The 142,884-nt window shown below is 47.2% G+C and overlaps 4 protein-coding genes across 7 annotated transcripts in view; 3 read left to right on the forward strand and 1 right to left on the reverse strand.

Annotated features, from left to right (window-relative positions):
* The window catches only part of dab1a (DAB adaptor protein 1a), a 57,020-nt gene extending 21,614 nt beyond the window's left edge, over positions 1–35,406 (forward strand). The window contains exons 3-15 of the mRNA XM_069680613.1: positions 1,817–1,915; positions 9,930–10,061; positions 13,120–13,239; positions 13,620–13,658; positions 13,988–14,050; positions 15,233–15,286; positions 25,249–25,311; positions 25,396–25,492; positions 26,370–26,776; positions 27,549–27,744; positions 27,823–27,971; positions 30,369–30,465; positions 35,359–35,406. Of these exons, the coding sequence (XP_069536714.1) occupies positions 1,817–1,915; positions 9,930–10,061; positions 13,120–13,239; positions 13,620–13,658; positions 13,988–14,050; positions 15,233–15,286; positions 25,249–25,311; positions 25,396–25,492; positions 26,370–26,776; positions 27,549–27,744; positions 27,823–27,971; positions 30,369–30,449 (1,500 nt within the window). The 3' untranslated portion in view covers positions 30,450–30,465; positions 35,359–35,406. The remainder of the gene's footprint in view (positions 1–1,816; positions 1,916–9,929; positions 10,062–13,119; positions 13,240–13,619; positions 13,659–13,987; positions 14,051–15,232; positions 15,287–25,248; positions 25,312–25,395; positions 25,493–26,369; positions 26,777–27,548; positions 27,745–27,822; positions 27,972–30,368; positions 30,466–35,358) is intronic.
* Positions 35,407–41,094: 5,688 nt separating this feature from the next.
* Positions 41,095–54,091, forward strand: LOC138608040 (FYN-binding protein 1). 3 transcript variants are annotated; one of them, XM_069680694.1, is made up of 20 exons: positions 41,095–41,312; positions 41,754–42,931; positions 43,026–43,204; positions 45,709–45,900; positions 45,977–46,253; positions 46,338–46,465; positions 46,655–46,683; positions 46,797–46,831; positions 46,991–47,159; positions 48,344–48,503; positions 48,888–49,026; positions 49,132–49,166; positions 49,247–49,331; positions 49,419–49,453; positions 50,739–50,808; positions 50,908–50,979; positions 51,102–51,121; positions 51,202–51,250; positions 51,572–51,689; positions 53,077–54,091. In XM_069680694.1, exons 1-19 carry the CDS (start codon positions 41,304–41,306, stop codon positions 51,672–51,674), a joined length of 2,964 nt encoding a protein of 987 aa, XP_069536795.1. In that variant the 5' UTR covers positions 41,095–41,303; the 3' UTR covers positions 51,675–51,689; positions 53,077–54,091. The 3 variants fall into 3 exon arrangements, with proteins under 3 accessions (XP_069536795.1, XP_069536796.1, XP_069536797.1); XM_069680695.1 differs by having other exon boundaries at positions 51,105–51,121; XM_069680696.1 differs by having other exon boundaries at positions 49,253–49,331.
* Positions 54,092–55,126: 1,035 nt separating this feature from the next.
* Positions 55,127–71,596, reverse strand: prkaa2 (protein kinase, AMP-activated, alpha 2 catalytic subunit). Its single transcript, XM_069679910.1, has 10 exons — positions 71,497–71,596; positions 69,387–69,528; positions 68,268–68,361; positions 65,325–65,469; positions 64,419–64,506; positions 63,148–63,372; positions 62,773–62,935; positions 61,819–62,157; positions 60,895–61,021; positions 55,127–59,737 (listed from the first exon to the last, which is right to left on the reverse strand). The coding sequence occupies exons 1-10, from the start codon at positions 71,594–71,596 to the stop codon at positions 59,487–59,489; spliced, it is 1,674 nt and encodes a 557-aa protein (XP_069536011.1). The 3' UTR covers positions 55,127–59,486.
* A 2,531-nt stretch (positions 71,597–74,127) lies between these two features.
* On the forward strand, positions 74,128–105,946 carry plpp3 (phospholipid phosphatase 3). Of its 2 annotated transcripts, none has more exons than XM_069679603.1 (7): positions 74,128–74,659; positions 90,135–90,289; positions 93,352–93,444; positions 93,890–94,077; positions 94,160–94,217; positions 98,834–99,010; positions 104,587–105,946. In XM_069679603.1, exons 1-7 carry the CDS (start codon positions 74,521–74,523, stop codon positions 104,713–104,715), a joined length of 939 nt encoding a protein of 312 aa, XP_069535704.1. In that variant the 5' UTR covers positions 74,128–74,520; the 3' UTR covers positions 104,716–105,946. The 2 variants fall into 2 exon arrangements, with proteins under 2 accessions (XP_069535704.1, XP_069535703.1); XM_069679602.1 differs by lacking the exon at positions 90,135–90,289 and adding an exon at positions 90,844–91,001.
* The last annotated feature ends 36,938 nt before the right edge of the window (positions 105,947–142,884 follow it).

Raw genomic sequence — 142,884 nt, forward strand, 5'->3', positions numbered from 1 at the left:
AGCATGTTTAAATTAATGGGCAGGACGGGACGATCGGTGCAGGAGGAAGAGAGGAGGTCAGCCATGTGGAGGAGAAGGAGAGCGGGGTGAATGTCTCATTTGCAGGGACAGGAACAATTAGAGGGAGGGGCAGACAGATGGGGCAGTTAGCAGAGAAGGGGGCAATTTGAACGATAGGTGAGAGAGAGATGAGAGAGGATACAGACGAGGAGAGTTAAGTCACTGATTTATTCGTTAATAACTGAGGTCCAATGAGGCTGAAATATTTCACTGCGTACATGTGAGACACAAACGCCTCAACAATGTTTCAGCTGATCCAAACAGAGCCCAGATTTATTTACCACCGTATCCATCATCACCTGCCCCCGCGCACACACGCTGCACGCTGCAGGAGATGTTACACAGAGGAAATGACTCTGTTAGTTTGTGCGGTGAACGCGGGTCCGGCCGAGCTGCAGAGAGGTAAGCAGAGGACAGACAGCTCATTGATCAAACAGCTTCCCTCCTCCTCATTTATTCAGACAGGAAATCCATCAACTCCTTTACTCTGATCTCTCCACCTCCTCTCTCGTTCTGCTCCTCCCTCTGCTGCCCCGACTCCCTCTATCCTCTGATCCCGCTCCTCGCTCCTCCTCCTCTCTCTGTGACTCACCTTTACAGGAGCTGGAGGAGTGCGCAGTTAGAAACCATCAGTATTTATACTACATTTCCCACAATGCCTTTCAACACCCGACGCTCTGACGTTAAGGTTCTGAATCTGACTGAACATACTGTCAGACTGGATGTGATATAATGACATATTAATGTTACATCAATTGTTTAATCAACAACTTTGATCTTTAATTGATTAATTGAAGTCTCGATAAAGAAAACGAACGGACGTCTCTGATCGACGTGTGAACAGTCTCTGCTTTCTGACAGGAAACTGAAGATCTTTGACTTTTGGACAAAACAAAACATTTGAAGAAACTAATTTATTAATTAAGAAAACTTCTCGATGAACTAAAATAATCTCCAGTTTGAACCACATTTTAAAGACCTGAATCTTTAGACGGAGAACGTTCTTCTCTGCTGTTATTCACATTCACACGTTCTTTAATGTAATGTATTCTGCCTGTTTGGTTTACCAGATATTGGCTATGAATACATGAATATTTACTTAATATTCATTAAGTCATAGTTGTTCATATTCATCACGTGGACACCTCAGGGATTTACACGGACTGTAGATGCTGCCGTGGGTAGACGATAATGTCTCCTCCTCTGTGATGAACTTTTTATAATTACACTTGACGAACTCTGACGAGTCTTTGACAACAGTGTAAAGAAACCACGTAGCGTTGTGTTTGTGCATGTAGAGAAAGAACATGTGATCAGCATCGTCTCTCTGGTTCCCCTCAAACTGAAAGTATTCACTCACAGACACGTGTCCTCGTGCACCTCACGGAGGGAAAGAATGGACTGAAGAAACGACGTCATGCTGTCAGAGAGGATCCAAAGAGTCGAACAGAGAGACGAACGTTACAGAAAAAGTTTGTCAAAATGATCGACATGAATAGTCTCATGTTCTTCTGTTTTTACCGTTGTGTGTTGGGTGTGTAGAAGACGGGTGGAGGGGATGTTTGTCCTCGTCGTTTGAGTTGATAAAAGAAAAATAATAAACTGTGTTTACAAAAGAAGAGTTAAAGGAGCCCAGAGGGACGCCTGCAGGACTTTAAAGACCACGTGTGTCTCTGATGCTTCTAACACTGTTGTTTTCTGTCTGTGTGTGTGTGTGTGTGTGTGTGTGTGTGTGTGTGTGTGTGTGTGTCCTCAGGGCTTTGCTGCTGCAGCGCGGTCTAAAGGAGAACACAAGCTGAAGGTGTTTCTGACCATTTCCTTTGGAGGGATCAAGATCTTTGATGAGAAGACAGGGGTAAGCAAACGTGTGTGTGTGTGTGTGTGTGTGTGTGTGCTGCCTCCCTATGTATGTGTGTGTGTGTGAGTGTGCTGCCTCCCTATGTATGTGTGTGTGTGTGAGTGTGCTGCCTCCCTATGTATGTGTGTGTGTGTGAGTGTGCTGCCTCCCTATGTATGTGTGTGTGTGTGAGTGTGAGTGCGTTTCCTCTGTTAATGAGGCATCTCCATGCGAGGGAGGGGCCCCTGGGGAAATCAGGAGGCCCTAATTGAAACCCTGAGAACAAGGCCTCAGTAGATGAGAGAACATGGCGATCTTATTGTCCTCCTGTCTGCAAACAGCAGCAACACTGGTTCTGTATTATGCTGCAGGATTATCCATTTTCATCTTACACGCCCGCTTTTCTGCTCAAATGACTGGATCTGTGTCGGCTTCGCTGTCCGGCTGAGAGTCACCTGGATAACCAAAAAACTTAGTCTGGTTCCACTGATCAGAGACTCATCGACAACACGGCTGCACACTCATAACAAAGTGGACTGCAGCCTGTGATAGCGCCATGAGTCGTGCATCACCTGCATCACCTGCCCCGTGTCAGGATCTGTCTCGCAGAGATACTCTGTCGATCATTTACAGAGTAAACACGCCCGTAAAGTTTTACAGCTCACTGCATCTTGTGCTTCTTAAGGGTGCGATTACAGTTATCCCCGTTGGTGGCTCTGTGCTGCACCAAATAAAACAGTACGTGGGACAAGTCACAAAGTGACACCCAGTGACACATCACGAGCATGACGACTCCTTTATCTGCTGATAATCTCCACTGCAACGATCGGAGGGGAAAGTCTGGTTGTGACACTCGTGTAAAAGCTTCTTCAGTGAGCGCCAGCTCTCCAAACCAGCAGGACTTGTGTCTTTCATTTTTAGCAGTGAGGCTGATTGTTATAGAAAGGGGGCAGCTTAGCAGGGGAGGAGGATCTGTGGACTTAATGCCCCTACTGCCTGTGGATGATTTGGGTTACTTCTTCAACATCAGCAGGTCGCTTGCTGTTAATGACGTATCTCAGGGCCGCACATTTAAACGAATATTAATCCCCATCATGATTTTGTCTCCCACAATTAAATGTTATTTAAATAGACACATTGCCACACTGGTGACTGACGGTGATGTTGACGTTTAAAATGCTCCACCCTTAGAAAACTCTGCTGCATATCAAACTAAGCGCTCCCTAAGCTAACAGCCCCTCCCCCAGGGGGCGATGGAGAGGTTCAGGCTTCACTTTTGGGGGAGCTGGCGTGTCATGTGATGAGCGCCGACCTCTCAGCCGCAGGTTAGAGAAGAAGAGTAAACAACAGAGACGGTCGGAGAAACTAAAGTCAAACGTCTGAACAGAAGACGAAGAGCTGGTCCCCTGAAGCGGCTCGTCAGCGCTCGTTTGAAGGTGTTTCAGGTTTAAGTGATGTGAAGAAGAAACAATAATCAGCAGAGAGGTCATGAAACCTGCGTCCGCGCCACAAAGCAACACGACTAACTTGTTGAAGCAGCTGAAAGAACAAAGTGCAGCATGATGAGTGTGTGAAGGCCGAGAGGGAGAACGAGCTGCTCCCCGTCCTCCAGCGTCACGTCAGACACCCAGAACAGAGACGCTGCACAGAGACACACAGACATTACCCATGATGCACCACATTCAGGTACAGAACCTGATTTTAAGTCTTAGCTTGATGCTGAAGTTGTACATGAGCCTGAATGACGCTAAAATGAATGATCGTGATCTCAATATCGATCAAAATAATGGTGATGATCATTTTGCCCTGACGTCAAAAACACTTAAATACAGGATGATGTCATCACCTGCCTGCATCACCTGCCCTTATAAGTGCATTTAGAGGAGGGGCCTAATGAGACTGTTTCCCTGCAGGAGGTGTGATTCTCAGAACGAACAGGTGCAGGTAGGCGGGAAGCATCACAAACACCCTTTCAGAATAAGACGCGTTTCTTCTGGTCTTATTGTGCATGTTGAGCAGAGTCACAATCCTCCTCAGAAATCCACCTGAAGGGTTAATGACAGGAGGCCCAGGCAGAGAGGGACGACACGGTGTGAGCACACCAACAGTGAAATAACTGCTAAATGCTTCAGAGGGAGTCGACGAGCAGCTCGGGGTCAGCGGCTAACAGAGCAGACGGATTTCTCTTTCTTTTACATTTCTTGCTCAAGGATCCTCTGACAGGTGCTGCCCAGGTTAGAGTCCCCATCTGGCCGTACCTGTCACAGCATCCTTGAGCAGGAAATATATTTCCTACATTCCCCAGGATACTTAGCGCTCCGCTTGGAGTACAGCCTCAGCAAATGGGACATTTGTGATAATAATGGAACATTTTCATCCCATTAAACCCCAGACATCAGTTAGCAGGTGCTCGGCGGAGTCTGCTCTCTGTCAAACACTAACATCGTCTGCGCGCTCGATTGTTGCTGCTATTTTAAAATATATAATAGAGCTCTGTCTGTGAAGCTTTCTGCTCGGCTACTGGCTTAGCAGCTGACGGGATAACTCTGAGATTTACACCTCGACAGGTGTGTGTGTGTGTGTGTGTGTGTGTGTGTGTGTGAACCCAGCAGTAATTCAGGTATTAGACTGGCAGGACACAGAAACCAGTGGCCTCCCACATGGCAGCCATATTGCATGCAGCCAAACTCGTCCCTCAGCAGCCCAATCCTTCATCCCTCTTTTATAACCCTCATCTCTCTGCGTCTCCGTCCTGATGGTCCACGCTGAAAGATAGAGACGGATAAAGAGAAAGAAGCTGAGATAGATCGAGAGGAGGAGGAGAGGAAAAGAAGAAAAAGACAAGAAAGAGGAGGTGAGAGGAATCCAGGATGTGAAGGAGACAGATGGGGGAGGACGGGGGGACAGAGACAGACTGAGAGAGTTAGAGGGAGAGGTAGAGAATCAGTGAGCATATGTCAAAGTAAAGCTCTCCACAGGGAGACCTTGTCCTCTGTCTCCTCACATTAATATTAACTATAGAGATATGCTGTCCTTACTATCAGTCCTTCAACCACTTCTAATGGCGGGGGAGGGAGGGAGGGAGTGAGGGGGAGGCAGGGGGAGACAGAGAGGGAGAGAATGACTCTGCTGAGGTTCAGGGATCCTGACAGTCTCATTCCCCTCCTGTGCATCCGTCAGCATGATGGGCGGATGGATGAATGGGTGAGCGGAGGGATGGATGGCCTCTCTCTGGGAGGAGGGAAGGTCGTGCGGGATGGAGGGAGTCGGTGCTCGAGATGGAGGAGAAGAAGAGGGGAGACATTAATCTAGCAGAGGGCAGGCCAGCGTGTCTCTCTCTCTCTCTGTCAGCCCCTCGCACACACACATACGTGCACACACATGGAGCCACGTGCACGCTCCCCTCTTCAGCCCCCCTTCTCGGTCTCGTCGGGGCCGCTGCTCCTCGTCAGGTCAAGAACTCAGCAGAGTGAAGCTCGCCGCTCTGCTGCTGCCTCCGACAATCACATCACAAAGATCAAATTAGTCCGCTTCAATCTGCAGATATGACTCTTTAAGAAAGTTGATGTAACAGGCTGAGAAGCACCGCGGTTCAAACTCCAGGGACAGAACGCCGGGTCATGTGTGCACACAAGGAAGTGTCACGGCCTGGGGAGGGAGAGTCAAGGTGAGGGCAAGCTCTGAGTGAGGCAGAGCAGACAAGCAGGAGGCAGAAGATAGAGGAGGGGGGGGTTATAAAAAGTGCTACAGAGAGTTCAGACACGTGCAGTGTGAATGAGGCAGGCTGGAGTATCCTCCAGGACCTGATATTCTTTGACTCAAACACCAATTCAAGCAACAACATGCAACTTTTTAACTTAGAGCAGCTTCTGAAGCATCTTGATGACTCTCTGATTCTAACAGTGAACATTCTGCATCTTCTCACCTCAGCGCTCGATCTTTTGCTTTGTGACTCGGGTTCGATCTCCAGAGAGAAGTACAGCATGACTTCCTGGCAGAACCTCGTCGGTGCTGTGGCCACATGAACGGTCCGTTCACGCAGCAGAGGTTCTGCGCAGTGGCTTAACCTGCTGCGCACACACGGCGTGAGGTTGTGCGTTTGGCGACAGGCAGTCGGATGCGTGACTTTCGCTTCCAAATGTTATCGTCACAGGGCTGCTCACGCTGATTAAACATACATTTGAACACCGTTAGAGATGATAGGTGTCAAAACTCGCACGCACACAAATCACACGCATGCACATGATACGAGCGCACGGGACAGTATCCACGAGGGGAGAACGTCACCATGAGGGAACATTTCCGCTCAGCTCACACTCGCTCGACCATCTCTACGCGCTTGAGTCTGCTCAACGCGGGCGCTCGGTTGCAGAGTCTACACTTGCTCGACGAAACTTTTGACACTCTGAGGGCGGTGGTTCGTCAGACTTGATGAACAGTGGCCTGACAGCATGGGGAGAAATAAGCCAGACTTTATGTGATGTCTCTTTTACAGGTGAGTCCTGTCAACAGAAACAACAGGAAGAAAAGAACGCGAGCTAGTTCAGGCAGGCGACTCGAGCTGCACAGACTTCAGTCTGACATGCATCGCTGTCCACAATCACCTGACAAACACGTCCTCCCAATGTGGCGTCTGTTTGAGCCATTAAAGTCGTTGCCTCCGCTGCCCCGCACCCGCACTGCGCTCACACTTTCTGCCCCGCCACCATGACCATGAAGACATGATCTCATCAGTCCTCAGGTTTCTGCATGTAAAGTTAATCTGAGAGGAGAGATGAGGTCGGAGGCTTGACGTCGAACACTAACTGTGTTCTGCTGCTGCGATGAACATTTCAAACTGTCACAGACGTTTGTGACTGAAGCAGAAAAGTTTTGTTTCATGAAAAGAAAAAAGCTTTTTCAGGATCTTCAGTGACATCAGTGTGTGTGTCTGCACAGTCGCTTACGTCAGACTGTCGATTATCAGACATTTTATAGCTACAGTCCAGCTTGTGCGTGTGTGTGTGTGTGTGTGTGTGTGTGTGTGTGTCTGTGTGCGTGTGTGTGTGTGTGTGTGTATGTCAGTGCTGCCTCTTATATGGATCTAATTAAACCTGAACACTAACAGCTGATCTCAGTCCTGTCCTGCTGGCTGGAGGCTGGACAGCATCTGAAGTGATGTCTCCTCTCCAGGGAGGTGTGAGGAGCAGGGAGGAGAGAGAGTCCACTCCTCCTCCTCCTCCTCCTCCTCCTCCCAGCATAACAGGGAATATCTTGGTTCAGTAGCCAGCAGCTGCTGAAGGGCACACAGCCCGGCGTCCCCTGTGTGTGTGTGTGTGTGTGTGTGTGTGTAAGAGAAGGACATCTGTAGAGCATATCAACAGTTTTCCAGAGGAGAGAGGAGCGCACACAGTCTGTATCGACTTTTTTATACACCCACCTGTTATTGCAAACAACCCCCCCAGAGAACTCGTCTATTTAAGCACCTCGAGCGGCATCAAACGGCTGAAGCTGCCAGACGTGTCGGCTGCAGCGACGGGCAGCCTCCTGGGGTTTACCTCTCACTGTTCTGTCCAAACTTTACTCCGAATGATGCAACAGAAACGCTTTGAATGTTTTAGAAACAGACACAGCAGAGTGTCGCCGTCGTGTTGGTGGAAATGTCTCAGAGAAACAGATCTGAGGAGCAAAATGACATTTTAACATACTGCTGTTTACTTTGTACACTGCAGGGAGAAATACAGCAGGAGCTTCAGGTGCAGGTGAAGTGAGGGAATGTCAGATATCAATACATCTCAGCTCCACCTCCTCCTCTCACGCCTCCTCTCATGCCTCCGCTCAGGCCCGACCCTGCGCTCCACCGGGAAGTTAGATGTTGGCAGTAATGAGGTGTTTCAGTCGTAGATGGTTCAAGGTTGACTACAGTCCATGTTAAACTATTGGCAGCACCACATGTTCACCACACAGCATGCATGAAGACTAGGTGCAGTAGTCTACCTGTTTGTACCTGCATGTTTGTTTGTTTCCAAACAGTCCTGTCACAGACGCAGAGAGGGCGAGATTCACATGTGACTGCAAGACGTCACATTCCTGTAAACGTCTTCAGCTATTTGTTAAACCTGTAAATCAGAATATCACGCAATAAAGGCCAAACCTGACGCACCTGACACACCTGACGCACCTGACGCACCTGACACACCTGACGCACCTGACGCACCTGACACACCTGACGCACCTGACGCACCTGACACACCTGACTAACACCGACTGAACGGAGATTTAATCTCCTTGTTGGCCGCCAAGACGAGACGGAGACACTGAGTCTCTGCCGTCGTTTGGTTCTGTGCTCTCTTTGAATCAGAGAGCCGCTCTGTCACCTCGCCACCCACCCACAGATAATTCAATAACCTCTGCAAATGAGCTCTGTGTGTGTGTGTGTGTGTGTGTGTGTGTGTGTTTGTGCGTGTGTGTGTGTGTGTGTGTGTGTGCGTGTGTGTGTTTGTGTGTGTTTGCGTGGGTGTCTAAGCTGTCATTTTCAGGTCAATCAGAGGTGATAATAATAATCATTACTCTAATTATTAAATTTAGAAGACATGACTCAGACAATGATTATCTATTTCTGCTGGGGAATTAAGTGTGTGTGTGTGTGCGTGTGCGTGTGTGTGTGTGTGTGTGTGTGCGTGCTGCATTGCCCCCTGTTAAATGGTGTCAGTGTACTGTGTCGTGCTGTCGGTCTGCAGGGCCTCTCACAGAGCACATGTGTGTGTTTAGCCTCTGATGTATGGAGCTGTAACCTCCCTCATACACTCAGGGCTGCCGGGTCGTTGTGTTGACTGTGTGTCTCTGCTCCCAGCATGCATCTGGCACAGACAATGACAACAAAGCAGACATTTAGTGTGACTTAACAGAGGGCTAAGTTGTGAGTTGTGTTTTGGCGTGTATGTGTGTGCGTGCGTTGTGAGTGAGGGCGCAGATGAAGTGATCAAGCCGACAGCTTGCCGAGCTGTGATTGTCACTGATCCCCCCTCTGTCCTGCAGAAAAACAGAGCCATCTGCCCCGAGCAGTGCCAGCTTGGCAGCGTGCACCTGGGCTAAACAGGAGAGGGCAGAGGAGAGAGACAGTTTAATGTGGAGACAAGGTCTCAGTGTGAGAGGGGACGTTTGTGGGTGAATGCTGGGGAGCTTTTTTTCTGCTTCTTCAGCTGCATTTTGTATTTGTGTGTGTGAATGAGTGTGTTCATGTCCCTAACCTTCTGCTAGTTTTTGTACGCCTGAAACTTGATTCACAAAATCCGTACAGAGTACTGGAGAGAAGCAAACTGTTAAATGGAACCTGACACATATTCAAGGGTATAAATGGCTAATAGGAAAAACTGTTTTGGAATTGCTCCAGTGGATTGTTTCAGCCAGCGTCATCCTTCGTAAACCAGACTCCACTGACAAAGAGTGTAATTTAATCTTGCAGAAAATGAGAGTTGCTTGACTACCACCGTCTCTATCTGCTGGTTTCTTTCTGTTATTGTATCTTACACAAATATAGTGTTCGATCCCAACCAACCATCACAGCACCACAAACTAAAACATCGAGGCAGTGGAAGAACAAAAAGTCCTGTGTCCTGAGAGCTAAAATCAGTGTTTTTATGAATGGAGTCTGGTGTGTTTGCAGAGAGCGATGTAACGTCTGTCTGTGGTTAAAACAATCATCTTCCTCTGTAACAAAAAGGTCTATCTCTGTAGGGATCCTTTCTGTCATGTTGTCACACACTAAGAATAACAATCTGAGCCTGTCAGTGGAAACAACAAGAACTTTTAGTGGACGACCTTTGACCCATCAAGGATTATGTTGCAGCCATTACAGCCTGTTTCACTGCTGCAGGATGAACACATCTACTGGAGACATCCAAAACTTTTTGTACCTGCCCTGACTTGACCCCCGCCCTGTTTTAGAGTCAGTATTGGGGTCACTGTTGTTTGACAAAGTCTCAGATTACATGAATGAATTTTTGTCCGTGTTTCATGTTGTATTAAACTTCCTGTGTCGTGTCTCCTTCAGGTCCTCCAGCACCAGCATGCGGTCCACGAGATCTCCTACATCGCCAAGGACATCACGGACCACCGAGCCTTCGGATACGTCTGCGGGAAGGAAGGGAACCACCGCTTTGTGGCCATCAAGACGGCACAGTCGGTCAGTGTGTGTGCGTGTATGTGTGTGTGTGTGTGTGTGTGTGTGTGTGTGTGTGTGTGTGTGTGTACAGTTGAGTGTTTGTGCATGTCAAACAATGCACCCTCTGTGTGTAGGTTAATGTATGATTCATCAGGGTCTTTGTACTCAGTCGTACGAAACCTCTTGACATTTGGATAAGGACCCTCGAACAGCAGCTCATGTCCCTTCGTGCGGCTCGTCAAACACACTGTTTACTCTGCACAGCTTTGTGTGTGCAGGTGTGTGTGCTGAAACACACACTATGTGATATAGAGTGCCCTGTATGGACCTGTTATGATGGTTGTAGCTGTTGTTGTGTCTCTGTGCTCGGCTTGTTTAGTCTGGGTCCAGCTGGCTCGCTCTGTCGCCGTATCGATTTCCCATAGTGAGTCGATGAGGGTTTGAGTGTGTGTCACCAGCTCTAATGGCATATCCATCCTCCCAGGGCCATGAACCGTGGCTCTCTGACAGACACACACACGCACACACACACACACACACACACACACACACACGCACACACACACACACACACACACACACACACACACACACACTGGGCTGTACTCCACACCACCAGACTTCCATTAAAAAAACAGTAGCAAACCAAACAGTGTAGCGAGCACTAAGCTCTCATCAGTCACCTAAGCTGTCGTTTACCTGACGGCTGCCGGAGGAAAGGTCACAATTATATTTTACTCACATTTTCAGGACTTGAACGCACCACCACGTCCCTGTAGCTGTGCAGCAGACGGAGAGAGGGGTGGAGGCACACTCGCAGCTTATGGCGGAGGCTGTAATTGGAAAGTAACCACTTTGATGTGAATTAACAAAGCGTCTCTGTCGTCATGAAGACGGAGACTTTAGGTTGCTCTGAAAAGGCCAATTTAGGGGAACATTGGAGAGTAATTGGCTTACCGCTCAACTTCGAGTCTGAGCGAAGAGAGACGTGTTTTATTTAGCGGAGATGGTTCATTATGTCGGAGAGGATTTCGTCGACAGTCTCTGAGTCCGTCACAGTCTTTGTTATAAGTTTTACAAAAGTTACTCTTGTAGTTGAAATGAAAAGGTCTTTTAACGAAAGCAACTTGTGTCCAATTTGCAGGAAGGTTACAGAGAGTTTAAACTGTCTGTGTGAGTACATCTTTCACTTTGGTCTCCACGAGTCCATCAAAACATCAGCAGCAGATCAGGAGAGAAACATCTCCTGAGCCTGAGCCAACATGTGTGAGTGTCTCTGCCACGGAGTCGGAGCGTGATGGCCGAGTCTGGAAATGTTGCAGAGGTGGTGAAAAGCAGGTTTGGTGACCGATGTTAGGCTGGAAAGTGGGTGGAGTTTAGGATGACGCTGAGGTTGCGGACTTCGGGGGATGGAGAGATGGAGCAGCCGTCAGCGGAGAAATCACAAGAGAGAGAAAAATTAGGAAAACGGGGGAAACATATTTCTTTACCTTCTCCGGGCGTTTTTATTCAAACGCAGATTTTAACATTTTAACAGGTTTCTCTTTCAGTGTTTCCAGCCTCGTTTTTATGCCTTTTTTTTTCAAACCTCAAAAATGTCACATGTCAATCAAATGTGTCGGCGTCAAAGAGTCATTGCATGTTTCTGATCCGGACCCAGAGGACCTTACGGGAGTCACACACGCTGCTCCAGTTAGAAAGTTTGATCTGCTGTAATGACTTCCTCTGGCCGTCAGCTCCGGCATGTTCTCTGGAGGTCGTCAAAAATTCATTTTAGGAAATGTGGTTGTGAATTTGATCGAGTTTAAACAGGTTGTTGGAAATTCAATATTCCAGGAAATAGATTGAGGAGCTTCCTGGAGAGCTCCTGCCAACGAACCACAACCAACAGCAGGCTTTAATTTGGGTGAGGAGGGGGAGTGATGCATTAATTACAGAGGGGAGCAGGAATCGTGATCAGTGTCAGATTTTAATAGAGCCGTGTATCTGCAAGAAAAGTCTTCATCACTGCTTTTCTTGGAATCATTCGTCAGTGTTGCTGCAGGCCATGTTTTAGTCATCTGAATCAAGAGTGCTGAACTGAGGTTATCTCATGTCTGTGGTCCTGAGAGCCCGCCGCTCCTCCGACACCGTCCTCCCAGCTCTCTGCTTTCTAATATTCACTGCTTGCCTCAGCTCTCTGCGTCTCGTCTTAACGAGAAGAAGAAAAGATGGAGATTAAGGCATGTAGTGTCAAAAGAAAGAGGATCTGAATCCGACACAGTGACAATGTGTTTCAGTGTTGGCTCAGCAGGAGGAGCGAGTCTGTCAGGAGGAATCTGCAGCCGAGAACACAAAGACGTCTTCATGCACGCGGCGCTCCGGCTGTGACTCCCGGTGCACCTCACGTAGCCTCAGTCCATAATTGATTCTGGCAGAAACACCACTGTACCATCAGGGTGTTTGCTGTGACAGTAGTAAGTTGTGGGTTATCTAACGGGTCTGTTGTCTGTTTCGTGGCACGAGGTGAGACAAGAGTGTGTCAGTGTGTGAACCAGGCTGAGAGGAGGAGCAGAGGTTTTAGTGAGAGGTTCCTGACCAAGATGTCTTCCACTATGTTCCAGTCTGGTACTCATTATAGGCTATCATGACTAATAGGAGCAAAAAGGATGTGTTCATCCTGCAGCAGTGAAACAGGCTGTAATGGCTGCAACATAATCCTTGATGGGTCAAAGGTCGTCCACTAAAAGTTCTTGTTGTTTCCACTGACAGGCTCAGATTGTTATTCTAAGTGTGTGACAACATGACAGAAAGGATCCCTACAGAGGAAGAGGATCCAGGGCTGTTTCCACCCTAACAACAGTCCGACAGACCAGAACTGCTCTCGTGCTGCACAACATGTTTTCTGTTGCAGCCCAAGTGTTACTCTGAGCACGGCCTTAATGTCCTGTCAGGAGGTGAAGCAGGTTCACAGCTTCTTTCCATGCGTCCTGATCAATACTATGTGTGTGTATAGTGTGTTTCTGTTGCTGTGTGTGTCTGTTAGTGTGTCTTTGTGTTACATACTGTAGAGATAACAGGATGATGTGTCCCTCTGTAGGCGGAGCCTGTGATCCTGGACCTGCGGGACTTGTTCCAGCTCATCTATGAGATAAAGCAGAGGGAGGAGATGGAGAAGAAGGCCCAGAAAGACAAGCAGTGTGAGCAGGCGGTCTACCAGGTACACTCGCCTCCTCTCTCTTACCTGTTGTTCACCTGCTCAAGTACGGCCAGCGTCATCACAGAGACTCTTAACAGACGAGTCAAGTAAGACTCGAGCGGACATGAAAGCGCTCGCTCTCAGGTCTCATCAGAGGCTCCATCTGCTCATTGTGCTGATTTCACCGTCCTGTTCTGCCTCCTCCACCTCTCCTCTTTAGTTTCTTTTTATCTCTCTCTCTGATGATGTTCAATGATTTTGTGATTGCTGGGAAGCTGCTGTGTCTCGCTATGCTTTCCGCCTCCTCCTTCTCCTCCACCGGCTTAACTCTCCGCCTCTTCTTCTCCCCTCTGCTCCCTCTCTGATCTCTGCCTCTCCTTCCTGCCGCCGCTCGTCTGCAGACAATACTGGAGGAGGATCTGGAGGACCCGGTCTACCAGGTAACTTCCTGACCAATCACATCTCTGCTTGCTCCTCTGTGTGTGCGCTGTGGGGAGACGGCCCCTGTTTGGTTGCAGTGTGGTAAAAATAAAACATGCAGTTTGGAGGGTTGGATGTGTGCAGGAGACGCTCATGTGTGTGTGATGGAGCGTCGTGTGTGTGTGTGTGTGCATGAAGGTGCATGATGTGTTCGTGTTCTCAGCTTTAAATCTTCCCTGTTTGAATCTGTTCTTCACAGTGAGAACCTTTGACGATGCTGTTTCACCACTTCTCTCTCTTTCTTCCTGCTTCTTGTTTTCCTCTCCTCCCTCTGCTGCTGACGTTGTAGTACATTGTGTTTGAGGCGGGACACGAGCCCATCCGTGACCAATCAGAAGAGAGCATTTATCAGGTACCCACAAGCTTGCTTCATCAGCTTGTGTCTCCGTTACGTTCTTTGAAGCCGCTCCCAACAACAGAAGCGCCTTGTTTAAAGTAAAGAGATTTATCTTCCATTTCTCGCCAGTAGGTAGCAGCTACATCACTCTTTAATGGGATAAGTATATTGTGGCCCGCTCATAAAATTAATGGCTTCTCTTTTTAACTCATTAAAATGTAGATAGAGGAAATAAAAGGCAGCCAGAGCGAGAGGCGAACAGCCAGCCAGCTCTCTCCAGAGATCCCTGAGAGCTACAGCTTGCAACCCCAGAGAGAGGAGCCTTTCTCTGGGTGCTCCTCTTGGAGACGTGGGTAGACCTCTGCGGGACGTGGAGGGGGAGGGGACGTGGAGGTTATTCCTGGGCTGTGTAGAAGGCAGACCCCTCCTCCTTTTCTCGCCTCCCCTCCCCTCTTTTTCCCGGGGAGATGAAAGAAAGCGGGGGAAAGAAAGATTAATCACCAGCCTCTCGTTTGATCTTTAAATAAAATGGATTGGAAATAGACGGAGTGCTGCTGGCGCGTGCACAAACATACACAAACAGAAACACACACACACACAGAGGAGTACAGAACGTGAGCCAGAGCCAGCCTCCAGCCACAGAGGAACTGATGTATGAATAAAGATGGCAGCTTCTGGAAATAAACATGTGAAAGAAGAGCGGAGGCATCGAGCGGAGGAGAAGAATGGGACGGCTGAGCTGAATAGATATTCTTCATCACACGCGGCTGGGAGAGAATCAAACTTTATTTAAAACAGGAGTCACACGTATCAGAGCTCATTGTGTCACATCTATCGGCCTGTGTGACACAGAAATATTACACGTCTCCATGTGTGTGACAATGTGAGTTATTACATGTCTGCGGCTGTGATAAGCAGCCTTATCCATCCTTTATTAGAGAGAGAGAGAGAGAGAGAGAGAGAGCATCACCGCGGGCCGATAGTCGACTGATTAGCCTCGTAGATGAGTTCTCACTCCACAGATTTTAATTCTGATTATCCCTGCACACACACACACACACACACACACACACAGCTAGTGATTGATTATGTTCCTGAGGAGCCAGGTTTCAGTGTGTCGCAGTGCTGAACAGTGACGTGCTTCATTGTGTGATTAAACCGAGCTAACGTCTCTCTCGGCTGTTTGGGCGACTGCAGGTTCCCACCAGTCAGCAGAAGGAAGGGGTCTATGACGTCCCAAAGCGACACCCAGTGAGTGACCGTGTGTTTGCCCCCCCCCCCCCCCCTCAGCCTGCCCCCCCCCTCTCAGACAATCCTCTCAGCTGTCCTATACGCTGTGCAGCTCGGCCTCACGGCTCTTATAGAGTCGTACTGCTGTGCTCCAGGTCTGTCAGTCACACCTTGCCTGGCATAAATCTTCACCCCCTCTGGACGTTTCCACATTTTACCTGCACAGACACATTTGGGCTTTTTAGCACTTTATTAAAGCTCCAAACAGACGACATCTGTTGCATCCACAAGCACTATGCTGAAGGTGAAGTTAGAGGCTTCACAGGAAACACTCACAACCTTCACATTTTTATGAGTTCATCCTTTTAAATATCCTGTGAACCCCACACACACTCACACACTCACACACTCTGCAAAGCTTTGCATCGTCCCATTTAAACCTGCAGCTGTAACACGACAGCACAAGGAGACGTTCATGGGGGAGCTGGGACACATGCAGACACTGTGTAAACATTATTATTTCACTGCTTCCTGATCGATCGTGAGACGATGGCTTGTGAGCATCTGGAGGGACATGGAGCCTAAACAAAATGATTGATCATTAGGAATCATTAGCTTAGACATGACAGCTAGCTTTAGCATTTAACCAATTCTTAGCTAACTTGACCGTTAGTGATGACAGTTAGTTTTTATCTGTCTGTTGTCTGACGGATCATCCTGCATGTTCTGGTGTGTCACATTCCCTCCTAATGTTCACTGTCGTTTGTCTTCTAAGTCTCTGATCAGTCAGGAAGCAGTGAAATGAGACTTGACTGATTGTTGGTACAATGTTGAACTCAGCAGTACGACTATAACAGCGTGCATCGGAGGAAAATGGCCGCCGTGTGATTGCAGTGATTGGGTGTCTGAGAGGTTTGACTCGGTGCTGTCGTGCTCTTGTGTCGTGCTCCTCCTCTGCTCGTGCTGTAGCTGTGGTGGCTTCCCCTGGTGAACGCTGCCCTCGTATTTTACCGGGTGTGTGAACGTGTGTGTCGTGTTTGCTTGCTTCGTGAAGCATGCCTGGCTGTGGTTTTTTCCAGAATCCTGCACAGACCTGCATGACCTTCTCCCAGCCTGCGCTGAACGATGTCACATGTTTCCTGTAATAGATATAAATGTGGATTTAAATGTGCATGGCCTCATATTTTTGAATCCATACCTCTGATCAGTTTCTCACCCTGTTCATGCGAACAAGTAATCGAGTGTTTGCGGGATAAATCTATATCATGGTGTGTGTGTGTGTGTGTGTGTGTGTGTTAGCTCCTGTTATTGGCTCACACTAGCAGTGGTTATAATGAAAGATGACCTTGGCCGCTGTCAGGCTGCACTATAACTCAGCTGCTCTTTTATCTGCCCATAAAGATGCTGGTTATATTCCTGCCTGATTTAATCTGCTAAAATCTCCACACTCGCAGTAACCAGGCTGCTGTCCTGTGTGTGTGTGTGTGTGTGTGTGTGTGTGTGTGTGTGTGTGTGTGTGTGTGTGTGTGTGTGTGGGGGTGAGCGGTTGTGTATTTGTGTGTGTGTATTTTGTAGCTCAGTATTCCCTCTAGCTCTCCTGCTCTGTGTGCTTCCCCTGCAGTTGGTCTTTTATCCTTAAACCGCTCACACTGCCCTCCTCCTCCTCGTCTCTCCTGGCAGTCTCAGTCCCTCTCTATGAATTTCGGTAGCTTGGAATCAGTCTCGCAGTTTTCTGGCTTCATATTATCCCCGGCTTTGGTAAGAGGCTTACAGGCACCAAAGTATTCCTGTTCTCTCCTCACCCAGCCCTCAACACATGCTGCGTTTTGGATTGCCTTTGTGTTGGCAGGTGTCTGAAAGTGAACAAATCCAATATTTCTCTCTTGTTGTTGTGCAAGCACTTGGACTCGTCGTCCATTCTGGTTTAAATAAAGCACATTCAAGTCTTGTTCTGCTTCCCAGTCAGTCAGAGGGAGTTACCCAGCTGCATAGAAATGTAAGAATCAAACGGCTTCTGTTGTAATTTCAGGATCATTTAATTTGGTTTAAAGATAAATCCAGACTAAAGGTGGCTCAGAAAAAAACAGGCAATTGTTTTACATAAAAGTCTAAGAAGCCAGCGGTGGCGAAATATTCCCTTGACGATAAGTCGAAAAGCCTGTCAGTGTTGAAATACTCCCCAAGTCCTGACGTTGCATCAGAAATGGTCAAACCAAACTCCATTCAAAAAACAGTCATTTTAAAGTCGTGTTCTTGTCGTCTCACAGACAGACCTGACAGAGCATGAACTCAGCCTCTTTACAACCCTGCCTCCTGATGTAGTTCTCTCAGCATCCTCATTAAATCTCAGTAACATCTGTTTGTTGTGGCTTCATAGCGCTGTAGTTAGACAGATCTCAGCCCACCTGTGACTTGCTAGATACAGTGAAACTGCCACTCAGCGGAGACAGACGGACAGGCGCTCCACAGCTGAAACAGAACGCCGGTAGTTGGTGTCCATCAGAGAAATCCTGGTACTGATCCGAGCTCACAGCTCATCACACTACCACAGACTTAAAGCCAAGCAGGTAAACATGTTTGTCCCTGTCGATGCAGATTAAAAGCTGCTGTTAGCAGCACATCGTGAATGAAACCAACGTTAAACAGCGAGTTAATCAGTCAGCTAATTACAAAGCAGCTCTAAAGCCTGTAAACTGCAAGTTAGTGCTAGTTATAGTTAAACTTTATTACTCATCTCAACATTATTCAGGAGTCACTAACTTTAGATACTGTGAGAACACTTAGCAATCGATCATTCGTGCAGAGTCACAATGCCACACGGTGCCTGTATACTCTGCAATTAAAAGAAATACCAGGCTGCAGCTTCTATCTGCCCATGTAGATTTACTGTTTACATCAGCGAAGACGAGGCAGACAGTAAATGTGTTAGATGAGATCATTACTCTGTTTGAACACACTATACCTGAGCTGAAATGATAGCATCTGCAGGAACGTGACCTCCTGTCTGTTTACTCTGACGCCTTCTTTAAGGAGACAAATCCATCACACACACACACACACACACATAAAGAGCCGCCTCAGTCTGCTGAGCCCCCGACCCTTTAAAGAGTCCACATGTAGAAGTCAGAGAGCAACCAGCCCGCAGAACACAATCTGATGTATTTAATGTATTATGATGTATGAGGTGGAAGGCAAGAGTCACTTAAAGGAAGAGTGTGTGTGTGTGTGTGTGTGTGTGTGTGTGTGTGTGTGTGACAGTGTGTGACAGCGTTTTGCGGTGCGATCAGTCAGCCGGTGGGGGATCAGCAAGGTGGTGTTAATTAAAGGGGCTGCGATAATTGTATGCAGAACACATGTGCACAGGTAATTACCGTTTCCCTGGAGATGGCTAATTGATAGGTGGCGGCTGCACTGATAAAGATAAAGGGCTGGGCAAGGAGGCGGTGAGAGTGTGTGATTGGCACAGAGGGATAATTGGCAGGGCAAGAGAGAGGAGAGAGGGATGGACAGAGAGAGAGAGAGAGGAGAGAGGGATGGACAGAGAGAGAGAGAGAGGAGAGAGGGACGGGGGAATGGGCAGCAGCTGACTGCAGCTTGTAGCAGGATAAAGGTAAAACTGATATTTTATGTTTCAATCAAACTAAAAGTTAAATTTAACATAAATCCAGATTATTTGCATTTATCAGCTGGATTTATGAAAAACATCCAGTCGACACGAAGGAAAGATTTCCGGTTGGCATCAGGGAAGATGTTTTTGTTCTTCGTCATCAGCTAATGACAGCCAGAGACTTTCGTCCAATCAAACGCTCAGTATTGTAGCGAATCACTGACTGTTGCTCGTCAGACCAACCTGCACGTCGTGTTTTAGAGCCGGAGAAACGTCTGAATGAGAACTTATCGAAGCCCGAAGAAGAAGAGAACAAATCCAGTGATACATTTTTTAGGTTTTATGTCGTCATCCTAAATAACTGTCATGTGTTTGTTTTAGCTATACATGTATTTTTTTATTACAATTCAGAATATTGAAACACAGGGCTGCATGGTGCAGCTAGAAGGTTCCTGGTTTGATTCCCGGTTCAGACATAGTGGGCCTTTCTGTGTGGAGTCTGCATGTTCTCCCCGTGCATGCGTGGGTTCCCTCCGGGTTCTCCGGCTTCCTCCCACAGTCCAAAGACATGCTCGTTAGGGTCAGTGGTGACTCTGACCGTAGGTGTGAATGTGAGCGTGAAAGGTTGTCTGTCTCTGTGTGTTAGCCCTGTGATTGACAGGTGATCTGTCCAGGTGTGACTCCGCCTCTTAACCAATGACAGCTGGGATAGGCTCCAGCCCCTGAACAGGATCCAGCAGTCCTTAACAGACATCCTGTTAATGTGAGCTAACGCGCTAATACACAACATCCAGTATGAGGCTACTTTGAATGCTTTCAGTCCTTAATGAAACACAGGGTGGAGATCACCGTCACCTCGTGGTGCCAAAAGGAGGATTACAACAACAAACACTGCGCCTGTTTAAGGAGATGAAAAAAAGTTACTTGAAGTTTTCTTGAATAGTTTTTGAGATTTTTTTTACATCTGTAAAAAACATTTTTAAAGTTTTCTCTTTAGGTAAAAAAACAAACACAAAACGGCGGCGTATTCGGGCAACTGAAAAAAAAAGATTAAACGGAGCGCGGGCTACGTGTGTCTCCTCTCTGCCCCGCTGGCTCTGCTGCTCACACAGGCGTAGACTCTTCATCGAGGAGAAAGACTGAGCGACCCTCTGCTGCAGAAACACACGCTTCTATGCTCCCCGTTTGCCCCAGGGGTTACATCACACATGACAGTGACCCTACGACCTCATGACGGAGACTGACAGGAAACAAACCTGCATTACAGACAGAACATATACAAGTCTACTTTAAATCAATTTGGCTTTAACTACAGTTATTTTATCAAGATCTGACAGCACGGCTCATTCTGAAGGAGACGACACGACGGCTTGCAAAAGCTAATGCTAAGCTAAAAGCTAATGACAGCATGTTCTCACTCATTTGTCTTTTTTTCTGGCAGATTTACGACTTTAATCTTGTAAGTTTCCAAATATTAAACTTCAGTTTTCACCTGTTCTCACCAATAAAGATCTTTCTCTGGTTTGCTGAACGTTTTCTTCGCCTTCAGTCATAAACACAGGAGAAGAGGAGGACAAGAGTTTCACTGTTCGTTCCTTATTAACCTGAATGGGAGGTTGCTTTCACAGTCAGGTTGCACATTATGCACGAATGCATCAGTGTCTCTTTATGTGTACGAGCTGCATCAGCTGTCGGCTGCACAGAAACACTTGTTGGCAGCATGAAGTCTTTTTGTCTCTGTGTTTCTGGATTTTTTCCTGATAATAAAATAATAACAGTTTTATTCTGTAAGATTTAAATTCACTTTGATGTCGATCCAGCCGGTGACGCTGCGGAGCGAGCTTGCAGGAGAGGAGTTTTTCTTCCTATAACATACTTGTGCTCCTGCTCTCACATACAGCATGTTAGATAATCCAGCTCGTCAGTCTCACAGCGCGCTGCCTGACACAGGGGAGCAGGCTTTACAGAAACACAGAGAGGGTTTAAAGCTCAGATCTGCACTTTAGACTAAAGGTAGGGATGATCTTTAAACCTTGTTAAGTCTTTACTCGGGTTCCAAGTCTGAAGGAAAGAGTTTCTGTCTGTGTGTGTGTGTGTGTGTGTGTGTGTGTGTGTGTGTGTGTGAGAGAGAGAGAGTGTGTGTGATTGTAAACCGGCAGACCTTCATATTCCCCTCTTTAACCGCTTCATCTCACCTCCCTCCCTTCTCTCTGATTGTACCAAAAACAACTAACATGTTTGAGTGAGCACGTTTTCATCCCGCCTGCCATCTAACACTGGGGCTCTGATTGCAGAACGGACATCAGAACACCCCCCACCACCATCCTCATCATCATCAGCAACACCTTCATTTTCATGCTCAGCCCCTCCAACAAGAGCGACCTGCACAGCAGCAGCAGCAGCAGCAGCAGCAGCAGGCAGTGCCAGATCTGATAGGCTTAGACCTGGACATAGTGACTCAGGTAAGGAGCTGCACAGTGTGCTCGTGGTTCACAGAGAGGCACGGAGGTTTTCAGGGAACATTCTGTCCTAAAGGTTACCTCCTGTCTCCTGTTTTCATCACATTTGTTCCCCTGTAGTCCAAAGTCCTCCCGACTCCTGACCCCTGCCATTTATGAATAAAACATGCGACGCTGCTGCATAGTAACAAGAAGCAGGCAGAGTGTGTACGGGTGCAGCTGTGCGTTCACACCTGCATGTGTGTGAAAGAGGGAGGGAAAGCAGCAGAGAGAGAGAAAAACACTCCAGGAGCTCCGAGGTCTGAGTGGACGTAAAGGTCACTGAGTCTGTCAGAGAGCGGGTGGGGGTCCGAGGGGGGGTTATCGGACAGCGGCGGTCACTTCGCCTGCAGAGGCAAGCTGTTTGGAGCACATTAATGATAAAGCATTCACAACAGCAACCCCCCCCCCCACACACACACACACACCACCATCACCAGACACCTAAAACATGGAGGGGAGTTCTAGAAACGGACAGAAGGTCTACACTGCAGCGTCTCCATGTGACGGCTACAAACTGGCTTTGACTAGTGTGTCGTTTATCACTGATATCGCGCTGCTGTGCATGTAGTGATGAGGTTCTTTTCTGCAGCCTGGACCACAAACATGGAGGTTGTTCACTCTGTGCTCTGAATGCAGACAAAGTGTTCCTGTCTGCACGTCGGCCATAAATCCCTGATAATAGTCACCATTAGGCGTCTTTGTTTTTGAACACACCAACACAGTGTGGATGAAATGATGGGGAAGTGAAGCTAATGCTAGCTAACCTAACAGCATTCAGCACGGCTAATGAGTGTTTTATAACTTTCTCAATACTTGAAGTGATCATTACTGAGTATCTGGACGTGTTCCTTTAAACACCAGCTCCACCATCCACCCCGGGAAGGACCATCTCAAACAGATTCATGAGGTTTGATGGGATCGAGTTTGTATCCGTTTAAAACCAACGACAGACAAAGTGCTGAGAGAAAAATACACCAGGAACACGACTCCATCGTTCCTTCTCTTAGCTCATCACCGACATGCTCCTGTGATGAACAAGCTCCTCCTCACAGAGCCTGCAGGCGATCCTTCTCTCTGCAGCGCTGAGGCTGAAATGCTCCCACACTTTACAAGTTTCAGGACGTGACGGTGTTTCATCGGCCGCAGACATTTTGCTATGTTTTGTTTACCCGTCGCTTCCCGTCGCTGTTTTGCATGAACAACTCTGAGCAGAGATAGTAAGGATGTGAGACGGCTCACCGCTCAGAAACTCAGGGAAACAATGTTGTGTCCGCGCACAGCATGAAAAACACACGGTTTGTGCCGACAATATTGACTAATCGTTGCACGCCACCTTCCTGCATTCTGACATTGTTTAGAGTCAGATGTAATACCTGCTAATTTTATACAGTTTGTTCCTTAAAAAACAAATCTACAGTTTAACTTCAAAGAAAGATAAAACCGATATCATGAAATGGATTTTGAGTTGTAACTCTTGGGCACGTTTGGACAGCAGGGCAAACGTCTCGCGTCTCGTCCTCTCCGGTGTGACTCTGGTTTCCTCTGGTTTCCTCTGGTTTCTGTCTTCAGAGCCACAACAGTCGAGTTCTGTTCAGCAGCACTGAATGTATTTTAGAGTAAGAAACGTGTTTGTTAAAATGTGTGTGTGTGTTTAATCCCCTGGACGTCCTGTTATCAGTCCCTGTGGATGCAGCATATCTCGGATATCGAGCTTATAGTCGTGTTGAGTTGATCTTAATCTGCTGTGCTCGACTCTGCAGCAGCATTAGTCCACATTACAGCCCCCCCCCCCACCACCACCACCTAACACAGCCATCTGTAAAACAGCATCCGCTCAGATCCATTTTCTGATAGATGTAAAAGCTCTGTGGTCTGTGTGACCTACGAGAGAGAGGGGAGATATTCTAAGAACATTCATTATCTCAAAAGAAATTATCCGCATCCATGATTTATGCTAATCTCTGCCCATGTATTCAAGGCTTACAGTCCTTTACCACTAAAAATAGAGATTCCTTCACTGCCACCGGCCTCAAGATATTATTCATGTGCAAGAAAAGAGGAGATACTAAAGAGGAGGATCATGGGGAGACTGTGAAAGGAAACAGAGGAAATTCAGATCAAATAGAGCGTCTGCTGTGTTTGATAGCTGCTCCCTCTGAGGCACATCACACACTCTGTACAACAGGGAGCTCTAATGACTGTCCAGAGGAAGACTCTGCTACAGTAATGATGCTGGAGGGTGTGACTGTCTGCGTCTCGAGCAGCTGGTGGAAGCATCTTTATAAGATAAGATACTGTGAGACAGAGCGCTATTGATCTCCAGAGGGCACGTTCAGGTGTGGCAGCAGCACAAACACAGAGATACGTTCAGATAAAGAAACGTTAATAATTGCAGGTTCCACCTTTTCCTCCTGGCCCGACCTGGAGGAGCGATGATGGGTGCAACTTCTGGTGAGATAGTGACAGTGGCAGTTAGCTTGTTAGTCCCTGTGGCTAACTACCAACAGTTGTTCTCCTTCAGCTGAACAAAAACAGCCTTAAGTTTACAGAACCTTTTCAAACTGTCTCTGCAGAGCTCACCTGTCTCTGTGTGCAGCTCATCATCAGAGCTCGCTCTCCCTGTGTTTTCCAGTCTGACTGCATCCTCAGCTTTCAGTACAGACCTGCCCATTATATCAGAAGATTCAACATTTTACCTTTCGCTGTGTTAAAGCTGATCGACGTGAGCACCCAGACGTTTGTATGTCAGACGTTAAAACCCGGAACAGGTGATGTGGGATTTTAAGGCTCTGACTCGGCTCTGTGTCTGCTGACGTTGTGTCCCGGCTCCTTTAACAACAACACAACCAGAGCTTTCAGATTGTTCATGGCTTCAAAGTCAATCAAGCAGCTAGTATAACTTTACATTATTTGAGGCCGCTTCTTCAGGTCATCCTTCCATCTCGAGGGTTTCAAAGGTCCAAAATGACGGACACAAACCCAACGGACTCAGGAAATATGTCTGAAAACCAATTTGTCATTTGAAATTCGACCTGTTTTTCCAGAGATATTGCTGACCTGACTCGAGGCGAGTCTTGAGTGTTCAAGTCCGAGTCACCAAAGAGTCAAGTCCCAATTACCTGAGTCCGAGTCTGAGGTTGAAAAATACACAAAAATGCATGAAATACCCCGCGACCTGATCGAGTATCTTGGACCCAGTGGATAAGTCACTTAGGCTAACGTTACCATTAGCTAGCAGCTAGCTAACAGTGCACCGCTCTGCTTGCATTAGCTGCATTTGAACGATTCGTGGCGCCTCTCATTAAAGCATCCTGACACGACGGCACATGAGAGCGATGCAGGTGAACACGCGGGCCAGATCGAAACTGAATACATTCATAGAATGGCTTTATACAAGAAAACAAAACACATAGAAATAACAAGTCCTCCTCTCAATCGTCCGTTTAGCTTTATCATACGATCGTAGTCACCGGACGTCTCGCTCATTACATGTGACGTATCACGGTCGCTAGGAATGAGTTGGATGTGAAGTAACACGCAGAATAGAAGTAACAGAGCGCAGCATCCGTGCCTGTGATGGTTCAGACTGTGTGACTCTGGTAGGTATGTCATCATAATCATCTCATCTCATTATCCATCTCTCCTCACCCCCTCTCTCCTCCTCTGTATGCGGCCTCAGTGCTCAGGTAGGAACCACAAACATGTCGAATGTCGTGCTGCATGCAGAGTGTGACGCATGCTGCACTGGAGCCTGCCCTGACCCAGTATACCCAGTGTTTAACCCTGCAGTCCCAGCAGCTGACTGTCGGTGTGTGCTCTCTCTCTCTCTCTCTCTCTCTCTCTCTCTCTCTCTCTCTCTCTCTGTCTCTCCTCAGAATCTCAACCAGTTAGAGATCTTTGGAGACATGTCGACACCTCCTGACATCACGTCTCCATCGGTGAGCAGCCGTCTGACACACACACTTTTACAGCCTATAAACTGTATGTCCACTGATGTTTTCCTCCCATCACACCCCCCACAGACCCCCGCCTCCCCCGCCAACACCCTGGACCCCTCGCAGGGCCTGCAGCCTCCTACGGAACTGTTTGCTCCCTTCAACCCTGCGTCTGTGCCCTCAGGTAGCACCTTGTTCACTTAAATACAGCTCGGATACAGGCGGAGGAGAAACAAACACAGCAGGGGGGAGAGAGGAGAGAAGGGGGGGTCAGGAGAGGCAGAGGGCAGAGGGATGAATAGAATAGAAATATAGATGAAGGGAGGGGAAAGAGGAGGAAAGGTGGTGTTGTTGTGTGTTGAATATGAAATGCATCATTAGCTTGTGGCCTCGGATGCTGATTTACCTGCGGCCGAGGTGACTGGCGGCCTGAGGAAAGGAAGGGAGCATGCTGAGATGATGGTAGACTCCTCTGTGTGGACCGGGCTTCTGTCATTAGACGTCAGTGTCAACGTTTGCCTGCTGTCCTCCCCGACGGAGATGTTCTGATTCCTTTTATCCTTCCTGAGACCCATGCAGTGACTTGTGTAATCACCAACACCTGTAACTGTGTTTTAGGCTGTATAAGATCTCCTCTCCTCCTCACCTCTGTTCCTCTCCTCCCCTCCCTCAGTGTAGCAGGGCTGCGGGGGTTAATGTCAGCGTCCTCTGCTGCAGGTACCAGCAGGAGAGCAGAGGCAGGAGTGCAGTCAGTGTGTAATAGAAACGGCTCCTGCTGATGAGTTTGAGGGATTTTAATGAGTGTGTTGAGCTCTGCCGTTTCATAATGGCTCTGCCTCATTCTGGAGGTAATTATGAGAGTTCACCATGACCATTAAGAGACTCTGCATTATCTGCAGGCAGAAGTGGGGCAGCTCTCTCTGCTGATGCATGGGATTATTATCAGAGGCAGAGAAGAGGAAAGCGTATGCACTGTGGAGAGTTTAATCACCTCCTCTTCTGTCTTCACATCTATATTTGATTTGTTCTTAACCTCAGACTGTTTACGCTCTCGCCTCCAGGTTATGTGACGATGGGGGCCGTCCCCCCCGGCCACTGGTCCCAGCAGGCCTTTGCCGCTCAGACGCCGCTGGCCTTCGGGGTGCAGTCTCCTCTGGGTCCGGTCGCCCAGGTCCTGCCCGGCGGACAGCCGCTGATCTGGGGTCAGGCCAACATCTTCCCCGCCACCCAGCAGCAGTGGGCAGCCATGGCGGCCGGAGCCTTCCCCCCCACAGCCTACCTCCCCGCCCAGCCTGTGGGCACGCTGCCTGCCGCCATGTTCCAGACCCTCACCCCCATCACCACTGTGACTCCAGCCGGCGAGAGCCATTTAGCTGCTGGAGCCAGCGCCTCAGCTCCCTCCCCCTCAGCGTCGTCGAGTCCGCAGCACGGGGAGCGGGCGAGGAAGATGGGCAAGGAGATGTTCAAGGTGGGGAGAAGAGGAAGAATCACAAACTGTTTTCCACCTGGTGTTTCTCAGAGAGTGCAGTCATTATGCAAATAAGAAATTAGCAGCAAAATAGTAGATTACACAGTATCCCTAAGAGCTCAGCACACTGCACTTTATTAAAACACATGCAAATCACCATCACACCACAGGTGAGAAAACATCCTCATTCAGGTAGAAACACGTGCAGCGTTTAGAAAACAGGCTGCAGATACAGACGCTCATCAGTGGTCGTCTCCTCATATGAGTTAGCAGGCTAATAACAAGCTAAAGTGAAACACTTCTGAAGTCGTCCTACAGTCAGTGATGGCAGTGCCTGTTCGTCTGTATGGAGCTGTTTGGGGGACAATGTTTGGCTTTTGAGACAGCAGAGAGATAAAGGAGTAAGGGGAGAGGGATGGGGACCAATAAGCACAGGTTGGTGATCTCTGAGGAGGCGGGGCTCTGCAGACACGACTGAGAGCTGCAGACAAACCAGATTCATCCACATTAAAGTGCTTTTATTTTAAAATGCAAAACTTTTACGAAATTAATGTTTAACATCCACAAACTCAACTTCTGTGAGACCGACTGACCCAGTTAGTGTGAACACTGCCGCACTGCTCTCACAGACACACACACACCTTCAGAAACATGGCTGTTATCAGGAGGAGTTACTCGTTACTTTCAGACACACTTTGTTTCTAGTATTTCCATCATAAGTTACCACGGACACACCTTCCCTTATCTGATGAAACTTGTCCTCTCTCTGCAGGACTTTCAGCTGGCGAAGCCTCCGGCCATGCCGACGAAAAAGGGCGAGCAGCCGAACTTAGCAGGAACCTCAGAGGCATTCAGCACTTACTTCAGCCGTGTGGGCACCGCCCAGGACACGGACGACTGTGACGACTTCGACATTTCTCAGATGAACCTGACGCCGGTCACCTCCACGACGCCGTCCACCAACTCACGTAAGAGCTCTTCATCTTCATCTGTACGTGAAGTAACAAGCTTCACCTGTGTTCTCACTCAGCCTGTCCTCCCTGCAGCTCCCACCCCGGCCCCCCGGCAGAGCTCACCCTCCAAGTCCTCCGCCTCCCACGTCAGTGACCCCCCCACTGACGCCACAGACCCCCCCACAGACGACTCGTTTGGGGAAGCGGAGGGCAGCCCGAGTCGCAGCGGAGAGGAGGACGCTGTAAGTGTGTAATAAGTGTAACGTGTGCTCAGATCTGCTGATGAATCACCTGAGCAGCCGTGTTGGCGGGCAGGTAATCACTGCGGCTGATTAGAGGCCCATGCTGTTGTGTCCCTCTGTGTGTGTGCGTGTGTGTGTGTGTGTGTGTGCATGGTCAACACAGCGTTAAATTAGCTGCTGGGATTGTCAGAGACATCATTAAGCTGTTATTAATAACAGCCAGGTAGCGTCCATACATCACTGGCTCTATACGGACAGACTCATCTGTGCAGAGATAGACGACGAATAATGCCCCGATTCTTCTTCCAGAGGCAATTAATATTTATTTTCCCGCAGCAGCAGCAGCTCCGTCTCAGAGCGGGGACATTAAGGGGAGATGAGAGGATGAAGAGAGAAACTCCCTCTGCCTTTGACCACAGTGCTTGTAGTCTGAGTGACCTTCCAGGAAACAAGACTTTTCCAGCACTTCCTGCTGTCTCTCCCTACGTCTCTCTCTCCGTCTCTCCCTCCGTCTCTCTCTCCGTCTCTCCCTCCGTCTCTCTCTCCGTCTCTCTCTCCGTCTCTCTCTCCGTCTCTCCCTCCGTCTCTCTCTCCGTCTCTCTGTCCGTCTCTCCCTCCGTCTCTCCCTCCGTCTCTCTCTCCTTCTCTCTCTCCGTCTCTCTCTACATCTCTCCCTCCGTCTCTCTCCGTCTCTCTCTCCATCTCTCTCTCCGTCTCTCTGTCCGTCTCTCCCTCCGTCTCTCTCTCCTTCTCTCTCTCCGTCTCTCTCTACATCTCTCCCTCCGTCTCTCTCCGTCTCTCTCTCCATCTCTCTCTCAGTCTCTCCCTCCGTCTCTCCCTCCGTCTCTCTCTCCATCTCTCTCTCCGTCTCTCTGTCTGTCTCTCCCTCCGTCTCTCTCTCCTTCTCTCTCTCCGTCTCTCTCTACATCTCTCCCTCCGTCTCTCTCCGTCTCTCTCTCCATCTCTCTCTCAGTCTCTCCCTCCGTCTCTCTCCGTCTCTCTCTCCATCTCTCTCTCCGTCTCTCTGTCTGTCTCTCCCTCCGTCTCTCTCTCCTTCTCTCTCTCCGTCTCTCTCTACATCTCTCCCTCCGTCTCTCTCCGTCTCTCTCTCCATCTCTCTCTCAGTCTCTCCCTCCGTCTCTCCCTCCGTCTCTCTCTCCGTCTCTCTGTCCAACTCTCCCTCCGTCTCTCTCTCCATCTCTCTCTCCGTCTCTCTCTACATCTCTCCCTCTGTCTCTCTCCGTCTCTCTCTCCATCTCTCTCTCCGTCTCTCCCTCCGTCTCTCTCTCCGTCTTTCTGTCCGTCTCTCCCTCCGTCTCTCTCTCCATCTCTCTCTCCGTCTCTCTCTCCATCTCCCTCTCTCTCTTTTCGTGTTCCTTTCATGCTCGCCTCTTTCTTCTCTTTCGTTCTCCACTCTGCGGGCGTGAAACATTCGTTTTTATGCCTCCAATCCAGCTATTATTGAAAAAAAATAGAGGACTTTCACACTGCTGAAAATGTCACCGAGTCTGAATAACACACACAGGAGCTTTACAGAGAAATGTGGCGGCACTGAACGAGCGAGTGCAGCGGAAAGGTTACAGAGAAAGAAAGAAAGAGAGAGAGAGAGACAGGAAGGATGGAGAGAAGTCAGAGAAACAGCCTCCCACTCTCTGCGGGCCGACGTGCAGAAAGAGGAAGTATTTTAGGAGAAAGCAGCGGATGTATAGATTGATCTCTGCAGAGGCTTTTAGAACAGAGCGGTAAACGAGAGCTCGCCTGTGTGTGTGTTTAAGAACGACTGTGTGTGTCTGCAGGTGTGTTTCTGAGACGGCGTGTGGCCTGTGATTGTCCTATTTTTCCTCCTTAAGACTACCGACACCTTCTCTCTTTTACTTCCTGTTTACTTTTGTAGTCTTTAATCTTGCAAGCGACTCCGTAACATCACAATGTTTCACTTGGAGGGGCGTGGCTTCTCAGGATGCTCCATGAAGCTGCTTCTCTTTTGCCCAAGGACTGCTGTGTCCCCTGTGGAGCCGAAACACAATGACGACGTGTTAAACTCTAATCTTTGACTGAACCAAACCACTAGTTTTGGTAACCTAACCAGTGAAAACGAGAGACAAGGTGTCGAACCTGCTTTAATCTGCAGCTTCACACACAGCTTCAGGTAGCACTTTTAGCTCACTGGTTGGAGAGTTTAAACAGGAAGAGACGAGACAACATGATGGACACACTCTGTGTGACGCGGGACATCAGGCTCCGCCCCCTGGGGTGAAATACTGCGTACTTAGGGAGTCACAATCTTGCAATTATTCTTTAGATGTCTCTTTTTCTGCCTCCTTCTCTTACACTCCTCTATCCTATTTTCTCTTCCTTCCCTCCTTCCTTGTTTCCTCCCCTCCTCCCCCCCTGTAGGCGTGTGGTTCTGGGTCGCCCTGCCCCAGTGAGACAGCAGAGCCCAGCCCAGACCAGGCCAGTCCAGAGGCTGGGAGCTAGATAGCAGCAGGGCAGGGTAGGTATTAACACCCCTCCTCCCTAACTAACTCCTCCTCTTTCACCTCCCTGCCCTCGCACCTCCTCCTTACATCCGTCTCTGCATGTGCTGCATCTTTTCCTTCTTCTGTTGAGCCTCATCTCTCCTTCACCTGCTCACGGTCACACCTGTGTTTGAGAGTGCGCGGTGTTTGCATGTGACGATTTGCTTGTTTCATTCAGTGTTCCGGTTCTTTTAGTCGTAGCGTCACCTGGAGGTCTGTGAGTATCAGTCTTTCATGACGTGGCATCACGTGTGTGAGTTCATCACGCATGATCACTCCGGCCATCGTGCTGCGTGCCCTCATTGTGTCCTGTCTCTGTCATGTTCCCTGAAAAGCACACGTCTCTGTAGGACTGTGTGCGACAGCCAATCAGACGCTGTGCACGTCATTGAACAGGACGTGTTCGAGGATTTGTCAAGCTGTGCTCGATGTGCTGATCCTGAGTGTTGAGCTTCATATGAAACAGCTGTCATGTCTCTGCATCATGTCTGTTACACTGTTTGATATATTATGGGCACTATTGTCAGGAGATCAGACGAGCAGCGACTATGGGAAACTCAGGGAGGAGACGAGTGTGCACGTCATCCTGCAGAGACACTATCCTCAAGGAGACAGGAGTCTCTGCTCACTTTGCTGCATCCTCAATTCCTTTCCTCGCCTCCTCTCCTAGCATCTTAAGCCACTTCTCCAACATAAGTACCTGGGAAATTAGTCCCAGGAGCTCATTTTCAAGGGACTGAATGTTTCCTCCAGCCCACTGTGAGGAAACGGTCCCAAAGTCCCTGTACTTTCAGAAAGCACTACGTCGCCTGCAGGGACCTTTTGGGTAGTTAAATACATTCCCTCTGACTTTATGTACATCCTGGTCCCTCGTCCCTGGGGAAAGTTCCTGCAGTGGAAACTTAGCTTTAGTCCCTCCCACCTGAGAGAGGAAGAGACACAAGGAGTCGAGGCAACAGGTGTTCAAAGAAAAGAGACATTCAGGCTGCAGAGCCGATCATCTGTGTGTTCATGAAGCATCTTTTAACGTGTAGAGAACAGACCTCTGTGAAGGAGACACCTGTGCATCCTCGCTCATAGCTGCATTTAAGGTGTGGAGGCGTCCTTCAAGATGGCGCTCCTAGATCTATTTGTGAATGACAGGCAGGAGGACAGAGGACACACACACACACACACACACACACCAAAGAGGGGGCCATTTTGATCCCCACCTCCCTCCCCCGTCTCCTCACCCACACGACTCCCCTCTTAATGATAGCTGCTGGCACTCACGCCGGGAAATCTAACGGTTTTGTTTTCATCGGCTAATACCGGGGTGCCAAGATTAATGAGTGCCCGACATAATTGGCTTTAATTAAAACCCAAGAAGCCTCCCAGTCCTTCCCCACTCCAGGAGGGGAGGAGGGGTGATGGAGCAGCCTCCCCCCCCTCTGTTGGCCTGCGTCCTCTCATTCAGACGTGCTGGAGGCAGCAGGGCAGCAGGTGGATGTAAGCAGGAGGACGGAGCGCTGAGAGCTGAACGAGGCTGCAGACTGACTGAGTGAGCGCCAGAAGCAACCAGTTCTTCCTCTGCAGGAGGCGGTCCGCTCTGGTCCTGGTCCAGTGACTCTGCTCCCATATGGTGTTTACTTGCTCACATCGACTTCAGACACACACACACACACACACACACGCACCTGTGCAATAAAGCCAGTTATTCCCCAGACAAGCACACCTGTGATCGATACCGTCGCCACCTGTGCTCGTATCTGAGCCAAATGTGTGTGTGTGTGTGTGTGTTGCTGCTGGCCATGCCTGCCTCTCCTGCCCCCCCCCACCAACCAAACACACACACACACACACACACACACACACAGACACTGACAGACATGTGTTGAGGCTTGGTCGGAGTGTGAGTGTTTTTTTTCGGCTGATCTCATCATGTCCAGCGAACGCTCCGAGTCTCAGCCGTGAAATGGTCGGCTTCCACGGTTCACTGAGCAGCCTCACATCGCTCTGCCTGCCCGGGGCCTACCACACACACACACACACACACACACACACACACACACACACAAATGCAGAAATATCTACACATGGACCAGCCAGGCCACATATTCTTGGCCTTCAGGCTGGTTCTCGCTCCCTCTCTCTCTCTCTGTCCCCTCGGTCGGGTCGGCGGCGCTGGTTAGCTGATGCGGGCTGACACTGGCGGGCGGTGGCCCTGCTGCAGCGGCTGAGCAGTGTGTGCTGGCTGTCACTTCCTGTCTCAGCCTCTTTGTCACCTCTCGGGCTGCTGGCAGCTTCTTTCTGCTGACTGTCGGTCCTCGGTCGGCCTGCAGACACAGCTCTGTAACCCTGAGCCTGAAGCCTCAAACATCAATCCAACTTTAACTCCAGTTTTCTGCTCATTTCAAAGCCGATGCAGATCATGCATTAGGTTGGGTGTGAGTAAGGATGGCACATGCATGAGCTGCGTTCAGGAACAACATGTTTTAAATCCTTGTTGTTTTTGCAGTCTGTGGCCTAACATCTGAGACGTGCAGACATTTTAAACATAAACTTGAACAAGGAAGTAAATGGCCTTTGCGATTAGATAGATCCACTGCTAATGTCTGTTGTCATTTCCCAGAGCCTGAAGAGACATTCTGAACCTCCTTGTTTTGTCAGACTGACAGAAACAGTTAAAGGCAGGATGAGGAAAACTGTCTGCTGCAGTGTGTCAACATTCACAGCTGGCCCGTCGACCACGGCTCAATGTCACCGATAGCTTCCTTTGCGAACGATCTGGTACCTGGTTTACGTCTTTGTGCAGAGCCGCCCTCACACCTGCCTGTCTGTAAGCGGCCGACGGGCTGCAGAGACTCTGCCCGAAGGCTGAAGCCCAGAAACGTCCACATACAGTAAATATATGACGGACAAACGGATCATGCAGGATCATCAACGACATGCAGTAAACGTGTGTTAAGTCTGTTTGTGTCAAGCCTCCTCTGTTCCTCCTGCTCAGGATCATCATTCAGCTTGTGTTAAACATTGTCAGATAAACGTCACCTCATGTTGTATCATTAAAACAGTAATCCGTCTCGCTCCAGTCTGCACGCTTCATCAGATTCTGTGGATGTTAAGAAACATGTCCTCATGTCGGAGTCACTGCAAGGCCCCAAACTTCTCCTCCAGCAGTTAGAGAGGTCTCCGGAATAAAACAGGCCAGTCAGTCAGTCAGCCAGCCAGTCAGTCAGAGTCAGTCAGTCAGTCAGTCAGTCAGTCAGCCAGCCAGCCAGTCAGAGTCAGTCAGCCAGTCAGTCAGCCGGTCAGTCAGCCAGTCAGCCAGTCAGTCAGTCAGAGTCAGTCAGTCAGTCAGCCAGTCAGTCAGAGTCAGTCAGTCAGCCAGTCAGCCAGTCAGTCAGAGTCAGTCAGCCAGTCAGTCAGTCAGAGTCAGTCAGTCAGTCAGTCAGTCAGAGTCAGTCAGTCAGTCAGTCAGCCAGCCAGTCAGTCAGTCAGCCAGTCAGCCAGTCAGTCAGTCAGTCAGAGTCAGTCAGTCAGTCAGTCAGCCAGCCAGTCAGTCAGTCAGCCAGTCAGCCAGTCAGCCAGTCAGTCAGTCAGCCAGTCAGTCAGCCAGTCAGTCAGAGTCAGTCAGCCAGTCAGTCAGAGTCAGCCAGTCAGTCAGAGTCAGTCAGTCAGTCAGTCAGCCAGCCAGTCAGTCAGTCAGCCAGTCAGCCAGTCAGCCAGTCAGTCAGTCAGTCAGCCAGTCAGTCAGCCAGTCAGTCAGAGTCAGTCAGCCAGCCAGTCAGTCAGTCAGTCAGTCAGTCAGAGTCAGTCAGTCAGTCAGTCAGTCAGTCAGCCAGAGTCAGTCAGTCAGTCAGTCAGTCAGCCAGTCAGTCAGCCAGTCAGCCAGAGTCAGTCAGTCAGCCAGTCAGTCAGTCAGTCAGAGTCAGTCAGTCAGTCAGTCAGTCAGTCAGTCAGAGTCAGTCAGTCAGTCAGTCAGCCAGCCAGTCAGCCAGTCAGTCAGTCAGTCAGTCAGTCAGTCAGAGTCAGTCAGTCAGCCAGTCAGTCAGTCAGCCAGTCAGTAAGCCAGTCAGTCAGTCAGTCAGCCAGTCAGTCAGCCAGTCAGTCAGTCAGTCAGTCACTCTCATCAGGCCGTCTGAGCAGCAGATTGAGTGTCTGGCTGTAATTATGTGTACGATAATAACGGGCCGGTGTGAGTGACTGCAGGCTGCTCCATCATCCTCTGTTGTCCTGCAGAAACTCAGACATGATGACTCATAACTGGTCTTTCAAGGCGCTGGTTTAAACCTCTGATTCATTCTGGTCCTGCGGGGGGGGGGGGGGGGGGGGGTGCATGTGCGTGCACAGTGACACACTCAGAAACGATAACTCACACACATAAAAAGGTTTCAAGAGGGGAGTTTGTCAGTGAGGAGGACTGATGGAGGGCTACTGCCACCTGGTGGTCGTCTAAGGGACAGGAACCAACATTCTTCTTCGTTCTGGAGAGCTTTCATCACCACAAACCAGAAATCCAAATATGTTACATGTGAAACCTTTTTGGAAAGATGTTGGTCATTTGATCTCAGAGCTTTCAGACCTGAAGTCAGATTTCTCCTGCACCTTTTTCACCTTGGAAATGTTCCTCTGAGTAAACACGGCACATTCCCTCTGCAGAGCTGCGTCCCCGCCCTCATTTGTTCCCTGCTCATTTAAAAACAAAACATCAAAAGATAAAAGTTAGAAATCCAGTAAAGTGGATCAGACTTGTCGGAGCTTGTAGTTCAGTCAGTTGACAGAATGAATCAGAAAGCAGGTCCTCCCTTTTAATTGTGTAACATTAAGGTGAGAGGAGAGTCTGAGGCAGAGAGTAACATGTTTCATGTTTGTCCTCTCGTGCACAGAAGGGGAAGGACCCGCTGTACGCCCGGGTCAACAAGGGGAAGAAATGAAGAGACGACCTGACCAGCACTGAGAGACCAGGAGGAGAACCCTCACCTGTGTGTGTGTGTGTGTGTGTGTGTGTGTGTGTGTGTGTGTGTGTGTGTGTGAGTGTGTGTGAGGAAAATCTCCCTCCATGGCCAAGCCCCCCCTCCTCCTCCTCCTCCTCCTCCTCTCTGCAGTCTGCTCTCGGTCCTCCGCTCCATGCAGGAGGGAAATCAATCACTGATCCGGTTCTCCTCCTCTCCTCTCTGCTCCCTGTGGCGACTCACACCCAGCCTTACAGACTTCTCCTGCTCCTCCCCTCCCTCCCTACCTCCTTCCTCCTCTTCCTCTCTGCCTCTGCTCTCACGCTCCTCCTCCCTCTGCCTCCTGCGTCTGGCCAGAAACTGTGCTGCCAAGGAGGGACTGAATCAAGCAGTGCCTCCCTGTCTCTAACACACACACACACACACACACACACACACACACACACACACACACACACACACACACACACACACACACACACGCACGCACGCACACACACACAGGATTAGAACGATCATGTTTGGTTTTGTAACGGACAGAATCTGCATCTGCAGCGAGGAGATCCCAGAGGAGGAACTAGACTCTAACGGGCCTATCAGGGACGGCCCGCTGCTGGGATCACTGCGTCTGATTGGTCGGTTGGTTTGGGCGTTTTCTCTCCTTTCTTTGTGAGTGTCTGCTGGATCGCTATGCAGAAACAGACTCTCTGGGAGCTACTCACACTCCAACTTACACACACACACACACACACACAGTCATGCCTCAGCTTCTCTAACACACACACACACACACACACACACACACAGTGATTTGCCAAACGTCTCTCCTCGCAGACAGACTCGTGCTGCGGCCGGAGGACAGACCTGCTGAGGGACGGGATTCTGTGAACTCTTCATTCTCTATAGCTTTTGTACAATACGACTAAAAAAAGAACAAATTGAAAAATGGAATTTTTATTTTATAAGTCAATCAAGCCGCTGGGGTCAGCTCTATAGGAGTTATAGAGTCTACATGGCTTTAAGGCATCTGATCGTTGGTTTGCCAAACTCATTTTGTAAATAATGAAACACGACGACCATCCTGTCCAGCGGACGTCTGCGCCATAAAATAGGAAGCTTCAGTTATGCAAACTCGACGTTAACCCAAGCAATACACACATTTGTTTTCTTTCTGCGCCATGTTTGTTCCCTCTGATGTTGTTGGATGTTGGAGGTCTTAAAGGGACAGTTTGGAGTCGTTGAAGTGGGGTTGTATGAGGTACTTATTAGTTGTCACTGTATTCAGCAAAGTCGACACAGAAGCTGAAGAACGTTAGCCTTACAAAGGGTTAAATATACAACATCAGTTCAAGTGTAGGCGATGTTTTCATCTTCCCATCAGGGCGGCACAGTGGTGCAGTGTTTCGCGCTGTCGCCTCACAGCTAGAAGGTTCCTGGTTCGAGTCCCGGCTCAGGCGTAGTGGGCCTTTCTGTGTGGAGTCTGCATGTTCTCCCCGTGCATGCGTGGGTTCCCTCCGGGTACTCCGGCTTCCTCCAACAGTCCAAACACATGCTCATTAGGGTCAGTGGTGACCCAATGGCTGGAATAGGCTTCATAATGGATGACTGGATCCTCCCGTCAGACAGGCCTTTCCTTTGACACCGTGCAACATCCGTCTGCATCAGATCAGCTGTTTGGGTCAGAAAGTCTGCGAGCTCAAACTGAAACATTCTTCTCGATATTTTAAAGCTGGTGCATGCTCGTGTTTTGTGTCCTGCTCACCATGTAGATTTCACTCTGTTGTGTTGAGGGATTACGACCTCAGACAGACTGAATGTAACATTAAAACTCGATGTGCAACACAACGACATCCTCATGTCTGCAGTGATCGTTTTTATAAGGAGGATCATGTCTGACGAGCACGCTGGTAACCAACCATCAGGACAGGTAGCGCCAAATAAAAGCATGAACAAACTCAACCACAGAGTGTCTCCCTCCTCTCTCTCTCTCGGCCCGCCCGACTCTGCAGAAGTTATTCCTCTGTATTACTTCATGTCTCCATCGTGACCAGCATTAATCCATCATTTTATCCTCTTGTTTGTTGTCTCTTCTAGAAACTGTTGACCTGAACAGCTGATCTGATACAGAGCGCTGCATGCGTAGGGACACATACGTCGTTAGGTTTAAAAAATAGTCCCAAAGGAAAGGACTGTCTGACATCAAGGTGAAGCTGCATTACTCTTGAAAATAAGAGCATTCACTTAGAGTAATGGTATTTTTTTCTTCTACTTCCTTTAAGTGACTTCTGCAGACTCCGTCCACAGCGCTACATAGCTTAGCTTCTGGCTGGCCGATCTGCTGTAGATAATACACTGACTGTGTAAGACCTCACACAACCCCACTTCATAAATCAGAACTCCCTTTAACCTCTGTTTCTTATCCTGCTTCCAGCTGCACACATGAACGTTTTTCCTCCTCTCATTTTGACACTAAGCTTCTGCAGTTTAAAGCCTCTGTCTGCACCGCAGCCCCGTGTTTCTGCACCACAGTCCTGTGTTAATGCACCACAGTCCTGTGTTAATGCACCACATATATTTCAGCTGTATGTTGCAGGCAGCAGCGGTCTCTGCCCTCCTCCCTCCATCCCAGAATAGTCTTGCAGATCTGGCGCTGCTCGGTCCATCTGTCTGTTTGTTGGTCCGGTGCCAAACTGCTGCTGTCTGTGTGTGACTGCAGCTTCCTCTGCTACATCAACTGTGATGCCAATGCCTCCCTATTTTATGGCCAGAGTCGCTCACGTCACGCTCATGAGAAGTGTTCTGGACGACGATGCTGATTAACTTAAATTTGACGAGTAGAAGACGAGCAAAGAATAAAAAGGGAAGCGTTGCTGTTTGAGTACATAACATTTCTAGACCTATTTTAACTTTACCTCAGCTAACAGTTTCTTATTAATGTAAATTGACACATTATTTTTATCTTTATGAATATGACATTCTACAGTGGGTTTTTAGATGATTTTTTGGTTCTCTCTTGATTTACGTATTCCACCATGTATTACTGTTACAAATAAACACATCCCAAATGACTCCTGTGTGCTTCTGCGTCCTGGTTAGAGTCTGAGTGTGTGTGTGTGTGTGTGTGAGTGAGCCTAATGGTGTGTGCCCAGCAGAGGTGACCCCCAGTGAGGCTTCAGTTAGTGTAAAGCAGTGCCACAGTATTTTGTTGTAATTTAACACGGCTTTAATGGCCTGTCACATTCTGCTGCACAGGCCGCCTCTGATGCAGCTGTCAGGAGCTTTATTAGCAGCCGGCTGCAGCAGCGAGCTCCAGCCTCCCGCCTGTCTTTACTCTCCTCCCTGTGGATGCAGGAAAAACATCACAGCAACTTTAACACGCTGTTAATTACTTTACAGGATCAAGTCAAACACTATGTGTTTTACAGGGACATGTATGTAGCATGTAGCATGTAGCTACATTTGCTAAACTATAAAGCTTAGCCCCAGATGGGCCTTTAACACACATAGAAGAGAACAACAAAAACACAAGAGAGAGTACAAAGCACATCACAAAGTCAACAATAAATACGAACATAAAGACCAAACTCAGAACTCAGTAAATACAGACAGAACTAAATAAGGAACAATAAAACAACAGATCTTTCCTGACTCTGGACTTTAAGGTCACCCAAATCACGCAGAAACATTTCCTCTGCCACAGACGTGTCTGACAGTTTCAGTTTCACTTGAAGAGACTTTCAGAGGTTTTGGCAGCAGCCACACGGATGTGAACCCGTGTTTGGATCAATAACTTCTTATACGTGTTTTTCCAAAAGATGTGTTTCCAAAGCAGGAACTGTCCCAAGGAAGTAGGAACCTTTAGAGGAACTCAGTGCCCTTCCACTGCTGGTCTGGGTCTAACTTAAGTTCTGGGGGCATTATTTTACCCCCCATAAAGTCCCAGTGCTTTGGGTTATTCTATTCTTAAGTACAGGAACTTTGTGGGCAGGGCTTCATGCACTTAAGCAACTTATATCATCCACCATTTAAAAAGTCTGTATCAAATTCACCCACAACAAAGTCCAGGCCCTGTTGAAGTTTATTCATCAGTTTATTTAAGTCATAATCAACAGCAGCACAACTTTAATCTCCTTAAGCTGCAGATATTCTGGCTTTTAACTACGCATCCGCCTACGCCTGATGGCTGCAGCGTGCCCTGAGTCTGTTTAAAGCATCGTTTGAGCGTCTCCATGTCTGTTGTTTACATCCCACTCATAAGGTAGTTACATACAGCCTGAGCTCTCTGGTGCGCCCTCTAGAGGTATCCTCCAGTAACACAGGTAGTGCAGAGACTGGTATGTCTCCGGTTGTTGCAGAAGAAATGATACATAACTTGTTCTTAGAGACTACATACGAACGTGAACAATAAACAGAAACGTAAACAGTAGGTGGTCACTGCTGTCACTAAAGCATCATTGTTGTTATAAAGTTACATGCAGATTAAATGTTTAATCTTCACAGGTCTTTAGATCGCAGGAAGACACAGTCAACAGCTTTTAGTTCCTGGCACTGAAAGTGTTTGGCCCTTTGGGTGGAAACACATTACAAGTTAAAGACCTCAATGTTCATTTTTGGGACTATTTTCTTTTGGGAACATTTTTGTTTTAACATTGGAGGGGATAAATATTCAGTGAGGGACTGTACTGAGATACAGTGACCTCTGATCACTAATTCTTGGGATTCTAGTGAGTTTTTAATTCACCATTTTGTGCTTTTTATGCACCAGTTTATTAGGTCTATGAGTGCTCTTTTACAGGTTCACTGAAATAAAAGGCATCTACTACTTAAAGGTTTAAAGTGAGCGGGGACAAATGCATTTGTTGTAAATATTGAGGAAGGCGTGTCCGCGGCCTAACCCTGATTATACTCCTCTTGCTCAGGTTGACTGGTGCATGTTATTGGAGAGGCAGGCACTTAACAATTCAGATTTGAGTCTCAGAACTTGAATAGATAAAACAGCAAGACAGGATACAACCAAGGGAAGTGTAAACGTGTCTTTTTGCTGGTGAACTGGTCCTTTAAGAGTGTACATCTCATGTCATGGTGTAAGTTTATTAACAGAGCAGATGAACAGTGCTGCAGACCTCTCAGAGCGGTGCAGAGTGTCAGGGCTGAGTGTGTAGGACGCAGCGGCCTGCATGTGACGCCAGGTCGAGCAGCCGTTTGTGTGTCCCTGACACGCCTGTCAGAACTCGCTCAGGGAAGCAGTAAGGCGGATACGGTGTCATGAAGGCTGTGTGTGTAGCTTAAGGTGGATTTATGTCATATTACAAATGCCTGCTTAAATACTTTTCTATTCTGTGTGAGAAAGCTGGAATGTCGACCGACCTCTTGCTTCCTGTCCTCTGTGTTTACCTCAAACACTTTAATCTACACTACATGATATATGAGCTCCTGAGTCTGCACAGTGTCACTACAACAAACTGTTCAAAGATTCACACCTTCCTGTCTGAGGACGTCTGAGTGTAAATGTAAGAGTTTTCAGAAAAACAAGAGCAGCTTCCAGGTTTCATGACAGTGAGTCACATCAGTGCCAGCCGGGCCACATTCCTGCAGGATCAAAAAATCCGGAGCTGTTGAGAGTCAGAGCGTTGCGTTAAACAGACCCGTCAGACGGGACGGACTGTTTTCTTCAGTGAGTGCTGAGCCTCATTCCTGCTCTGAAACCATCTCCTGAGCGCGTGGGACGCAGACACACACACAGCGAGCAAGGACAAGGCGAGGAAATACGGTTTTATATGTGGTGTATTTTTTATGTTCAACATGATGAGAGGCTGAAGAGGAAAGTTAACCTGCTCGACTAAGAAGGCCTGTGTCGTTTTGGTGGATAATTAAACATAATGGATCAGGTATGTCGACCTTTAATGTGTTCAACCCTTCCCTCACAGTTTGACTGACTTTGTTTTAATGATCTTGTTCACTGTTTCTTGATATCTAATATTGTTGGAACAGCTTCCTGTCAACATGACATTCTGTAAATCTTTAGTAAAGTGTAAGTTAGTGACTGACTGGTGAACAAAGTGACCTATTTTACACGTCTGACGTTTGTCTGCGTGTGTTGACCCCGCTGATCAAATCAGGTCTGCCTACTTTCTCTGTGAGAGAGGCGAGCAGAAGAACCAAACATGACTGTGTTGTGAAAGATTGTGAAAGATGAATTCTTAGCTTAGCACCTCCCTATCATTAAAGTGATCTCAGACACCATCAGGTGAACGTATCTGTGATGTATCTGCTTGATAGCCGTGTTGTACCTCAGCCTGCTGCATTATGAGTTTGAATCCTTCCCCCAGGAGGACACGATGGACTTTAAGGCCCTGAGGGCAAAGTTCCAGGATGAAGAGCTCCTAATGAAGCAGCCCAAGATCAAACCTGCTCTCCCAGAGAAACCAAGGCTCGTCCCTCCTCCCACGAGCCCCACTCACTACCTCCCTGCGGGGGCCCGTCCCTCCCTGCTCACCTCCATCAACCAGACCCTAGAGGGGAAGACGCATGGCGCCCCCAGAGTGGTCTTCAAGGACAACAAGAAGGAGAGCAAGAAGCCTCTCATCCTGACTCACTCCAAGGGGAAAGACAAGAGTGAGGGGAAGCTGAAAAAAGCAAAAGACAAGACGACCAAAGGAAGTAAGGAGAAGCTGGAGGAGGACTCGTCGGATCAGAAGCAGAAGAAAGAGAACGGGAAAGATAAAAAGATGTCATCACTGTTTTCTGGAGCACCAAAGGAAAACTCAGCAGAGCTGGTCCCGGTCACACCTCCACTTAAAAACACAACGGCAAAGAAGAAAGGCTTCCTGGTTTTTAAGAAGTCTAAAAAAGATGCTGTGGAGGTCCCGGCGGACCCCATCCTGGACACCCCCAGCCCGGACGTCCCTGGACCTGCTCCTCTCATCCCGGTGCCGTCTGTCTTCGATGACACAGCACCAGAGCCTGAAACCTGCATCCCAAAGGCTCTTCTACCCAACATCCCCACCTTACCTGACCCCCGCGCTGCAGTGGAAGTGACCCCGCCCTCCACTATCCCTGACTCCCCCGACTTCACCCCTCCCCCTGCCTTTATTCCTGACATCCCCTCTCCTGCAGCCCCAGAGAGTGAAACTCCTCTTCTGATAGAAACTCCCTCTCTGCCTGTCTCCCGACCAGCCAGCCAGAATGAAACCAGCCCACCCAGCGCTGTCCCGACCCCCCCATCCAGCCGTGCTGCTCCTCCAGCAGCCCCCACTCCCTCCCCGTCTCCTCCCGAGCCTGTAGCAGCCGAGGCTGATATAGAGGCTGTGATTATGGCTGCCCTGGAGAAGCCCCCCGCTCCAGACGTAGACCCTCCATCCATCACATCGTCTCCCAAAGCTGAGCGTGCAGTCTCAGTGCTCTCAGCCCTGGAGAGGGCGGAGGAGTTGAGTCCAGGGAAAAAGACCCCCCCATGTGACCAGAGGATCTTCAACGCCCTGGAGAAGGCCCGCAGGAAGACCACCAGGTAAATACTCACACCTTCATTAGGGCTCAAACACAGGAGCTGTTATTACAGAGAAGAACTGTTTAAGTGAGTCGACCCTTATGTTTCTTTCCAGCACGCATACGACCCCCACCACATCCTACTCCATCACCCCCCCTCCTGAAGAGTTATCCCCTCCTCAGAGCCCCACCCAGAGCCCCACCCAGAGCTCTCTCCCGGAGCTCCCACCCATCGACTACGAGGCAGGGAACGCCCCCCCACAGAAACCAGCACTTGTTAACGGCTTGGACCACAGTAAGTCTGGACCCATCGCTGCACACTTGGTCTGCTCTGTTCTTCTCGCTCTCTGTTGGACTTTTCTGTTACTGTTTACCTGAACATGAAACACACAGCACCATTACTCATCATCAGGACGTCAGGTACGTGCTGTGCACCTGTGCAGCTGCACAACATCATTTGCTAGTGTGGGGCTATACAGAGAAGCTGGTATGTGCAGTATGGTTTATGCTTCAGGGTTGCCTCAGGTGTTAGGAGAAGCACCTTTAAAGACACACACACACACACACACACACACACACACACACACACACACACACACACTCACACACACACACACACACACACTGTCCTGGAATTCCTCTTCTCTGCCAGAAACAACTGAGCAGCAGGCAGGGCAGAGCTGCAGGTATGTGAGCGATGACAGCAGCGGGTCACAGAGACACTTACATGTCTGTTAAACGCTGAGAGTGACAGTCGGCTGCTTCAGACACACACTCATTATTAAAGGCCAATCCACATGTTTTTAAACCTGGAAGAGAGAGATCAAATTATTAACCAGAGACAGTTACATCACTCTGTTCAAAACTCCATTGACAAAAACGGTGATTTTAGCTCACAGATAATAGAAGTTGTTTGTCACTGATTCAGTCTGTTAGTTTGTTTGTGTGACTTTGGTGTTTTGAATTGTTAGTTTGTATCCAACACAATATTTGTGTAACACACAATAACAAAAAACTAACTCACCGATCGCAGCAGCAGTAGACCAGTAACTCCCACATCCTGCAAGCTAAAATCAGTGTTTTTATGAATGGAGTCTGGTGTGTTTGCAGAGAGCGATGTAACGTCTGTGTGTGGTTAAAACAATCATCTTCCTCTGTAACAAAAAGGTCTATCTCTGTAGGGATCCTTTCTGTCATGTTGTCACACACTTAGAATAACAATCTGAGCCTGTCAGTGGAAACAACAAGAACTTTTAGTGGACGACCTTTGACCCATCAAGGATTATGTTGCAGCCATAATAGCCTGTTTCACTGTTGCAGGATGAACACATCTACTGGAGACATTCACACACTATTTGCACCTTTTAGTTATTTAGAGCCAAAATATGTTAAAATAGTTTAATTTTTTAGAGCTCAGTTTTAAAGATACATGAATAATCCAGAAATCATCCATAAACGTGTTCATGTGTTCACTTTATTTATGCTAACAGCTGCTAAGCTGCTAAAAGCACTGCTGCTAATGTAAGCTAAATCATTTAATCCCTAATTATTGTCCTCTTCTTAAAAAGAAGAGCAGTCATGTGAAGCTTTAACAAAAGCTTCAACAGATGTATTTTTCTTTGCGAAGGAGTTAAGGTATAAATTAATTATATTGCACCTGTCAGGAACAAAGTGTTTACTTCAGATTACACTTAAAGAAGTTCCTTAAAGTTACAGAACCAATTCAAAGGCGTATTTCTAAAGTGTTGCCTTCTTCGTTAAGCTGTCCTCGTTCTTCTCTTGGAAGTGCATTATCTCTGCTCTGCAGAGTTTTATCACAACAACATTCACGGTGTGTTTGACTGGTTTGGTTTCCTCACAAACTAAATTCTTCCACTCAGCTGGCTTTAGTGTCTCTCCCTGCTGTATGAAAACTTCTCTCAGGTGTTTCAGCTTAAGTTTTTGTGTGTTAAACTGTTTCTGCTTTGTTGTGTTCGAATGCAATGTTGCTGCTAAAACGTAGATGTTAAGTTCTGTTATAACCCGGCCCCCATTTTACATTTTTGGGTTCTCAATGACTAAAATTTACGCAACGTTTTGGAATCGCTCCAGCAGATTGCTTCAGCTGCAGCCATGGAGCAGGTATGCCTGTTTATGTTTACAGAAATGATCCGTACAGAGAGAGAGCTTCTTGTTAACGAGAAAGATGTTTGGTTCATCGCTCTCTTAAAGGCCACCAAACTCCATGAACTCAAACACTATTTCAACTTTGCAGAACAAAGGAGTTTCTAGCCTGACACTGCCCTGACTACCTGACCTGATTAGTATCTTGGTGTCACACAAATATTGTGCTGGATCAACAATAACCATTTAAAACGCCAAAGACAAACAATAAGGCAAACATACCAACAATGGCGGCAGTGACAGACCAGCAACTCTGTTGTCCTGTGAATCAGTGTTTTTCTGAATGGAGTCTGGTGTGTGTGCAGAGAGAACATCTTCCTCTGTAACAAAAAGGGATCCTTTCTGTCATGTTGTCACACACTTAGAATAACAATCTGAGCCTGTCGGTGGAAACAACAAGAACTTTTAGTGGACGACCTTTGACCCATCAAGGATTATGTTGCAGCCATTACAGCCTGTTTCACTGCTGCAGGATGAACACATCGACTGGAGACATTCACACACTGTTTGCACCTTTGAGTCATTCAGACCCCAGAACATGTGAAACGTCTCATACTGACTCACCCTGACTAACTTCCATTGAGATTATAACCATGATGTCCTCGTGTACTGACCTGACGTGATGATTGTGTGCAGGACAAGCCTCTCCAGTGTTGGAGGGTATCACTGAGGAGGGGTCGGATCCTGTACCAGAGCTGCTGGTGGTTCCACCTCCTCCACCCAAGAGGGTCCTCCCAGACTCCGAGTCTCTGGGTCCGGCTCCAGAGAAACCAGACAGACCTCCATCTGTGAACCTGAATGAATTCATCCCCCCTCCTCTTGTGGAAGGTAGTGCTGTGGCCTCTTTTTTTACACCTTTGTGAAACTACAGAGACCCCCTGACACTGTCTTCATGTTTCCACAGATATCCCGGCTCCTTTTGAGTTCTCAGAGACGGACACGATGGACGTCCCAGAGTTTGACGACGTGACTTCAGACGCTCACTCTCCAGAGCTGCAGGTGTCAGAGTGGGGGAACGGGGACTACACTGGTCCTGATAGCCCAGATGGGCAGAACTTTCCGGAGCTTTACAGCAATGGGATAACCACTCCAGGTCCTGAGGTCCACGCAGCACCAGTGTCTGGAGAGACACTTCCAGAATCCACCTTACCTGTCACTCAGGAGTCTCCACCACCTGCAGGGTGAGGCACAGGAACAAGTCTGCTCTCTTTGATTTGAAGTACTCATTCAGCTCTGATTCCTTTAATTCCCTCTACATCCTCCAGGGTTCAGGCTTTAGTCGGGAATGGTGTCTACGAGACCACAGAAAACGTGTACGAGGACATCGCTACGTCTGCCACCAAGAAGAAAGGAAAGACTGACGGCGGCAAGAAACGCAAAGGACCCCCGAAGAGTGAGGAGTCTGTTAGCTTCAAACAAAGCCATTTAGCATTAGCATTAAGAAATGAAGGAATATGACAGATTGCAGACGACAACATAACATTCAATTCAAATATGATAAATCACAAACTGCAGCTAAAATCTCTGCTGAAGTTCACTTCAACATATTTGCAGCTTTAACATAAGCGTGTGTTTTCCACAGATCCCTATGCTGAGGCACAACAGGAAGCAGTAAGGAGATTTTCACTCTAAAAGCATATTTGTGTTCCTGACAAGTGTTGCTTATCTGTCAGAGACTCATGATTACAGGGGATCCATCCTAATCTCTGTGCTGCTGTTTACAGAATGAAGAGAAGAGCAAGACGGGCAGGTTCGGCAAGTAAGGACTTCTTTTATGGCCCACTTTCCTTTTTCCTCCCCCCCGACCGAGTCAGGGAGGAGAGGGTTTGGTCTGCCCTCAGAATCTCCTCTGCTGTTTAAACACTCAGAGAGGAGTCCCTTTTAAACAAGGCTGCATCCCTCGTTCTTTTCCCTGCAGGAACGACAAGAAAGCGGCAGCTGAAGGGCCGGACGAGAAGGAGCTGAAAAAGAAGGAGAAGCAGCGTTTGGAGAAGGAGAAGAAGGAGCAGAAGGAGAAACAGGAGAGGGAAAAGAAAGAGCAGAAGGAGAGGGAGAAGAAGGAGAACGAGATGAAGAAGAAGTTCAAAGTGAGTGATGTTATTATGACAGAGGAGCGAGGGTGGGGTCTACGCTTGGCACACAAACCTGTCTGGATTCATTCCTCCCTGTGGACGAGCTGAGCTGAGCAACATGTGGCGGCTCAGAGGACTCTGAGATAACACGGCTTCATCGATGGTGATGTTTCTGACACACGATCGATGGACGAGTCTTTGCTGTTCTTCTGTGAGATACTGTTAACTTTTATAAAAGAAGAGCTCGACTTGACTCGCTGTCATCAGACATCATCCAATCTTTTAGCTTGTTTACGTGCTACTTTACGGTTCTGCTTCAACAAAGCATTTGTTTAGGCCTCAGCAGGCAGCTATTGTTAGCAGCGGGGCTCTTAAACACGACCTGCACAGAAGCAATCTGCAGACAGACACAGTCAGTCAGATATTTCCCTCAGGAGGTGGTGGAGACCAAAAACAAAGCAAAAATAGAGTTACTGTTGAACAAAAGAAAAGTATATTTTTAAACAGGCATTGCACGTCCCTGTTTTCTCGGTTGCCTCTGACAGACTGCAGACTGATTCCTATGTGAAGGGCTCGGGACGCAGTGTGACGGACACTGGGGCAAACATGGGTCAACATCAGCACCTTCATAAGGTGGCTGATCTGGCTGGTTGATCAGCGAGCCTGCTGTTGTCATATTACTTTATCAGCTAACATTAAGAAGCAACCAACACCAGATCTATGCAGCGTAGCAAAGCAACAGCTAGCTGGCTAACCTTAGCTTTCTTGCTCCCAATCGTTAGTTAGCTAGCTGAAACGTTTGGAGTGGAAATGTTTGTTGCTTTTGTTGGCTAGCTTTTCTAATGACTTCGCTGCTAATGTGATATTTACGTTTGTATCGAGTGTTTCTACGATTAATGATGGAGGCCTCGCTAACAGAACAAAGGTTTATAACTTTATCATGTTCAGTCTCGTGGGAATCATGTCACTCTTGCTGCACCGACAGAGCAACAAGATGCTGACTGCAGTTCACTTTACGGCCACAGGTGTCACTATGAACCTAAAGACACAGACACCTTAAGGTCCGTCTTTTACTGAGATCGTAAGCACGGTACCAGCTCCGACCATCTTTGATGTTAATAATCACAGCTGTGCTTTCCTGCTGTGACCTGTCAGAATGTCTGATGTCGTGTTTATCACACTCTCTGTGTGTCTGTCAGATCACAGGACAGGAGGACGCCATGTACGAGGCCACAGTCACTGTAACGACCAAAGGACGTAAGAACGATCTGCCCGTCCAGAGCGGTGATGTCATCAGCATCATCCGAACAACCAACTGTCCCAAAGGGAAATGGCTGGCCAAAGACAGCAGCAACAACTGTGAGTAAAACAAATGTGAATATCTGTTCTGTTCAATCTCACGTCTTAGAGTCTCATTTTTTCTGCCTTTTCTGTAAATGTTGTGCATGCAACAAATAAAGAAGTTGAACAGCAGTGTGTTCAGCTGGAGGATTAAAGGATGCACAGAGGAGGAGGGCACAGAAACAAAGGTCTCTATGAGTTTGATCCAATCTCTCTTGTTAATAAGACAACATGTTCGAGTGTGATGAAAAATAACACGAAAGCTTCCAGCTTTCTGCACAGACACCTGCATCAACTCTGAGGCAGACAGGACGCAGCATCTCTCCTCATTTGTCTGAAAAGTAGACCTTGCTGTGCTCATTGATCGCGGCCTTCAGCTCTGACTGAGTGCTTGTGTTGCAGACGGGTATGTTGCGGTGGATCATGTGCAGCTGGACATTCAGGAGATGTTGGCGCTGGGGAAGAAAGCTGCAAATAGCCGCAAGACCAACAACAACAACAACAACGTGAGCGAGCCGGAGGTGGCCAGCACGGGGAGCAGGTGTGTGTGTGTGTGTGTGTGTGTGTGTGCAGCCGATAAACACACTCAACTTCTCTGTTAGTAAAAAAAAGATGCTTTATTGTTGTTGTTCTCCTTTTTCCTCAGAGCTTCAAACCACTACCCGCTGTCAGCAGAGAGCTGTAAGTATCCTCCTCTCCTTGTGCATCATCACAGTTTATATGTAAGTCTTTGTGCAGCAGTCTGATGTTGACGTGTTCAGTCTCAGATGACAGTGAGGACTGGACCGGTGATGATGACGAGCCTCTGACTCCTCCCCCTCAAACTGAAGATCCACTGGCTTTAGCGTGAGTCCGTGTTAGCCTGATGCTACATGTCTGAATGCTTCATTCTAATTTAGAAAAGCCGTCTCATGTGACTGTCTCTCCCTGCAGGAGCCACACCAGGACGCTCTCGATGCCAGACATGGGTAAGAAGATACAAACCAGACTACTATAACTCTGCAGCTTCATTAAAACCTTCTCCACTGAAGCCTACTTTACTACTTTAGAAGAAAAACAAATATAGAACAAAGTCTGTGTGTTACCGACATCGTCTCCTGACAGACGGTTTCAGCACACAATCTGTGCGACGTGTTTGCCTCCTGTTGTCTTTCTGCTTGTGAGAGAAGACGAAAGATCGTACAAACCAGAGCTGCACGATTATGGCCAAAATGATCATCACCATTATTTTGATCAATATTGAGATCACGATTATTAATTTTAGGGAGAAGAGCAACACTTTCAGCATTTTCTGCTGCTTTCAGGCTCATGTACAAAACCTGCATCAAACTCAGACTTAAAATCAGGTTCTGTACCTGAATGTGGTGCATCATGGGTAATGTCAGTGTGTCTGTGGGAGCTGGGTGGATAGGGTGTCTCTGTGCAGCGTCTCTGTTCTGGGTGTCTGACGTGACACTGGAGGACGGGGAGCAGCTCGTTCTTCCTCTCGGCCTTCACACACTCATCATGCTGCACTTTGTTCTTTCAGCTGCTTCAACAAGTTAGTCGTGTTGCTTTGCGGCGCAGACGCAGGTTTCATGACCTCTCTGCTGATTATTGTTTCTTCTTCACATCACTTAAACCTGAAACGCCTCATCACATGACCTGCCAGCTCCCCCAAAAGTGAAGCACAAACCTCTCCATCGCCCCCTGGAGGCGTGGCTGTTAGTTTAGGGAGCGCTTGGTTTGATATGCAGCAGAGTTTTCTATGGGCGGAGCGTTTTAAACGTCAACATCACCGTCAGTCATGTTTATTTAATCGTGGGAAGACTAAAGCGTGATAATAAGCGTAATATTCGATTAATTGTGCAGCTCTACTACAAACATGTTGAGATAAGTTTGTAACGTTCCACACGAGCACGCTGTTTCTTTAAAGGCACAGCTTCCTAGAAAGATTCTGTGTTCCTGTAAACAACAATTATTAGGACCAAATCTTCACGCGGCCGTCTGCACGTCAGAGCAGGACCTCTGTTCGTGTTTTACAGTGGCGGTAAAAGGATTACTTTCCTTGTGACTTTGAGAATCCTGAAACTGAATGAACTGGATGTTTTTCCCGGTTGTTCAACTTTACTCACAGATGTGCGGGCTGCTTCTGTAAACAGGAAGTTATAACTCAGCGGCGCCTCCTAAGTTACCTGTGTGATTCTAAGATCATTAATGCAGCAGGTGTGTGTTCTGAAAGTGTGTCATATTTACTGTCCTTCTATTCTTAAGGAAACAAAGATCTGAACGTGAACCACCAGCACAGTCACAGTGACATCAGTGCAGACGGCACACACGTCCAGTGAGTTAACCAGCACACACACTAACACACACTAACACACACAAAGACACACACACACAAGCAGATCGTACAGAACATCTGTATTTGTCTTTTTATCAGAGCGAGACATGAAGCACTTCAGAAGTTGGCCACATTTTTCCACTCACCCAAACCTGTGGAGCCAGCTGCCAGGTAGGCATGCTGCATGAACCTGTTGAATATACACACACACACACACACACACACACACACACACACACGCACACACACACACACAAACTGGGTTTTAATTCTGCTTTTCTTTCTTCTTTCAGCAGCACTGAACCAGAGACGAGTGAGTGACGCGTTAAAATCCTCCTTTCTATAAAACATGTGCAGAAACAAAGAGACTGATTGACTTTGATTTCTCCTCAGGTCCTGCGCCTGTGAAGGAGGAGGAAGAAGCCGCAGCAGCAGCTCCCCCGTAAGTTTGACCCACAGACACAAAAGAAAAATGCCGAACATGTTGTGAAACCTGCAGACAGACACGCTTTCTTCCTCTCTGCTGGACTCGGTTTGTGAGCATGAAGAGACTGTCTTTGTGTCGGAGAGACAGAGATAGGCGAGGAATCCTCTCAGACCAGGAAATTAAACCGGAGAACGAGCTGTTACTTCCCTGTTGTGTGATTGTTCACATTCATCGGTGGTGTTGTGTTCGTGGTCAAAATGACGTCACCCTGTTTGGACACCTCCTGCATTCACTGAGGGGAACATGAGCGACGTTATCGTATCTTTATGTCCACAGACCCGAAGCTGAAGCCAGCGTGACACAGGAAGTGGACATTGAGCAACCTGACTTGTTCATCTTACCTCCTCCTGACCTGTACGCTGACCTGTCCATGGAGTGATTCTCATTATAAAAGGTGAGGAAGACTCACCTGATCTCTAGGTGCTCTTCATAATGCTAAGTTGTGCTTCTTGTGACCTCTCCTCCGGTGACCCCGAAATCGCCCCCCCTCTGCCATTTTTCAATCCCTAAAATGCAGCTTGAAGAGAAGAGGAGCAGGAGGCCACCAGAGAAGCCTCGAGTGAGGAAACACAGGTGTATCCTCGAGGACAGCATTTATCAAAAGGCTCGACGTATAAAAAAAAATGTGTAGGTTTAATATTTGCAAGCCTAAAACTACAGTCGATTCCTTTGGAGATCTTTTTGGTTGTTGACAATGTTCATGTCACTGATCACCTTACGTACTTAATACTGAAAAAGTGACGACACTTGGCGACAGTGAAATGATTTGAAAGTCGTCTGTACGGTCTCATTCTCATTTAGCATCGTCTGCAGCTCCTTCCTCACATCTCTAAGGAGCTAGGAAGCTAAATGAGGAGCAGTGTTGGGTAACATTTCAGCAGTTGCTGCGTTACCTCCTGAGAAAAGTAACACGTTAGATTGTGTGTGATATCATCAGCACGGCGTGTAGCCTGCTGCACGTCTACCTCTGAATGTATCGACTCTACCGTCTCTGCATCGCCTCGTTTACGGCCCATACTCTGTAACTCTGCAGCCTGATAACAGGCCTGACAGATGCAGTATAACCTTTATGATGCTAACAGTCTGTCAGTGAACTGGGCAGAGGCATACAGTATTAAGCACAGCTGTTTCCATGACAACAATACAACACAGGCCCTTAGTCCCACCAGTGCTGTGGAGCTGTGTTTAGCTGCAGATGCTTCGTCACGTTTGAAGTCGAGCTCTTCACAGCTGACGAGCACTTCTCCTCCAGACACAGCTTACATTTCACCGTCATGTTGTTCTCGTCCCTTTCACCCAAACATTCAGAATAATGTGAATATTTACACAAAGTAAACGCTGTCCTCTCTGCCATCTCGCTAGCTGAGTTAGCTAGCTACACATGCGCAATGACACAGCTGTGTTTACCTTCTGCTGGTATGCAGCGACCTGCCAAGAAGGAGGAGAGAAACAGAAACAGAGCGTCAGGGAGTTTCTGTTTCTGTGGCGACAAAATGAAAAGAAAAATACAGTGATTTATTGTCAGTAACAGATTACTGCTGATGACAAAGTAACTAAATAACAGATTACTTGACTTGCAAAAGTAACGCGTTACATTACTCGTTACAACAAATAATCTGAGTACTCTAACGGATTACTTTGTAACACGTTACCTCAACACTGATGAGGAGCTTATAAGCTAGTTGGGAAAGTGAGGAGACACGTTAGCACGATGTGCAGCCTCCTCTCTCCTCACTGTGCTTCACTGTCACTCACTGACATGATGATTTTTGTTTTTGCAGGAGGCTGAGGAGACCGGCCGTCTGTGGCGTTCTTCTTCACACTGTGACCTGCGTCAGCCACATCATACTGTGACAGTAACTTCCTCTTCTTGACTTTGACCTTATTGACCTGCTGGCTGCAGTTATGGACCAGTTTGATGTGGATAGGTGGATTTATGGAACACCGTCTCTGCCGTCAGAACTGTTTTTGTGCAGCGCTCAGAGTGAAACCAGTGAGGGACAGTTTGCCTGGTGGCTCTGAGTGACTCTGAACTCCGGACCAAGGCGACCTGCTGACCCCAGGAAAGGACTCACAAACTGTCATCCTTAAACACCTGACAGAAGTTTAAATACCATGTAAATACCAGAAAGCCGAGTCTGTTTGAAGTCCTGGTGATATAGGGAGGATGATGGAAATCCTGAGGAACACACGGCACACACAGACACAGAGATGTTTACTTATCACTTTTCTTCATGTCCCCACTTATAGTTAATCAGGGTTAGAGCTACTTTAATCTGAGTATCTGTTTTAGTCGATGCACTGATGTTTGAGTTATTACTGTCCTACAGACTTGTTACCAGTTTACAGTGTTGGTAGCAGAAGGTTAAACTGTAATTTATCTGATGAATGAGCGTGGAGTTTTATGTTTGATCACCAGCAAAGATTAAACCTCCTCTGTGCGACCTGCAGTATGACACACGTTTATTCTCTCTATCTTCACGCTCTGTTCTCTTCCACATGTGCATCGACTTTGTTTTCAAGGCCACCTTCCTTATTTCGTTTTTTGTATTATTGTGCTGTTTTTTGTAAACATCTTTTTCTATATATTTACCCTCGCTGTTGTGTTATAAATCTTTATAAGATAAGATAAGTGTTTTAACATATAACAACATATGTGATAGTATTTAAATGCTTAGTTTTTTAAAGGCCAATTTTTAAATATTTTTGGCTAAAATGTACAAAAAGTGTTTGAATGTCTCCAGTAGATGTGTTGATGGGTCAAAGGTTGTCCACTAAAAGTTCTTGTTGTTTCCACTGACAGGCTCAGATTGTTCTTCTAAGTGTGTGACAACATGACAGAAAGGATCCCTACAGAGATAGACCTTTTTGTTACAGAGGAAGATGATTGTTTTAACCACACACAGACGTTACGTCGCTCTCTGCGAACACACCAGACTCCATTCATAAAAAGAGGGATTTTAGCTCACAGGACACAGGAGCTGCTGGCCTACCACAGCCATTATTTGTGAACTTGTTTGTGTTTTATTGTGCTGTGTTGGATCCAAGCTAACCATTTACAACACCAAAGTTAGAAAAATAATACAAACAAACTAACTGCTTGAGGCAGGAGTAGATCAGCAACTCCTGTATTCTGTGAGCTAAAATCACTGATTTTGTCAATGGAGTCTGGTGTGTGTGCAGAGAGTGTCTGTTTGTGGTTAAAACAATCATCTTCCTCTGTAACACAAAGGTCTATCTCTGTAGGGATCCTTTCTGTCATGTTGTCACACACTTAGAATAACAATCTGAGCCTGTCAGTGGAAACAACAAGAACTTTTAGCGGACGACCTTTGACCCATCAAGGATTATGTTGCAGCTATTACAGCCTGTTTCTCAGCTGCAGGATGAACACATCTACTGGAGACACTCACACACTGTTCGTAGCTGTTGGTCATTTCGGCCAAAAATATGTAATAAAAAAGGGGCCCAGGTTTAAAACAGTTGAATTTCCCTTCACATTTTAGGTTATTATAATAAATAACTGTGTACCAACAAACAATGTGGAGTTTATTATAAACTATCAGTCCTAGCTGCACCTTCTGCAGGGAAGCATCATCCACAGACTTTTATTTCATTTTAATTTTAATGAGCGGATGTCTGAAGGTGTCTTTGTGCCACTTTCACTCACACTGATCACAGGAAGTGTAACAGGAAGAGGAAGTATATTCCATTACTGTACCAAACACAGTAATAATCCTCTGTGACGGGTGTGTGTGTGTGTGTGTGTGTGTGTGTGTGTCCAGTTTGACAAAAGCTTACAGACAAAACATTTTTCTTTTATATGTCTGTTTATTGTTTTTCAATAAATACTCATTAAAGTGCAAATCATAACAGCAACATCATGCAGTGCATAACAAGAGAAGTCCAAACCCCAACCGGACAGACAGAGACCAGGACAGACAGCAGACACACACACGCACCCTTACACACATTCTTTCTCACACAGACGCACACACGGGGGCGTTTAGGGTTACACTGATCAGAAGACCCCCCACAGAGAAACGGAGAGCTCAGGTTTGCTCACTTTGGTACGACACGTTTTGTTCGGGCCCTCCGGCATGTCTCCAGCTCTACACACACACACATCAGAGTTTACACACTAACATGCCACTGGGTTTGCATACAGGTGTTAAGTTACAGTACTACATCTGACAGTAAATACTCGTAATATGAGGAGTTTTTTAACACGACCTTTGACCTCTGTGTATCGCTGCATTGAACATTATGTCAGACTGTTGTCTCGAGCAGCAGAATAAATGCATAATGTTCCATGTGATCGACACAGCTCCACAGACAGAGGACGGGTCGTTTAAGACACAGTAACAGAGAGGGTGGACATGGATTAACAGAGGTGTGTGTGTGTGTATGTGTGCAGTTGCATGTGTGTTGCAGCAGGGGGCAGAGTTTCTCCCTGGCATTAGAGCCCATACAGTGGCGTTTGAGTCGTCACACACAATAACACAACACATGTAATAATAAAGGGACTGAGCAGAGCTTCACCCAGGAGCTTCACAATGATCACATAAGGCAGAAATGACTGAATCAAACTGGAGCCTCCGTGTCAGCAGGTCGTCGTAGGTCCAACAAACATCTCAGAGCACAACACAGAGGCTGGGTGAAGAGTCCAAGTCTGGACTGATGTGTGAACCTCCAACACGGCCGAATTCTCCACAGTGTTATGAAATTAATTATCCTGTGAAACCAAATTATCTGCAAGCTCTGCCCTGATTCAGGTTGGGCCAATCACAACCCTTCATCTTAAAGGGGAGGGCTTGATAGATGACTGTACAGAGACAACCAAGATGGCTGCTGCTGCCTACTAGACAGTATATGTCACCTTAAAGGAACCTGAACGTTCTGAACGTTGCTCCTATTGGTTGTGTGTTCCTGTTGCTTTTCATGACCTAAATCTCCGCCACCTTGCCTGATGAATCTTTAAGGAGAACTGGGTGCAGCGTTGGATCCCACTCAAAAGGTGCACAGTGGCGCACAAAGTCATGGAGCAAAAATGGACTAAATGACCCAGAACTTCCACATATCTTGAGCGCTATTTTAGCGATCGTGCTGGGAAATAAATCTACGTCTAATGACAGTGTGCATCTCGTGACGAACCCACAAAGCACACTTCCTGGGGGCTTACCGTGCCCTCCAACAGATCATTACCAGCTAAAATAACACAAATTAAATCTGAATATAACGAGAACACTGAAGATATTTCATAATTGGCCATGTTGGGGTTGTATTTGTGACACCAGTCCAAACTACAGTGCATGCTACCCTCCAGCCTCTGTGTGTAACTCAGAACAGTAAAAAGGCAACAGTCCAGTGCTCTCCATCAAAATGCTGCTTTAACTCGACGGGAGGATTCATCTGAGCGGCAGCAGCTTCCACTCTACATTCAGCCAGAACAGATTCACATAAGTATCATAAACCATCATCCATGCCCAACCCAGCTATGGTTCAATCTGTCACGACAGTGCAGAACAGTTCTAAAGTGATACCAGGACGTGGGAGCAGAAACAGGAGCAGTAACGTGTGTGTAACGTCACACACACACACACACACACACACACTGTGATGCATCAAAGAGACTGCTGGAGCAGCAAACCAGTTCTAAAAGTGCAGACTGAACACAGACACCATCTGATCCCTCACAAAGATCCCCCAAACAAACCACAAACTCTGATCATGTGACACACTCTGTGACACACACCGGCTCATGCACACACACTCCATAAACGTCTGCACAGAACGACTGAGTTTCAGTCTGTAAGGCAACTGGAGGAAGGTTTCTGTGGCTCACAAGGTCCTGCAGCAGATACACACCGTCTCACATCACAGTCGTGTTTTGACGGTTAGTGGTTAGTCATTTCATCATTTAGTCGGTAAAGGTCAGAAAGTTGTGAAAAAACCTCTTCATGAATTTCCAGAGCCCAACTTTACATCTTCAGATCAACAGGTCAAAACTCAAAGATTGACTCCTGCAAGATCTGCACATGCACGAGTGAGCAGCGTATTAACACTTGCTCATGTATTAGGAGGCTGTGTGTGTGTGTGTGTGTGTGTGCCTTGCATATTTCTGACAGGATGTAACTGAATGCATAAAATGATAATAAAGGGTTAAGTGTGAGGTAACAGTATCTGTGAAACACATAGAAACAGTCCTGATGATAGGTGCATGTGAGAAGGTGTGTATCTCTGCTTCATCACTAAACACAGGACAAGTCATCATCATCGTCCTGCCGTCTCTTTAGGTTCAATAAATTTCTACGATCTATAAAAATCAAGATAAACTTCTATGTGGATGCCGAGCTTAAAGAATAAAAGAACTACAGTGCCTATTAAACTATCTGTCAAAAATAAATATGATCTGAGCTCTAAGTTCTCCCCTCTGTGGTGTATAAAGTCTCTTTTTGGTATATCTCTGTCAACCTTTTTCAGCTACGTCACATGATTGTAATATAAATATAATATACATGGATAACAAAAGCTTTCTTTACAAACTATATAGAATATAAAACCTGAAATCAAATCTTATCTGTTGATATTCCCTCAGACACAGACTGAATTTCACTGACTTCTGATCAGTGTCTGAGGAAAACTCAGGACGTCCCCATTACAGGAGCAGTGTGTAAGATTTAGTGACATCTAGTGGTGAGTTGGACATCTGCAACCAGGGCGATATGGCCTAAAATAATCAGATTTGCTCGACACAACAGCAAACTGTTAGGAAAACCAGCCAGCACAAGTCTCCTGTTTCACCTGTAAGGTGTGAGTGTTTTTATCAGCCCCGATTTTTGGCTGGATTAATTAAAGCATTTCCAGCAGATTATTTTCTTTGTGTATAAAGTCACATACCTGCTGTTTTTGATAATGTCACTGGAGATCAGAGAAATCAGAGAAAGACAATGAGCCAAAGTTAGCGCTTTGGTAGAAGTCCCACGAAGCCTGAAGAAGCTGTTTTTACTGGTTTGAATTGGGTCGGCTTGTTTTGGAGATCAGGTGACCTCAGCAAAGGTAGCGTAGCCTAAAACAAGCTGAGCACATGCTGTAGAATCATGCTAGCAGCAGCTCGGCTCACAGTCCCTCCTGAGTACTGTCTGCCAAAGTGCATCAGAGAAACACTCATTTTTATCTTGCAACTTCTTTTTAAGGTTTTGACATGTTTCAGTGATCATGTCTGTTTGTTTTGGAGAGGAGGAGACCTCTGTGGATACATCGGCTCAGGTGAAAACACTGACGGGGCATTTTAAGACTTGTTCTGTAAAGTGTACAGACAGCCATCCTGCTCATGTATCGCACTGTTTAGTTTAAGTGCAGAATTCGACTGTCAAATGTAAGTGGGCTCTGGGTCTCCTCAACTAATGATCTTTGACATTTAGGGGGGAGCCAAAGTGAAAGTCCTCCATACATGTAAATGAACTGATAAAGTCTACTTATCGCCCAGCTGTAATTGCAACCACCTGATCCCCGCCCCCTTCGCGCTCCCCTTTAAAGGCTGCAGGAGAACGTGCCGTTACAAAAGGCTCTTCTAGAGTCAGAGTCTGGTCTGTCGGGCTTTGGCTACAACATGGCAATGCAACATGTCAGACTCTGCGGATCCTCACTGCATACAAAGAGCTCATTCTTATTTCAGGTGATAACATGCTAATAAAATCCTACTGAAGAACATCTGTGCTCCATCACGCCCATGAATCTTACACACTGGCCCTTTAGCGTGACGCTTCACGGCGACATTTCAGCGGTTGATAAAGATTGAAGGTATTTGTGAGAGGAGTTATAGTGAACTTGACCTTTACAGACTCCCACATGACTGTGACCTTTGACCTCTAGCTTCTCACTTTGCTCGTTCAGAAATTCCGGACCCACGATCAGACTCCACAAGCCGTAGCCTGAATGTGTCAAAATAAGAAAAAGAAGCTGTTGATCTGCCTCTGAGAGAAACCTTCCTCTCTGTGTCTCCTCCTCTGAGGCGATGCCTTCACACTTCCATTCACCCTTCCAGTTTAACACGACTGGAACAGGGATGGAGAGGAGACAGAGAGAGGAAGTCCCTCCAAACACCTACACTCCCTACATCCCAGATCAGCATGTGGCTTAAAACCCCCTCAGACACACAGGTAACAGTGAGGTCGGGAGTGTACAGGTGTCAGCGTGCCAGAGTGGTGATCAGACTGGCACACATCTCAAAGAAGTCCATGGTGTGGGATCCCTGCCGAGGCGTGAGCTGAGGGGAGCTACCGGACAGGGACCCGGGCAGGGAGGAGCTGAGCTGGGGCAGGTCGATCGCTGGGCTGGCCGAGTCGATGCTCAGTCTGGGTCTGTGGAGTCCGGCTGTGGAGCCCGACCGCTGCGGAGTGGACGACCCCGATTTAAAGCCCACCGCCTCGATGATGTCATCTGAGGGTCACGTGAGCAGAGGAGCAGCAGACAATTTATTATTTACTTTTTTAGTCATTAAATAACAATTGAGCATTCACATGGAAAATGCACTTTATTAAGGGTGCAATTCCAAATACAATTCACACAGTGTTTCAGCCAATTGAATGAATGTTATTCCCAAAAGCAGAAGAAGACCAAAAAGCAGAGGTAGGAGAAGGCTCCGGATCATTTGCATGTTATAAATTTAAATCTATTTGAACACTGTTGTTTTAAGAGAAGCACAGGATCACACACATCTGTATTTAAACGTGTCATTCATCAGGTGCCGACTTGAAAATCAAGTTTCAAAGATATGCAACTTAACGTACGTGTAAAGATGTGATGTGACTGATGACAACGTGATCTCTGGTGCTGGTTAGTAATTCTACAGTAACAACCAAAGGTGCTCTGCCACCTGATCTACAGAAAAACCACCTCAGCTTCTCCAACCAACCAACAGCTGATGTTAGAGTCACACATTTGAAGCAGTTCAGATGCAGAGTGCTGGTTCCAAACGGATCTGCACTATAGACGGCACTTCACTTGCACCATACAAATCATTTTTAAGACAAAGAGTAACATTAAAGTAAATTCAAGTTATGTAGCAAATTAATGAGATTATAAAGTCCTAAAGTTGGGAGAAACAAAAACTACTAAAATCGTGTTTATAGGAAGTTTTCTGAGCCGCGACCCCCGAGAAAGCAGGTTGGGGTTCACGACCCCCTCCCTCTGATTCACCTGTGTCTCTGCCCTGTTGGCTCTGCTGCTCACACAGGCGTGCATGGCTCGGAGCCTGGAGCAGATTTATCCTGTTTTCTCTGCACACAAGAAGCAGACTGCAAAGAGGAGAGAGACTGAGCGACCCTCTGCTGCATGCTGCAGGGGTTACATCACACATGACAGTCAGCCTACGACCTCATGACAGACACTCCAACATCTAGATTAAATGTGTTACGTGCTTGCGTGGGTGTGCAGAGAGGATTCTTTTGTTTTGTTCTCACAAATTTGGCAAATTTACGATTTTAATCTCAGACTTTTTTCCTCAAATTTTACTCTTCTCCTCCTTCTTGTTTTTGTAACAAAGGTCCTGATACGCTGTCGTACTGACGTGATGTATAATTAGAAATGTCACTGACCGTCGATGCTCTTGAAGTCGAGGAGGTAGGATCTGTTGTCCACCTGGTAAAGCTGCAGGCTCATTTTCACCAGGTTTCCTGTAACCGGATTCTTCCTCCGCACGCGCAGATGGTACGGGTTCACCACCTACATCACAGATTCTTTGTTTTACATTTTCACTTATGTTTGAGTTGTCGTTTGCATTTTGTATTATTTGTATTGTACTGTTCGTTTTGGAGCTACCTGGCACTGTAATTTCCTTTGGGATTAATAAAGTTTTATTTTATCTCATACGATTTACGATATGAAGACCTCCAACATGTACATATACATTATGCACTGTGAGTAATCTGTATAAGGGCTGTCACCAATATCGTTCTTGGGGCTTTTGAAGCTTCGGAGAGAAACATAAGCAAATATTCAAAGCCTCTGTAGGCGGGATGACGACAATACAAGCTATCATACTCTCCTCAAACCTTCTCATTATTTACTTATATAACATAGTAATATCCCAACATGAGCCAGTGAAGACTGTTATATATTATTTTAACTAACTACCGTTAGACCTGACCATAACTCGAGCTTAATAGAAATTTGTTTTAGGAGTTTCTATTGATATCACTTTACATCAGACCTTACCGGCCGGTGGTTCTTTTGGTGACTTCATCCCTTACATAGCCGGCTGTAGTCTGTTTAGTTAATGCATGACAGAAACTCAGCAAACATTTCAAGTGTCTAGGCGCTCTGCTACGTCCGAAAACTGAAGCTCAACATTTTGCTCCACAAAAGGTTAGCATACCTTACGTGTGAAAAATGTAGAAGTCGTGGGCTATGAAGGGGTTGGTGAGGGAAGTAAAATTAAAAACCGATGCAACAAATGAATACCCAAAGAGAAGTAAAGTCAGGTTCTGTTTCTATGTCGTGTGCAGGACGTTTCCTGTTACCTTCCAGTCAAAGCTGAGTTGTCTCATGGCCCTGTACACCTCGGCCATGATGTCGTAGGGTCTGCTCTGACTCCTGATCCCCAGGTGCCACTTGGCCTTCTTCACTGCCAGAGGTTTGGGTCGGGTGGTGTTGAGAGCATCCAGAGGACAGCGAGACTTTGGGCTGTCAGCCAGGAGCGGAGGCATCCTCTCTGGGTGGGGTTTGACCCCGGGGGGCAGCGGCATGCCCTCCTCTATGAAGGAGCCCTGAGGAGGACTGGAGGCCAAGTAGAACTCACTGGCCTGCGTCATGATGCGCCGGTTGTCGATAATGAGGTGATAGGCTACGGCTAGCTGATCCTGCACAGACAGAGGGAGGAGGGAGAATAAGGAGATAATTCACAGACCTTCAGATTACTGACTGCTAATGTTATTCTATGTTGGTAACATGATCAAAAACAGCTCTCAGGTCAAGAGGTCAGAGACAAGGTTAGGAGCAACTGAAGAACATCCAACTTTATCAACAAACAGCTGAAACAAAAGTCACGTTGACACCCTGAGACCAAGAACATAGCTCCAGGAACTACATCTGAAGAAACTGAAAGATTCCTACAGCCCGCGTATGCACTGTGCTTTTAAGACACATGCAAGATAAATTAGTGGTAATTTTGTCCAAAAGACATTGTTATTGAGCACAGACGATGTAGAAGGTTAATTAATTTAGACCCTTCTTCCTGCAGCAGAAACACACTGAGTTCCTGCATTGTTTGTAGTCCAAAGGAAAAGTTCCTGCACCGGAAACAAGGCTGATGTCATATTGTTTGACTGCTGAGTGATCCTCTGAGAAGATTACAACCTGAATAACGTCCTGGAAAACATATGAAAACATTTGCACCGTGCAGACAAACATGCAGAGTGCCGTGAGGTATATAGTTGAAGTCGCAGTAGTCAGAGTTTAACACGTGTCTTTTGTACCTGTGGATCTCCGCTGTAGAGGCTGGACACAACCTCAGACTCAGTGCATTCAAACTTGTCACACACTTCCCTGACGGCCTCCTCATCCAGGACTGTGGTATCGTAAGAGGGGTCCTCAGGGAACAGGTAGCCCGGCAGGTCCTGCTTGAACCACTCGTGTTCCCTGACAGAGGAGAGAGTCATCAGTTAACTCAAAAGGTTACCAATCCCATAAACCTGATGGTAATTTGTGTCTGTGATTAATCTCAAAATGTAAAACTATGTGACATTTAAACTTGCATGAAGGGGCCTTTAAAGCAGCAGAGCAAAGATCAAGCGGGAAAGAAGAATACGAAACCACAGAGGACAGATGAAATGTCAGAGCAGGGTGAGCACCTGATGTCTTTGATGGTGGCTCTCTTCAGAGGGTCCACCTGCAGCATGAGCATGAGCAGCGAGGCCACAGAGCGGGTCAGGTACTCTGGGATGTAGAAGACACCTCCTCTGATCTTCTTAAACAGCGTGGGAACGTGCTCGTCATCGAAGGGCAGAGTGCCGCACAGCAGCGCGTACAGGATCACCCCACAGCTCCAGATGTCCACCTCCGGTCCTGCATACAGTCTGACAGAGAGAAACACGTCACACTGACACACTGAGGCTCACCTGTAGGTCCAGGAGACAAGCACGCAGCACCGTTTATAAATCCTGTTCATGTTTGTGGTGATAAATCCTGTGAGTTTTTTAACATATGCGTCCAGCTTTTATTCTAAGGACACAAAAGCACGTGTGTGCGGAACTCAATAAACGTTCCTCACAGTTGTTTTCCATCTACAGGAGCAATGAAGCAACAAAGACCCAGAAGAAGACTTCAAGCAGTAAACGTGGACGGAACAAGGCGACAAAGACACACGGGTCACATTCTGAATATTTTCTGTACTTTTTATCATTTAAATGTTTTTACAAAATAACATGTATCACTTATTTACATGCAAAACTGTAAACAAGCAGTAGACCACCTGTAATAGACCCCCCGTTCCAGTTGGTGGCAGTGTGTTTATTTATTAACTATGTTAACAAGTCTTTAATCTCACCCTCACTATCTCACAGGCACGACCTCAATGTCTAACTGGCTTCGGCAAAGCTATCTGTGTAACAGCAGCTGTATTTAGAGTAACTGTGATGTGGTTAAAAGAACATGTTTCATCATTATGATACAGACTCAACAAGCGGCAGCGAGGAGGTTTAACACGAATCAGGTTTGATTCCACATCACCTTTCTGTCCTCTGATCTCCTGACTGTCTTTAGCTGTTTCTGTCCAATAAAGGCTACAAATAAAAAAACACATCTTCAGAGATTTGACAGGCTCCGTCTCAGTTTCAAAAGAAAAATTATAATGACAGGTGAGAAGAGATCATGACTGAATTTTACAAATCTGTCCAAAATAGGAAGACAATAAGAATAATTGACATGAACTGTCAGACTTTGTGGACGGCCCTGCTGTGCTTCAGGGAGCTCATTTAATGTAAACATAACTTTATTTGTTCTCCACAGATCACCGTCACACAGAACTATTGGCTTCCTACAGCCAATTGTGATTAAATAATCATCCAGACACAAATAATTGGGATTATCGTGGTCGCCTTGATGTGATGACAGAAACACAGACCTTCCTGAGATGACCTCTGGAGCAGCGTAGTTTGGAGAGCCACAGCTCGTCCGCAGGAACTCTCCATCTGACATCATGTTAGACAAACCTGTCAGACAAAACACAGGACATATGAACACCTGTCAGTCCGCTCTGTTACTGATCGTCTGATTCACAGGTTAAACTGAACATGGTCTGCACAGGGAGGAGGGGAGGTATACACGGCAGACATCACTGATATCTTTATCCTCCTTTACGCTCAAGTCTCTAAGCTCTGAACACAAGGCTCGTCTAATTGGATGAGCTCCTCTCTGCGCTGCAAGAGCCTCGGCCAAACGCTAAACACCAGACGCTGTGATGTGCTGACCTTCTCTTTATCTTTTATCCCCGTTCCCTTAATGCTCCGTCTCTCTGCTGCTCTCAGCCAAAACACTTCTCCTGCTGCTGCACCCCCACGACTGCTTCCTATCAGATGACACCGGGCCTCCAGGCTTCCTGCCAGACATGATATGAGACCTGGCCGTTGCTGGGAGACCTCTCTCTCCACCCTGCACGCCCCGCTGAGCAGAGGGGCCTTTGTGTGTTTTTGGAAATATTTCTCACTTTCACGGTCGTATTGCATCAGACACAGTGTCTTTATAAATGTGCCATGACCCATTAGAATCTGTGTTGAATGAGGGATTTATTCACTCATTAAACAATGAGGTTAAACAGGTGCATGCTGGGGATTTCACACTTTTCTACAGGTGTATAATTAGGGTATTAAGTCTGCAGAAAGCACAAGTCCTCTTTAGTCAAACTGGTGGTTCCACTCAGCTCGTCCTCTTTTTCTTCCCTCTCTCCCTTTGAACAGATTCTCTTACACCTCTCTTTTTAAATTCCTTCTGTCCTCTCCTCTGAATGTAACTCTGCTGTTTGAGATCTTACCAAAGTCGGCTATCTTGGCGTTCTTGCTGGCGTCCAGCAGGACGTTCTCAGGTTTGAGGTCTCTGTGGACCACCATGTGCCGGTGGCAGTAGTCCACAGCTGAGATAATCTGCTGGAAGAGACGGCGAGCTTCTGTGTCCTCCACCTAGAAGACACAATAAGAAAGGTCATGATTGGACCGTTGCTGTGTTTGTCTCATTTAAATGTGTATCACAGGCTCTTAATGCACGGAGCAGACTGAAGCTGGTGTCTTGTTGGGTCGGTAGGTTGCCGTGGCTCTGGGCCCGGCTGAAGTTCAAGAAGGATTACGCTGTTAAGAAATAAAGAGAGTCTCCAGACCAGGCTGAGTCAGCGCAGCTGTCAGAGTCTGTCTGCAACATGGAGAGCTTTAAATGTCACAAAACTGGAAGTGAACATTTAGAGGGGCTGAAATGATCCCTGACAGCTCGAGTGGAGCAGCGACAGTGTGTGGGAACACTGTTTCATGACTCAACTGTAAATGATATCTTCAAGAAGTTTACAGCAGCTCAGCAGGAGAAAGTAAATATTTTGGTCTAAAATATACGAAAGTGGTGACGATAATTACAGCTTAAACAATGTGCGTGAAAACAGGGAGTAAAGTAAGGGACAAACAGATGTGCTCATACAATTCATCCTGAATTAAAGTGACATCATAAAAAACTAAAATAAGCAGTTTGTTTAAGACTCATACATCAGGCCACTGATCACAAACCAGTTAACTAGTGGGCTAGCTCGGGATGATCCTTATTGACAGCTTGCAGAAGGTTTTTTCACGTGTCAAGTTTTTATGCAGCAAAGCAGCGAGTGCAGCCGTAACCAACTCTTTAAAGCTGTTTTCCCACTGGTCAAAAAACCCGCTAAAACCCGGCTTTTTTGCTTAGTGGGAAAGGTTACAATCATAATTCAGACCCGGGTCACATGACTCTGCAGCAGACCCGGGTAATTATCGCCTCGGCTCCGATCGGCATTGATGGGAACACAAAACCCGCGTCGACACGCTAATCTCCGCCCCCTTTCTGGTGTGATGCGATGCTCCGTTGGTAACTTCTGCGACTCCTCGTCATCTCAGCTACAAACTCCGCCCGAGTCCGTCCGAGCAGCGCTCGAACATCGCTCAGCGCCGAGTTTGATGAACAGACTGAATGAGTAATAGATACAATAAAGACCTAACCGCCGTAACATCTTCACTGGTTACTAACCCTGTCTCAGGCGCGTTTGTGACGTCAGACGGTGACGCAGCAGAAAAGAGACCGACAGGAGGATACTTCACTGGCAATGGGAAAAGAGACAATCGGCACCTATAAGCGGGTCTTCCCGGGTCTGACCCGAGACAACCAAACACGACCATTTACCCACGAGTGTTTCAAAAGCCCGCTGACAAAAAGGCAGACACCGATTCATTTAAACTCAACTTTGGAGAACGCAGCAAGAGAGAGCTGGATAGTGAAAGTATCAAACCAGATTCTGTCAAAGCCACTTCCCCTAAACACATAAGCGAGTGGAGTGACTGCACGGGCAGTGTGCACAGGTAGGCAGGTAGATCTGCAGGTAGGCCATCCAGTAATTGCACTGTTTCTGGTCTGCGACAGCCACAGATACCAGATTTATTTTCTTTTTTAAGGACATTTCAGTTTTTGATTCAAGCTTCAAGATAAAAAGAATTAAAAAAAATATAAACAAAGATTGTAGCCAAAATAACTTCCTGTGATGTAGCAAAGGCTGCACTGATATTTAAACACAGGAGGGAGTCATGATTCCCTCGAGACAGCCACAAGGCCAGAAAGATTAGAGAGAGGTTAGCTAAGTTTAACTTTAATTTGTAGAGTAGGAAATAAAAAAAGAACATTAAGGAGCTTGGAGGGAAACATTTGGTTTCTTTATGCAGAGCAGAACTATTAAATAATCAAGCAGAAACATGGGCAAATTTGGCGCCTTCATTTAACAGCAGTGCTAACAGCAGCGCTAACAGCAGCGCGCAGTTAGAGAGAAAATATTACTGTCTGCAGAGAGCTGGTGGGAACTGCAGCGCAGTGTTATAAGGGCTGTCATACTCTGAGTTTACACTGATCCTGACGACAGTTCACCTTTTGTGTGATCAAAAAAATGTATTTGTCTGTAAAAACAATCTGTTAATAATATATTGTCATTATTATTATAATCAGGAGACCAATCAGTCTGGGGCTGTGCGAGGCTCAACCCCGACACACGGGCCCACTTTGTCCACATGTGTGGAGACGGTGTGGAGCCGTTACACAGGACGGGGGTTGTTACATGTCGCACGCTCGTTTAAAAGATGCAGCTGCGTTACAGAGAGTGAAACTAGTGAACACCTGTTGAGTCTGGACAATAAACAGTTAAAGAGCTGCCCCCCCTCTCCCTGCTCATCACCGATCTGTGCATTGAGCTGAGCTCTGTCAGTGTGGAGCTCAGTTAATGCCTGAGAGCGCAGCACGGCGCAGCAGAGAGTGGAGCTGCAGACAGCTTCTCTCCACGATCAGACACAAAACAAGAGCAGACCGCACGGATCTGCTAAACTTCATGGGCGTGTTTGCGCTTGATAGATGGAGCTGATAGAGGGGGCAAATGATGCACAATTTATGGAGCCATCAGTGCCTGCAATCCATCTTTAGTGAAGTGCCCACTTTAAGAGTGCACTGTGCATCTCAATTATCTAACTAAATACAAGTATTGGATTGGGAATTGTTATCAGCAGATACTCAGTATTAGATCTTAGATCGGGATTTGTTTTGGGGAATGATGCGCGGCAAGGGGCCGAGGGCGGGAGTCAAACCCAGGGCTGCTGCATCGAGGACTGCAGCCTCTGTATGTGGGACGCATGATTTAACCACTGAGCTCAACCAGCGCCCTCAGCTAGCGCTCTGATGATGCAGCGACGGAGGTGGACTCAAATCACAGTCTTACCCGTCCGTGTTTGCAGATGTAGTCAAACAGCTCCCCTCCTGACACGTACTCCATGACCATGAAGAAGTCTGTGGGGGTGCTTATCACCTGGTACCTATAAAAACAAACATGATATAAACTCATTAACATTATTGAACTCCACAGCCTCTTATACATCACATCCTTACACTTCAATAAAACTATAAACAAAGACTTTCATCTCATCTCTCCACCGCGTCTTCACTTTACAGCCTGCTCAGAATAAACACACAGAAACACACAGACAGGTGAGGTTAGGCAGTGATTTATGGCTGCTCAGTGCAGACATTATGTCCATAAAGGTCAGGTGTATTATAATGCAGGCCCAATCTCATGAATGGTTGCTCCGGAGAGATTCTGCACTTTATCACAATCTACTTCGTTCCTGTCGAGGCGGCGCAGAGGGAGAAATAAACACAAAGCAAATCATGAAGTCTTTTTCTGCTTCACATTATCTGGTACATCTGAAGAGTGAGAGCGCCGGGGGGACATCCTAACACATTTGTTCTAATTCATTTGATTCTGTGCTGGATTTACAAACAGGCTGATATAATAACAGAGTCTGCTCAGTGCAGCGTTCATGCCTGCAGCTGTCTTACTCTGCAGCCTGATGCGCCTAAAATATATGTGTTTGTGAACGTATACGTCTGTGGCAAGAGGGCTCCACACACAGCGCTCCAGCTCACATATCTGCCATAGCTTACTAGTGCTGGACTCACCCTTACCCTGGACTAAAAATAACACACAGATTGTTGGGAGAGAGAGAGAGAGAGAGACAGAGACGTGGACTGACAAGGAGACAGAGGCCAGGCGGACAGAAGGAACATAACAAGGTCAGAGGAAAAACACGAGGAGCAGAGACACCTGCACGAGCACAAAGATCCACTCATTAATCTAAACTGGAGATTTCTACAAGCACAGATTTCCACGCCAGTGTGTGCATGTGTGTGTGTGTGTTCTTCCTCCTGGGAACCCTGTGGGCATGCTCAGTACAGCTCAGCTGAAGTAAACAAACAGGAACAAGCAGAACATGCCACAACAAGACACAGCAAAGGGCCACATTGCAGCAGCTCTAACAGAGCTCTCTCTGCTGAGTCTTACAGCTTGATGATGTGTGGGTGTCGGAACAGTTTGAGATTCTGGATCTCTCGTTTGATTTTCCCAACAACATCGAGGCTTCGGATCTTCTGTCTGTTGAGGATCTTTACAGCAACTTTATGGCCCGTCAGCTGATGCTCGCCAACTGGAACACATGAGAACAGAGACATGAAGCAGATACAGCAGCACACAGATGGTAACATCACAAAGGGCAGATCCTAATTCCCCCTTTGGCCTTACGACTCAGCCCTGCTCCGGCCAGTTTCTGCACTGCTGCGTCAAATCATGCAACATTTAGCTCTACGAATTTTTACTTTAGAGAACATGCAAAAACATGTTAAGTTGGGTCACTGTCACAAGCAGAAAATATGCTATTCACAAAATCAGTAGCACTTGGTTTAAATTAGATTTTGGAGTGACAGTAGAGTTATATTCGTGTCACATGCAGACGCCAGTCAAGAACCCTCCAAAACAAGGGGTGAGGCCGTCAGGGAAGATTTGGATTGGGACATGAAAGAGGCTCAGAGAGAGGCGTTAATGATTTAATATTCTTATTAAATTTCTTTCCCTTTTTTCCCTTTTAATCTGTGTCTGCAACCAATCTCAGAACCCATTGGCTAGATCCCTGCGATGAATTAGCTTACGGGGGCAACTTTGTGGGTCTTCTGGTGTAGTCAACGGTTATTCGATAATGACAAAGGATATCTAGGCAAAGACTTCCTGATCCATGCAGTGGTCATTCTTTACAATCCAACTATCAACTTCAGATGCTAGAAGGAGAGACAAACTAAAGGATTGTTTGTGTATAGAGATGAATGAAAAGCGTGTGTTCGTCAGATGATAGCCGATGAGTCTGGTTTGCACTAGACCAATGCATTCTGCATTTTTTGCTCTTCCACGTGGACCTTTCTTTTGCAAACAAACGTTTGTTGAAACAAAAGTGGACAATGCTCAGAGTACAAACGGAAAAACGTTTCCTGCATAACAAACTGTGCTCTTGCCTACAGATCCTGCATTTATAGATATTAATAGATCTTATTATAGATATACACTGCAGCGGCAACACAACCTGAAGTGCCCATATGTGCAAGGATCTGTTCAACAGCTCTTGCAGCTTTATTTATTGTGATTACTGTTATTATCTTATCATAGCTGTGGGGCGATTATAACAATGATTTGTTTGAAGAGCATTTGATAGAAACCCCTACTCTCTGCTTCACTACAGATATCAGTAATGGAGCAGTAATACAGGGTGGATGCACTGCTTTGCCACCAAGGGATTTGTTTAAGACATCATCATTATCATTGGAAAATTCTGATTTAACTCATTATTAAACTATATACATTTAGACTGAAATTCTGCATGGATTTTTGTGTCATACTGGGATGAATAACCTGGTTTCCCTCTGATCCATGACTTTATCATGTAGCCCTGTGTGCAGGTGGGTTAACCCCCCGCTAAGCTAAAGCTAACACACCCCTCAAACTGCGCACACAACAAACAGGCGGAGTTAAAGCTCACAAGGTCACACAGAGTGTCCGAAAACTAGCTAAGAAAACTGAAAGAATATGCTGCGATAGACCTCTCACGTTAAACTTTACCTGGTAAGGATTTTCTCCTCTTAGTAAGCACTTAACAAGCTAACAGTTGCTAGCATTAGGACCACATAGCAGCACCGTTAATAACATATTGTCAACATCAAGCTCACGCGGAGGTTTGAGGCTGTGAGCTCACAGATGTCCTTCACCGCTCACAGAAACACCACATTATGACTCTGCATAGTTTAACGGTGATAATGTGAGTATGACTGTGCATCTCCTTCCCCGGTGGTTCTCCAGGTAACGACACCTGCCATAGCTGAATACAGAGGCTACACACGGGGAAAGAATTTGACTTTGAAGCGAGCGGATTCTCGGAAGATGTTTACGCTTTAAATTTGGTGTCGCCGCCGTTAAAAGGTCGAGCTACGCTAACTGCTGACTGACCGCCGGTAAGTTCAGCACCGTCAGTTAAAGGGGGAGGCTCGGTACACGGAGAATACTTCACATTACTCCAACGGAAACACATTAACGGTCAATTTCATCACATCACGACACAACACTATGACTTAACTCTTCACTTTCCCGAAGGTTCCCACTCCGAGCGTGTCTCCGAGGATGTAATGGCCGATCTTTACCCTGCCTTCGTGTTTCTGTTGTTGCCGCTCTGCCATCTTCTCCGTTACCGATGGCTGGGCTCGCTCGGTGCGGTGCGCGTGCAGCCTGCCTGAGGGGAGCGCGGAGGGGGCGGGGCACGTCACGAAGAGGGAGAGCAGAACCGTTAAACGCGCACAGTCCGAATTGAACGTAAATGACAGAGTTTTGCACCCCGTTTATTTCCTGCCGGATAAATATAAACAACAACAGGTCTGCTAGAATAATGTTCTAGAGACACAGTGGAGAGCGTGCGTAAAATGGCACTGTGACAAGCTGGCTTTAACAGACCTGTGTGCCCTGACAATATTATAATCCCGATTAACTGGTGTGTGTGTGTGTGTGTGTGTGTGTGTGTGTGTGTGTGTGTGTTAGATATTTATTTGAATGTAGGTTAAATCAATGCAGCCTGCCTTTCCGTACCTGAATCATTCACACCAAGTGATTAAAAGAACAGGCCTATCCTGCTGTGAGAACATATTACACGTGTTTACTGCAGGGCTGCACAAGTTTTGTCGAAATTTTGATATGGCAAAAAGAAATACACAAAAAGCAGAAGATGCATTTTTTCATAAGTATAAGTTGTGATTTAAAATATGTCCCACAAATCCTCAGAGATCTCAGATGTATACATATTTAGTTAAGAACCCATAAAATGTCACATCACAAGGTTTAATAGTTCTCTCTGTGAAAAACAAAAACAGTGATATAAGAATTATTCCTAGCACTCATGTAACATAGCTGTGTTCTTTGTTCCTGTTCTACTGATATTATGGGTTATAAAATAGGCCATGATATGCCACTGCTGTTGAGAAAATAAGGACAGATGCATGGTTGAATGTTTGTTGTGTCTTTCTTCACTTTATCCTTATGACATATCAGACTGCTCTGTCAGCATTATCTTTATTGTAATTCTAACAATTATTAAACAATTAATGTTTTTAAAGTCCTCCCAAAGGTAATAACACGTGCGTGGTGTCTTATTTTAATTATTTTATTTAAACTAGATTATTTTATTGTCTTTGCACAGAGTAAACTGAAAAAATGAGGTTATTTTTTGTATCAAACCACCAGGGGGAAAGTGGAAAAGCTGTGTAATCTAAATAATATGGAGGGGTAGACACTACTGCTAAATATGGACTGTATGAACATGTGCAGCAGTTGCTGAAGGTGGTGCAGAAATAAGGTCAAATATGAAAGATAGAGTGGAGGTAAGTAATGCTAACAGTATGTAGCATACAGGAAAAAACACATTTCAATACAATGTATATAATATGAATATATTCATGAAGTATAATGTATTAATATGAAAACATTATATGGCAGATAAATACATCACTAAAACACGTCAAATATGCACGTGAGAGCATTTTTAGTGTGGAGGTGAGTTTTGATCTGAATCATGTCAATACACAGTTTTTAATTTCAAACAACTTACTGATAATCATCTGTTAACTCTACGAACAGAACGGGGAGTTGAAATATACATTTAAGAAGTATAAATGAGATTCACTTTGATTGATGTATAAACAGGACAGTTGTGAGTTGTGCGCGTGTCACCGCTAGATGTCAGTGTAGGGTTATTTTATCAGCATCAGTGTGCCTGAGCTGCTCCCGTCTTCAGGCTGGCCTCTCTCTCTCTGAGATTAGCAAATGTTCTGAGGTTCTTTCATCTTAGATGCCTTTAATTAAATGATGTCTCTAATAGTGTCTTGGTTTCACTGCAGCAGACAGACCATCTACAGAATTAGATTGGGCACTTGAAATGTATTTTTGAAATACAACTTTTAGATGAAAAAGATGACAAAGTTTGTTTAAGTGTTTTGAATCTGATATCTTAAACTGACCCGGTTATCCTCCTGACGCCTGCAGGCTGTGTGTAACCGGTGACATGTGTTCTAGTTTCTTGTATTTTTTATTCTTAAAGCGTGACGTAGGCTACGTTTGCTCTGCTGACTGTCACAGGCTCACCTTGGAAATGAGACTTTTAATCTCAATGGGACTCTTTTAAAACTGCCAGTAAAAATGTTACATTTATATGTTTTCTTTGCGCGGACACTGTAGAACAGCACTTCACTATCAATACTCTAACTTTACTGACCTCTGTCAGTGACTGTCCTAAACTCCGGATGAAAGGAGGTCTGCAAATGAGGAGCTGTCTCCTCTTGTAAAAGGTCTGTCCTTCGTTGTTATATATACTATAATGTTACTGCATTATTGTTGTTGGTGTTTAAAAAAAAAATATTGTATATATTAAGTCCAAATTTCCCCAGGAATAAGAACAGCGTCTTCTTTTGGATTTAATTGCGATTTTTATTTATTAGTTTTCTCAGAGGACAATAAAAAGTTGATTTAACTTTAAAACTTGAACTGAATCTTCACAGTCTTTATCCATTAAATGTGAGATAATAGTTATTCAGAGCATAACAGAACAGCCAACCCCATCTCCAATTACAGTACCGCTCTAGTGCGCATGTTATTCCTGTTGTAGCCGATGGGGGCGCTGCACTTCCGCGCCGCCCAGTCTGAGAAAGTTTTCCGCGCAGGGATGGAGCTGATTACCCTCCGCTAGCAGAGAGAAGAGAAGAGGGCTGAGCCTGGAAGCTGAAGGGGAACTTGAAGAGAGCAGGGGGAGGAGGAGAAGAAGGGGGATTGATATAACAAGAGCGGCTGTCGATGGGCAGCTCAATTCTCTCTACAGCGATAAGAGGAGCGCGCTTTGCATTCAGCCGGAGCGCACAACACTTCTCTCTGTGGAGTCCGAGCCGCCGGTCCGACCGACAGATTATTATCCTCTTTCATTAGTTTGTGTTAAAGTGAGACATCAGCAGATCTGAAAGTTCACCTCCGGCCTGGAAGTTTGACATTTCTGTGTTTGGAGTCTGACACAGTTTGAACACCTCACGCGCGGTGTGGGATTTAGAGCTGGATCGGGACTTCTCCAATGCAAAAGTACATGTATGAGAAAGCGATGGCACAAGAGACAAGGAACGGAGGAACCTCCACGTTAAACAACAACAACGGCGTGGACAACACCAAGAAGAAGGTGCTCATAGCGCTGGACATCTTCTGCCTGCTGCTCGGTAAGTTCGCTCTTTATTCCTCTCTGTTATTCTTCTTCATGTCTTTGGTTCATATCAGCTGATTTGGAGCCGGTACCTTTGAACTCTGGATTCACGCTTAAAACACTGTGTATCACCTTTTGTAGAAGAAATAATTTTCAGAGAGCTTACAAACTGAACGCAACAGGGCGCGCGCTTTCTAGTGGTTGGCAATAAAAGCTTTATCGTTCTTCGTGTCTGTTATCTGCGACCGCAAGGCAACTTAATCTACAGCATCCAGTTATCATCCGGCTCCAACAGCACACTAACACTGACAACAACACACAGACCTGCAGGCTGTCACACTGTTACAAACATACTCTGTTTACAGCCGCACAGTGGCGCAGAGCAGAGCTGACATGTGTTTTATATATTGATCTATTTGAACTTTCTTCAGAAAGTCCACTGAGAGTCAAACATCTGTATCAGGGAAGACCTGGCCGAGTGTGTACACGGAGTTACACCACTCATAAAACAGAACTACAGGAACAGCAGACACACATCACAAAAGTTCAGTACGTTTTTTATCAGATCAATCATCACACTTTTATTGATTGATGTGTGTGAATAGTTCTGACTGATCACTCTCAGCTTAAACAGCAACATAAAACTGTGTCACCACCTAACAAACTGATCATTTCAGAGCGTCAGTGCCAGCACACCCGGGGCACAAACGTTTGGAAGCGTTTCAACCTGCCCTTTTACTGCCCTTTAAATAGCCTGTGACCCCCCTCCTGTGCCCCCATAACCTTGTTCATTTGACCCCAAACGTCCAGAGGTGCCATTCCAGCCACAGAGCGGTCCAAACACAGATCCGCAGCGAGATGACTGAGGGAGAATCAAAGTGTAATTGAGGTATTGATTCAGTTAGTGTCCTGGTTTGCTCCTGCGGGCGGCTTGTTTGTGAGTTTGTTATTCTGCAGGCGTCCCGTCCGGATTCACATCGATTCAGTGTGTGTGTGTGTGTGTGTGTGCGTGTGTGTGTGTTCAATAGTGTGTGCCTTGTTTTTGGCCGTTGTCACTGTAGCCCGGTCCTTTTACTTTCAAGCTCCAGCGGCCCCCCTTTCTCTTCTCTCTGTTTTCAATCCCCTCGTCTCCCCTTTCTCTCTTTTGGAAAAGGATTATGGGAGTTGCGCCTAACTTCTCTACACATTCTCTCCCAGAACCCTGCAAATCCCCGGCCAGCTGCCCCTGATCACTCCTCTTCAAATGACTCTCTCTCTCTCTATCTGTCCTTCTCTCTCTCTCTGTGCGGGGGACTGCATGGAATAATTGCTTAAGCATGTGTTGTTGAAGGGGAATGCCTCTCCGCTCTAACGGAGGGAGATGGAGAGGTGGGACGCGTGGCTGAGGGGGCTTTAGAGGAGCAGGTGGGAGCCGCACAGATTCATAAAGACAAGCAGCAGAAACAAAACGCACAACATCACCACACAGGAACAGGAACAGGGTTTAACAGCAGGATGTTACAAATGGTGCACATTAACTCCAGAAGTTTTCCACTGACCGAGTTTATATTGTTAAAGTTATTAAAGAACCTCAGACTGAGACACTCCGTTTCATCTGCAGCCACATGAGTGCAGATGAGCTCTGAGGACATGTGGAGTGAATTTCCTGCAAAAACCAACTTCCGTCACAGTTAGAAACTCTGCAGGAGAACACACGCACACACACACATGCACACACACACACATGCACACACACAATGCTTCTAAACACACACACAAACGGTCACACACACACTCTCCTTTGTCATGCTAAACACAACCTGGCTGCTCAGCGAGGATTGGTTGGCCCAGTTTAGTGGTCTGGGGCGGGGGGTTACACATGGGGGGTGGAGGGGACAGGGGGGTTAAAAGGGAGAAGAAGAAAGGCCAGGAGAAAGGGGGTGGGAGGGGGTCCTGAATGAGAGCGAGGAATGTGGGTGTGAGGAGGGCTCAGCAGAAGAAGAATGCCTGATCCTGAATGGGCTTAAAGGTGGCGTACACTAAACACTTAGTTAATGCACACGTATCTCATTACCTTTAATTAGTTTCTATCTGCCAGCTGGTTCCACACACACACACACACACACACACACAGGGTTCGTGCAGGGGCACCTTTGTATAGGCTGACGGTCGGGCCGACACAAACACACACACCCTGAGGCGCTGCTGATGATTCTGTTTGCATAAAGGACGTCTGAGGCCATCTGTAAGCGCACATGTGTACAAACCAGGACAGAGCTCCTTCTTTATGTCGCTTCTGCTATTAAACGCTAATGATGCATAAACACAGCAGGGTCTGAATGGTGATGAAACAACGTAACACACACACACACACACACACACACACACACACACTGAGGTCCAGCTGAACATCAGCTGACTCTCTTTTTGCAGCCGAGTAGGTTCAGCGACACTATAAGAAGAAACACACAAACATCCTATACGCTGACTATAAATACACACACTCCACCGCAGACTGCAGGGTGTCATTCTTCCCGTTTCTGTCTCAGGAACACGTTGTACACACTCATCCAGTTTAACGTGGAAGTTTATTGTGAAAACTCTTCCAGGGAATCACAGGCTCCCTCTAAAAGCAGCCTCACCTAAAGCCACAGTAAGATTTACACGATGTGAAGGAGACGGTGCCGACATCAGAGTCCGCCGCTCACTGTCAGCTGCACGGCTTTCTTTACAGCATCTAAACGTGGATTCTCCAGGACTGGCTGCACTGACTCTCAGCCCTGTATGTTGATTTAAAAGGTTTGTCTGTGTTGCCAGTGTTGGGGGGGAAACTTTGGAGCATAGTTTTGTGACTTACCAAAAGAGATGTAGTACTGTAAACTAAAGCAGGGCTGCAGCTAACAACTATTCTGATAGTCGACTATCATCGATTATTGAAACGATTAATCGAATAATCAGATAATGAATTGCACAATGTGTTATTCAGCTCTCAGCTTTAAATGTAGTGTGAGGTTCTTTTAAGACAATAAATATGAGTTCTTCATTCGAAATATCTCTTTAATAAACGTTGCTGCTGATTGGCTCCGACTGATACAGAAGAGAAAAATCCAACTTCAAGTTTTTGTCTGTTAAAAACCAACGACAGACGAAGTGCTGATAAATAAATAAATCAGATCAAGTCCACAACTCCATCGCTCCTTCTCTTCAAACACTCGCACATCGGCGATGAGCTCCTGTCCTCTTCACAGATCCTGCAGGCGATCCTTCTCTCTGCAGCGTTGAGCCTGAAATGCTCCCAGACTTTAAGGTTCAGGACGCGATGGTGTTGCATCGACTGCCGACATTTTGTTCACCTGTCGCTTCCCGGCCGCTGTTTTGCATGAGCAACTCTCAGCAGAGATAGTAAGGATGTGAAAAACTCAGCTCCAGAAAACGATGAAAAACACGTGATGACGTAACAAAGTAATTATCATTGCACCTCTAGCTGCAGATAAAAAGTAGTCAAAACTATTTTGTAGATCAGTCGGTGAGGCTGCACCTTCTAAAATAACCTTCAAAAACTTCTCTGAGTTTTTGTTTAGAAAAACTTCAGGACACAAAATATATCAAAGTTTAGTTTTTCAAATTTCATATTCGAAACTTAAAAAAAACAAACCTGTGCTTAGAAATGTTGTCTAATGTAAAATGTTGTTTTATGTCACAAAACAGTGAAGACAAAAACGCTCTTCTATGTTAGCCACAAGATTACAGTGTCATACATCTGTCTGTCAGCTCTGATCTGTGACACCTTCAGGTGCTCGGTGACACGTTCAGGTACTCGGTGACACGTTCAGGTGCTCGGTGACGTGATTCTCCTCGAGTGACGGACACATGTTGTTATTAGCAGCAGAGTCACGGTGTGTTCAACCTCTCGGTCCCGGGTAATCAGCTTCATAACCGGCCCGCAGCATTAACCCTATATGGCTCTGTACTCTGCTCCTGCCCCCCCCCTCCCATTAGCTGCTCTAGCATTACAGCCGTCCGTCACACGGCCCCTCATTAAAGCTGCACAGGTTGAACCTCTCGCTCTCCAGGCCGCAGCCACTTCAATCCTCAGCCGCTGCACAAATATTTTCCAGAATTTCTCAAATTCTTCATCTGGCTGCTGCAGAGCCGTGGTCAGAGACGCTTGATGTGACATCTGGTGTAATTTGGGGAGTGAGTGAACCAGGGGGCAAGAGTGTGTGTGTGTGTGTGTGTGTGTGTGTGTGTGTGTAGTAGTGCTCAGGAAAGGGTGGGAAGCGGAAAGGTAGTGTCGGTCGGAGGTAGGTGTGGTTGTGAAATGAAATCCTGTCGTTTTGTCCCCCTCCCCCCTCCCTTCCTTCCCTCCCTCCCTGCTCCCCCTCCTCTTGAGCGCGTTTCCACTCTTACTGCATTAAAGTAGCAAACACTTACAGGCTGTACAATCTGCCAATTTAGTATCTGTTAGTGAGTGATAAGTAGTGTTTTGTGTGTAGAAGTAAACTGTAATCAAACAGCCGGTGGGAGGCCCTCACACACACACACACACACACACACACACACACACACACACACACACTCAGGCTCCAACTCAAAGCTGCTGAACTTAATCTGAGGGCAAATATTCTCAGGCTTTCTGCAGGAGTGTCTGCTGAGGGCCACAGGACGAATGAAGAGATACTTTAGACGGGTCTGTCGTGTTCAGTTAGTCTTAATTCAGCTTTTAAATCAGCCTAATGCAAAAAAAGAGACAGACTTATTTAAGGCCTTATCCGTATGTGTACGCATAGCAGCATTAAAGTTGTCCCGCGAAGATGTCCTTATAACTTTACTTAACAGAGCTGAGGAGTTTGAAGCGTCTGCATGGTCCGCCTCTTGTCTGAGCACAACCAACATGAATTGCCTGTTAGTGTAAATGAAGACGCTGAAGAAGCGTCTTCATGCAGAGGATGAATTGAGATATCTTTGTGACACTGAGCCCAGGGACAGGTGCACGCATGGAGGAAAGGTGGGATTTTGTTGGGGGAAAAAACATGCCAATAAACTATATTTTTCATGAAAGAGTCAGTGTAAATGAACAATCCCTTTATAGTAGTAACCAGTAGAAACCTGAAGTGTGAGCGTGCTTAGGGCTAAGAAAGGCAGAGGAGTAGTGAGCAAACATGGAGGGTTTATTATTTAATAACTTTAGGAGCCGGTGCAGACACATGTCGTCTCCCTCTGAATCTTTATAAAACCAGCTTCCAGAGTTTACAGGGCGGCCCGAGCTCTCTCTGGACGGATCATCTGATGCCTTCGTTTCTATAACGCAGCGTCTTTTTCTAAACTATGTTGTATGAAGATAGAAGTTATTATATCGGCACGCAAGCCGATACCAGTATATAGAGATTTAACTGCTGATGCTCCGTGTCAGTCTGCTTCTCTGTTTGTCACCAGGTCAAAGGTCAGACAGAAAATAGACTCTTATAGACCACGTGCCTGCAGTGCTCTCTGTGTGACATTTCCTGCTCTCACACACAGCTGAGGGCTCCGTGCAGACATTCAACGGACACACACGGAAGAATATCTATATAGAGTCTCTGCATCCTGCTCTGACTGTATAACTGTGTGGTATTTACAGTGTGATTACATCCCTGTGTGTGTGTGTGTGTTATCTGCAGCTTCAGGCGGGGGCCTGTGGTGTGTGTTGATGCTGTGGCTGCAGGACGAGGCGAGGTGAGGCCTCTGGAGAAGGTGACGAGCGTCCTTGGGCAGAAGCATCGTTGTGTCGTGTAATGAGATAAAGATCAGCAGATGCTCGGGACGGCAGTCGTAGCTTTGGGGCCGCCGGTGTTTTTAAACTGTGTGGACGTTTATGTCTGCGTGTGAGAGACTCTCAGGCCGTCGCTGTGACATGCAGCTGGTTTCTGCTGGTGCAGGAGTTAAATGACAAACCCCCAGGCTGTGTGTGTGTGTGTGTGTGTGTGTGTGTGTGTGTGTGTGTGTGCAGGGCTGCCATTAGAGGTGTGTGTGGGTGTGAGCTTGTGTCCCGTGGGGTTTGTGAGGGCGAGGGAGCCCCGAGCTGTCATTACGTGGACTGTATGCCCTGCAGGCAGAAACAGTGTGTATGTGTGTGTGTGTGTGTGTGGGTCGCATGTGTGAGGCATCTGTGGCTCGGTTTGTGTGTATATGTGTGTTTGTGTGTGTTAGTGTGTCCCGTGTGGTTCCTGTGGGCGAGTCGAGGCATCAGGTTGACTGATGTGACTCTGTCTCTTTACCCTGACACACAAACCAGACACATTTATCTCCTGTGCGCCTCCTTCCTGACAAACACGCAGTAAAAAGTTGAACAATAGATGAAACCAGCGTGTAGTTTACTCTGCAACATCAAAAGTGCAGTAAGTCTTCTGTCTCCGTCCTCTCTCTTATCTGTCATTATCTCGCTCTTAGCTAAGCACCCTCAAACTGCTTATTTAGATAAGTCCAGATTACGGGGCTCGACCCAACCGTAAACTGCTGTTAGCAGTCGTTCCTGCACGTTGTGTTTCAGTTTGCAGCTCGTAAACGCCTGCAGTGAACACAAACTCTGACAACACTTTCTCGGGTTGTTTGAATCAGCTCTTGGATGTTCTTCATGCTGCAGATCTGCTCATAACCACAGGATCAGGAGCTTAAAGCCAGACAGTGCGCTCAGTATTTAATGTAAATGAGAGCAGAGGCAGCAGATGATCTTATACTTCATCACAGCCGGCCGGCCTCATTACAGCACTCTGTCCCAGCCTGGGCCTCCTCCCTGCTGTTACACAGGCCCCTCTGTCTGTCACTTTCCCTCACTACTATCCTCTGTGTTTGTGTGTGTGCATCCAGAGACGGGGGGTTGGGGGTCAGAGAGATTTCACTGTTTCACGGAGAACAATGCCCCCTTTTGATGCATCTCAGCGCTCTTTGTTTCGTTAACGAGCACCAATAGGCGGGTGGCAGACAGAAGGAGGATGAGATGGAGGGAGGGAAAAAGTGAATGAGGTGGAGATGAGAGAGTGTGAGAGCGGCCTCCTCCTCCTCCTCGCTGAACTCTCAAGGCCACTTGACTATCAGTCAGAGGTTTACGGCTTTAGCTGCTGTAGCTGTATTGTTGGCTGGATCGTGGGCTGTAGTGTTTACACACGGCTCAGCTGTGGCAGCGCTGTGCGGTAATCAGCTCAGCATCTTTATTGGAGCGGGCCTTATCTGTGCTGCAGCCACTGAGCCCTATCCTGTTTACACACAGAGAGGAGGCTCCCTGCAACACTGGAGAACATCATGCAGAACATTCACACTGCAGCTCCAGTGTAACACCTATTGTCTGCAGGTGAACACAGTGTGTGCAGAGGTGAGCAGGGGGGGGCAAGAAAGGGAGGAGAGTATTGAGAGGAGTTAAGGGGAGCATTATAAAGACAGAGGCGTCAGGTTTCAAAGAGTCCCCAGTGCTCCTCTCTTTGTCCCAGGGGGGGTCATAATGCCATTATGGCAACAACAGAGAGACACCCATCCAGGCTGCTGCTGTGGCCTCTGGGCTCTGCTCAGGTTTCCTCACCGGAGCAGATGTGCCTCCTTCCTCCTCTTTCAGCTAACCGTGCAGACAAGAGTGGATGAGCTGAATCTGATCTCTAAAAACAGTTTCAATCTTTCTCCTCTTTACCTTCCGCTGTGGACCGGACATGCCGTGGAATCATACACTGTTTAAATAACAGACAGGAACACTGTGAAGTCTCTCGTTGCTTTGTGTGTTTTTGAACTGTCGAGTTCAAACATTTTAGTCGCTGCTATGATAATGCTCTATTTCTGTAAGTGATTGAGAGAGTGCAGCTCCCAGCTGTCACTCAAAGAGGCCCCGCCCCTGATGCTGCATCACTTTAAGCCTTAATATAATGTAAACAGGTGAGCTGTATAAAGATTCTCCCCGTACAGTTGTCATGAAGAGAGAAATGAGCTATAGAGACCCAAACTGTTTTTTGTACCAGGCTGTAAACATGTTTATTTCTGCTGTAAAGTTTAACATGGGGCTCTATGGGGACTGACTCACTGCTGGAGGCAGCCTCAAGTGGACGCCAGAGGAACTGCAGCTTTTCACACTTATGCGCTGGTGTAATTTCTCATCCCTGGAGGCTGCATCTTGAGTTGAATCCAGCATCTCTGCAGAAGTTACTGTAACCCAGCAGCAGCATTCAGAGGCTGCCCGTGCAGGTGCCTGCTGCTAAAAGCCCCCCAGAGTGTCCCAACAGATGCCTGTGTGTAAAAAGGCATTTATTCCTGTGAATAAAATCTCTCTGAGTAAGCACATGCTTCAGCCAGCGGCCCCCCGGTCTCTGCAGCATTCACACAGAGGACAGGGATTCACTCTGCACCGACTCTGCTGACCTCAGCCACTCCACTGTGTGTGTGTGTGTGCGTGTGTGTGTGTGTGTGAGAGAGAGAGAGAGAGAGAGAGAGGGAGGGAGGGACACACACATCAGCAGCTTGTGCAAACAAAGAACAAACATCTGTATCATTGTGGGTGTGTGCGTGTTCATGCATGTGTTTGTATGTGTCCTGCACGCCGACCGTCGTATGGAGTCTGGGTGGTTTTTATGGAGCCGGTCTGTTTATTTGGATTGTGAGAGCGTTTTTTAAAGCTCTTTGTGGTCGACAACTTAAAAATGTTTGAGAAAGACTTTGCTGAAGTTTCCAGTGGAACCACAGTAATCCATTCTAACACCCACACAGCCACACACACACACACACACACACACAGCCTCACAGATATAATAAGCGGTGTAACAGTGACATGTGCGCTCTTCTCTTGTACGCTACTGTATGATCCTCGATCTATGACACACCCTGGCCTTTGAGCCCTGGCCTTGCAGCTCCTTCCAGGGTCTGTCATAGACCTCGGCTCACCTCTGCTCTCTCTCCCAAATGTCTGGAATGCCACACATACTCGTGCTCGCGGCTTTAGTGACCTAAAGATAAAGTTAAATGTGTGGGCTTAAAGCAACATGTCGCGTTGGATGTGTGACAAGTTTCAGAACATCTCAGGCATCTGCATGTGTGGCTGGATTTAAACCCCAGAGGTCAGTGTGTGTGTTTGTCTGTGCCCTCTCTAAATGTGACATATCAAGGGGAAGCTTTTTAAACCTGGGCCCTATTTTTAATCATATGAGGGGTCTACAAAAAGGTTTGGAATTGCTTCAGCCTGCAGCCACGAAACAGGCTGTAATGGCTGCAACCTTAATCGATCAAAGCCTGTCCACTAAAAGAAGCTTTTTTCCACAGACAGGCTCAGAGGTGTGTGACAACATGACAGAAAGGATCCCTACAGAGATAGACCTGTTTGTTACAGAGGAAGATGATTGTTTTAACCACACACAGACGTTACATCGCTCTCTGCAAACACACCAGACTCCATTGACAAAAACACTAATTTTACCTTGTAGAACACACATGTTGCTGGCCTACCACTGCCGCAAACTTGTTTGTGTTATTGTCTCACTTTGGTGTTTTAAATTGTTTCTTTGGATCCAACACGATACTTGTGTAACGCACAATAACACAAACAAACAAACCACTTGAGGCGGCAGTACACCAGCAACTCCTGTACGCTGAGGTAAAATTAGTGTTTTTCTGAATGGAGTCTGGTGTGTCTGCAGAGAGCGATGTAACGTCTGTGTGTGGTTAAAACAATCATCTTCCTCTGTAACAAAAAGGTCTATCTCTGTAGGGATCCTTTCTGTCATGTTGTCACACACTTAGAAGAACAATCTGAGCCTGTCAGTGGAAACAACAAGAACTTTTAGTGGATGAGTGTTTTTTTAGAATAAACTTATTAAATTTCCATTAAACCCAAATGATTCTGTTGCCACTGAGCCGCCTCTCTGCTCACCTGCCTCCAGACCACTGTGCATCAACAAGTGCAGCTGCCACTTCTTATCAGATACACACACAGCAAACACACTAATCTTTCTCACCTTACCGCACGCATTTATCCGCTCGAGATTTCAAACACACACATGCTGCAGTTGCCCTTTGACTTGATGCTTGAAGATGGCACTCATCCAAATACATGTGCTATAAAGAGCTCAGCTAATCGGAAGTCTCCCTCGAAACACACACCGTCACACACGTATCAGATCACCACAACATAATATCTGCTTCTTTTTAGAGATGTAGGCCGCTTCAGAGGTCATGTTGCAGGGCGTGTGTGGATGTGCAGCTGCTAGAAGTGTGTCAAAGGTTTCCTCCAGAGGCCGGGAGCGTCTGAAACACACAGGTGAAGGTAACGGATCCGTGCGCATGACGTTTCATAACACAACATTTGAGATGGTTGCAATTAATTATTATGCAAAGGAATGAAAAGGCTGATGTTTTTATGTTTTTACCTCCAGCAAGAAAGTTTCTGCGTCGTTTGTCTCCATGAAAAAGTTTGAAGGTGTGAGCTCAGGCTCATGTCATGTCCGTTTTTTGGGACTTTATAGTGTTTGAATCTCAAGTTAGACACAGAAAATATACAAAATAAGATAAACAATCGAGGTTTGATAGACAGCCGTACGCTGACTCTTTGCAGCTCTCTGACCTGTTGAGGAGCAGTGAGAAAAACCACAGAATAAGAGAGGACAAAGTGTGATTGATTGACTCAGTCTATGGAGTCGGACCCCCCCCATCCTCCGCCCTCTCTAACCTTCCTCTGAATTCAGGACGGGTCACATGGTGCGTTTAGGAGACAGGAGGAGGAAATCCTCCATTAGAGCCGACAACAATACCTCTTCCTTCTCCGCGCTCCGCCTCCCTTTCACCTCAACATAATCACGATATCAGTCTAATTCTGCCCCCAAAAGCCCATTAAAATGTCAATGGAGATCAGAGGAGGGGGAGTCATGAGAACGGGAAGCTCATATTGTCAGCACACACAGGTGCTGCTGTCCAGAGAAGGTAGTGCCGTGTCACGAGGAATTAACCTTCTGTGCGACGTGGAGCTTAGCTGCCGTAAGAAAAGTTATTGTGTCCTGTGACGTCGCACAAAGAGGATCCGAACCCAGCAGGAAAGAGGAGCTTTCGTCTCGTGTGTGGAAACACGTCTAAATACAAACCCTGAACAGTTCCAAGTGTGTGTGTGCGCTCATCAGGAACATGTCTCTCCTTTGAGTCTGTGGGAAACGTTTAAATCAGACGTGTTCACGTTCATCCTGCTAATCTCAGCGCTAACTCGCTATACCAAATTTAACTCCAAAGCCAATGAAACGGACGCTGTTTGGATAATCTCTTTTACACACACACTAACAAGCACTAACACACACACACACACACACACACACGCTGAAAGCAACACGTACACTTGCCAATGTATGCGCACAAACCACAGATAAACACACACCAACATACTTTAGTGCCATGATTTCTAACATGCAGCGGAGCGTGAACATGTGAGTGGATTTATGGATGGAAAATAAGTACAGCACACACACACACGCACACACACACACACACAGAGACAAAGGCCCTGCCATGACCTCTGCATATAAACACTGATTCAACCAGCCAAAGAAATACCTCTCCCTCCCTCCCTCTCTCTTTCCCTCTCTCTCTCCCTCTCTCACTCCCTCTCTCCCTTTCTCTCTCCCTCTCTCCCTCCCTCCCTCTCTCTTCCTCCCTCTCTCTCTCTGTCTCTCTCTCCCTCCCTCCCTCTCTCTTCCTCCCTCTCTCTCTCTGTCTCTCTCTCTCTCTCTCTCCCTCCCTCCCTCTCTCTGTCTGTCTCTCTCCCTCCCTCCCTCTCCCTCTCTCTCTCTGTCTCTCTCCCTCTCTCCCTCCCTCCCTCTCTCTTACTCCCTCTCTCTTTCTGTCTCTCTCTCTCCCTCTCTCCCTCCCTCCCTCTCTCTCTCTGACCTGTTGTAAGTACTCTTTAGTGGCCTGCAGTGGTTCCCTTCGTACGCTGAAAGAGAGAAATGCATGACAGGATCTGATAGGACAAATAGAACTGTTCCCCAAACTCTCCAAACCACCCACTTAGGATGTTTTTCCATACTTTCTTCCTCTCCTTTTCTCTTTCTCTCCTTGGAGGAGGTTTTAGGCCCCAGTAATTCTCAGACGCCTGTATTTGTTGTTTAAAGCAGATCAGCGGCTCGATAGCTCGTAAGGCCCATTAGCTATAAAAGCACAAATCACACAACATAAAAGCAAAGGGTGTAAACGAGTTGAAATGAACGCAAAAATGTGTGTTCAATTTTCTGTGTTTCAGAAGTGCAGATAAATACAGACCATTTGCAGATGCATCGCCTCCTATAAAGTGAACTTGGTCCACTACAAGTCTGCAAGCATTCGAAGGAGTCTGTGTCATCCTTTCAGAAAGTTTTCATAGCATTAATAAGTCTCAGTTTTAGAGGTTAAAAAACGTCAGCGTGATTTGGATGTTAGGCACAAACATATCAAAAGTTATATGTTCAAAAATGAGAACTTATTGGTGTCGCTGAATCTCAGGCACCTCTGGATGTGCCTGACCTCATGACATGTTAAATAGTTGTTTTTTAATTCACTGATGCACATCAGTCCTCAGCCAACAGCCCCGCCCTCCTCTTTCTTCTCCTCCCCTCTCTGTTTTTATCTCCCCCTCCTCTGACACTCCCCCCTCTCTCTATCTGGGTCAGCAGGCCCTGCGAAGGTCACCCGCTCTTTATCCCACTGCCATTAAAGAGGTCATATTTCTTCACAGTGTAGTTTGTAGATCGGGCACAGATGGGCCGTAGCTGTGGTCTGAGGAGGATGCACACACACTGGGCTGTTTACAGGGAGGTGGCAGCCCAGAGCAGATTGGCATCACATCGAGAGGCTTTCACAAATCCACAATAGATGGTGTCGAGGTGCTCAACCACTCTCAGATTCCTCCTTCAGTCCCTCAGCTGGTCCACTCCTGAGTTTCCCATGGTGCTCTCCGATCCGTTTAGCCTTTAAGCACCCGTTTGCATGTGTGTGTGTGTGTGTGTGTGTGTGTCTGTTAAGCCAATGAACTCGTCTCCTTTCACTTCCCCTAATTAGCATGTGAATCCCTCCTCCACAAGAAGGCCAGAGTGGAGAGACGGGAAGAAAAACGGAAAAACAGAGCAGAGATCTGCGTGAGAGAAAGAAACACCTGATGTCTGAATGTTTACCAAACAGAACTCTTTTTATACACGAAGGTTCTGACGGTTCCGACTGATCCTAAGGAGTGATACCTAAAGACTGCAGCATTAAGCTTAAAATCTCACATGAACAGTAACTGAACTGTACTCTTACGTCCTGCCCTGCCTCCTGCAGCTCCAACAGTCTAACCCGGTGCTAACCCTGCCTGCTGCGTGGACGGTGTAACTCTGAGACACCAGCCCAGCCTGGCTCAGCTCAGCACAGCCCGGCTCAGCCCAGCCCGGCTCAGCTCAGCCCAGTTCAGCCCGTTAAAGTCTAACCAGCAGCCTGTCGAGCCCTGACGCTCCTGCTGCTCCTGTTTGTGCAGGTGTCTGCTTCAGTGGGCGTCCCGCCTGCTGCCCTCTGCCTGCCAGCCTCTGCAGAGAGACGTCTGCTTTGGTTTCACCTCTGTTAGACTCTTTTATGGGCTTCCAGCTGCTTTTGAACGGTTGTTTTGTTACGTTTAGAGGAGAAGAAGAAGAAGAAGAGCACGCTTCAATTTTAAGTCTTCAACTGTTGACAAAACATTCTCACCTCAGGGGCCACTTAGCAGCCGTCATGGAGCTTCAGATCAGATCATGTGATCTGTTGCAGCAGATGGAGCTTAGTAGAGCTGGGCGAGAATAAGATGATGATATTTTTTCATATTGATCAATATCAAATTCATCATTAGGTTTAGATTGACAGCGCTGAATAAAGCAGTTTGATGATAAAATTCTGTGTTTCTGATGCTCCTCAGCAGACAAAGAGCGTCCGGAGGGGCTGCAAGCCGAGCTGTTGCTAACGTTAGCTCAGTTTGTTATCAGGTCAGAATTCCCTTTTGGTTTTAGTTTTACCCAGAGCAGAGTTATCCCAGTAAATATGCAGAAAAATCTTGTTTTGTGGAGTCTATTGGATCTTGTGAATCCGAGTTTCTCTGTTAAACTTCAGCAGACAGAGACTGCAAGACGAGCTGCTGCTAACATCAACGCTAACCTGTTGTTAGCTTTCTTGGAAGAAAACTGGAATTCACTTTCACTGTCGCTTTCGTGCCCTTTGGTTCCACACATTCATCCTTTCTCCTCCTTTGTCCTTATAGTAAAAGCGTTTTTTCCAATTAGGCCATTTCAGTGTGGACATGGACTCATTGATCTGCTGGAGCTGAGACAACACTTTGTTCAGTGGGAGCAGATGTCACAGCGTGGATGTTACGGAGCGTGTGAGAGTCAGAGTGTGTGTGCAGCAGAAAGTGTGTTTTGAGGTTTTAAAGAAGCTCACAAGCACGAGCGGTTTCTGGTGAGTGCTGTTTTTCACGACAGGCAGAAACACGATCTCCTCTCCCATCGCTGCTGAGACGTCGGCTGAGGTTCTGGGAACGTTCACGAGTGCGTTTCAGACTTTGACCCAAATGTCAGAATCGCTGTGATGTGAGCGAACCTCATGAACCGCAGAGGGAGCCGTCTCTGTGCTGCTGATGTTGGATGTACATGTTCATGTGTCTGTGTGCGGGGCTTCAGGACGCCTTGAGCTCTCCATATTTATGAGCTACTACAATCACACACACACACACACACACACACACACACACACACACACACCGACGTGCTCTCGTGTGAAGAATGTTCCAGAGTGGGTGGGCTTCGTTCTGTTTTTCTTGGTAACACATTTTAAAATCCCTGAAGGAAAACTTTGACAGTCTCATGCAGAGTTTACACGCCTGTATTTGTAGTCTGATGATTTGGAAATATGGATTTATTTTCCCATCATCGGAATACAAAAGTGGTGTGCATCAGTGTGTGTGTGTGTGTGTTGTTGAAGAAGCACAAACCGAACTCAACTTATGATGAACCGTCGCGCACGACACTTTAGAGGAAGGCGGACTTTGTTGCTTGATTTTCTTTTGGCTGGACGACGAGTAGTGCAAAGAATTTTGCATATTTCCCAGAACACCTTGTTTTGTTGTCAAGGACCCGTTTAAACACTGGACTGGAACTGCACTCTCTCTCTTCACCTTGAATCCATCACACCTGTGTCTCACATGGTGTTGACACAGTCTCAGAGCTGGTGGGTTTCCTTTGTCTCCAATAACAGTCCCCTCACCGTGACTGTCAGTGTGTGTTTGCTCTGTCAGGATGGAGGGTCTGCTAATGCTAAAGAATAAACCTCCCGTCTCAATAGGCTGGTGTCGCTCCGTCAACAGGATCAGCAGGAGTGTGTGTGCAGAGGAAACAGTCTGATTAGCGTTAGCATGAGCTCACACACCTGTTAGTCTGTTAACGTGTTTAATGTGTTTCTTTCAGCTCACAGGTAAGTGCAGTAAGCTCTATGATGCAGCCTCATGTATGTGTGTGCGCTCTTGGGTTCAAACATCCATTCATGTGTGTGTGTAGCTATGATGCCCAGCCTGATGCTGCACCGCTCCTCTGTGCGTCCGTACCAGAGGGGCCTGTACTGCAGCGACTCCAGCCTCAACTACCCCTACAAGAAGAGCACGGTGCCCTCCTCAGTGCTCCTTTCTGTTGGGTTGTTCCTGCCCGCGGTGTCCGTAAGTCCCCAACCCCACCACACAAGGAGCACCCGGTGTGGGGGAACACTGACAGCAGAAACAGGGAGGGTTTCATGGTGTTCATGATGGTGGCTGTGATGGAGCGATGACGCTACATTAAATCCAGTAAAGTTTAGCCAAAATCGTTTTTCTCTTAAAGGTACTTCCTGTCTTTTTAAACCTGGTCCCTACTTAAATATGTTGGGGTTTAAATGACTTACAGGTTTTTGACATTTACCCCAAAATATGCAAAAACCACAATATGACCCATGTTTAAAAATAGTGGAATTTTCCTTTAACTCATATTTTATATAGTAAGATTCATCCGAATTTGGAAATCCATCACTCCTTTGTCTACACAGACCATCCATGACATCCTTAAGCCCCACCCACTTCTGCCATATCCCATGATCCCCTGGTACCACCGTGCTCCTTGTGTTTCCCTGTGTATGTCCGTGTCACTGACCTCTCCTTCCTGTCTCTCTCTCTCTCTCTCTCTCTCTCTCTCTCTCTCTCTCTCTCTCTGCTCCTCTCTTTCCCTGTGTCTCCTGTAGCTAGCCTGCCTTTCCTGATCATTGAGACTAGCACCATAAAGCCGTACCAGCGCGGGTTTTACTGTTCGGACGAGTCCATCCGCTTCCCCCGAAAAGAGGGAGACACCATTAGCGATGCGGTGCTTTGTGGCGTTGGCATTCTTATTGCCATCTTCTCTGTAAGTCGACCTTTACACCTCCCTTTGTTTGCTGCTTTTACTCCAGTTCTTAGAGAAATCTCACTAACATAGCCCCTTTTTAAAACTTTGAGTGATTTATCATGCAGTATTCTCCAAACTTCACCCTATGCTGCAGTAAATGTGCTCTTTATGTCCTGCCCTTTCATTCTGTTTTCTACGTCATACTTTATTCTTCCACTTCAGCTTTGAGCCGTTTGTAATGGCCTGTTTTTATGACTTCGCTAAGCCAGTCAGAGGTAGTGAGAGGCCCCCCAAGAGACATGAGAGAAGTGTGTGAGCTGACGCATGCATGCCAAAGACCCAAGACGTTTTACAAGTGGCTCGTCCAGCCTCAAACCTCCTGCACCCTGACTCTGCCCTCTGCGGCCTGCATGCTCCTGCGGGTGAATGTGTCACTGATACTGAGGGGTCTAACAGGAAGTCTTCATTCCCTCGTCCTGCTCCAGGGAGGCGATGGCTGCAGTTTAGTGCCAGCAGATTGAAGTGGGAGGGGTCAGGGGTAGTGGAAACTTGTTCTAATGACATGTGGAGGGTCTATGTGTGTCAGTTAGTGCCACGTGGTCGGCCTACATGATCTCTACAGCCCCCAGACTCCTTATGGCACCACAGCCTCTTTGCCATCAGCTCGGTGGGCATGCACACGCACATGCTCACACACACACACACACACACACACACACACTGTACCAGCTCAGCTCTTCTGCTGATTGGAAGCAGGAGACGGTATGTGTGTCTGTGTGTGTGTGTGTGTGTGTGTGTGTGTGTGTTCGTTAGCTCCCCACATGTTCACGTGTGGGCAGAGCTGGCGTGTCTCACACAGCTGTGTTCCATTAGTGGCGTCTACTGCCATGCCGACACCATTCCTATCAAGCACACACACACACACACACACGCACACACACACGCACACACACACACACACACACACACACACTCACACACACACACACACACACACACATATGCACACATGTACATGCACTGGTAGCAGATTCCAGTTGGGCCTCATGTTTATCTTCCCTGCATGGGAAATCCCATGTGTGTGACGTGTGTGTGTGTGTGTGACGTGTGTGTGTGTGTGTGTGTGTGTTTCCACTGTGAGAAACAGAGGTAGAATCAGTGAGAGATCTGAGAGCAAACTCAGTGACGATCCAAATAAACCAATCAGGCGTCTTTTGAGGCGTCTCCCTGATCAGATCCACAGCACGTCTGGAGCCAAAGTTTTCTCCAACTTTTCTCCACGTTGTTGTTCAGGCTGACACCCTGTGAATGCAGCGTAAGATACGTGGGAACAAACTGCGACAGGCAGATGGAGGAGGAGAGGAGGGGTTTGAATGCAAATGGTGACAACCCAAATAAACTCCTCCGGTCTGGATCGGCCTCCTGTGGTTCTAATCTGCAGCTCAGATCAGAACAATTCACTGACAATAGCACACACACACACACACACACACACACCACCGTGTTTGTTTCTCCTGGCTGTTAGCCTGTTAGCTGACCACCCAACAGGCAGGAGAGGTGTGTTTGATAAGCCCAGCAATAAACACACACAATACAAGTGAATACACAAACATTATGAATCTGTATTAAGGATGTGATAGTCTTTGCACTCTCACAGCACACATACACACACACACACACACACACACACACACACACACACAGTCTGTGGATGGTAAACGTTCTGGTTGAGGTTGAAGAGTGAAGCTTTGTGTGCAGAGAGGAAGGAAAGGAAGGGGAGCTGTGGTTAGAGGCGGAGGGCAGCAGCTCTGTCAGTCAGATACCCCAGGTGGTGCAGTTATGATTGACGTCTCCGTGCCTCCGGGGCTGGATTGGCATGAGCCCCCTCAGAGTAGACGAGCTCTTTCCGCTGGCCTCTACACCTGGATGGAGTCAAAGGATCGAGGGTTAGCACACTAAACCGAAGCCTCAGTATATCCAGGTTTACATGCTGAAGTGTTCATGTTTTCCTTTTCCCCTTACCTTCAACATCTCATTATCCTTCATATCACACATAGACGGCCCCATCGTCTCACCGAGCATCACTCATAATCTCACCTCGCATCCACACTGCCTGAGGGAAGGGCAGGCCATGCTCATTCTGTGTTTGTCTCCCTCATCCTGTCCCTCCTGTCTGTCCTTCACGTCCTCTCTCCTCCACCTTCAGTTAGATTTCCTGCATGATATAAACTCAAGATGATCATTTTGACTGTATGTAAAACTACGTTAAGTCTGCAGCAGCATTACAAAGATAGTTTGTCTTTGTTTTTAGTCTCTATATTTGTGATTATTGTTTTCTGTGTATCTCAAACCCCCTCCTGTCTTTTAGATTGTAATCGGAGAATGCTTCAGGATTCATCAGCTTCATGAAGGAACAAAGTCTTTCATTGGGAATCCCTACGTGGCAGCGCTCTACAAACAGGTCAGCGCTCTGAAAGTGTGCTTTGAAATGTGTTAAAAAATAATCCCTGCAGCCAAACAAGTATTTTATAGACTTCTACAAGTAGAGACGTCAGAGAACAGAGAACAGTTTTGTTTCCTGTAGAGTGTGGAGAGAAACCGTATGACCCAAACAGCTGTCCTCAGGGTCCCCCCCCCCACACGGCAGCATATCAGATCGTAAACATTGAACATGTTTAATATTTGAAATCGGTGCGGACACGACGTTCTTCTCAGGGGGAGTAACATCACTCTAACATCCGTCACAGCAGGAACATCTGAGAGATCATCTTTAGGACATCAAACAATCAGGACTCTGATACTTCTGTCTGAAGGGGGGCGTCAGGCCCCCCATCAGCCTGACTGTCTCGTAGTGTGTCCCCGCTCCAGCTCACAGGGTCTCATCATAAATGTGTGTGATGTTGCAGATGGGCGTGTTTATGTTCGGATGTGCCGTCAGCCAGTCGTTCACAGACATCGCCAAGGTGTCGGTGGGTCGCATGAGACCTCACTTCATAGAGGTGTGCAACCCAAATTTCTCCACCATCGACTGCTCACAGGGATACATCACCAACTACACCTGCAGAGGCGCTGACAGCGATGTGCAGGAGGCCAGGTGTGTGTCAGCAACAACACAACACGGCACACACGATGTGTTATTGATGTTCTGTGACTGAAGATACTTTTTATCCTCACAGGAAATCCTTCTTCTCAGGACACGCCTCTTTTTCAATGTTCACCATGCTCTACCTGGCTGTAAGTAACACACACACACACACACACACACACACACACACACACGCACACACACACACACACACACACACACACACAGAGACCACAGAAACAGTATTCAGATCATTGAGGGAATCATGGGCTGCTGGTGATTCACTGCCTGAAGAAAAACAGACCTTTGTTGTCCTGCTCCTCCTCCTGCTCCTCCTGCTCCTCACTCACTTTATGAAGAGTTTGTTTCTCCTCTCTCCTCCTCTGAGAGATGGATGGATGCACTCCACCTGTTTTCTTCAGAGCAGCTGTGCGTGCACTTCCTGTCCTCTCCCGTTTCCCTCCCTCTCTCTCCCTCTCTCCACCTGTCGTGGGTGTCGGGTGGAGCTTAGCAGCCTCGAGGCATTTCAGGCTTCTCACTGTCAAATCAACCACACACACACACAAGTGCCCACCCACAGCTCCCCCACCACCATATGGGAGAGGTGAGTCAGTGTTTTGGGTCTGGCTCGGTCACACGGTGGTCTCGGTTCTCTTGGTGGGCCGACGGTTGAAGTTTTGTCGCGTATTATAAAACAGTGAGAACTTCCTGCGGGTATTTCCCAGCCTCTCAGTGAACCTTCAGCTGCTCTGTGCTCCGGCCGAGGAACAGAGACGAGAGGGAACGAAGAGCAGAGAGGGAAAGATGTGCTGCATCCAGACCACAGAGTGACACACTGGTCCCAGACCAGCCAACCAGCTGCGGCGAGTCGAGGACCAGAGCCAGAGGAGGCAAACAGAGAGAGAGGAAGAGGAAGAGGAGGGAGAGGTTGTAGTGGATGTTGTGGAACACAAAACCAGCCTGAAACAAAAACACACTGACGAAAGGAATCTGTTGTTTTTGCCAGCTGAAAGCCGGTCATGTGACTCCATGTTTACTCTCACAGAAACTCCCACTGTCCTCGAGTGTCCCAAAATAAGTCTCCATGTCCTGCACCACAGCTGGTGTTCAGATCAGTAGAACATGTGGAGGCTAATGACACAGCCAATTCAGATACATGCAAAGATAAAGCCTGCAGGCCTGCAGATAATCGATACCTCTATAAGGCGAGGGGCAGGTATTGATCTCTGACTCCAGGAAGCAATAAGTGTGTTCCCCAAACTGTCTAATTATTCCTTTAAATGATGGATCACTCTTTAAACGGTTATTGATTTATAACGAGGGAAATCAATCAATCATCCACGAGAGCCGTCGCAGTGAAGGAAGCTCCCCTGCGGTGATTTAGCTGTTTGTGTAAACTATGAGCTTTATGACGTCACGGCGACTTCACGGCTGGATTTTGAAGCTTGTGCAAAGTCTTCAGACACTCACATCACATTTGCCCCGTGCTGAGCTCTCCCTGTTGATGCTGCTTCAGGACTTGGTGCACGGCAGGATGACGGGTAGCTAGGCCTCAAGTTTAGTGCTCTCCCTGGTTTCTCAGGGACGTTTCCTGCACAGATAGACTGACAGCATATTTCTACATGTAAGTCGGCTGTAAATTGGCAGCAGCTGCCATCAAGCAAACAAAGCCTGGAACAGGCAGCAGGTCGGTTATGGCAGTTAATTGTCATCCTGAGTCTGCCTCGTTGCGACTTATAACAATATTTGAGTACGACAGCTTCAGCACCCGTGCATCTCCAGATGCACTCACACTGAACACCTGCAGAGCCGCTCTGGTACAAACACGTTCAGGTTTGTTTTGTCCTCCAGAAACCACAAGAAGAGACAAACATGGATCCTGCGTCTCCGTGTCCCCACGCTTGTTTTTGCTCCCTCGTCACTCACGATGGTCAGTGTGTCACTCTGAATGTGTCGATTCCACTTTGAGGCTGACACCTCGCTCACACACAACCCCCCCGTCTGCCTTTCGTGTGTGTGATTTCAAAGCTCTTCACTTCCTGTCGCGTGCTGCCTGTCGACTGTGACTGTCTCTGATGTGGTTTCAGACTTCACAGCATCGCCATCCTCAGATGGCTCACAGATAACTGGCACACTGAACAGCTCCGCCACAGCCACGGAGAGCGAGCGTGTGTGTGCACCAGTGTGTGTGTGCATCAGTGTGTGCCGATGATCTGCTATCTGGTGTTTAGTCTTGTGTGCACTCATCTCTGAGCCAGCAGGAAAGCACTGTGTTCTTTCTGTTGGTTATTCGTGTTCTGTTGTTCGTGAGTAAAACCAGTCAGTTTGTTTGTGATATAAGTGGCTTCCACCACAGCTATGCTGCTGTCTCACAGCGCGGTGTGAAGCAGAGGAGGGGGGCGGCGTGTAAAACGAGCCCTCGTTCTCATTCTTTCTCACTTTGTTCTGTTTGTTCTCTTTTCTTTCACGCTGACTGAGTCAGAGCTCACAGACGAGGAGATCTGACTGAGAGGAGTCGGATTCCTGCAGAAACCACCAGACTGAGTGTCGCTCCGTCCTGGGAATCTGCCGGGACTCTTTTGTTGTCGTGTTTTATTGTTGTTTTCCTCAGATCTGTGTGGGACACGCAGCACATCTGTGGGAGGACAGTGACAGTCAGAGGTGCTGAAGTCAAAGAGGAAACAATGCCGCATGAGATCTTAGAAGGTCGTGAATCCTCTCAATCACTGGTCTCGACTTTATGAGCTGAGTCAGGGTTGGAGGGTTATTTGGGTTTACTCGCTGCCCTTCAGCTGGATGAGGCCGAGTTGATTAGCAGGTCACCGTAACTCTTTGTGTTGGCTGAGTGTTAGTGCTCACACACACTGATCTGTCAAAGCCGGATCAAACTGAGAGGTTTAAGGCTTGTGTCCGCATCGCTTTTTTATCTGCTGGAAGGGATGAAGAGATGAAGTGCTCGTGCATTTTATTATCCAATAATTTATTATCAGCCAATTAGTATTTTAGTTTAGGGTTATTGTGTTACTGATGAGTCCCCGCTCAGTCTTACAGCTGCAGAGACAACAACACAGTGGTTATCTTCTCCTCGTCCCAGACCTGTTGTAAGACGGAGCAGTTTCAGTGTCCTCCGGTTTCTGTCTGATGTATCGTACAGCTCGGGACAGATGGACGCAGCCAGAACAAGCACCTCCTCTTTTCTTAGTTAGCAGGAGTCCCGCTCCGTATGACTGGTTACCTGAAAGAGAGCGATGATGATGAAAATAGCGCCTTTGTGAAAAGTTCATTTTAAGCTAGAAGTTTTGAAGCGGCTGCACAAAAAGGGCGGAGCGATGTTGAAGAAGAAGCTGGGTGCGTCACTTTACCTCTCCTCATCGAGAACAATTTAAAAGAGGCGCTCTGAAAATAACTCTGAGGATGTTGCATGCATGTCTGCAGCACGTCTGAGAGAAGCACATATCAGTAGTCCTGGCTCACCACCTGAGAACTACAGCGGAGGAAGCCTGAAGTCTAAACATCCCTGTCAGGGAGGAGAGAGCAGGACTGGATGGGATGGGAGGGATCGCTTCCTCTGCTTCCGTAAAGAGAAGAACAATGACGCAGTGTCGTAGAGGAAGTGCGAGGGAGCTTTACGTCCTACAGGGCTCGTAGTGGACGGGGGCTGCTGGGAGGCACTGCGGCCGTCTGCAGGTATTGTTAGCCGAGCAGATTATAAGACACAAGTCTGGAGGATTGGGCTGGGCAGACCTTGTCTGAGGCCGGCCCTCCCGGGCCCTCCGTCTCTGGGTGTGAGAGGCAGGAAGTTGAGGGTATGAGTGGTGCAGAAACACAGGATGTCTGGGCTGATCTCACCACCGTACAGTGTTTGGATAAAAAGAGAGACATGTATGGGTGACTGAAAGTGGCCTTGGTCTCAGATGTTCCTGTTTTGGCTCGTCTCAGTCTTTATCACGACCCTGAAACGAGGGTGCATCCGCTTTGTCTCCTATTTACACTGAAAGAGGGGAGAGAGTTCATCCCAACACAGTGCTGAAACATTCACGGCAGAGTCTCTACATATACGTGTGTGTGTGTGTGTATTCCAGTGGCTCTCTGTGGTCGGGCTGTTGTTACAGCTGCGATGTTGAACCATGAATCAGTCATGTCCGGGTCTCAGGCCGTCGAGTGTGTGTGTGATGTGGAAGAGAGAATGTGTTTCTTTGCGGGTCGGGTCAGCCGCAACACTTTGATTCAGTCTAGACCTCTCAGACAGAAATAATACACACACACACACGCGCACACACACACACACACACGGCAGGTGAGGGTTTAAAAGGTCAGTGCAACAGATGAGGAGTCAGGAAACTGTTCGCACATATTTTTGGGGTCTTTATAACTTATACAAAAGGTACAAAATGTTGGAACGCTCCACACGTCTGTAAGCCACCAGACTCCATCGACAAAAACAGCAGCTTTACCTCACAGAAGACGGGAGCTGCTGGTCTTCTGCTTCTTCAATCTGTTAGCTGTTACTGTTAGTGGGTGACTGTTGTTTAAAAGGGTTAGATCACATCCAGCATTTGTATAACAAATACAGACTCACTGATGGAGGCAGCAGGAGACCAGGAACACTTGTTCTGCCAGGTAAAAGTCCTGTTTTTGTCACTGGAGTCTGGTGGCTTTGAAGAGAGCGATGTAACAGCTCTCTCTCTTTAATTGCCCTTTCAATGACTGATTAAATGAAAACTAACTGTATGTTGACTTTCTGCATCTCTCTCCGTCTCCCCAGTTTTATCTGCAGTCCAGGTTTACATGGCGTGGTGCTCGTCTCCTCCGCCCGCTGCTCCAGTTCACCCTGTTGATGATGGCGTTTTACACCGGCCTGTCCCGTGTGTCCGACCACAAGCACCACCCGACTGATGTCCTGGCCGGCTTTGTGCAGGGAGCCCTGGTGGCCTACTGCATAGTGAGTGCACTCATATCATGCACATACACTGAAGGAGAAATAGGCAATGTGGATAACTCAGTTTTCATAATTCTTTCCTTTACTTGATTATTGAGGATCCTTCTGACCATCCACTAATACAAATTAGCTTTAAAACACTAAGCTATTGCTATGTTAACGTGTTGAAGTTAGAGGCCCAGCATGGAGCCTACAGGAAACACTCTGGGGATCTGTTTCAGTGTGTATGTGCATAAATGGAGACTTTGGAAATGTTGACACCAGACACCTTCCCTGATTCGTCACCCCTCTGCACACAACATCAGCTGTTAAATCACCCATTACAGGCGCTGCTGACTGCTGTCTGTGCTCGCTAAGGGTGACCATATTTTCAAAGTGCGTCGCAGGTTAATGCACGAGCAGCTGTCTGTCTCTGCGCTCACACAATCAGTGTTTTCATCATGCAACCTTTCGGCATAATGCACACCGTGAAAGCATCGTTGTCGGTTTCTTTTCCAAAGGAATGAGAAGCTCCTCCAGGAGCTCATCAGAAAACAAGTTTTTCTGGGCTTGACAGCTAGCCAGCTGTTAGCATACTCACAGGTTCTGCAGAGCCGCAGTGACTCAGGCCGGCAGAAGCATTCAAAATTAAACACTGATTGATCATCGTATGCTAGCTGCTAAATTTCATAACGCCCCTGCAGCCTCCTTCCTGTGTCCCGTTATCACCCCAAACATGAGTGCTGCTGTTGTTTGTGCCTTTTACACTGATGCACTTGCCCAGTGTAGGTGAATGTTCATGTGATATGTGTTTGAAGTTGTTTGGACAGAGATCTGTTCCTAAAATGCTCGCCTGGATGGACATTGTTTATGTTTTAAAACGCTGTATGAAAAATATACATGTAGTAGTTTTTCTCTGGCTCCTCCTCACACTGTCTCTCCTCTTTCTCACAAGAGAAGTGGAGCAGGCAGCGGCGCGAGGAGAATCTGATTCCCTTTAATGAATAACACATTGCTAGGAGCCAGGGTTCAGGAGTGTGTGTGTGTGTGTGTGTGTGTGTGTGTGTGTGTCTTCACTTCTTTTGTGACATATCGTCACAGCTTGCCAGATGATTTTCATAACCCTCGTCATTACACTAAGCTGGATGGAGCCGAGGAAAATTGAATTGGGGTCAGGAGGAAAATGGAGGCGGTGTAAAGAGAGAGCGAGGGCGAGCCTTTGAAACAGGAATGAGCCTGTTAATTATTTTGGGTTTTTATTTGGCGGCTCTGGTTCTATCAGCACAGCAGGGCCCCGCTCAGCGCTGCTGCCTCCGGGAAGAGTACACACACACACACACGCAGGCAACCCTTACCTTTCCAGATCATGAACATGGAAAGGATTAGATTCGTAAAATTCAGGACCTTAGTAGTGGCGCCTACGCAGGCGTTGGCACAGCTAAAATGCGCACACATGCTGCACTCCAGGATTATAGAAGAAATGAACCATGAGCAGAAATCAGCGAGTAACAAAGCCTGTAACGCTCCGCAGAGTCCGCGCCCCTCCCGCTGGGCGTAGCTCCTGGACGACATCAGCTCTGACAGGAAAATAAAAACGAAAGTCTTCAGAAATGAGCTCGACCTCGGAGCGGGCAGATCTGGCAGGAGGAGAGAGGGAGGGAGGTGACAGGAGAGGGGAGCCTTGTCTGCGTCTTGGCTCTGGATGAGCGTGGGTTTAAATCCAACTCAGCTATTCCACAGGCCTCAGAGAGACAGCTCAACACACACGGACACACTGTTCTCATCCACGCACTCACACTCAAACCCCTGCCGATCAAGGCTGCGAGGTTAGTTTTACAATCCTCGACGCCTCTCCTGATTTGCCGGTCTTAGTTGAAACATCTGTGAGTACTAGCTGAGCTGTTTGTGCAGCGGAGCAGAGAGGACCTGACAGGAGACGAGTGGAGGTATGAAGCCTGTGAGCCTCAGAGAAGCGGCAGCGAGCTCTGAATCAAAGTGTGAACATCTTTAGATCTGAAGGTGACACGGCTTCAGTCTCCGTCTTTGATCTGTTAGATGTGAGGTTTGAAATGTAAGAACATCTTCTGTTTATATGTCGGGCTTTGATTTGTCTCATGAAGAACACACACAGTAACAGCAGGACAACACTGTTCCAGGTCTTTGTGGTTGTAGTAGCAGCTTTGTTACTCGAGGGCTTTGTCTCGAGCTAATCCTTCTCATTTAGAAGATTTTATGCAGCAGATGAGCAACAGTTGATATTTAGCAGCCCCATGGCAGTCTGGGTAATGTAGTCAAATGTTATGAAAGAGATTTCATAATTCATTCCTCAAGAAGGTTTAAAAACAGGCCCTATTTTTATGTTGGGGTCTAAATGACAACATATTCTGAACTGCTCCAGTAGATTGCATCAGCGACCAAACCCTCATTTTTTCTCACAGCACACTGGGTTTCTGGTCGATCGCTGAATGTAATGTTGTCACACACTTAGAATAACAATCTGAGCCTGTCAGTGGAAACAACAAGAACTTTTAGTGGACGACCTTTGACCCATCAAGAATTATGTTGCAGCCATTACAGCCTGTTTCACTGCTGCAGGATGAACACATCTACTGGAGACACTCACACACTGTTTGTCCCTATAGGTCACAAGTGATGTAAAAATAGGACCCAAGTTTAGAAATACTAGACTTTCCCGTTATTGCACACGCACAGAGAGCAGCCTCCAAACACTGACAGAGATCCAACAGTTGAGTCGAGAAACAAAGAAACACGTTTGAGAAATTAACGGATTTGCACGACAGTCCCAAGCGTGCGATTTTGAACAATTGCTCGAAGTATAAAACGGTGAGATTCACGGCCGTGTGGAAAAGCGTTTTCCTTTCCAGATACATTTCAGTAATTGTCTGCAGAGACGGGTTGTTCTTTGCTTTATTTTCACGGCTTTTCCAGGTTTCCTCGAGTACAGATACCTCTTTGATCCCGGAGGTGACTGCTCGTAAATGAACTACACAAACCTGGGACTCATTCATGCATGGTGACCCGTCAGACTGAGGCTCTGTTCGTGCAGCTTTAAAGTCTCTTCGTCAGTCCTCACGTTTGATGATTGATGGGGATGCATGAAATTCTGTTTTGAGTCCAACTCCCGACTCTTTCTCCACAGAACCCCAAACAGGAAGTGGTCCGTCGATCCTACCTGGCCCCTTCCATCAGACACAGTGACCTACTTTTCCACATGTGTTGTAATAGAGGTTAGAGGAGAGACTCCAGCAGGAAGCAGCTGGGGGATTGTTGGTTTGTTTTTCGAGGTTCATTGTCACAGAGGAGAAGAGTCGGGTCAGCGTTAGAGGAGGAGGAGGAGGGGGGGCGAGAGGATGCTAACGCTCACTCTGATTAAGACGAAGACATAATGTGCACATTCAGGGTCTCAGATACTAAAGTGTTCTGTGTGTGTGGTCAGAGAGGTCCTCTGTTATCACACCAAACACACAGCTCAAGGGTCTGAACTCTGAAGGGTAGTTTAATGTTCCAACAGTCAACAGTTATTTTTATGATTAAGTATACAGTCAGACGCTGCGACGACTGAGCGCTGAACAGCTCACCACCTTCACAGAAACAGGCTCCATCCTCTGACATACTTTGGTGTGACTATATTAACTGATATAGGCTGCCGTGCGGTGTGGCTGCACACATTTTCATATCTGGTTTCATGTGCGTGCAAACAAAGTTTTATTCTGCGACATGCACAGGGGCTTTATGAGTAGTTTGGTGGTTTGTCAAACTTCCTGCAAATTCGTCCCCTCACTTCCCGTGTGACTCATCTTCTTTATGTGACACACTTGGCATTTGAATGCCAGTTAATGGCACACAATTAAACACACACACACACACACACACACATTTATACGCCTTTAAATGTCCTCCTGCTGCTGAGCCTGCATCACTCCACACAGAGGGCCGGGCGTCTTTGTGTTTGTGTGTTACTCACACAGGAAGTGGTGAGGTCGCGATAAGCCGTCCAACATGGCCAGTTCAGGGGTGATAGGTTGGAGGTTGGGTGACGAGGCAGCAAGGACTGTTGTGATTGGACAAGAAAGCATCCTGAGGGGAAACGATCCGGGGATGTTTCCCATGACGGCTCGGGCGATATGACTCCTCATCATGTCCCGTCAGTATATCACACAGTGTGTAATACACCGTGTAGTGATAGGCCGACACAAACTCATAACGGCACACACAAAGAGCCTCTTTAAGCCGGCGAGCAGCTGCGAGCGGTGGAGGTTTCTATCTGTGCGTGATGTCATCCGTCTGTCAAAGGTCAGCTGTGAAGGTCACTACATGGCCAGTAAATGTCAGGCAGCAACAGAAGAGAGGGTCTTTGTGTTGAGCCCACCGCTCAGAATGAGACGCTCTTTGTTATATAAATACATCACTGACTGTACGGCGGCCATTTTTCCTAGTTACGACAAAAGCTGAGAACTGTAATGTTTCCCCTCGGGGCCTTCCTGTCTGAGAGCAGCGTGTATTTTCTGAAAGTTAAGCGTTCTGTGTCTCTGAGCTGTTTCTCAGAGTTAGTGCCCCCCCGCCCCCCCGCTCCCTGGCACCAGCCCGCTGCTCGCCTTCGACTGGCAGCACGGAAGGAAAAGCTGCTGCTCCTGCCAACGATGTGTGTGTTTGTGTGTGTGTTATTGCTCATGAATGACCCCAGACCCCTGTAGGTGGAAACGCTAATCCACTCTTACAGTGGACAGCAGTTTCCATGGTCCCACTTCCTGCCCACCCCCTGCCCATTTTCCTGTTTGACATATGATGTCATCGAGATCCCAGGAAGAGATTTCTTCTTCTTTTCTTTCTTGCACCTCTCGCTGCCAGGCTGAGCTCAGAGCTGATGTAAACGAGCATTAAACGGAGGATTAGCCAGCGTTCACTTAATGTGGGCGAACACTCAGATCTCTCCATCCAGCCGGATTACTCAGAGTAACACAGGGAGGGAGGTGACAGGGAGTTTCTCCTCATGGCATCATGAAGTAATGCAATATTCACATTTACACTTCGCCCAGCTCACAGCTGCCCAAAGTCAAAGAGGCTGAAAGGATTTACATCAAGTTGTCTTCTCCTTTGGTTCCTTCAGTTTCCTTAAACTCCTCTGAGACTTTAAACGTTTCAGCGTCCTGTTAGAAGTGTGTTTATTTTATCCTGACGGGGTCCAGAGGTGCACTTCACACCTGTCACTCACCTGAAGCCCCTTTGTGCTTCTATATTCGCTCTTTTCTTTTGAGTACGAACATGTTTGAGTCAACTTCAGAGTTAAAGAGACACGCAGGCCGTTTTCTAACTCTGGAACAGACTTCAGTTTGCATAGGTAAATGAATTGAGATTCATCATGCTGTATGCAAAATACAAATGATAACACACACACACACACACACGCACACACACGCACACGTTGAGATAACCAGCAGGTCCTAATCAGTTTGTTCTTCTCTTCGTCTCCGATCACTGAAGAGAAGAACAAGAACAGAAGCACTATTGAATATTAAAGTCTTCATTGGTCGCATTAACTCACCTGTCTCTCTCTCTGTCCCTACCTGTGTCTCATCCAGGTGTTCTACGTGTCAGACCTGTTCAAGCCCCGGGTGAAGCCGGCCACGCCCCCACCCTCCCCCATCAAGAAGGAGCTGCTGCCTTCATCTGAAATCATCGAGAGGAACAACCACCACAACATGGTGTGAGAGAGCGACCATCACTTCTTCCTGTGACCGAGGAGCCAATCACAGCGCTGCTCGCCTCCCATCGGACAGTAGAATGTAGCGACGAGAGACTGAAGCTGCTTCTCACACGGCATCCTCCCCCCTCTGCGGTGTGGACGGGGGGAGGGGTCGGGTTTGAGGTTTGCACAGCAGAGTCCACTCTCACTATCCAGACTTATTATTTACTATTATGTTAACTACTAATCTACATTTGAGCCCATCCTTTTGAGCACAAGCAGAACGAATTGGAAGCTAAAAAATAAAATGAAGAGCTGACAGGCAGAGCTGAGGGTGAGGAGGTTTGAAGGAACACGTGAAGAAGAAATGAAGAGACAAAACAAAAAGACAGACCCCCACCTAGGGAGAGAGGGACGGCCCTCTCTGAACTCTCTGTGGCCTTGGAACGCCGGAGGACAACAACTTCCTCAGCTATGGAAGGATATTACTGCAGTAACTAGCAGCATAGAAATATTAACAGTATAGAAAATATAACTTATAGCACTGTTTTTAAGTTCATTGTCCATTATCACCACTCGCTGCCTAAGATGTCTGACTGCACGAAAACTCGATGATGCTGACGAGAGACAGTTAGCTTCAGTGCGGCTTCAGTAACAATCCTCTGACAGAGTGTGTTCAGACCGAAAGTGACGAAAGTGAAATGTTTACTCACTCCAGTTTGAGCAGGTTCACTGTCTCTAAAGTCACACGTGGGCTGAAGTCTGTCTCACTACAGCGCTGTGAGCCCAAAACAAACAGATGTTTCTGAGATTTAATGACAATAAACAGGCTGACAGGATGCTGAAATAACTACATCATCATGCAGATTTATAGAAATCAAAGTTTATGCTTTGTCAGGTCCGTCTGCAGGACGACAAGCAAACAAATGTTAAAATGCTTGATTTTTGAATGGAGTTTGGTTTGATCATTTCTGACAGATCAGCAGGACATTTGGAAAATCTTTGCACTGACTTTGCATGAAGTTATGAAATTAATTTGTGTTGCATTAAGAGACGAATTCTCTTTGCTTTCGGTCTGAACTCACCTTAAAGATCATTTAGTGATCTTAATAACTACACTGTGTTTAGCAGCAGGAAGGGAAGCCCTCCATCCTCACACAGCTCCGTCTCCCGATCAGCACATCGAGCTCTCTGCAGCGGACCCTCAGAGCGGCCCAAACACGGGATGTTGCATTTCTTGAGGGTTAGACGTAGTAAAGGAGGGGGGGGGGGGTTATCTGTGGAGGGAGGGGGCAGATCTCACAGCCCACCAGCACCTGAAGAAGAGGCGTGGCTGTGCCATGCCACTTCCTGGTGTTGGGGCCGTCTTAGAACAGGAGGTGGGCGGGGGGGGTAGAGAAGGGGGGTGGGGTCTGTCACCGTGGAAAGAGGGTGAAGATTTACAGCTAAGCTGGCACATTATTTTGGGATGATTTGGGCTCTTTCTGCTGGCAGGGAGGGGCTCACACCCACCCAATCACTCATTGGCGATGGATGTTTGGATCTCAGTGTGTGTGTGCGTGCGTGTGTGTGTGTCCTGTACCCTTGTGCTTGTACATGTACATCTTGTGTGTGTGAATGTGTGTGTACATATGTATGAGCGCTGTGCCCTGTGAATCCCTCTTGATAAACTATGTGTCACTGTCAGCTGTGCCAAGTGTGCGTGTGTGTGTGTGTGTGTGTGTGTGTATACGTGCGTGCGTGTGCATGTGTGAGTGTGTCAGGGAGCAGGTGGACGTTCTAAAGACTGTGGATCTCCTGTGTTTGTGTAACCTTGTGTTTATAAAGCTGTCCTGTAGAATCACTAACAGCTGTACAGACTCAGACTTCTCCTCCGACATCACACTCGGCCATGTTGCACATCTTTTCATCGTATAGTCCGTCCTCTCATTTCACTCGGCCGTTTTCACTCTCTTTTTATAAATATATAAATATGTATAGATCACTAAAGTTAACTCTGTAAGATATTGTTTTTAACATGTTTAGATATATCCACTATGATTACAGACCTGTGTTCTTTACAACATGCTGCTTTTAAAGCATCCTTTGATAACTAAACTGTTGTAGGTTGTCATAGTAACCTTTGTAATATTCAAAAATACAAATACACACACAATTGTATTAAAATTCAATATTAGTATTTTTGTATTGTTTTGTTTTTTGTACAAAAGACATAGTTGCAATGCTGTTTTTTCTGCTAAATGTACTTAGCTCTAATACATGTGCTTTTAAATAAAAAGCTCGTTATGAACACGACTCCGGTTCGTCTGCTCTGTTCACTCTTCTCTTCAATGTAAAGCTCAAATGGCTGTATGCATCCTTCTGTTCACACCAGGAAATATCACTTAAATGCCAGTCGGGGGGGATTGTAACAAAGTAATGACTCCAGTCCAGGGCTTAGGAACAGATAAACTTTATTGATCCACACGGGGTGAACAGATGTGTGAGCTGCAGCTGCTCAAGAGGCGGAGCTGAGATTACAAAGAGTCATTCGGTGATCAATAAAATGATTGTACATAAAAACGGTAACACACACGATGTGCAGCATTATACTGTGTAAAAATAATAATGTTTATTATATTATATTATTATTATAATCATAAAGTGATACTGCACAGCAGTCAGAGTCGCGGTAACCGGCTGCTTCTCGTGCAGTACATCATCCAGGTACTCTACCTCGTCTGCCTGCTCCACTACATTTCAAAGGGCTCTTCTAGAACGTTCACCCATTATATCGCATATCCTGTTCAGGGTCGCAGGGGGCTGGGGCCCCAGCTGTCATTGAGGCGGGGTTACACCTGGACAGGTCACCTGTCAGTCACGAGCATGTCTTTGGACTGTGGGAGGAAGCCGGAGTACCCGGAGGGAACCCACGCATGCACGGGGAGAACATGCAGACTCCACACAGAAAGGCCCACCACGTCTGAACTGGGACTCGAACCAGGAACCTTCTAGGTGGGAGGTGACAGCATCAAAATGTGATAATTAGTGACGATGTTTCCCTTCTTTCTTAATTAAGATGTGCTGCAGAAGTTTTGCTCATAACGGAGGATATTGTTACATTTCTTTTTTTAAGTATTAGAAGTAAAGACTCAGAATTATTGTGTGCTTCCTCCATCAAAGCACACAATCATTTATCATGTGCTAATGTGTGCAGAAGCTGCAGCAGGACTTCAGTACTGACGCCTTCTGCTGTGTGGAGGCCTCATCATGACCTCACTTCCTTTAGTCAGAGCTTCCACCTCGGTTTGTAAACGAGAAGCGTCTCCACCACAGAGTGCTGAGGGGTCTGTCACCTCAGTCACTATCAGGTTTTATTTAATGATGACACGTACAGGAGGATGGCTGTGGTCTTTTATAGCTCTGAACACACTCACACAGATGAGTCATAACGATGAAGCTGAACAAGTAGAGGTAAGGAACAGACAGGACTGACACCAGTGACCCACAGCATGAAAAGACTGTGTACATACAGACAGTCACATGTTTGACTCTGGTGTAGATTATTATGTTTAAAGACTCACACAGTGTACAGTGTTTGACAGTGACAGGAGATATCTAACAAGAAGGTTCAAGTGTTTACAGACACAGTGTTCAAAACAACAAGCAGAAAAACCAGACTCAAAATCATTCTGTCCAATGACATCAAAGTTTTCTCTCCAAGAGGAACATGAAGTCAATCACTGTCAATCTATGTACACAGATGACTGCATCACTGACTGCATTCGTCTGTGTCAGGTCACTAAACGATCGTCAGCATGAAATCAGTTCTTTTTTATGAGTCTGTTTTTTACTTTTCTACATTTTTGCTTGAGAGTCGAATACGTGCATTTTGGCAACATGCAGTCTAAACGTGGGTCAGCTTTACTTCATCGAACACAGAGTGGAAAATATCACAACTGACAGAATGTATGCAATAAAAACTTTATAGGAACATAAAATCACTGATCAACAAAAAAAAGCACAGCACACATACACGGCCTCTGGTTCCTAAAGTGTACAAAAAAAAGATGCACATGGTTTTTAAATGAACTATTTCTCAATGTTTTAATAATCACTTCAGTATTTGAGCAGCAGGGTTTATTGTTGTTAGCTTCTTAATAAAGAACATTTGGAAATGAATGGAAACCTGAAGCGGACATGCTTCCATACAGTTAATTTCTTCTGTTTTCTCGAGATCTCGACTTATTTATCTCGTCTAACCACCGTAATGTCCGATGATTATAACTCGTATCCCCTCAAAACAAACATAGAAACAGGCTTACCTTCCCTCATCAGTGTGGGCGATGGCAGCATGTCCTGCTCTGTGACATCACAGTGAGCAGCCTGTCTGTTTTCTGATCCCGTTATCACGAGAAAACCAGCTTTGATATCTCCAGATAACGAGATAAATCCCGTAAGTCAAGATCTGGAGAAAACAACTGAAATGACTCGTTATCACGGGAAAACCGAGTAAATAAAATGTACGGATGCATGTCTGCTTTGGGCTTCCACAGAGACATGATGATGATGGACTACTTCTTCTGTGAAAACAACATGAATTGGGTTAATGTTACGGTTCAGAGGCAGATGTTTCTAACTTGTGTTCAGAGTTTAAAAAGTGACCACAGATTGAATTGGAGGATGTGAGCGGCTGTAAACGATGGACTCTCAGAGACGAGCCTGTAGCTGAGACGACTGGCCCGTACTCTGCACACTTAATGAGTTAAGAGGTAATCATTGAGGGCAATAACATGAGTGATGTTATCATTAAAGTGGCATGCATGCTCCCCTCAGCGTCCTGTAAAGTGCTGTGTTTTATTGACAGTGACAGTCCAGCTGGTCTGAGGTCAGCTGTAAAAGAAACACACCACACTGAGATTTACGGTGCAGAGAGCAGCTGGCAGGTCTGGGCTCAGCCATGCGTGGCTGTAATGTTAGAGGGCCCGCTGCTGAGCGCAGAGAGGCCATGTTGTGGTCGTGTTTGGCAGCAGAGCGGTGCAGCGCTGGCACGCCGCCGTCACAGGGAGGCCAAGGCATTACACAGTGCTGTTCCTCTGTCAGCGAGCAGGGTGTGTGCCCTGTTCATCAGCTCGCTCTGTTTACTCTCACTTACTGCTTTTCTGTGTCCAAACGTGTGTTTGAAGTCAAGAAGTCAAAGCTAGTTCCTGCTGGCATGTGAAAACCTATAAGCTCATATGTTGGTGACATTTTAACACGAGCTGGATGGATGACGTCCTCCTCTGTGGGCTCAGAAACTCCTCCACCCTCCGTCTTATAAAACACTTTTGGATAAACTCAGAAACACGCCGCGGTCATGTTCAAAACGAGCCTGTGTTTGCTCACTTACATTCTGGAGATCCACAGTTTCACCACACACCAGAAGCAATACAAATATGCAACATCATTGAGAAGTACAGCTGACATTTCTGATGCTCCTAGAAAATGAAGTGTCCTTTGGCAGATGGTACGTGTCAGCAGCCAGTTAACCCGGTTCTGCTCTGCTGGACTTTGTTAGAGATTCCTGTATAATTGGTGTGGAAAAGTTTCCTTTCTGAGAAGAAGCCTGCAGATTGATAACACATGTATCCATGTGCCATTAACGGTGCGACTGAACGAGGACATGGCTGCATATCTCAGTCAGAAATGTCACAAGCACGGATGCTGCAGTTCGAGCTGGAAAGTGTTAGAGAGGAATTTCAGCGTATATTAAACTCAGACTCAGTGTGTCAAAGCGGTTTGAGTGGCTCCCAACCAGGCTGACTAACAGGCTTCTCTTCTTGCCATGGCCCACTGGCACACATGATATAAAAAGCATCACGGCGAAACAAGAGTGCTACTGTAGGCAGCTCTGGTTTGGAGCTGGATTGTGGCGAGGGTGGCCCCTCCAGGAGAGCCGCCTGGAGCCCTGCAGCTCTGAGGGCCTTTTCTCTGCTGCACAGCCCAGAGAGCAGAGAGGCAGCTGGGCCTGAGGAGGCAGGCAGGCTGGTAAGAACAAGCAGCAACCTCCAGCAGCCGCAAAAAAGAAGCCAATGCGCAAAGTGCCAGAGGCTGCAGTTCCTCTGGCGTCCACTTGAGGCTGCCTCCAGCAGTGAGTCAGTCCCCATAGAGCCCCATGTTAAACTTTACAGCAGAAATAAACATGTTTACAGCCTGGTACAAAAAACAGTTTGGGTCTCTATAGCTCATTTCTCTCTTCATGACAACTGTACGGGGAGAATCTTTATACGGCTCACCTGTTTACATTATATTAAGGCTTACAGTGATGCAGCATTAGGGGCGTGGCTTTCTCCTGCTGAGAAGTTGTAACTGCTGTCTTTGACAACAGGTAAAGAATCAGCATTGCTAATAGGCTGCACAGCTTTGATAACTTTGTGTTCGCTTACCCCTCGCTCTTCTCCAGCTCCACCCTCTTTTCCAAATATGGTCACTTCTGGCCATAAAAACTAGATGACAATGGCCAAAATGTCAAACTCAAAGCTTCACAATGGCAGTCCACCGAACACCGATGTGGGAGTGAAGTCATTGTGGCTACATTCACTTCTTACATGCTCTGGGCTGGAGTCAGTGAAGAGAGCCAGAGCCTGGGCCGGGTGCTGCACTTCCTGTAGGAAACAGCGGCAGAGACTCCCAGCAGTCGACTGTTTACAGTGTGCCCGTGTCTGTTTAGCAGGTTTCAGCACACAGGAGGTGTGTAGACATAATATGACCTGACCGCAGGACACAGAGGGCACGAAGAGGAAACCAGTGATCCAGAAACAAAGACAAAGACCTGGTTTGTTTTGGGTCGATTTAATGCTCCACATTCTAAATGCTGATTGAAATGTTTTTAAACCTGATGAAAACGACTGAAACAAAGAGATAGATGATTAAATGATCCAGAAAATAAGCTGCCATGCACCACCTGCGTAACCTGCACGGCTCCATCACACAGAGCGTCACAGAGGGAGCATTACGGAGACACTGGGGTAAATGGAGCAGCATTAGAATGAGTGAGAAGAGACTGAATTAACCCAGTTTCTGGTAAATCTTCTGTTATGTGTGTATCAGTGATTAAAGTAAGGACACTGTGGGGTGTAGGATGAGACAATCCGTCAGTAGGCTGCAGCAGGATTAATATTTAACCCGGCTTTTATGATGATGATCTGCTCGAGGACACTGGGGCTTTGTCTCAGAGATTTGCAGCTTTTTGATGTGAATGAAACGTAAACCTGGTGAGCGTAAAATGTCAGACATCCGTCTCATGTTAATCGTGATCAACAGCGTTAACCCAGTTCTTGTGTTCGGATTTCAAACCGAACTGGACTGTGTTACATATTTAACCACAGCTCTGTTGGTCTCTAACCATCTCTACGAGTTTTTATTACCATGAAATGTTTGACACATAATCATGTTCCACAGAGGATTGATCCAGCTTACTCTCTGGTGACCCCCTGTCTTGTCATCTAGCGCCACCAGCAGGCCAAAGTGTCACGTTAAGGTGTTGTAAAATATTGCAGCATCTTCTGAACTGGAACACATTTTCCTCACACATTCGTGCTTCCCTGACGAGGTATCCTAATTATTTTAGCAATCCACTGGCTCCATTCAGTTCCACCATGAGGAACCTCAGTAACTATAATGTATTGGTTACTTTTGTGGGCTGCACGGTGGTGCAGTGGTTAGCGCTGTTCCCTTACAGCTAGAAGGTTCCTGGTTTGAATCCCGGTTAAGACTTGTGTGGGTTCCCCCCGGGTACTCCGGCTTCCTCCCACAGTCCAAAAACGTGCACGTTCACTGGTGACTCTAAATTGGGTGTGAGCGTGAAATGTTGTGTGTCTCTGTGTGTCAGCTCTGTGATTGACAGGTGACCTGTCCAGGTGTAACCCCACCTCTCGGCCAATGAGAGCTGGGTTAAGCTCCAGCCCCCCCATGACCCTGATCGATGGTTACTTTAGTTTTTTATCAATTAGCTGCCAATCGAATAACAATGATATCAGCTGTACCTTTTGACATAACCTTAAACATCAGCACGTTAGCATTATCATCATGAGTACGTTAGCGTGCTGGTGCTAGCTCTTAGGACAATGCTCCGTGCCTCATAGGATCTATTACCTCACACAGTCGCGTGCATGGTTGTAGACTCTTTGGGATACATTTACTGAAGGATTGCACGACTTTTACGGCAACCGATTCTGCACAAGTGAGACAAAAAGAAAATATGTTCTCAAGGCAAAGCGTGAAATGCAGCCGCCACTGCGCTCGCTCTGAGCTGTGGTTGTGTTTGCACATATTTAAATGAGGTAACTTGAACACATTTAGCACAACATTCTGTGCAAACGAGCCTCTCTGAAAAAAAAGACTAATTCACAAACAGGCCTAACAGCAGCTCGACGGGTGGAACAGTATTAGCATCTTCAGCTACATTGTGCTAACTCAAGTGCATTTAGAAGATGAGTCAGACTGTTGAGTGATGGTGCAGCAGGGCGAAGGCAACATCATGTCAGGTGTGTTTATGAAGTCAGACAGTAACTTTCATTGTCCTGTCTGCTGTGGCCTCAGTGGAGCGTTTGTGATCATTAGCACAATAACTGCTCAAAGCTTGAGACGGGTGCAAGTGATGCACGCTTCATGCTGCTGTCAGAAGTTATCCATTCTTTGTGAATGTGCCGATGCAACAGTCTGGATAACTCGCAGCAGGTTAGCAGACAGATGTGTTCCGATGGATGTTTGGGGATGGCTGTGCCTCCCTGTGCTTTTAATTTGAAGTTTTAAAGTGTTGAACAGTTTTGAGTTGAAGTGATTTGCAGTCTCAGTGAGCTAACGCACAGTATCTTTACATCGACAGCTCAGCAGTTACAGAGTTGAGTCATCTTGAACAGACCTTCAGGATTTGCAGTTTGAGAGTCTTGTGTCTAAAATGTAACGACGGCGTGAATATAAAAACTAATTGCCCACTTCACACATGACATTATCCCTGAGTGACATAGTGTCTGTGCGTGCGAGGTGGGCTGGTTGGAAAAAGAGGGAGAGGAGAGCGAGGGGTAGAAAGTTAATACATTTCACAGATGTCGAATGTTCGTGGGGGCAACAGGTGATTATGTCATCTTCTCATAAACGGCCTCTGTGTCCTCGTTCTCTCTCTCGCTCTCTGGTTCTCTCACATCAACAGTTTTCTGCAGCTTCATGTAACAACAAACAGGTCCAGGTTTCTCCTGCAGGCTTTATTCGCTCCCCTAAATCCTCCTTTAAGGTTACACAGCATCAAATCTACATCACTTTTCACCTCACCTCCTTCTCTGACTCCCTGCATGGAAAAGACATCTCCCCCCCCCATCAGCCCCCTCGTGGCCCATATGGAGGCGTGGACAGGTCAGAGAAGGAGCATGGGGATTTGGTTGCTCTGAACTTTTACTGGACGTGATTTTTACAGATGCAAGAAAACTTTATTGGTGGTTAATATCGCTTATTCTTCTGAGACAGAGATCATTGTTCCAAACATGGTGGTTAATACAGAGGCTTCAAGGGAACACACCACGACCTCATGACCTTTTCAAACGCTTCCACACACACTTACACACTCAGGCGTACACACTCACACATACACACTCATCATCTCCACCGATGCAGTCAGAAAGGTCAAGTTAATGCAGATGGAAGATTTCTGCTGGCACTTTCACCTGTCTGCTTCCTGATGGTCGGGGGAGCAGGGGGGGGGGGGGGGGGGCAGGCGATGAAACGAGAGAAGGAAATACGGTGAGATGACTTTGCTGCAGGCCTCTGTGATCCACGCTTTGTTTTTATCCTAAAAGCTTTACATTTCAAACAAAGATAAGGACGTACAATTTAAAGTTTTACATGAAATATGCACAGTTAACTGCCTATTGATAACTATCACCTCTTGTACCATCCTTATCTACACCACTTATCCTGTTCAGGGTTTAGAGGGGGCTGGAGCCTATCCCAGCTGTCATTGGGCGAGAGGCGGGGTTTTGGTTATACCCAGTCAATCACTCATCTCACACCAAAATTAACACGTTCAGACCCGGGAAGACCCGCATATAGATGCCGATTGTCTCTTTTCCCATTGCCAGTGAAGTATCCTCCTGTCGGTCTCTTTTCTGCTGCGTCACCGTTTGACGCCACAAACGCTCTGGAGACAGGGTTAGTAACCAGTGACGATGTTACAGTGGTTAGGTCTTTCAGGGCTGCTCGGACGGAGACGGGCGGAATTAGCTGAGCTGACGAGGAGTTGCAGAAGTTTCCGACGGAGCATCGCATCGCGCTGGAAAGGAGGCGGAGCTTAGCGTGTCGATACAGGTTTTGTGTTCCCATCATTGCCGATCGGAGCTGAGGCGATAATTACCCAGGTCTACTGCAGAGTCATGTGACCCGGGTCTGAATGCTGATTGTACCCTTTCCCACTAAGCAAAGAAGCCGGGTGTTAGCGGGTGTTAGCGGGTTTTTGGACCAGCGGGTCAGCTATAAGCACCTCTTGTTGTGAAAATAATGCATAAACACTTTCTCACCTGTTCTTCTTCACTTTTAGTATCCCAAAGTTTGGACGGATTTAGGATCCTTCTAAAGTTACCAGCTTTGTTTAAGCTTTTCACCGTAATCTGTTAATATAAGTACCAAGATGATAACGTTCTTGAATATCTATAACTTGATCACAAACATTAATTCTCACTAGCGAAGTTCAATTTTCATACAGGACTGATATTTCTGCTTAAACCTGGAACATCAAAGAAGCTTATTCCCTGAAACCTCTGACTGACGCATCATATATTATATGCTCATTTTTGTTTTTCAGTTTACCTGTGCTTCCTGTTTTTCATTTCTCTTCCCTTCACAACGTTTCTGCATTTTGATTTGTTGTCACTGTCTGATCAATGACTTCTCTTTGTCACCAACCGGGGACCAAGAGGAAGGACACAGTCCCTGTTCGACTCCCACCCTCAGCCCTTTGACGCTTGTCATCCCCACTCTCTCTTCCCCGGTTTCTGACACAGCGGGTTTAGCCGGCACAGCCTCTAAAAAAAGGCCCAAAAAATAAATTAAAAGGTATAAAATTGAGTCATTCAAGTACCTCTCTCTGTCTTTTGCCTTCTTTTCTCTTCAAGGTTGCTAAAACTCCCCGTGGTTCACCTTCTCACACAACCCTCAAACCCACAAACACACACACACACACGCACACACACACACACACGCACACACACACACACACACACACTCACACACACACACACACACACACACACACACACACACACACACACACACACACACACATACACACACACACACGCACACACACGCACAGGGTCAGTCTCTCTGCGGTCCTGATTTACGGGTCGTCCATGTGAGTGTGTGTTTACGGAGCGTTATCAGTTGTGTCATCCTGCAGGGAGCCAGCTGTGAGCTCAGCGCTCGGGGACTATGAGTCTTCCTCGCTGACATCGAGCTGAATACCTGCTGCACAGATTTGGCTCGTCCATCTCGCTCGTAAAGCTGTGATGTTCACCCTGAGGAATTTACTGTTCGTATTCACACAGAGAACTGTAATTTGAGCGTGTACAGCGTACGCCACATGAAGCAGGAGTTATTGATTGAGTTCTGGTATCAGTTTGTTCTCCTCTGAGGGCGACGAGGAGAGAACAGATTTCTGAGAGGTTTCCTAAGTTGAGTAAGAAAAAGTGATTTAGCACATTAACAGAACTCCCATGGCTCGTCCATCAGCAGCTTAAACTCGTGCCATGTTTATGTTCGTGCACATATAGAACACGAGCATGTCTGTGTGTCCACATGCTGGCCTACACAAACACTCGTCCTCACTCTCTCTCTCTCTCTCGAGAATGCTGAAATATTTTTATGATGAAACTCCACAAACTTCGTCTTATCTGCTCCACATTGTTCTCAGCGGGACTCGTAACGTCTGAGAGCTGAAGTGTCTGTATGTTGATGAAGTCAGGGTTGCTTTAGCTCTCAGACAGAGTAACTCCAGGTCTGTGGGGGCTTTAAGAGGGTTTAGTGACACTGCAGGGTCACAAGAGGAGAGCTGAGCAACAGCAAAAGGCCAGAAGCTGCAGTTCCTCTGGTGTCCACTTGAGGCTGTCTCCAGCAGTGAGTCAGTCCCCATAGAGCCCCATGTTAAAGGGGGGTATTATGCTAATTTCAAGCTTCATATTTGTGATACCTGTGGAGTAGCTTAGCATAATTTACAGTTTAAAAACCTCCTCATGTTTCTCACCCTGCTGCTCTGTGGAGGCCCTCATACAGCCTCTGCCTGAAACCACTCAGTCAGCTCTGTCCCTTTAAGAAACCCCGCCCCTACAAGCCTGCTTTCTTCTGATTGGCCAGCTCTCTGAAGCCCGCTAAGGCTGCTCTTTGTGACATCACAATGTGAAACCTGGCGTGCACAGCATCCTGAGCAGCCTGGGGATTGCTCCAACAGACTTTGACCTACAGATTTAAAACTTCACCCCCGTTCAGTCTGGACATCAAACATTGTAACATTATATATATATATATATTAAAATGTGAAACAGAATAACACCCCCTCTTTAAAATGTGTTGGTCTCTATAGCTGAATGTTTCATGAGCACTCAGGCCTTTCATCCTTTAGGGGAACATGAGTGAGTAGAACAACTTTTACAGTAACTCCTCAACCTCACGGCAAAGCTCAGAATTGTCAGGGGAACACCAAAGTTTGGGAACCATAAACATCAGTGCCAGTCCATCCCATTGTTTAAAGACAATTCAGTCTGGACCAGAATTGTGTGCCGACCAGCACTGCCGTCCCTAAAGCTCTGCGAGCTGGTTACCTAAAAGCAGAACCAATCGCTGAGCAAAGACAACCAGCAGGAAGGATCAGGCAGAGAGAGGAGTGAGGGAGAGAAGCAGATGAGCCACAGAGAGGAGCGAAGGTCTTCACGGTGGATTTCACGCTCGTCTCTGCTTGAACCAAAGTTAACACCGTGTTCTGCTTGTTGGTTCTCCATGTAGGCCTGTCTCTTCTCACGCTCTCACTGTCTACGTGAGTCTATGAGCCAGTAACGAAACCATGTAACACCAACTCACACACTCGTTTCACTTACAGGAATGACCTTCCTCCACACACGTTTCATGTGACCTCACAGGACACTCCGGTTCCCCCCTGATGTGTGCAGATGCTTCACTTAGAGAAAGGAAGTGAGTCAAACACATCATCCACCCCCGTCAGAGGACTTTCACTGAGCCGTAAACTGTCCTCTGTCCCTGTTGTCTGGAGAGCAACAAGATAACGTCTCCTTTGAGAGTCTGAACAATAACTGTCACTGAGTGTTTCATGGTTCTAACTGATGTCTTTACTGCCGTCACATGCTGAAGAGCTTTGTTCCTTAATGAGAGAGAGTCTGCAGCTTAGTGCCCACACGCAGACGCATTCTGTTATCAGCTATTTCAGGAGACATTCCTTCAAACTGAAGCTTTGTCATTTAGCAACTGAACATGCAACATATTCAAACATCATTACTGTCACACTGACTGTAAACAATGAGACCAACCCAACTAAAAATACTGGAATCAGTTCAAGTGGTTTTTAAAAGTGCAGCTCAGCCTTTTTCTTGTCTCACAAACAGGAAGCTGCTAACTGCTTTGTTTATGATGGAACAATGGTCTGTCTCCATCCCTGCATTCCAAATCACAGACGATTCTTTGCATGCACAACACAGACTACTTCCTCATAATATGGGACTTTAAATAAGGGTGCATTCAGACACGCACTCTGGTGCAGACCAAACCACCGGACCATGGTCCTCCAAAACACGGGACCGTTTCCAAACCAACCACAGCCGGTTCAGTTCAGGTGAGAACATAATCAGACTTAAAGTGGGACCTAATGTAGGAAGCAAACCAAAACACAGTGCATTGTGGGTTGTTAACGGATGACACTTGCAGAGACAGACACACAGCAGGATGAGTAGAGGACAGACGTGAGAGAGCAACAAGGTGAGGGCTCTGATAGAAACATGGGCTGACCAAGAGTATTTCACAGAAAGCGGAGGAGTTCAAACTGTTCAGTGAAAAACTAAAGGAGGACGGAACTGAAAAAGTTAAAAAACCACCAAGAACAGGACATGAGGGTCAGTGATTCTCGCTCTTCTTCTTCTCTCTCTTTGTTTACTTCAGGCAGTTTTTCCAACGTGGAAATTCCGACCAATCAGAGAGCAGTTTCTTCGCACATCACAACTTTTGACAGCAAACAGGAAGCAGCAAACACAGAGAGTAAACACGGAGGGGGCTCTGAGGAGGGCAGCTTTCACTGGATGAGATGCCAGAGTTGGACCCTTGTTTGCTCGCTGTTAGCACACAGTGTTAGCATGGCAGCTAAGCTCCCGTAAACCGGCAAAAGTTTTAAGATGGGAGGAAGGAAAGGCCTGACTAGGGGCCTGCTAGCCCATAATGCTAATCCAGCTAATGCTATGGCCTTAAATGTACAGATAACATAAACCACAGCACACGCGAGCAGCTGTGGACAAAAGCTGCTCCTGTTTCTGCTCTTTTGTTTTTTCTTTAGATTTCCACCAGGAGCATGATGGGAATGAATCTCAACAGGAGTCCAGTTTGAGTCATGTATCCAGTGAAAATTCCTGTTGCATTTGACATTAGTGAGCTTTGACATTCCCAGTAGTAACATGAATGCGTCACCAAACTTTTCTGCATCATGTTTTCGCCGGAAAATCATTCGTTTGGTTCCCTGGAAAAGCACAAGGTCACATCTGCAGCGTGTCTGTTCTTTATCTGAACGGACATCAGTGCACTTATACGCCTGCTGTTCTGTTCAGGACGCAGGAGTCTGAGGGAAAAGGGGTGAAGCAAGAAGAGATGGAGTAATAGGAAAGGAAGAGAAGGAGGAGGAAAAGAGGGGGTAAACAGTCGGGAGGTGTTGCATCACGTCTTCAAAGGATCTGAAGTTTCATGTTCAGCGTTATTAAAGCTGGTGCAGATTTACGAGGTGCAGCAGGATCTCTCTCTCTCTCTCTCTCTCTCTCTCTCTCTCTCTCTCTCTCTGCAGAGAGGGGTTTCACACTGTCTCCCCCCTCCCTCTCCTTCATCTACCTTCAACACTGCTCCTCCAACTCCTCTTCCTCCTGCCTCCCACTTCTCGTCATCCCCACATCTGGTTTCAATCTGCGGAGATTACAGACGTAAGCGCAGCATCAACAACAATCCCCCCCTCCCTAACCCCCCCCTGCTCTCTCTGCGTCGTGTTGCTCATTTCCAGGCAGGCCTCGATGACTGATCTGCTTCAGCAGAAACAGGGACGGGGGATTCGATTATTCTTTATCACATTAACTCATCAGCAGAGTCTTTACGTAAAGCAAGAGAGAGCAGAGATAACCAGCAGGATACTGACCATGACCTGAGGAGGTGAAAGGTCAGAGGTCAGGGATCAGGAGATGGTGTGTCAGGGGTTAACAGGTAGCACAGAGTGCTGCAGGATGAAAGGTAGAAGGTTGTTTATGGCTGAGGAGGACGGAGAGAGGTCAGGGGTCATGTGTCTGTCTCGGCTTCCTGCTGTGACCTCGCTGCTGTGACCTCCCTCTCTGGACTCTGTCTGATATCTGCTGTCTGTCTGTCTCTCTATCTGTCACTCTCTCTGTCTGTCTGTCTGTCTGTCTGTGTGTGTGTCTGTCTGTCTGTCTCTCTGCCTCTCCGTGCGTCTGTGTGTCTTTCTGTCTCTCTGAATGTGAGAGTGAAAGAGGAGGACACTTTGAACTGATGCTGTCAAAGACAAGCGGTTGAGGAGTGGTTGAGGAGTGGTTGAGGTGTTGTCCTGCTCCTGAATCTTTGCTATAAAGCATCAAAAACCTCCCAGCTTTTGGCCAGGTGATGAAAATCCTGCAGAATTTTTCAGCTCACTTTGCATCACGCTGCGTCCAAAGCCCATCACTGCTGAGATCCTCCTGACGTCCTGACGTGGCACCAGAAGAAATCAATCCAAACTCCACTTGGAACAGAAGCAGTTTAAAAGTTGTTTGCTTGTTGACAGACCTGACAAAACATTCATTTAGGCTATTTACACGTTTGCATCATGATGTAGTTATTTCAGCGTCCTTTCAACCTGGTTATTGATATTTAATCAGAATGAAATCTGTATAGTTTAGGTTTATATCGCTATAGAAAGAACATGTGAACAAATCTCAGTCTGACCCTTCAGTCACAGAGGAACTCTTCCTGAATGTGAACAGAAGCAGGCGTGTGTCTGCAGGGGTCCCCGGGTTCATCCTGACAGGGGAAAGGTTCACAGTGTGTGTCCAGGTAAGGTTTGGTTTCTCTCCCTGCTCACTGCAGCTGTGGTCACAATCCCACAATCCTTCATTCACACACAAGCACACAGTTTCTATATGCAGCCGGAGCTACAGGGTCTCACACCTGAAGGGAGAGAGAGAGAGAGAGAGAGAGAGAGAGGGAGACAGATGGAGGGACAGAGAGAGAGAGAGAGAGAGAGAGAGAGAGGGAGACAGATGGAGGGACAGAGAGAGAGAGAGAGAGAGAGAGAGAGAGGGAGACAGATGGAGGGACAGAGAGAGAGAGAGAGAGAGAGAGAGAGGGAGACAGATGGAGGGACAGAGAGAGAGAGAGAGAGAGAGAGAGGGAGAGGGAGACAGATGGAGGGACAGAGAGAGAGAGAGAGAGAGAGAGAGAGAGAGGGAGACAGATGGAGGGACAGAGAGAGCGAGAGAGAGAGAGAGGGAGACAGATGGAGGGACAGAGAGAGAGAGAGAGAGAGAGGGAGACAGATGGAGGAACAGAGAGAGAGAGAGAGAGAGAGAGAGAGGGAGACAGATGGAGGGACAGAGAGAGAGAGAGAGAGAGAGAGAGAGAGGGAGACAGATGGAGGGACAGAGAGAGAGAGAGAGAGAGAGAGAGGGAGACAGATGGAGGGACAGAGAGAGAGAGAGAGAGAGTGAGAGAGAGGGAGACAGATGGAGGGACAGAGAGAGAGAGAGAGAGAGTGAGAGAGAGGGAGACAGATGGAGGGACAGAGAGAGAGAGAGAGAGAGAGAGGGAGACAGATGGAGGGACAGAGAGAGAGAGAGAGAGAGAGAGGGAGACAGATGGAGGAACAGAGAGAGAGAGAGAGAGAGAGAGAGAGGGAGACAGATGGAGGGACAGAGAGAGAGAGAGAGAGAGGGAGACAGATGGAGGGACAGAGAGAGAGAGAGAGAGAGAGAGGGAGACAGATGGAGGGACAGAGAGAGAGAGAGAGAGAGAGAGGGAGACAGATGGAGGAACAGAGAGAGAGAGAGAGAGAGAGAGAGAGGGAGACAGATGGAGGGACAGAGAGAGAGAGAGAGAGAGGGAGACAGATGGAGGAACAGAGAGAGAGAGAGAGAGAGAGAGAGAGGGAGACAGATGGAGGGACAGAGAGAGAGAGAGAGAGAGGGAGACAGATGGAGGAACAGAGAGAGAGAGAGAGAGAGAGAGAGAGGGAGACAGATGGAGGGACAGAGAGAGAGAGAGAGAGAGGGAGACAGATGGAGGGACAGAGAGAGAGAGAGAGAGAGAGAGGGAGACAGATGGAGGGACAGAGAGAGAGAGAGAGAGAGAGAGAGAGGGAGACAGATGGAGGGACAGAGAGAGAGAGAGAGAGAGAGAGAGAGAGAGAGAGAGGGAGACAGATGGAGGGACAGAGAGAGAGAGAGAGAGAGAGAGAGAGAGAGAGGGAGACAGATGGAGGGACAGAGAGAGAGAGAGAGAGAGAGAGGGAGACAGATGGAGGGACAGAGAGAGAGAGAGAGAGAGAGGGAGACAGATGGAGGGACAGAGAGAGAGAGAGAGAGAGAGAGGGAGACAGATGGAGGGACAGAGAGAGAGAGAGAGAGTGAGAGAGAGGGAGACAGATGGAGGGACAGAGAGAGAGAGAGAGAGAGAGAGAGAGAGGGAGACAGATGGAGGGACAGAGAGAGAGAGAGAGAGAGAGAGAGAGAGGGAGACAGATGGAGGGACAGAGAGAGAGAGAGAGAGAGAGAGAGGGAGAGGGAGACAGATGGAGGGACAGAGAGAGAGAGAGAGAGAGAGAGAGAGAGGGAGACAGATGGAGGGACAGAGAGAGCGAGAGAGAGAGAGAGGGAGACAGATGGAGGGACAGAGAGAGAGAGAGAGAGAGAGGGAGACAGATGGAGGAACAGAGAGAGAGAGAGAGAGAGAGAGAGAGAGGGAGACAGATGGAGGGACAGAGAGAGAGAGAGAGAGAGAGAGAGAGAGGGAGACAGATGGAGGGACAGAGAGAGAGAGAGAGAGAGAGAGAGAGAGGGAGACAGATGGAGGGACAGAGAGAGAGAGAGAGAGAGAGAGAGGGAGAGGGAGACAGATGGAGGGACAGAGAGAGAGAGAGAGAGAGAGAGAGAGAGGGAGACAGATGGAGGGACAGAGAGAGCGAGAGAGAGAGAGAGGGAGACAGATGGAGGGACAGAGAGAGAGAGAGAGAGAGAGGGAGACAGATGGAGGAACAGAGAGAGAGAGAGAGAGAGAGAGAGAGAGGGAGACAGATGGAGGGACAGAGAGAGAGAGAGAGAGAGAGAGAGAGAGGGAGACAGATGGAGGGACAGAGAGAGAGAGAGAGAGAGAGAGAGGGAGACAGATGGAGGGACAGAGAGAGAGAGAGAGAGAGAGAGAGAGGGAGAGGGAGACAGATGGAGGGACAGAGAGAGAGAGAGAGAGAGAGAGAGAGAGAGAGGGAGACAGATGGAGGGACAGAGAGAGAGAGAGAGAGAGAGAGAGGGAGACAGATGGAGGGACAGAGAGAGAGAGAGAGAGAGAGAGAGGGAGAGGGAGACAGATGGAGGGACAGAGAGAGCGAGAGAGAGAGAGAGGGAGACAGATGGAGGGACAGAGAGAGAGAGAGAGAGAGAGAGGGAGACAGATGGAGGAACAGAGAGAGAGAGAGAGAGAGAGAGAGAGGGAGACAGGTGGAGGGACAGAGAGAGAGAGAGAGAGAGGGAGACAGATGGAGGGACAGAGAGAGAGAGAGAGAGAGAGAGAGAGAGAGGGAGACAGATGGAGGGACAGAGAGAGCGAGAGAGAGAGAGAGGGAGACAGATGGAGGGACAGAGAGAGAGAGAGAGAGAGAGGGAGACAGATGGAGGAACAGAGAGAGAGAGAGAGAGAGAGAGAGAGGGAGACAGATGGAGGGACAGAGAGAGAGAGAGAGAGAGAGAGAGAGGGAGACAGATGGAGGGACAGAGAGAGAGAGAGAGAGAGAGAGAGGGAGAGGGAGACAGATGGAGGGACAGAGAGAGAGAGAGAGAGAGAGAGAGAGAGAGGGAGACAGATGGAGGGACAGAGAGAGCGAGAGAGAGAGAGAGGGAGACAGATGGAGGGACAGAGAGAGAGAGAGAGAGAGAGGGAGACAGATGGAGGAACAGAGAGAGAGAGAGAGAGAGAGAGAGAGGGAGACAGATGGAGGGACAGAGAGAGAGAGAGAGAGAGGGAGACAGATGGAGGGACAGAGAGAGAGAGAGAGAGAGAGAGGGAGACAGATGGAGGGACAGAGAGAGAGAGAGAGAGAGAGAGGGAGACAGATGGAGGGACAGAGAGAGAGAGAGAGTGAGAGAGAGGGAGACAGATGGAGGGACAGAGAGAGAGAGAGAGAGAGAGAGAGAGAGAGAGAGAGGGAGACAGATGGAGGGACAGAGAGAGAGAGAGAGAGAGAGAGAGGGAGACAGATGGAGGGACAGAGAGAGAGAGTGAGAGAGAGGGAGACAGATGGAGGGACAGAGAGAGAGAGAGAGAGTGAGAGAGAGGGAGACAGATGGAGGGACAGAGAGAGAGAGAGAGAGAGAGAGAGAGAGAGTGAGAGAGAGGGAGACAGATGGAGGGACAGAGAGAGAGAGAGAGAGAGAGAGGGAGACAGATGGAGGGACAGAGAGAGAGAGAGAGAGAGAGGGAGACAGATGGAGGGACAGAGAGAGAGAGAGAGAGTGAGAGAGAGGGAGACAGATGGAGGGACAGAGAGAGAGAGAGAGAGAGAGAGGGAGACAGATGGAGGGACAGAGAGAGAGAGAGAGAGAGAGGGAGACAGATGGAGGGACAGAGAGAGAGAGAGAGAGAGAGGGAGACAGATGGAGGGACAGAGAGAGGAGTCTTGGAGCTGGGAAACACACCGCCGACTCTGAGAGGCCCTGAACTCAGAGATAGTGTAGGCCAAGTTCCCAGGAGAGTGTTTGTGTGTGTGTGTGTGTGTGTGTGTGTGTGTGTGTGTGTGTGTGCGTTCACAGAAGCAGCATTTATGCAGCATGAGGGGGGATATGAATCTGAATGTGATCTGCAGTGAGCCTGTTGCGTCTCTGAGCTCACAGTGATTTATCCTCATCTCAGTGTCGCTGCGTTTCTGTTACAGCTGCTGTAAAACACGTCGAGCAGAACGACTCTGCAGACAGACGCGCTGAGCTACTATAAACATGTCCTGTGCTCGCATGTTTGTGTGTGCAATGTGCAGCGAAACAAGATTGTTCTTCCTTGTTACTTCCTGTCGGCTGAGTTATGAAAGTTGCAGCAAACAAAAGTTGCTTAAGAGAAGTTTTGATTCTTTTAACAATCATTGTCCTCTTTTCCTCGTTTCAGAGCTCACAGATGATCTGTTGTAACTTCAGAGGCCATGAGAAGCTTTGTAAAGATTCATCACAGCTTTAAAGGCCTTGAAAACCTACGTTTGTAATTAGCTTTGTGCTGTGAGCATGACGTACACTTACTCACAGTCAAAGGTGATGCCACATGCATCCATGCATAAATGAGGATGTTGTAATGTTTGAATGGAAATGTGATGTCACTTATGGGCTTGTAAGCTCTTGTTTGCAGGCCAGCTTTAACATATCTGATGCAACCACACCCACAGTCCCGTTACACTCAACATGAAGAAACCCTGTTTGTTATTTAATCAAGAATATTTCATGTTATTCTGAAATATCTCAAATGTGAAATCAATAGTGAAATCAAAGGTTTTACATCTCGTTAAAATCATGTGCAGAATAATGAACTACATTTGTACAGAAACAGTTTGCAGGACTCGGGCCTGAAAACGTCTTTGTACATAACATTAGCATTTATCTATTTGCAAATCAGTGGTTGTGAAAATATGATATAATAATGATATATATGTATGTATGTATGTATGTATGTAAGCTGTCCCAATCTTTCTACATGTTGTCACATTCTCCATGTTTGCTTCATGGTTCCTTCAACAGACCAGCCTTGCAACAAAGACAACATGTCCTTGTTAGAGTGAAGGAAGGACTGAGACTGCATGAAAGTGTAGAACCTGCACGGGCTGGACTTTGGTGTTTGGTGTTCTGGTTTCTGTTTGTGGTCCTAGTTTTATTGTGCACTAGCATTTTAACAGACTTTGAACAAACAGTCCATGTGCAGAGCCAACACCAACCTCGCTCCCATCACCTGACAACGATTGATCTTTTTATGAATCTCTATGAACAGACATCTGCATGTTAGTGCAGCTCTTAATCTGCTCTAAGACGTCGTCAGCTCCAGCTCCATTCTCGCTTCTTAAGTTGCCGTCAGACTGTAAACAATGCAGCGCACGGAAAAGGAAGTCTCGGCTGGAAATCCTTTATTGCTAACCGCTGGCTCCCAGAGAGCCTCGAAAAGTTGGCCGTCGCTCCCAGAGAATATATCGTCATCGGACGTTAGCTGATGCTTTCTGAGATCAGTGAGCAGGAAGCCAGGTTCACGATGATAGAAGCTACAATGCACATGGCACAGGATGATCTGTCACGGTCCAGGATACCAAGTGAGTCTGATGAGGGGAGTGGAGACAGGTGAGCAGGGACGGTGAGGCAACTGCAGCACTGATTAGAAGTAAGATCAGGTGTGTAGCTGAGGATAGAAGACAGTCAGAGGTGGAGCCTCACAGTGATGACGAAACAGACGGTTTATCGTCTTCCTGTTTGGAGTTGCACACAAACTCTGTTTGCACAAGCTGACTTTGGCTGCTCACCTGGGAAGAATAACACTGTGATGGGACAGATTAACAAGTGGACTGAGCTCATCAGCCCCGTCAGACATGTATCCAGGTTCAGAGGGTGAATCATTTCTGAAGCCCAAAGGCACACTTCCTGTTCTAATCTGCACCTGGACTTTAAAACTCACCTTTAAATGATTCATAACGTCGATAATCAAACGTAAACCTGACAGAAGGACGTGATTCTGTACATTTCCACTGTGTTACAAACATGTTGTTCCCGCAGCAGATACTGTTCTAAAATCTGTATTTGTGATGGCTGACACATGAAACCGCTCAGCTCGAGTACTCGTACAGTAAGTGCTTCCTGTCTGAGCGTCGGGCGGCCGCAGAGCAGCTGGAGAATGTGCGGACAGAGACTGAGGCTTGCTCTTAATTGGCTCTGGTAATCCCTCTGTTTATTGCCTTATTACAGGAGGGGGGGGCTGTCAGTGCACATTCCTGCACACTGTGTGAGCCTGCTGTGTGAGCCTGCTGCACTCCTTCCACATGCAGCATCAGTGGGTTCTTGTAATTGGTCCATTAAGAGGTGATGGTTCCTGTTTATGGTGTTTCTTATCTTTCACTCAGCAGGACGCCAGATCACGCAGGAACCAGTCCCTGAATCCAGACGCCACGAGTCCACAGAGTCCATCGAGTCCATCGAGTCCACCGAGTCCGTCGGGTCCATCCAGTCCACCGAGTCCGTCAGGTCCACAGAGTCCACAGAGTCCATCGAGTCCACCGAGTCTATCGAGTCTATCGAGTCCACCGAGTCCGTCAGGTCCACAGAGTCCACCGAGTCCACAGAGTCCATCGATTCCATCGAGTCCACAGAGTCCATCGAGTCCACCGAGTCCATCCAGTCCACCGAGTCCGTCAGGTCCACAGAGTCCACAGAGTCCACAGAGTCCATCGATTCCATCGAGTCCGCAGAGTCCATCGAGTCCACCGAGTCCATCCAGTCCACAGAGTCCATCGGGTCCACAGAGTCCATCGAGTCCATCGAGTCCACAGAGTCCATCGGGTCCTCAGAGTCCATCGAGTCCATCGAGTCCACAGAGTCCATCGAGTCCACCGAGTCCATCGAGTCCATCGAGTCCACCGAGTTCATCGAGTCCACCGAGTCCATCGAGTCCACCCCCCAGTGACCAAAGCTGCGTGTGTGTGTGTTTGTATGCATGTGTGTGTTTCTGTGAGTACACTAAAGTTTGTCCGTGTGTGTGGAGACATGTTGTAAGTGTATGTGTGTAGATTACAGTGTGTTTCTGTGTTTTTTTGCATGTTTGCTTTTCTGTGTACAGACGTCAGTGTGTGTGTGTGTGTGTGTTTGTGTGTGTGTGTGTGTGTGTGTGTGTGTGTGTTTGTGTGTGTGTGTGCGTGTGTGTGTGTGTGTGTGTGTGTGTTTGTGTGTGTGTGTGTGTGTGTGTGTTTGTGTGTGTGTGTGCGTGTGTGTGTGTGTGTGCGTGTGCATGTGTGTGCGTGTGACAGAGGGCAGCAGGCTGTGTGTTCGGGGCCTGGGAAAGCCGTGTGCGTGTTCACCCCTCTGTGTTCCTCTGGCTTCACTTACTCACGTCTTCTCTTATTATTCAAACTTCACTGTAGTTTTCACACAGCCTCTCTGAGCACGTTATAAACTCTGCGTGTTAAATCAGAGCTGGCACAAACAGGCTTTCCAACCCTGAAACTGAGCTCAGACGCCTTCTCACACGGTCAGAGGGAGGTGGAGGAAGAAAGGATGAGATGGGAGAGAGAGACATGTGGTCCTGCAGTTTCAGAGAAGTGTCTCATGTTGTTAACGGAGAGGAGGAGATGGTTCCTCTGAGAGATCACTGAGGTTTTGGTCCCAATCCAACAAACACACAGTCACACAGATGTCAGAGATCTACTATCTGCTTTGCCCAACTCAGACCGTTAACCAAAGTCCGGTCATTCCTTTCGCCTTCCGATTTAGAAAAGGTCATCCATGCTTTTATGTCCACCAGACTCGACTATTGTAACGCACTTTATTCCGGCATCAGCAAGCGCAGCATCCAGAGATATCAGTGAATTCAAAACGCTGCAGCCAGGCATTTAACCAACACCAAGAGAAGCGACCGTATCACACCGGTCCTTGCTGCCCTTCACTGGCTCCCTGAGAGCTTTAGAATTGATTTAAGATTGCTTGTTTTTAAAACTTGAAATGGTCAGGCTCAGGATCTGACCAGAAGACAACAAGTTAATAAGCAGAGGAGGCCACAGCGAGCGCATCCTAATGAGAACCAGAGCGGACAGTGAGTCCCCTCAGATGAACCTGGAGCTGAAACAACAGCAGCTCTGTGTGAGGGGAGGTGAGGCCGGTTCGGGGAGAGCTTCGGTTACGGTTATGGCTGTGAAATCGGACACAGTGGCAAATAAAAGCATAAATCTAGTGTTTGTTTCTGATGTTCCAGTCTGACGAAGGTCATACAACAACACAGAGTGACTGATATCGTGAAGCATCGCGGTGTTCGGCTCTCCAGCTCTCGTCACAGTTCATCATCACTGTGAGCTGTTTGGACGGAGATGTTAAGTTGCATGATCACTGTATCAAACACACACACACACACACACTGGAATGTGTGAAAGTGTGTGTGTAGATGTTCACACAACAGAAACAATACTGTGTTATCGTGTTGGGATGGATCCGAATTAACCCTTTAAAACACCAAAGTCAGAAAAACAAACTCAGAGATCAGAGCAGCAGTCGATCAGCATCCTCTGTGTCCTGAGAGCTTAAATCAGTGTTTTTGTGAATGGAGTCTGGTGTGTGTGCAGAGAGCGATGTAACGTCTGTGTGTGGTTAAAACAATCATTTTCCTCTGTAACAAAAAGGTCTATCTCTGTAGGGATCCTTTCTGTCATGTTGTCACACACTTAGAAGAACAATCTGAGCCTGTCAGTGGAAACAACAAGAACTTTTAGTGGACAACCTTTGACCCATCAAGGATTATGTCGCAGCCGTTACAGCCTGTTTCGCTGCTGCAGGATGAACACGTCTACTGGAATTCCCCTTTAATGAAGTTACAGTCAGTTAACTGAGGTTCCAAAACAGGAACACGCCCCTCTCTCTTTTTCTCAAATTAAATCACCTCCGCTTTGATAATTAAATTACTGGCTCAGAGCTCAGAGAGTCGTGCCCCCTGCCTGAGTTTCTACCTCTGGTCTCCAATCTGCTACGAACACAACACGACGGTATTTCCCCCCCCCCTCATCCCTCCCATCATTCGACCCTTTGGGAACCCGCTCACCAAACTAATTATTTTTCTCTCATTAAAAACACCAGAAACCAGAATGTGACCAGAAGCAGAGATTTAGTCATTTTTACCCTTCATAGTTTTAGTCCATAAAAAGTCTCCCTCTCCTGCTACCTGTTGGATTCATGTAAAAAGGATCACTTAAAAAAACTAAAATCTTTATTGTGGGACGACAGTATATTTATATGTTAGTACATAAATACAAGCAGTTGTAGTTCCCCTGCCATCCACACGTTTTGATTTTAAGGACTTTGTACAGTCTGGGAGAGGGAACGTGCATACAGAGGCAATGATGAATGTATCAGTGGAGACCTGAAAGAAAGACAAAAGGAAACTACGATCAATCAGGCTTTACAAAACAAAAACAACAAAACAGTCATTCATTCAATACCTCCTCTAAATCAGGCCGAGGGGGCCTCTTATATCTGACCCACTTGGTCCAGCATTTAAGTCCAAATATCACTTCAGATCAGATCATCCACACCTGGCACGATGAGCAAACAGCATCTAAAGACACGTTTTTATGATTCCTCCTGTTGTGCAAAAGAAGCGCCAACGGACGTTTTAAAAACGCCCCTTTTTCTGTGAGCGCGCTCAGAGCCTAAAGCAGAAAGCCTGAGCTAACAGAGAGCATTCATAACCACCGTCATCATACCCATTATCTCCACCCGGGTTACCCAGAATGCATTGCTTGTATTTTGACAGACAATTTGAACGCACAGCGAGGGAAGTATCATGGATTTTAAATGTCCGACAGCCCGTCAACATTTTAGTCCCGTCTCATCTCATTAACGAAAACTAAACAAACATGTCGTCAGAGTTTCTATTAAGGGGGCGGAGCTTAGCGTGTCGACGCAGGTTTTGTGTTGCCATCAATGCCGATCAGAGCCGAGGCGATAATTACCCAGGTCTACTGCAGAGTCTTGTGACCCGGGTCTGAATGCCGATTGTAACCTTTCCCACTATGTTAGCCGGTGTTAGCGTGTTTTTTGACCAGTGGGAAAGTGGCTTCCCACATGAATGCATCAGTGATAATAATCCTATAACATATATAACTGTAAAAGGAGCCGGTGTTTATGATAGGAACGTTTGCTCTTCTCTGCTTTGAGGCGTAACGCTGCACTTTTTAATAGTCATGTCTCTTTTAAGGTCAACTGAAAGTCCTGAATACTGCACAGTTTGTGTGCACGATATCATCTTTCACCGCTTCAACACGTCTCCCTCCTAAATGCAGAAGCAGAATAAATCATTGTATAGTTACTGTAACACTACATCCAATAAAGCTCCTGTGTATTTCATGTCTAAAGTCAAGTGGTGAGCGAGCCGTGCCCCTCTCCTGACCTGCGCTCGGTGAACGGTGTCACGCTACAGGAAAGCTCTGTGGAATCACTCAGAGAGCAGACTCTAAACTGCTCTGCCGTGGTCGTCTAAGATGTCTGAAACACAGCCATCATTTTATGGCCACAGTTTTAAAAGCAGACTGTGAACAACATCTGCTAAGTCCGTTTGAGCTCCGTCCGTCCTCCACCTGAACGTGACAGAGTCAGGGTGAGGTTTGACGAGCCACACGTCGAACCTCAACTGCTCCTAATCTCACGTTGGTTTATTTAACGTGAATCAGTTTGGGAGTAAACCTCAGAACATGATTCATGAGCTGCAGTTATCACGGCTGAATCATCGCTGTGGTTTATGGTCACAGATAAGGGCGGGGGGGAGATAACAGTTTGGGATGAGTTGTGGTCGGCTCACTCTGACAGTTGTTTTGTTTGCTCGGCCATTCGTTCCCCTGCTCTCCGTTTACGCCTTTATCTGTGTGACCGCTCACCTCTGTCAGGTCAGAGGTCAAAGTTAAAGGATTCACAGAAGCGTCTCTTGTCCTCCTTTAACCTTTAAATGTTTAAGAAGCCTCTCCAGAGAGTGATGTAGATAAATGACATTTAACCTCTGAGCATCTGCTGTCAGAAACCACTCAAAGTTATCAATAGAGAAAACAAGTCTTTGTTACAAGTGAGTCTGAAACAGTTGAGCTAGAGAGGAAGTGCCACCAGACAACTTTCATATCCTAGGAAGTGCTCCGAGCAAAATTTAAATTAGCTAGAAAATGTATATAGATAAATTTCATGAGACAGAAGACAGAAGAAAGTGTTCAGGGCCCTTTAACGTACTTTAGATCCTGGTTTGAACTCTGAGTTTAATGTGAGGATAGACTGATGAACAAAAGAGTGCTTCAGTCTGACTTCATTAAAACCTGCGACCCTGTGTCTCCAGTTCGATGCTTCATGCTGACTGGTCACAGCGTGGCTGGGCTCAGACAGTGTTTTTGTTGTAGGCTGATTTGTAAAGTCTCTCGAGTGATTGTCCTACAGTCTTCGAGCAGATTGTCATGTGGTGGAGCAGTTCAGACTTTAACACAGTGCACAGACACTTGTACCACGTGGAGTCACCGTTCTGTAGGATGCTCAGAATCACAGGAGTGAAAAACTAAAGCAGAATCTGTTCACTCGCTCGGCGATGGAATCCTTTGCTTTGCCTTTTTGCAGACAGTGTGGTCTCTGCAGGGTAACAGACGGTCGATCATCACACCCAAGTTTTAATAAGAAGAAACCTGCCTGATGTTTCCTTATGAATAATAACAGGAGCATCATGAGAGTCAGATGGTGAACCAAATACAAGTTGATTTCTGTGTTGATCTCAGGAGCATCCTTTCTTTCCTAAGTCGTCCAATAATTCTTGATAATGGGCAGCGAGCATCTTCAGCATTATCTCACACTCACAGACAAGAACTCATCGTTTCACCAGCGTGACACCGGACACAGCAAAGTGTATGATTTTAGTTTGACAGCACACAACTACAAGTTTAGGTTCCACAGATCTGGAGATCTGAATGTTTCCATCCTGTCGGCTCGTTTTGTGTTTCAGCAGACGACCTGAATAAAAACAGTGAGAGTGACTGAAGCTCTGAAAACAAACTGTTTCTGCATCTCAGAGGAGGAAAATCTGAAACCGGTCTGTTTCTCCTGCTGGGACTTCATGCACACACACACACACACACACACACACACACACACCCCATCAGTGTGTCCATGTAGGGCTAAACTATGTGAGGTGTGTTTCAGAGGTGAGTGATAATTAATCAGAAACACATGCTGAGCTGTTCGCCTGCACACACTTTGTCTCATTTATTCCTCTGTGCTCTCACTTCTTTATCTGCGCTGCCAAACTCTGCACTTATTCTTTCATTCTTCTTCTTCTCTCTCTCTCTCTCTCTCTCTCCCCCCCCTCCTCTCCTTTCCTCCCTCTCAGTCTGGGACTGCAGGGCCTGCATGGTAAGTCTCCACTTGCTGTGCAGAGCCGCTCTCTTCCTGCAGTCAGTCCATGTGTTGGATCCAAAAAGGTTCAATAACAATGACCGTCTTATTCTTGCCGTCAGTTTAACAACAAACCGTTATGCAATATTCTTATCATACTCCTCCTCAGCCTCTCCTCCTCTCTATCTCTCTCTGTAAATCCCCTGCTTCCTCCCTGTCTTTGGTTATCTTCCTGTAAATCAGAAACAGATCATTGCTCAATTCTAAATTGATTTCAGGGATGAGATACGTGCAGGAGAAAACATTCCTGGAGGAGAGCAGAGGAGTTCTTCCTGATAAAATATCCAGATGCACCGCTTACTGACGGCCAATCAGATCCTGTTTCCCGCTCCCTGCCAGGTATCAGAGCAGGAGTATTTGATGGCATGGAGGTGAAAGGTTGTAAAAGTAGGTTAGCTGTGGGATGGTTCTCCCTGATCGGGGAGGGAGGAGGAGGTGATGAAGGATGCGTGAGAGGAGGTGGCAGCCGGGTTGTTTTTCACCACCTCTGCCTCGCCCGCCCCTCTCTCTCTGGAGCTCAGCAGGAGTATCACACACCCCGCCTGCTGATCCACATATCACACATTCCTGCCTGAATAAAGAGGGGGGGTTAAAGAGGGGAGAAAAGATGAGGAGACGGAGGAGAGGGAGATTAGAGACGGACGAGTGGGCATCAGCCGAGGGGAGAAAGAATGAGGCGTGCAGGCCGAGCAGAAGAGACGCTCTGATCAACAGGTGATCTGATCCTGCAGGTCTGTACACTGTGTGCTCATGTGGGCACATACAGAGCTGTACCACAGCTGTGTGTGTGTGTGTGTGTGTGTGTGTGTGTGTGTGCTGCTCGTATCACTGTGAGCACTCTGTTTAAGTTGGCAGACTTCCCCTCAGACCCTCCGCTTTGGGAAATGAGTCCCGGTAACTGGTCATATCCCCTCGCCAGTGAGGTCACTTTGAAAAGCTGAAACATCACGTGAGTCAGTGTGGACGTCAGCTGACTGAAGTGTGTGATGATGTGATGATTCTTTCATGCCAGAGTCTTTAACTCATAATTAAGTTTATGGATGTACAATTTTGGAGTCCTGCCTTCTTGTTAAAAGTTGGACGCTCAGATTTATACTGATCTCATGGCTGTAAGGACAATAGGAGGGTACCACCAGCAGCCGGTTAGCTTAGCATAAAGATGCTGTAAATATAAATGTAAATGAAGCTCCTGTGAATTTTTAACTGGCTATGAATCAGACTGAAATTAACGCTGATTTCTCTTTAAAAAAAAACTAATAAGACCATCAGGAAGGAGATTGACTTTATTAGTTTGTAACTCAGCCACCGGGTCGGTGTCAGGCGAGGAGATCAACAGCACGCTGCAAAAACTGATTCGTCAAACTTAAAGCAGAGCTCTGAACCAACTTCCTGGACTTGTTTTGCTGGTGTACATCCAGACAACAGGGTCTGAAGTCTGAACCCGAACAAAGGACAGTAAATATCTTCCCTCAGCATCAGACTCTTTGTGGTCCTGCTGGTACACAGAGGAACATCAGAGAAAACAGAGGCTCTGCCAGCGAACAGAAACAGCCTTGAACAAACTCTGATGTGAGGCGTCACCATGAATTTATCAAACCCTGTTATACTGTCGGGCTCTCCCATGTTTTCTCTTTTAATTAGCAGGATGCAGGATGTCAGAGGTCAGCCCACTCCTCCCATGACTCTGGGCCAGATTGGAAAATTCCACTTTGCTTTTTTATTATTATAATTTATGAAGAAATCACTCAGGGTCAGAGAGGGATCGCCTGTGGTATTTCATATTCACTTCCTGGAGATGATGTGGAGAGACGAGGAGGAGGAGGAGGAGGAGGAGGAGGAGGAGGAGGAGGAGGAGAGGTGGGATGAGTGATGAAGAGAAGGCAGAGAAGAGATAAAGGTGTGATATCATAAAGAGGTCGTCCATCACAGATCAAGAGGGCATCAGAGGGAGGAGGGGGCCGTCTATCTGCTGGACCGTAATCATGGAGATGTTTCATGTGTGAGGACGTTATCAGAGTCAGAGAGAAAGACAAAACAGACGAGTGAAAGACTAACTCAGTCCGACCTTTGACCCCCTCCTCTCTGTCAGGGCGGGGCGCCGTCAGGAAAGCAGCTCTCTGTGTGTGCGTCAGACCTTCACTCAGCTTATCTCCCTTCATGCTAAATGATCCCATTTCCACAGGAAGAGAGAGAGAGAGAGAGAGAGAGAGGGAGAGAGAGAGAGAGAGAGAGAGGGAGAGAGAGAGAGAGAGAGAGAGAGAGACAGAGAGAGGGAGAGAGAGAGAGAGAGAGAGGGGTGGTGTGTGACTCCCCCTGAACTAACACAACTTCACACAGGCTCAGTGTGAGTGTTACGTTTCTCGCTGGGTGTGAGCGGTGTGTCATTCTGTACGTCGTGTCTTTTCTTTCTCTCAGGTTTTTAATCACTTCCTGTTTCAGTTTGGTGGACTCACCTTCAGATACTTCCTTTGATTGTGTGTTTCCCGCCTGTGTGGTCGTCTGCCCCGCCCTAAATTACCTGCCTCTTATTAGCATCGACAAATGATGGGAAAAAAACCAGTAGAAATACTTCATCACCGTACTTTAACGAAGCTTTTAGGCGCCTGTCCGTTTACTTGTGTATTTGTCTGATACCTTTTTACGTTTGCCGCCTTAATGTTAACTAAAACATCTGTACTTTCCACTCATTTAATGATTGATGGAAACATTGAGCTGTATTGCGCTCCGTATCTCCAACATACAGAGTGATTTCACCTTACAATGATGAACAATACCACACAGAGAAGCTGCTTCCTCGGTGTCTCCATCAGGTCACGTCACACAGGACAGACGTCACATGAAGGAGGTAACAGACGTGTGAAGACAAACAGACAGAGAGGGAAGCTGGAGCGTGGAGAAGAGGCGTCAGTGAACGTGACGTCTGTGAGCGACAGGGAGAACTCAGAGCCTCATGGATGAAGGTGAAGCAGCCAACATGGCCGACGAGCAGCAGCGAGACGTTCCCCATCCAACTGATTCACACACTGGAGCAACCATTTAACATGACATGCTTTAAAAAGGTCTAATGCTAGAATAGTGTTTATTTCACTCTAATTATTTATTGTTTTCTTTACAGGGACATAAAGTTGATCTGTGTTTGCAGACGGGTTTTAATCTGTTCACCTGAGATCGTTTGCTTCTGTCTCTTTCCATGTGCCGGCAGAAACTAAGATATTTTCCCTGCTGGAGAATCTCTGTTCTGATCTGCTTCTGATTATTTGGACCTTTTTCAGACCCGTGTGTCAGTTACCATCACAGGCTGTGCATAGACTCTACACAAGGATTCACTTCATGTCTGTTTGTCCGTGTCGGTCCTTTTCTCTTTATGTCGAGCTTCCAGACAGTTTATCCTCGTGTTTGTGTTCCTGCTTTTCTGACGAATGCTGTTGCAGGAAAAACTTTTCATATCACAAATTATGGCTGAACCCAGATGCACAGGTAAACAGGTGCTTTCTTTGGAAAGTCAGGGGATAGTGGAGGTGGGCTAGTGGGAGTGACGGAGTGATCCTGGAGGAAGCTGGCTGGCGGGCGGGCGGGCTTGGTAAGTGGCTGGGCAGGCTGGGAAAATGGAAGTCCTGGAGACACGTAGAACAGGTGTGAGTGAAGGCAGCAGGTAGGAAAGCAAACAGGTAAGTTACAGGCAGGCAAAAGGCTGAACCAGATGAAACTCTCCAAACGTCTCACCTCAGGATGATGACCTCAGATAATTATGTTTCCATCTCGAGTTGTTAAGAACTCCTTTAAGAAGGACACCGTCAGCATCATGTTCCCAGGTACACCTGGCTGTGATCACTCACTCATAGTTTTCATAGAGCCGTGGATTTATGGCCTTTATTCACACAGTAAACTTTAGCACTGTCAGGTTTGTTTGTTCTCAGACTGCTCACCTTTATTTTAAGATTCATCACATGACGGTTTGTGTACTGATTGATGTGTGACTCCTGTTCCTTCTTGTGTAAGCCCGGTGGTTACACAGATTGTTAATGAGCTGAACGAGAGAGTGAGGAGGATTTTAAGAGTTTCATTATGCAGATGTTTTTAGAGGTTGGTGGATTCTTGGTGGTGTTACGCATCATGAGGCAGGAGGTGGAGTAATGAAGGCACATACGCAGCAGAAACATTTCCTGTTTATGAAATCAGATCCTTGAAGACATCTGATCGCTTTGGAACAACTGGATGAAACATGGATCAGATCCGGTTTCTCCGTCAGCCGTGGATCTGACTTGGTTCTGTCGAGTTTAGTTTCCAGCTCAGTTTTCACTCACATTCAAATATGCACAGAAAATGTGAAACACATTTCTCTTTGGATCACAACATCCAAACACTTTCAGCTTTTGGATCGGAGACTCAAAGCGGGCCGTTACGCTCTCTTCCTGTCTCAAACTTCCTGTTTCCTGTGTTCTTGGAAATGAAAGGCGCATGTGTTGTGTTTATCCATCAGAGATATTTAATGTGGTCTGAAAATAAAAAGCAGAATTCTCATCGTCTCTTCAGGCTAAAACAGGCTTCAGCGCTCAACCGCATCGGACAGGATATGAAACCACGCTGACTCACTGACCAGGAAAAGGTGTTAGGTTTTAGAAACGGCTCCAGAACATTAGAAACACTTTGTTTGGCCGCTTTTATTTTGACAAGTCACACCTACACGGCTAACTTCCTTCTCTCCCCCTCTTTCTGTGGAGAAGCTGTTAAACACTCACACATTTAGTCTGACTTTGATCCTCTGATTTCACAAGCACACATGAAAGCACTCGGACAGTTTCGCTCCTTGTTACCAAACAGAGGAGGAATTTCCACTCGCAGGTGTTTTTTTCCGTCTGCAGTAAATGCATCACCTCTCAGATACAGACACACACACACACACACACACACACACACACCCGTCAGACAGCATCCACACAGCCCTGGTTAAACATAAAGATTATTCTTATTATGATCAACCAGCTGTTCTTTTCGTTGAGCAGCTTTTTAGCATCTTTTAGCTCCTTGGGAAGCAGCTCGTTCTCAATCCCATCCACCTGTCATCTTTTAATCATTCATTTCATTTGTGTTTCATGGGTGAGCTCATTTCCTGTTTTACTTTGTCCCCATCTCCACACAGACTCACAGACTTTGAGGTGCGTTCCCGGTGAGTGTGTGAGTGCTTGGTGCTGTCCCACTGTCAGGTCACAGAGTGTGTGAGGGCTCTGATGGCGACTTTTCAACGCCAGATTACGAACTCTCTGCGAGTCCGCATATCTGCAGACTTTCCTGTGGGACTTACCCAGGGTTCATAGCGAACTTGTTGACGTGTACAAACGTGATTGTCCAGCCCCCCCACTAAATGTAAACAAATGTTCGTACATTGAAGTCGTATTCAATAAAGTTTGAACAACAAATGATAACAAATGTAAACAAGGCGAGCGTGGACGGTGACGGGAACCGCAGATCGTTTATCCGTAAGTGACAACAATTAAATATTCGCACATGATGAACATGAAGGCCTCTCTGACTTCTGATCGTTTGATAAATAAATCTGATCTGATCTTAGAATATGTAAACACTGTCAGACACACACACACACGCACACACACACGCACGCGCACGCACGCACACACGCACACACACACACACACACACACACACACATGCTGCAGCTCGGCTTTTTTACTTATTAGCTCTAACGGCCCGTCTGGTTTCCAGGTAACGTGTGATGATGTCATGATAGTGCGTCCCATTCCTCTTTTTTGTGCACTTCTCAAACCCTCACACACTCACGCCTGACACCATTAAAGTCCGTGAGTCTTCAGTGCTCAGGCTCTAGGTTGGAGATTGGGACTGGGCCCTGGTCTCTGGTGTTGGTCTACTTCCTGCCTTTGTGTGTTTGCCGCCTGTTTTATTACGTGCCCCGTCCCGACCTGCGGTGAATCCCTCTTTAAGTCTCCTGTGTTCTCCTGAGTGTGGATCATTGGTTGGACCTCTTTGTTGGATTTATGTTACCTGGCCTCTCTTTAAGCTTTTGTTTGTTGCCTTTTTTTTGTCTAAATAAATATCAGGTGTGCACCTGGGCCCTCTCCCTGTTTGTGTCTTTGTGAAGTGTGACAGAGGGTGTCATCAGGTGGGCACCTCCCTTTACCCGCGTGTCATCAAGTTCGACCCACGTCACGCGGGGAGGCTCAACAGCTCCAGCATAGCACCCCCCTCCATGCTCATCACAGCATTTGAGCTTCCCAACTCTCAGCATGATGTCAGCGGGAAACGGCCGCCATGTAATTATGGTGAATTCACGTAATCCGGGTCAGATCACCCAGGACGGATGTTATGAGGTGTGAACAGGGCCTCCAGGAGTTCAGAGCAGATCTAACAGTGTGTGAATGTTGGACTGTTATCACCAGTTGGTCAGAAACACGACTCAAACGAGTTCGTTCGTCTGTATCTGGTGGACGTGTGTTTAAAGTCCTCAAGTGACCAAGAACAAGTTCATTACAGTCCGGGCAGCGCTCTGGTGTGAGACTCTTCTGACACCTCATTTCACGTCTCTGTTCTCATGACATCATTAGATTTGGGGTACACCAGTGTTTTATGTTCCCCCACTGAGGCCGGAGCAGGGAGGGGAGGCGGGTTCCTGAGGGAAGGACCAGATTAGAGTCATCGGTGTTAGAGATGAGTTAGCATCCTCAGTTTGAGTGCGGTGGCTAACAGGCGAATGACTCAAAGATGTTTAAAATCCTGATTGATAGAGACAAGGACAACCGCATGAACTATCACACACAGGCCTGAACTACACACTTAAACCCGCACACACACACAAACACATGAGACAGGCGCACTCACACATCCACACGTTGAGATTTTATAAACACAAACATGCTCCTTTGACAGTGAACGCCTCATAGTTGTTGGCAAGATTCTGGTTCCCACAAACGCTGCAGCCCGAGGCCGGCCTCGTCCCGGCCTCCATCCGCATACCGCCAAGAGTCAACAGGAGACGCACCAGAGCTCTTCAGAGTCTTTAAGAGCCTCTAAGACCCCTGACTCTGTTTGGACTCCATCCTCATCCAAAACACAAACAACATCAACAGCAGAGAATCAGAGCTGGTTATGAGACAGGGTTCAATCACAGTTCCCTGAACTCCACACAGAGACAGCGGGGTGGAGGGCGGAGTCGGTGGGTTTGAAGAATTAAAATCAATGTGGGAGTAATTTAGATTCCTCGTAATGTTGTCAGACTCGCCACAAAACACTTCCAGCTTCACAGAAACAGCTTTACAACACGCAGGAGCAGCGAGAGGCAGAACAACAGGCCTCACACTGATGTGTTATCACTATTAATCACTAATATCTATTGTTTCCTGTTTGGTAAACCACTGTAATACTCTCTTAATGCCCTTTATGGAGCACCGTGCACCAACACCCCCTCTAGTGGCTGTCACTATAATTACATGAGGCCCTGCCGAGGAGCGTCTGGCACTGTACGGCAGACGGAAGCTCATTATTACAAGAGGAAACTCAATGTTCAATAAGACTGAGCCATTATAAAGATCCGGCGTGCTTTCTAAGGAGCCCTGAACAAACTTTAATGGAGAGAGTGTTTCTTTCCACGACTGCCATTAAAGAGAAACAGGAACACACAGTCTGCACAGTCAGCAGGCTCCTGTGAGGAGCAGCGAGCAGCCGGCTGCGTACAACAGAGAGATGGAGAGAGTGTGCTGTAAGAGGCTGAAGAGGCTCCTGTAACTCTGCTCTGACAGTTTATCTGAATGTACCATGGACCACCTCTGTATATGGGGCGCCTGCTCCACCAGCTGAACTAAACCAGCACCCCTCGAAACTTTCTGTGCATGATTTATTTATCTTGATGCAGAGGATTATTTTCTGCCGTAGTCTGGTTGGTCATCTCTCCTTGCTCTTGTGATGTGTTGCTTTTTGCGTGAGCAGGACGTCTATGCAGTTACGCTGTGGCTCGTTCTGACGGCAATACAACCAAACCAACAATGTTCCTTTGTCTTTAAGTTCACAAACATTAACTAAAACTTAAAATCCTCACTTTAAGGTTTTTATTGTGGCGTCTCTGATACACACAAATAACACTCTGTGTGCCTGCCCACCGTGTAGCGCTGAATGCCCCGTCAGGCCTTGTCCCCTGTCCTGATGCCTCCAGACTCCCACCTGCAGCGCGGACACACCGCCGCTCCGCGTGCACAAACACTCGTCCAGTCAATGAGGTGAAAGTGTGGTCTCCTTCATGTCGGCGGGGGGCCATGGGAAGGTGCTTCCAGGAACAATAGACTCATGGAGGAGGTTATTTATAGTGACCACGGTGAGGAGATGACCGTGCAGGGTTCCTGGCACAGGGAGAAGGTTTGATGGCCGTGCCAGGTGACTCGGGGGGGTAACATCCTCTTCCTTGTCTCTCTTCCTTGACGGCCGACGGCTTCCTTCTCAAGTCTCCTTCAGTGTTTCCTGTCAGAATGTTTAGTGAGTCACACTCGATGTGTGGTTGGGATACATCTGTAGCTGCCACATAAATCACACCGCTGCTGTCTGTGTGTGTGTGTGTGTGTGTGTGTGTGTGTCCTGTGGTTCTTTCATTTCATCCAGGGTCAGAATTTCAATATTTATCAAACAGCTGAAAGTGAACATCAGAGAGCGCTAACGAGAAATACACTTTATAACAAACGTCCTCCAGATGTGTTTTACTTCCTGCTGCAGGAGATGAAATCAAATCAGACAGATGTGTCTAAAGCGTTCAGGCCCGAGCTGACTCACATGTCACTAACACAACGGGAACATGTGACATGATGAACAGTGGGGAAGATGCAGAGCCTTCAGTCTGATTGGTTATTCAATCTGAGATAAAATATGGCGATCACTTCCAATCTGAGCCAGTGGCGCCAAAGAGAATCAGCTGTACGTCATGTCAAGTCAAGGCGTCTTTCAGAGGTTAACTTAGGGCGTGTCCAACCCCGTCTGGCAGGATTAAAAACTTGTAATCTGGGCTAAAAGACGGTCCGTCAAAGAGAGGGTGAACTTAGAAAGCTTGCTGTTGTTCTCCTGAGTCAAGGTAGGCAAGGATGGAAGTATCGGTGAGCGTGTCCTCGTCTCCTGGCATCACCAGAAAGATCGCACAATGCTGAAAGTGCTATAACGATGTCAGAAGACGAAGGAAACAGACGCATGCACGCCCTCAGTCCTCTGTATCACAACATGATGAAGAAGATGCACTGATATTTATCTGTGGACGATGAGCACTGCATCCCACTGCTCGCGCTGTGAACCCGTCTATGTAGGAGCATCTTACTATCTTAATAAAGGGCCCTTTAAATAGCAGGAACACACTGCAACCTTTTCTGTTGGTCAAAGACACAATCGGTTTCTGCTGCCACATGATACCAATGCACCAACAATGCATGTGACATCTTAAGACAAACAAGCCCACGTGCTGCTGACACAGTTTGGGGTGACTGATGTGAAAATGACAAAGCTAGCAATGACACGTGCGCTGCTCCGTGCACTGCTCCGTGCGCTGCGTTTTA

Source organism: Semicossyphus pulcher, unplaced genomic scaffold (assembly GCF_022749685.1).
Source record: "Semicossyphus pulcher isolate SPU_LCO1_2020_fin unplaced genomic scaffold, fSemPul1.0.p SCAF_4, whole genome shotgun sequence".
NCBI lineage: Eukaryota > Metazoa > Chordata > Actinopteri > Labriformes > Labridae > Semicossyphus > Semicossyphus pulcher.

Bases quoted from the DNA above. Each gene is read 5' to 3' on its own strand.
- LOC138608040 (XM_069680694.1), top strand. The intron at 43,205-45,708 runs GTAAGTCTGGAC...GATTGTGTGCAG, and splicing joins TGTTAACGGCTTGGACCACA to GACAAGCCTCTCCAGTGTTG. The intron at 49,332-49,418 runs GTGAGTCCGTGT...CTCTCCCTGCAG, and splicing joins GAAGATCCACTGGCTTTAGC to GAGCCACACCAGGACGCTCT.
- prkaa2 (XM_069679910.1), bottom strand. From the start codon at position 71,596: ATGGCAGAGCGGCAACAACAGAAACACGAAGGCAGGGTAAAGATCGGC. The intron at 69,529-71,496 runs GTTAAGTCATAG...CATGTGTTCCAG, and splicing joins AACCTTCGGGAAAGTGAAGA to TTGGCGAGCATCAGCTGACG. The intron at 62,936-63,147 runs GTGCTCACCCTG...CTCCTCTGTCAG, and splicing joins GCCACCATCAAAGACATCAG to GGAACACGAGTGGTTCAAGC.
- plpp3 (XM_069679602.1), top strand. From the start codon at position 74,521: ATGCAAAAGTACATGTATGAGAAAGCGATGGCACAAGAGACAAGGAAC. The intron at 93,445-93,889 runs GTCAGCGCTCTG...GTGATGTTGCAG, and splicing joins TGGCAGCGCTCTACAAACAG to ATGGGCGTGTTTATGTTCGG. The intron at 99,011-104,586 runs GTGAGTGCACTC...TGTCTCATCCAG, and splicing joins CCCTGGTGGCCTACTGCATA to GTGTTCTACGTGTCAGACCT.